The sequence below is a fragment of the Nyctereutes procyonoides genome, unplaced genomic scaffold (assembly GCF_905146905.1).
Source record: "Nyctereutes procyonoides isolate TBG_1078 unplaced genomic scaffold, NYPRO_anot_genome, whole genome shotgun sequence".
NCBI lineage: Eukaryota > Metazoa > Chordata > Mammalia > Carnivora > Canidae > Nyctereutes > Nyctereutes procyonoides.
In genome coordinates, this window is record NW_026575036.1 from 7,078,218 (window position 1) to 7,222,396 (window position 144,179).

At 37.6% G+C, this 144,179-nt stretch overlaps 3 protein-coding genes across 3 annotated transcripts in view; 1 reads left to right on the top strand and 2 right to left on the bottom strand.

Annotated features, from left to right (window-relative positions):
* Positions 1-9,829: 9,829 nt before the first annotated feature.
* Positions 9,830-29,071, top strand: CMAS (cytidine monophosphate N-acetylneuraminic acid synthetase). The gene is made up of 8 exons (XM_055318872.1): positions 9,830-10,179; positions 17,347-17,489; positions 17,625-17,780; positions 22,630-22,763; positions 24,452-24,546; positions 24,918-25,089; positions 25,865-26,018; positions 28,477-29,071. Exons 1-8 carry the CDS (start codon positions 9,920-9,922, stop codon positions 28,665-28,667), a joined length of 1,305 nt encoding a protein of 434 aa, XP_055174847.1. The 5' UTR covers positions 9,830-9,919; the 3' UTR covers positions 28,668-29,071.
* Positions 29,072-48,416: 19,345 nt separating this feature from the next.
* LOC129505490 (sulfotransferase 6B1-like) lies at positions 48,417-65,299 on the bottom strand. Its single transcript, XM_055318515.1, has 6 exons — positions 65,155-65,299; positions 62,691-62,875; positions 59,096-59,222; positions 53,079-53,173; positions 52,743-52,929; positions 48,417-48,677 (listed from the first exon to the last, which is right to left on the bottom strand). Exons 1-6 carry the CDS (start codon positions 65,297-65,299, stop codon positions 48,559-48,561), a joined length of 858 nt encoding a protein of 285 aa, XP_055174490.1. The 3' UTR covers positions 48,417-48,558.
* A 35,321-nt stretch (positions 65,300-100,620) lies between these two features.
* ST8SIA1 (ST8 alpha-N-acetyl-neuraminide alpha-2,8-sialyltransferase 1) overlaps positions 100,621-144,179 on the bottom strand; it is a 146,946-nt gene continuing 103,387 nt past the window's right edge. Inside the window, exon 5 of the mRNA XM_055318715.1 lies at positions 100,621-101,643. Coding sequence (XP_055174690.1) covers positions 101,157-101,643 — 487 coding nt within the window. The 3' untranslated portion in view covers positions 100,621-101,156. The remainder of the gene's footprint in view (positions 101,644-144,179) is intronic.

Consider the following 144,179-nt stretch of genomic DNA (forward strand, 5'->3'; position numbering starts at 1 on the left):
TTCAAAACTTAACCTCTGTGTTAGTTTCCTATTGCCACTATAATAAATTACTTCAAATTTAATGGCTTAAAATAGCTCAAATTTATTACCTGACATTTCTAGACATCAAAAGTTTAAAGTCAGTCTTATTGGGCTCAAATCAAGGCGTCTGCAGACCTTCATTCCTTCTGGAGGCTCTAGGAGAGAATTGTTTCCTTGACTTTCTCATGTTCTAGAAGCTACCTGCTTTCCTTGGCTCATGGCCCCTTCCTCTGTCTCCAAAGACAGCAGTGCAACATCTCCTCTCTGACTTCTGATCTAACATTTCTCTTTCTGACTGTAACAGCAGCCTCCTTCTCATTAAAACCCTTGTGACTATATTGGCTCCACCTGGATAATCCAGGATAATCCTCTCCTCTCAAAATCCTTAAATAAATTGCACCTGCAAAGCCCCTTTTCACCATGTATCATATTCACAGGTTCTAGGGATTAGGATTTGGCTTTGGCAAGCTTATATTCAGAAGGCATAGAGGTATTTACAGCACGGCAAAAATAGCACAGCAAGCATCTTAAATATGCTCTAACTCTAGCACATCCAGCCCATGCTATTAACCTTTGCTACCCAAAATTTCATCTTTTCTACTCAACAAGCCTCTTAAGGCATGTGCATTCTAAAGGGTGTGGGTGGGGAGGGACCCCGGGTGGTTCAGTCAGTTAAGCCTCTGCCTTTGGCTCATGTCAGGATCTGGGACCGCTCAGCAGGGAGTTTGCTTCTCCCTCCCTCTGCCCCCATCCTGCTTGTGCTCTCTCTCTTTCTCTCTCTCTCTCAAATATATAAATCTTTTTTAAAAAGGATCAGTAATATTCCTATAAAATGTGAAACATTGTGCCAGCTCATAAACTTTTTTCTCTTATTTTTTTTAAAGATTTTATTTATTTATTAATGAGAGATGCAGAGAGAGAAAGAGAGAGAGACAGTGACAGAGACAGAGACACAGGCAGAGAGAGAAGCAGGCTCCATGCAGAGACACTGATGTGGGACTTGATCTTGGGACTCCAGGATCACACCCTGAGTGGAAGGCAGACACTCAACTGCTGAGCCACCCAGGGGTCCCCATTTTTTTCTCTTAATACATAAATACTCAAATAACTCCACTTATTGGACCTTTACTATATGTTATCCACTGTGCTAAATGCTTTTTATACATTGTGACCTAGTCCTCAAAATAATCTTATGATGTGGTCATTATTATTATGAAACCTATGAGACAGATGAGAAAATTTAGATGCATAGAAGGTAAGTAATTTCTCAAGGTCAGTCTAATAAGTGATAAGGGAAGATCTGAAGACATAGAACTCTGAGCACAAAACATGACAAGGTATTCTCTGAAGAGTTTTTCAATCCCATGCAAATATCTTCTACACCCTTCCTACATATCACAATGTGGTAGTTAGAGAAATGGGCAATGTGTTAACTGGGGCATTTATTCTGGTATTTCTGGCTTCCCCCCAGGGTCATAGACACCTATATGCTTGAAAGGAATGTGTTGGTCAGTCCCATGCTCATACAGAACAGAAGCAGTGCACCTGACCAGGACACTGGGCATCTTTGTGACATCTCATATAGATTACTCAGCTTTGTCCGGAGCCTTGTTTTCCCCATCATGGGCTCCTGCAGGAATGGAACTGGATCTATAGGTTGGGCCCTGTTGATTTGGCCCTGTGTGATCTATGGCTAGCAACTATCTTCTGCTCAAGGCAATATCCAGAGACAATGATCTGATCGGATGACCCACCCTTTTCATCTTCTGATCAGGGTGACACTCCTACTTGTTGGGTGTTTCCTTTTGGAATACTTCCTTCTTGCCCTATCCCAGACTTAGTGCCTTTACTGCAAGTATGCAATGAACCTTTACTATGGTGGCCCCTTTCAGAAAGTAGTTTTTGAGGACACCAGATATTTTCAGCACTAGCTCACTCCTAAGTTCTCATGGTTTCCATAGCTTTCCACCATTTTGAAGCGGCTGTGCTACAGAAACATTTGTTGCTAGATCCTATCTATTTTGAGTCTGGGTGTCCGTGTTCATTCCTTTCCCCAGCAAGGCAGACTTTAACTACTAAAGCATTCCAAACATATATGTGTGTGTGTGTATATATATATGTCATTCCAGACTGGTTCTCATAGCATAGGGATTTGGAGCGTTTGAGATTCTGCATTCAAATTTCCCTTTGTCCACTTGCCAGCTGTGGGACTTTGTACAGGAGTTAGTTACTCTGAGAGCTCAGTTTTATTATCTTTAATCAGAGGTGGTGGTAAGTGGTAAGGCTCAGTGTTATTATCTTTAATCAGAGGCGATGTTAAGTGATCAAGGGTCATTGTAGGGATGAAATGAAATAATGCACGCGAAGACTCAGCAGTCAGCATGACACACAATTTCTCAATAAATGTTAACCACGATTATGAATACATTCCTGTAGAAAATGGCCATTTTCTTTCTTTCTTTCTCTTTTTCTTTCTTTTTCTTTCTTCTTTCTTTCTTTCTTTCTTTCTTTCTTTCTTCTCTCTTTCTTTCTCTCTTTTTCTTTTTCAAGATTTTATTTATTTATTCACGAGAGACACAGAGTAAGAAAGAGGCAGAGACACAGGCACAGGTTGAAGCAGGCTCCATGCAGGGAGCCCGATATGGGACTCGATCCTGGTACTCCAGGATCACACCCAAGGCAGATGCTCAACCGCTGAGCCTCCCAGGCGTCCCTCCATTTTCTATTAACATCAAAGTGGTGGGCATTTTTAATTCACCACATTGCAGAGTATTGTTCTAGAAGAAACTTCTCTTGTTTTGCTGGACTTAAATCTGGTCTTTGAGGGGCCAGTTCCACGCTAAATCCTGGTTGCTTCTTGACCCACCCTGACATGCTCTGTAGCAGAGGATGGCATGGTTTACTTCCATCCACCCCCCCCCCACACACACACACCTTTTATTCTATGCCAGTTACAGAACAATAGTTGTGTGTGCCTGTAAAGATCTGATCTTTTGCCCAGGGGTTCTCTAATTGTGAATAGGTCTTTATCAGATGTTTTCAATACACAAGCAGTTGTTGAAACCTCCCTCAGGCCACACTGCATCAACTCTTCCCACAGAGTTCTAGGACTGAAGTAGCTAAAGGCCCTCCTGGCTCTGAGCTCAGTATTCTGAGGCACCTCCCTTTCCTTCTCCTCGTATATCATTATCAGTAAGAACTTGGCAGGGAGAGGCAGATAAGCACCCAGTGAGTCCTTCAAGTCTTGCAAATAATCCAAGTTTGCACAGTGGCATTTCCCTGAAGATTAACCTTTCTCTCACTTGCTTCCACACAAGCTTTCAAATTTATTTTCTGCAGTTCCTATCCACCCTGCTTTTTGTAATTTCCCTAGCATTAACAAATCCACGTTTTTTTAATCATTTATTTTGACATAAATTAAAAAATGGGTGTGCTCATCCCAGTTATCAAATGTCACTTCAAATCTTAACAATTGTAAAGCCACAAACACCAAACCATTAACAATTTTGTTTGCTCTCGAAGCCCTCTCACTCAGGATTCTTTCATTCTGTTTATTATCTCTGTTTGAGGGGGCGTGCATCTTGAGTTATGTGCCAGGAATAAGGTCTGGCCATGGTTTAAATTTCATCCCTTCAGGCACTGTCATCACACTCTCTGGGAATACCTATAATTTGGGGACCATGTTTGTTCCATCATGGGATAAAGAAAATTCTACCAATTTATTGCCTATTTGGAAGTTATTAATCTAGTCTTTTGGGGATCCTTCTCAGGAATCTGAGCTCAGGATAGACTTCCTCCTTCTTTCTTCAACAAGTAAAAAAGAAAGGAGAGGTAGGGAGGGGGTAAGGAATGGGAGGGGGTAAGGAAGAAAGAAGAATGGGAAAACCCAACTCCTAGGTTACAGTGATTTTAAAATTATGGCCATATATTCTTTGATGTGCCACCCTCCTAAAAGTAGAGCCCAATTTCCCTCCCCTTGAGTGCAGGCTGGACTTAGTGACTCCCTTTTAACAAATAGAATGGAAAAAAAGTGACTGTGTGCAATTTGGACACTGTGGTTTCCATCTTGGTTACTCTGTTTCTTACACTCTCTTGAATCACTTGCTCTGGAGAAGCCAGCTGCCATACTCTGAGCTGCTCCATGGAGAGACCCATATGGCAAGGAACTGAGGGAGATCTTTGGTCAATGGTCAGCAAAGACCTGAGGCCCTTGGTCCAATAGTCACAAGGAACTGAGGCCTGCCAATAGCCATGTGAGTGAACCATCTTGGAATTGGATTCTCTAGCTCTTATCAAGCTCTGAGATGACTATGGCTCCATCTGAGATCTTGACTGAAACCTCATGAGAAACTTGGAACCAGAACCACCAGCATTTTGACCCTCAGAAACTGTGAGATATCTCATATAAGTATTTATAGTTTTAAGCTGCTATATTTTAGGGTAATTTATTATACAGAAAGAGATAACTTAAATACAACTAGTAATAGTTGCCAGCATACCCAGATAGCACAGAAATTTAATTTGAATGCAAAGGAAGATAATCAGTACATTTTGATCAAGTAATTTCATTTCTAGAAATCTGTTCCAGGAACTACCACCTCATAATTACAAATTTATATGCAAAGTTATTAAGGATTACTACCTTATATAAAAATGTTCAGCAATAAGAGTTGTGAAATAAATTACATTTTGTCAATTTAAAATAATTTTAGGGGTGCCTGGGTGACTTGGTTGGTTGGGCCATCGATACTCGATTTCAGTTCAGAACACGATCTGTGTCCTGGTATAGAGTCCCACATCAGGCTCCGCGCGGTGGGGAAACTACTTCAGGATTCTCTCTCCCGCTGCCCCTCCCCCAACTCGCTCACTAAAATAAATAAATCTAAAAAATAAATAAAAAGGATTTCAGTTATTTTAAACAATATTTAACAATAAGTTTAAAGAGTTTGTAAAAAAAAAAGAGTTTGTAATGCAATGTAAGATACTCTTAGGACTCAAAGAAATACAAAAGGAGAGAAGAATTCATGCAGGACTGTAATGTATAAATATTATATATAATATAATGTAATTTATGTATTTATGTAATGTATAAATATAAATATATATACTGTATACATAAATTATAATATAATTAGAGTCTTGAGATGAAAAGATTATAAAGGACTTTCCCAGTGGGCTCAAAGTTCAATCACAAGTGTTCTAATATGAGGGAGGCAGAGAGAAATTACAAACAGGGGAGGAAAGACAATATAACTATGGAGGCAGAGTTTGGAGTGATGTAGCCACAAGCCAAAGAATTCAAGCTGCCTTCAGAAACTAGAAAAAGCAAGGAATGGTTTCTCTGCCGGATCCTCCAGAGGGAGCCTTGTCCTGCTGACACCACGAAATTAGCCCAGAGACACTCACCTCAGATGTCTGGCTTCCAGAACTGTGGGAGAATAAGTTTCTGTTATTTTAAGCCACCAATTTAGTGGTAATTCATTTACAGTAGCCATAGAAAATGGATGCACTAATTTTGTTGAAAATTTTTGTTTCTATACTCATATGGGATATTGGTCTGTAGTTCTCTTATGATATCTTGTCTGGTTTGGGTACCACATTAAGCCACACACCTGCCCATAAAGTTCCTATCCAAAACCAGTCCTGCCACCTAGAATTAGATCACATATCCTGTGGTCTACTAAAGGAGAGGCAACAAGTCTTCCCTCTTTCTTCTATATCAATAGATTTTCCTTTTCTAACTTCCTTTATCACCATGCAAAGATGCTATTATTTTCCACCGCTTAATTTAATAAATCAAAGCCTCTTTTGACACTGTTTAACCTTTCCACTACTGTCCCTTGCCTCTTTTGTCTTTATGCCAAAACTCTTTAGTTGCCTGTACTCACAATCTTCACCTCCCCTCTTCTCATTCTGCTTCACCCACTCCAATCAAGGGTTTGCCACCACCAAGCCACTAGGCCAGGCTTCCTTAAGATTACTAATGACTCCACATCGCTAAATATAACAGTTTCTGTTTATATGGCCATCATAACACCTGATACAGCTGACCACTTTCTCCTCCTCTAACACTTTTATTCATTTAGACTTCAGCCTAGCACACTGGTTTCCCTTCTAAATTGTGGCCATTCTGTCTCCTTTTCATTTCCTGAATGGTCTGCCAAGGTCAGGGTTCAGATTACTTTTCCATCAACTTTTCATTTTACCTGAGCTCATCTAGTTCCTCTAGCTCCTCCTCTTTTCTACCTACCAACACCTGCTACATGTCATCTAGTATTACTGCTTTGTATATTACCTGTATGTCAATAACACCAAAGTTATATTTATCTTCTAGACCTTTCCTGTGTACTTCAGGCCATATATTCAATATCCCACTTTTATATCTCTTGAATGTCTGATATATGATTCATACTTGACCAGTACAAAACAGAATTCCTAGTTCTTTCCCCTAAATTGGTTCTTTTCTAGTCTTTTCCATCTCAGTGAATAGGCGCTCCCTTCTGCTAACGGTCAGGCCAAACAGTTGCTGTCTGCCAGCAAATCCTATTAGTTATACTTTTGAGATATATTCAGATATTGAGGACTTTTCATCATCTTCAGTGTATTTTTCCAGGGCCTAGAAAAGTACTTGATGCACAGTAGTCATGTAATAATGATTTGCTGAAAGAATGAATGAAGTCAATTATGTCCTATCCCTGCTCTCTGTAACTTCCTTGACAAAGCTTGGCCTACAATGCCTTTCTGTGCTGTAACCTGGTGCACCTATTCCTCTCTCTTCTCATGTTTTGCCACTAACCAACAGGTATCATGAGCTCCAATTATAGTGACCTACTTCAAGTTTTCCAATTTATCATGGTGTTTCATTCCTCTGTGCCCCTCGCAATGCTGTTCCCTCAGCCTAGAACATTCTGATACTTTAACAGTATTTCCAGATTTATCTCAGCCAACAAAAAATCTCATTTTCTTCTCTCCCGTGCTGGCCTACCTCGGCACATGCACCTCTGTCACTACACAAAGCACACTCCACTGAGTTTGCCTGTCTTCCCATCAGGATTCTATGTTCTGTGTCTTGGTCATCTCTCTTTGGTATACCTAAAGTGTAGCACAGCACCCAGCTTACGGAATGCAATGAACGGGAACAAGTGAATGAATGAAAAGACTCCTCTGTGCACTGGGTATGTTCATATACAGAATCACAAAACAAGAGTTAATATGAAAATATGTTCTTTCACTATAAATATGAATGAATTATTACTTGGCAGCAACACTTCACACTCGTCTCTAAAAAAAGGATGAATCTGAATATTTGCTTTGAGGGTGGTTTATTTTTATTCCTCCAAACTAATCCAAAAACAAGCTAACATTTCTTTTTCCTGGCATAGTCATTCTTTCTCTTTAAAAAAAGGTTATTGTGATAAGAACACTTCACATGAGATCGACTGTCTTAAAATTTTAAGTGCATGATACATTATTATTGACTATAGGTACAATGTTCTACAGCAGCTCCCTAGAGTTTATTCAACTTGCTTAACTGACTCTTTATGCTCATTGATTAGGTAGAAGAAAACTATATTAAATAAGTATACTCTAATTTTACTGAAAAAATATTTATTAAACTTCCATGTGCCATATGTGGAACTAGATGAACTATTTTCTACTTCTACTACCATCCCCCACCCCAGGCTCTCTTTTTCTCTTCTCTCAAGATTGAAATCAGCCAGTTCTCAAGCCTAACCAAAACTGTACTGTAACAATATAAAGATTACAAAATGCTTAATTATCATAAGATTGCAACTATAAACAAAAGTATGTGTGGGCAGAGACTGGAGAAGTAATATAAAATGCAGCTCACTGACATTTACTGAACACAAACTCGGACCCACACACTGTTCTAGATACGATTACAAAGAAGGAACAGTCCCTCTCCTGGAGCAGCCCACAATCTCATAGCATTTACGCAAATCCTATAATCTCTTTGATAAGTAACATCGGTGGCACTTGCTTTCTCCGCAGCTTGGAGGACACCAATGTACCACAGGAGCCAATCTACTGAAGTGTTGGCGGCCCAGTAGGGCTTACGGGCCTCTAGGGAATTACTGTGGAGAAAGGCGACTGTATTATTAGTGGTACCTAGGGTTGTTATTGAGGTAGAGAGTAAAAGAGAGTTTTGGTGTGTAAGAAGCAGTAGGTGTCCTCCTCACACCATTATCCAAAAAAATCAGTGTTGGTGTCTCTGAAGCATAATAACTGCAAGGTTCTATTCAAAGAGCCAGTGAGAGGGGAGGGTGGCAAATTGACTATTGGCTCTGGGATGGTTCTTGGAACGTAACTTCCTTCTCCAAGCTTGCACCAAGGTCTGTTTATAGCCATCCTTTCCCATATCTGCCAGCGCAGCACCCTCTCCCTGAACCAGTCCCAGGAAGGGTTGGTCCATCAGCTACTTCACAGGCAAAGAGATGTGAAGTTTCTAGTGCCTCTCCTAAGATCTAAAACACTAAAGGCTTTTTCTCTCCTTTTCAGAAAGGGCCAAGACCTGAGAAGTGCAAAGGCCTTTTTACCTTCCTTGAAAAGAAACAGCAGTACCACTTCCCGTTCCTTCTAGATGTGTTAGTCTCCTACTAGACAAGAAGACTATTTCTAGATACAGGCTTGCAGAAGTGGTGAAAGACAAAATATGTGTTAGGTCAGAGGAACTTTGCCAAAAAGAAAGAAGAGATTGTGTGCGTGTGTGTATACATGCCTTTGAATCTCTTACTGGATCAAGAGATTCAATGATACCACAGGGCTCTTTCTCTCTTCTCTTCTGCATGTCTTGGCACAGCTTTTTTTGGTGTGAGCATTGGTCTCCCCAGCCCATTTCAGAAGAGCAAACTCCCCAAACTCCCTCTCGCTCGTCTTGCCCTGAAGAGTCAGATTTATAGTGTTTTTAGTAGCCCAAAACTTAGCAAGAAAAAGATCCTTTCTTCCCCAGAGTCTCTGGGAAGGATTCCAATGGGCTCTGCTTGGTCATGTTCCTACCCCTAGACCACAGCTATGTTCAGAAAGATGAGACACTATATCCACCAGTTTGGGTCACACACTCGCCTCTGCAATGCAGAGGATGTGACTGAAAGCTCCACCAGATAATAGAGGCAACATTTTCTAAAAGGAAAAGATTTATAGTGAACAAAACAACAACAATAACAACAAGAATAGGTGATTACTACACTGTAGGGGAATAGTCAAGGTTGACTTCCAGGTTTTCAATGCTACCTGTTGGGTGACGTTGATAGAAAATGGACATGTAGAAGCAGTTTGAGCCCATATGGAGAGAGGAGCTTTTTAAATGTCGAATTGAAGGTGCCTGTAGGACATCTGAATGAGGTAATCTCTTGGAAATAAAGAGTCAGAAACCTAGCAAAAAAAATATATGCTTATAATTTTTAAAATATAAGACTGATTCGTGTTAGGGTGCATTCTGAGTGCGCAGTGGGAAACCCACTACATTTCTTAAGTGGGTAAGTTCTTTAGCAAAAAAAAAAAAAAAAAAAAAAAAAAATTATACTCTCTGTTGCCTATTTTAGAAATCTCTGTATAATATCAACCCCGTGCTCCCAGAAGCTGCACTTCTTTCTAGTTATCTCTGGACGGCCCCCCCGCCCCCTTCTCCCTCCGCTTAGGCGCGGGTTTGGGGACTCCCAGGCAGAGCCGGCTTGGCCTACCGGACCCAGGCGAGACGGCCGCGGACTACAATTCCCGGCATGCCCCGCAAAGGGCGGCCCGTGGCAGGGGCGGGGCCAGGGCCGGGACCAGCCACCCCCGCGAGCGGCCGGGCGGGGAGATCGGGCGGCGCCGAGCTGAGGTGGCGAGAGAAGAGCTCCCGGATGTGGAGAAGCTGGGGAGAAGGCGTGGGAGGAAGATGGACTCGGTGGAGAAGGGGGCCGCCACCTCCGTCTCCAACCCGCGGGGGCGGCCCTCCCGGGGCCGGCCGCCGAAGCTGCAGCGCAACTCCCGCGGAGGCCAGGGCCGAGGTGTGGAGAAGCCCCCGCACCTGGCGGCCCTCGTTCTGGCCCGGGGCGGCAGCAAGGGCATCCCCCTGAAGAACATTAAGCACCTGGCGGGGGTCCCGCTCATTGGCTGGGTGCTGCGTGCGGCCCTGGACTCGGGGGTCTTCCAGAGGTGCGCATGTGCGAGAGTGGGCGGCGCGGCCTGGGCGGGGGTCGGGGCGCGGCGCCGCGGAGCCGGGCCGCTGCGGGGGCCGGGGTCCCGGGTAGTTGCTCCTGGGCGGGGCGTGCAGGGTCCGGGGTGTGTGGGCGCCCCGGAGCGCGCAGCGACCAGGTGCTCCGGCTTCTTCCTTGTTCCGTATCAGCTGTCAGTCTTGACCCGGGACACTTCCTTGTCCCTGCCCTTGAGAACGCCACCCGTGAAAGGGGCGATTCCTCCCTCGCCGCCGCCGCCGCCGCCGCCGCCCCCGCCCCCGGGTTGACCTCCCAGGGTAAAGGAGGCCACCCCTGTGAAGCGTCTGTGGTTATAGGTGAACTCTTGTGCGCGGAGGCCATCGGGGTTCCCCTGCTGCTTAGCCGGTGATAACCACCTGGTGCCCATCGATTAGGGAGGGAGCCATCAGGCTCGTGAATGGAGTGAGGTGTCAAGGCTTTCCAGTTTCAAGCTCAGCTTGGAGATCTCTTTCTGACCTTTGAAAAATACTCCAAGCTCTCAGCCTGTGAGTCAGCACAATCTAGGAAACTACCTACATGTCTACCTAGGCGAGAGGTAGTGAGAAAACGTACGGCAGGGCAGGCTGTTTTAGGATGTGCTTATAAAATGGTTTTTATTGTGTCTTTGGAAGCCCGTGTGCCCTAAAGACAAGTTTTAATTGTGCATCCTTCAGAGACATTGCCATATGCCATTTTGGTCAGGAGTTAGGAGCTGATGTCGTTCATAAAAGAAAGAATTCTGTGTTAGGAATGAGTTGACACGTGGTGACTTCACCCTAATTATGATTGAATTTGTTACTGTGGAAAATAAACTTTTTTAATGTTTGGGGTTTTGGTTCCTAAAGAGGGGATTGTTTCTGGAGCCTCTTAATTGCCCCGTAATATATGGGCATATGATTTTCATGTAACTCGTCTTGTTTAACAAAAGAGACTCCAGAAGTATGAATTTACTAATTTTCTTGATGTTTTAATCCAAAGGAAGCCCTGGGTGGGGCGAGGTAAATAGGGACAGGCACCCAGAAGATAACACTAGTGTAGTAATGGAATAGGAAGTGTGCAAAGGAGAGATAGGGATAAGACTTGGGGATTTAGTTCAATTCAGTAAACATTTACTGAGCCCCAGTTTCTACCATACACATCCAAGGAAACACCAAGATGAAATGACACGATTCTTGTCATTTTGGAGCTTATAGACTTTGGGACATTTTTTTCATCTGTACAAAGAGTGCACACTGGGGGAAAAAAAGGTGCATCAAGGCAGCAGCAATATGCCATTTTTGTAAAATGAAGTAAAGATCAAAAGTCATTTTCTCGATAGATTAAGAACAAAACTCATTTACAACTCTTCAGTTGCATGTCAGGAAGCCCCTTTCAGCCTGGCTTAACAAAAAAGGGTAAGGCTTGTTTCAGGTACAATGAGATCCAAAGGCGAAAACTGATTCATTCATTTAGCAAATATTTATTGACCACCTACTATATGCCTGGCACTGTTCTGTGTTCATTACTAGAGGTTGTAGCAGTAGCAATAGTCAGTCCCTGGTCTCAGGAACTTGCATTATAATGATGAAAGACAGGCAGTATACAAACAGTATATACTGTATTTGGTGGTGATAAATATTTTCAAGAAAAATAAAGCAGGGTTAGGGAATGGTGCACCCTGTCACCAGACTCCTCCATTTCTTGGTTCTTTTGATATGCTCTACCTTTTACGGTGTCAGGCGGTTGGGCTGAGAAATGCAAAACTCTCAGCGCTTAACAACTTGTCCAAACTCGGAAGGCCATGTTTCTAGGCCTTCCCTGGTGGGGAACGTGTACCCCTTTAAAATGGCTGAGGAAGCTCAATGCTGCCAGGAGAATTTTTGTTTCAGGGACAACGTGGTGACAGGCAGCCTCTGAACCCCCCTCAGAAAAACTACTTTAGAAAGCTTATAATTATAAACCCCTTCTCCATCCTTTGGAATATAAATCTACCACCCCAGACTGTTTCCTCAAGGACCAGAGAGCTATCTCTTTGAAGTGCAAACACCTTTGAGAATTAAGGGCCTAGATTCAATGGGCACCTTACTTCTTTTTTTTTTTTTAAATTTTTTTTTTTAAATTTATTTATGAAAGTCACAGAGAGAGAAAGAGAGAGAAGCAGAGACATAGGCAGAGGGAGAAGCAGGCTCCATGCACCGGGAGCCCGATGTGGGATTCGATCCCGGGTCTCCAGGATCGCGCCCTGGGCCAAAGGCAGGCGCCAAACCGCTGCGCCACCCAGGGATCCCGGGCACCTTGCTTCTATTCGCTTCTTGCCTCCCATCATAAAGTCAGAAGTAAACAAACCCTGATGGCCTAGTCACATGAACTAACCCCCTCTAACACCCCTGCAATACTTTTTTCTTAACGCACTACAGCCTTTAAGAAATCTCCAGCCTTTATTTTGGGGAATTTGAGTTTAGTTTATGCCGGATTCTTTCCCCTATTGCCATAGTTAACAAATTAGACCTGTCTTTACCGCTTTAGTGTCTCGCTTTGTTTACCCCTTTATTTTACTCTTTATATCCTGCCCAGTTTAAGTCTAGCCAAAAAAGAGTCTCTCTGGGTCACCTGCTCATCCTCGAGCCAGTCACTGTGGCTACAGCAGTGCTTGTATTGGTACAGTTTAGCTGCCTCTTCCACTCTTGGAGCTGGTGATTGAGCGCCCCACCCAAGCACCATGGGACAGTTTCATCAAGAGAAAAATTGGAGTATGATTACCAAAGAATAGATGCTGGGTGTCAAAACCCAACAAATAGCCATTTTAGCAGACATAGGGGATCTTGCTACGAAATAATCGGAAAATATATATTACGCAGCAATTTTCCTGTTTCCATTTATTAAGATTCATTTGTACAAAATTCCATGCAAGAATAAATGATTCCTGAGAACTTTTTCTGTTCCAGTTTTGTTTAATACATCTAGAGTATAAGCATCTTGACCATAGGAATGATATTTTATACTTAAAGCCACCTATGATGGTATCTGTTACTATACTAATAACAGTAATTAGAAGAAATAAAACCAGTATTTTCTTTAACCAGCAAAATGAGCATAATCTGCCTGACTCTGCCTTCTCAAACTTAGAATATGGTGTAATAAAGTGATTTTCCTCTCTTTAGTTTGCATAGCTGTTTGCTATGTGGTGGCATCCTTTCTGAGATCTGGAAAGTTCAACTAAAAAGGTAATGAAAGGGACTAGCACTACTTCCACAATGCAGTTTTTGCTGATCCCCTCAATGGGAAGTAACTGTACCTTTGTTTTCTGTATACAGAGCAGCATTGTTCAGAGCTTTTAGTGCATGCACTGTGCAGGGAGGTAAGGCCAAGGACCCTGTGGTCAAACTGCGGATTTGAATTTCTAGCTTCACCACGTTAACTGCAACTTTGGGTAAATCACTTAACATCTGTGCCTCAATTTCCTTATCTGCAGAATGGACTTAAGTATCCACCTCAAAGGCTTGCTGAAGGGATTAGGTGAGGTAGTGTACATACAGCCCTTAGAATAGTGTCTGCCATATAGTGTGTGATATATCCTTGACATTTTCCCCTCGTATTGAAGGTTTTTACAATCTTCATGTCTTCTGCGGGTCACAGTTTCCTTACTTATAAAATGGGAAAGTTGTAATTATCTTCAAAATTCTTTCCATTGCTAACGTGCTTTGACCTTCAAGTATTCATGGACTTGTGTCTTTACTCTTTATTTCAGGGGTCCACCAGCTTTTCCTGTAAAGGGCCAAATTCTAAATATTTTAGACTTTGCAAGCCAAATGGTCTGTGTTGCTCAGCTCTCTTGTATGTTGTGAAAGTAGCCAAACAATACATATGTGAATGAGCATAGCTGTATTCCATGAAAAGTTTATTTATGAAAACAGGCAGGCTGTGAGCCAGATTTGGCCTGGGATGACCCTTGCTCTACTGGGTTGAAGAGCTTCTTGTGAGCAGGTACTCTTACTGATCTTGGTTTGCTTAATGTGTTGGGACCTCAATTAAAATGTGTTAATTTGGATTTAATTGATTTATTCTGAAGCTTCGGTCCAAATTTGGAGCAACCTTATCACTCCTCACCTTCTATTTTCTTTCTTTGAAATATTCACCCCAGGAAGGAATTGAAGAAAATTGCAGCTGCCCGATTGTGTTTCTCAAGGCTAGGAAATGCTTTGGAGATTATTTTGTTCAAAACCACGATTTGTTCATTGAGGAAAATTTTTCTGGCCTGCTCAGAGTCAAAGCTAACAATACTTTCAAGGTTGCTAACTTTGCATACTAATTTGGCAGTTGAGAAAAAATGCTAAGAGAATTTTTTTTTTTTCATTTAGTAAAAAGTTACTGTTAGAGGTGGGTTTGTAAGAGCTTCACTTCAACAGTGGTTCAATGTTGTGTTAGGAAACCTCAGAACAAACTGATTTTGTAAATGTTACCTAACATACTTGTGGAAAAAAAAAAAAAAGCCCACGAACTTTAGTTTCATTTGTAGGGTGTAGATTTATGATTAATGGTAGGCCTATGCTGTGTTATCCTTAAAATGGCAGTTTATGATTTGAAATCATTTTGATGGGCGTCAGGGTTGATAGTCCTGTTCATCCTGTTAGATGTAATACGACTTCATCCTGTTAGATGTTAAAGCCATTAGCATTAGGCTTTGACGTCTACTCTGTACTTACTCTTAAATTTTATTAGGCCTGTTTATTCACTTGCTCATTCTTTTTTGCCCTTCCTCTTCTGATTCCCCTAAACCAAAGGAAGTCTAGCTACTTACATAGTTATTAATGATGATCATTGTATTTTAAGTCTACATATGGGATGCTATTTTCATATGTATAAATTAGACTTTTGGACCTTTGAAATTCTGAAAGCAGAACTTCAGTTTTCCTTCCAACAGAGGCAGTGTGAGGATTAAATGAGACTGTGTCTGTGTTCCTTTATTGCCATTCCTATTTTATTATTTTGAATAGCTAAAACGTATGAAATGTTTATTGTGTGTTGTGGTTTGTATGTAATCCCCATAACAACGATATGAGGTAATTACTGTTATTATCACCTGCATTTTTTTTTTTAATCACCTGCACTTTACTGAAAATTGAGGCTTAGGGAGATTATGAATTTTCCCTAAGGTCATATAGCTAACATGTGGTGGAGCCATGATTTGAACCCATTCCTTCAGATCCCATGCTGTTAACCATTTATTGTTTCATTTATTAACACATATAGATTGAGCATGTTATGTAGCAGTCACTATAAAAAAAAAAACTTTGCAAAAATAAAGCATTGTAGAGAGTTAGTCATTGCTTTCTTACCTCTCTTTCCCAGATGGTTTAAAGGGAATTATAGAACTGTGTTGGCCTCTGTCTCTACTAATAGGCTGAGAATTGAAAGTTTCTCAGGAAAATGGACTATCTTGTCTCCATTGCCCAAAGGAGGACCTGAAACATAATAGGCACTCAGTAAATGTTTCATGAATAAAGAAATAATGAAGGAATGATAAAAGGGAAGAAAGAAGAAAAACCTCTTCCAAAACCTGTTATCTTTTATTCACCTTTTAAGCGTTTCAAAAATATCACTAAATCCTGTGGTGTTGAATTTTCATTACAGAAAATCAGAATAATAAACAACAGCAGTAACTTATTTCAATTAGTGACATAAATTAGATGTCAAAAGACCATTTCTTTTGCTTTTACTAATTCACTTTTTAATGTATTTACCATCTTCCCATCCTGCCTTCACCTTCTGTATTTTAAAACTAGGTTTTCACTGGTACTTTACTTTGTTATATACCTTTAACTATATTTCTCCAGTAAAAATCTGCCCCCAAATATTTCAGATTTCAAGATGGGGAAAAATGGGGGGTTCTGTGTTCTGCCTTGCAGAGTGACAGTAAATGGGAGACATCTGACCCCTGGCCAGTGGCTCATCTTGTTTACTAGACTTTTAAAAAAAAAGAAATTTTAGGGGGTTTATTGACTTTCTGGATTTAATCCTCCTTCCACATATATTAAAGGGAAGAACGGAAATTAATAAATGAAATCTAGAGGTGTTAGAAATTTTTCTATATTCAATAAACTTCTATCTCCTTAAAAAAAAAAGAAATGTTTCTTTAGTTTCTCACTTTCTTTTCACTCTTGACAATTGAGCATAGACATCTGAAACATGCAGTTCCTCTTATCCCCAGTAAATTGTGAATGAAGGCAATAAAAAAATGCATATGCCAGAGACTAAGTCATTAAACTTTTTTGTAATATCACTAATAAAACATTGTGGCTAGAGTAATATTCACATCTTTTGTTTCCAGGAAAAGGGAATTTGTAAGGGTCTAGGAAATAACCTCAGTAGAGACTGGCACGTTACTCCCAAAGTAGCATTTTACTCCTAGTCATCATCTTATAAATTTTAAATAGTGAGCCATGTAAGATGTGGTTAAAGGAGCAATTAAATTAAGTTTCCCAGAGCTCATCAAGTCATGTTCTCCATGTCTATAATTGTTGTCAATGGCTATTAGTCGATTCTGTGTTCATGTATTTATAGTATACCTACTATTAGTTGGCAGACCAAGAGAGTTGGATTCTCTGATTATTTTGAGCCTAGATTTGGGCATTTCATTGCTTCCAAGCTTGAAATTCTTTCAGCTTCATGGTTTGGCTAAGCCAATTCCAGTTTTTTTTCTTAGCAAGTATATTAAAATTCTCATACAATAATTTGGATTTGAATGAGCAGGATCTTCTCTATTTCCTTTAGATTTATTTGAACTTCTGGCCACTACTGTTTTTACATAATATACCAGTAGCCTTAAAAAATACAAGTGTCATTTTTTTCTAATCTTATAAAACTATAGGGCTCCATAAATAATATTTATATAAATAATATGACATAATACAAATACAATATTTTATGTAAATATAAATGGTACTACATTTTTATTCAGATATTACATAGTTTATATGCAAAGTATAATTCTTTATATATTTTATATGATGTTAGATCTGTGTTTATTTTTTTGATGGTATAAAAATTATTCTAACATATCAACTGTATTTTGGGGTTGCAGAAGTCCTTTTTATCTTTAGTGGCTTCTTTTAATGATTTGGCTTTTTATATTTTTTTAATACCTATACAGTGTGTGGGTTTCAACAGACCATGATGAAATTGAGAATGTGGCCAAACAATTTGGTGCCCAAGTTCATCGAAGAAGTTCTGAAGTTTCAAAAGACAGTTCTACCTCACTAGATGCCATCATAGAATTTCTTAATTATCACAATGGTATGAATTTGATAGTTTATTCAAAATTTTATATAATTTCCACCTTATTTCTCAAGACTCATTTTTACAGTTGAAGATCTTTGTATTCCTTGTAAAGAACTTTGATGTCCTTTTCATTTGTTTTGTCTTTTTAAGAGGTTGATATTGTAGGAAATATTCAAGCAACTTCTCCGTGTTTACATCCTACTGACCTTCAAAAAGTTGCAGAAATGATTCGAGAGGAAGGATATGATTCTGTTTTCTCTGTTGTGCGACGCCATCAGTTTCGATGGAGTGAAATTCAGAAAGGAGGTAATCTATCAGTATTTTAGCTTTTATGGAGAATCAGTTTTTCATATGTAAATATTCTTTAGGAATGAAGGGAGCAACATCGAATTAACTGTAGTAGGTAATGACATTTATAATCAGTTCTAAGTCTTGTGATTATTGAGACGACAGACCAAATTCCCTGCTTTACTTTTTACAAATGGACATTTTAACACTCTATTTGCCTTTTGAGGCAGGCATGTCATTTTTCTAGGCTTACTTGGTAAACTCCATATAAATTGTAATTGGGATCATGGGGATAGCAGTCTACCAAAAATGTTCTGGAGGACCTCAGGAATAAATTGTGGAATTGCCTCCCAAAATAGGTCACTCCTACGTAAGGAGACTTCCACAGTAGTTAGCAGGAGCCTGATTTCTAGTTAGATAAACTAGTAAAATATGGAATAAAGAATAGGATGGGTGTACCTGGGTGGCTCAGTGTTTGAGTAACTGCCTTCAGCTCAGGTCATGATCACAGGGTCCTGGGGATTGAGTCCCTCATCAGGCTTCTCACAAAGAGCCTGCTTTCCCCTGTACCTATGTCTCTGCCTCTCTCTCTCTGTGTCTCATTAATAAATAAATAAAATCTTTAAAAAAAAAGAATAGGATAACCAACAAATAGGTGAATATTGTAATATACATAAGGAAAGATGATATGATTTCTTTTAGGTGCCCTGATATTTGTTGAATATAGAAAACCTGGCCTAATTGTCTCCAACATATGTGTGACTTAAAGGAGACAGTAAGGAAAGTGCAATGAAACTGAAGACTGAGCAAAAAAGAACAAGTAAGAGGATAAAGAAGAACTGAAAATAAGATTCTTTAATCTCAAAATACGAATGCTACCCAAACCAATGAAATATATCAATAAATACATTTACTGATTGATGTCATTCAGTAAATGTTTACTGGTTGTCTTCTCTGTGCCAGGTTCTGCGTTAAGCTATATATTTTAACTTTGAACTTACTCAGCAAATTTCCGAAATAATTTCTAGGAAGGATCTATTAAAACTTAAAAAAAAAACAAATTTTTGAAGCAAATCAAGGAAGCCCAGTGTTCAATTGAATGTTGAGCTTTATGGGCTATATGATTAAAGTTCAAGAAGTTCAGGAAATATGTACATTAAATAGGTGACAAGGCCATAAAAAATAGATCCATGAATATCCTTAAGAAAATTAGAAATGTTTGAATAAATATCTTTTAATGTCAAGAAGTGAATGTTAGGAACAAGAGCTTTGTCTTGTCATATTTTCTTAGAACCACTGTGAAACAGACTCCTATTGATGAACAATGCTTCTCACCCAGAGTGGTATTTCTTGTGATTCTATTCTCATGTTCCTTGTTTATAAAATCACTTAAAGTTCTGCTGGATTAATAAATTCTTGAAAAATTATTCCGTTTATACTGTATAACTTTTTGTATTCTTTTTTTGTAATCACGGTAGAACCTTACCATCTAATATAGTAGCCTTTACCACTGTTAGCACTCAAAGTATAGTTAGTCCAAGTTGAGATATGCATTAAGCAAAAAATACATATTGGACTTCTAAGATTAGTATGAAGTATTTGCAATATATCTAATAATTCTTATATTTGTTACATGTTGAAACAATACTTTAGATACTAAAGTATTAGGGCTAAATAAAATCTATTGTTACAATTAATTTCACTTCTTTTTACTTATTCTAAACTGTAGGCATTAGAATATTTTAAATTCTATATATGGCTCACATTATATTTCTATTTGACAGGACTGCTCTGAGGATTACACTTTGCACTCTTACATTGTTATAATCTGCCTGAATTTGTATTTTTACAAATATCTAAGAAACTTATAATAGTAAATTTCTATTTAGCCCCTGCCTTTTATACTATTATTGTCACATAATCTATTTCTATGTATATTATGACCCCATGATATATTATTGTTATACTTATTTTAAACAGTTAATGATATTTTAAGTTATTTTAAAATAGTCATTTATCTTCACCTGGATATCTATCTTTTTTTTTTGTTGTTGTTATTCTTAATTTCTTCCCACTTACGTGTGCTTCTGTCTTACAGGGTATTTCTGTTAGTAACAGGTCCTCTCAGCTTTTGTCTGTCTAAAAATGTCTATAATTCACTCTTATCTTTGAAGGGCATTTTCACTGAATATAAAATTTTGGTTTGCCCTTTTTTTCTTTCAGCATTTTAAGATTCGATGTTACTGTTTTGGAGATGAATCTTTAATTTGTCATTTCATTATTTTCTGCCATCCACTGGTTTCTTAAAAGAAACCAGCTGTTATTCTGATCATTGTTTCTCTAAATATAATGTCTTTTTTCCCCTCAGGCTACTTTTAAGATCTTTCCCTTTATCTTAATTTTTCATAGTTGACTCCAATTTGTATTGCTGTGGGGTTTTTTGTGTTTATCCTATTTAGGATCTTCTGAATTTCTCATGCCTGCCGGTTGATATCTGTCATTAGTTTGCAAAAAATCTGTGTCATTATCTCTCCACATATTTCTTCTGCAACATTTTTTCTCTCCTTTCTTTCTTGGACTCAGAGTTAAGTGTATCTTAAATAATTTTATGGGGTCCACATGTCTCTCACAGTCTGTTCTGCATTATTTGTTGATTTTCTCTCTGTGCTTCATGTTGAGTAATTTCTGTTGACATATTTGAATTCACTGATCATTTCTTCTGACTTGTCCAGTGCACTGTAAGTCCTGTCTAGTGAATTATTTCAGATATATGTGTTTTCCATTCTCGCATGTACATTGCAGTTAATTTTTAGAAATTCTGTTCTCTGTTGAAATTCTCCATCGTTTTAAATCTTTTCCTCTACAGTCTTTGACATATTTATGATAGTTATTTGAAAATCCTCAGTTGTGGGTTCTGACATCTGGGTCATTTATACTTCTGTTTCTATAACTGTTTTTCTCTAGTTATGGGTAATGTATTTCTGCTTCTTCATAATGACTCATATTTTGTCCTATGCCTGACATAGAGACTGGAGTACAGTTGACCTTTGAACAACACTGATTTGAACTGCATGGGTCCACATACAATGTTTTTCAATAAATACAGTCTAGTACTATAAATGTACTTTCTCTCCTTTATGATTTTCTTAGTAGCATTTCTTTGCTGTAGCGTATTTTATTGCAACAACACAATACAAATAACATACAAAATATGTATTGATTATGTTATTGGTAAGGCTTTTGATCAACAGTAAGCTAGTAGTAAAGTCTGGGGGAGAACCAAAAGTTATATGTGGATTTTGACCGTCTGGGGAGGGCACACCCTTTCTTCTATCAGGCAGATAGGATATGGAGCTAGTCTCTTTGACCCAGTTAGGAGTTGTGCTCTTTACCTCTTTAGTGCAGATATCTTGCCAGAAGATTGATCTTGTCTGGACTGCTGATAACCTCGTACTAACAGGACTTTGGGATCTAAGCACCACACAACTATAATGTCTCCCTGCCTTCCAGCCCATCTCTAGTTTCTTGTGCCATAACACTCAGCAAGAGTCCTATAGCAGAATAATCGAGTGGGAAGAACTAGCTCTGTGTTTGCACTCCTATAGAAGCCAATCTATGCTTCAAGTCCACAGGGCCATTAAAAACTCTCCTGGTTTCTCTTTACCCCAGCAGAGTCCCTCTGCTTATGCCAAGTTTGATCTTTCTTTCACTTCCTCCTCAATTCAGCAGATGTCCCCAGAGAGAAAACAGCCATTGATCCTTGTTCACTTAGGAAAGACTTGCCCCTCTCATTCCCAGAGTACCACTTAACTATCGAGTTTGTTTGTTGCCTATCTCTACCACTAGATTCTACACTCCATGAAAGTAGAAAGAGTCATATTCATTGCTACAAATCCAGTGCCTATAAAACTATATCATGTGTAGCTATTCAATGTATAAATATAGTATAAATCTATTTATGGATTTATAGCGTAAATGAGTATTTTTCCTAGATTATATCAAACACTGGTAGATTAGGATTGAACAGAGGATGGTTCAGTTAGTCAAGTAAGTAGAAGTTATTTCTAGAAGCTGTTACACACATAAGTGACAGCCAAAAGTAAAGAAAGATTCTGAAGAGTCACCAGCTTTAAACACACACACACACAGAACCATGCGTGCATATCAATACACATCCATAAACACAACTTTGGGAAAAATACAGTAAAAAGGCAAGAGGATCCCTATTTATCAGTACTGAGGGCTTCATTCATTATATGATGTTATAATCACTAATAATGATAATTGCTTATCCTTCATTACCAAGGATAGTAATAAGGAAATGTTATTTATTATTGTGCTTAGTATATTTTTAAACTACTGGTAAGAATATGTAACAAATATTTTTATCAATATAAAAGTTTCAATAATTTAATGCGTAAGTCTTCAGTTTTCTGTAATAGTTCTGTGAATATAATTTCTCAACCACATATAAACACACATTGTATTGCTACAGAAGCAAATAAGAAATATATTAAGACATTCAAATAAGGATATTTTATGACAAGTTCTATCCTTTTGAAGCTGCCTTAAGGCTGCCTTGAGGTCCTCCCAGATTTTGTATTTTTAAAAATGTCTTAAAATCTCAATTATTCAGAATTCTTCTGTAAAATATTTTTCTATAATTAGATAATAATTATTAAGTATTTATTAGCAAACAGAGATAAATCATCAGGATCATTAGAGATTTTTGTCCTTTAAAAGTCCATTTATTTATCAAGATAGAAAAATATTTTACATTTTCAGTCTACTTTTATTTTTTAAAAATTACTAAATGAATACTCAGTTTTCAAAGCAACTTAGACTTACTATAGCTTTTTGCTTTTAGTTCGTGAAGTGACTGAGCCTCTGAATTTGAATCCAGCTAAACGACCTCGTCGACAAGACTGGGATGGAGAATTATATGAAAATGGCTCATTTTATTTTGCTAAAAGACATTTGATAGAGATGGGTTATTTACAGGTTTGTGCCTTCATTTTGCAAAAATCTTTTAAACCTTTTTATTTGTATACCTCAGTTCTAAGGAAGACATATGGCACAGTTCATACAGAAAGTGTCAGTTTCTAGAGGAAGGGCAATAACTGATAAGATTTATCCTATGGGGCATTTAACCTGTAAGGTTATAATAAACTAATCTTTAGAATCCAGTGAATATGCAAGGAATTCTGCTCTAAGAAATGAGTCATATACCAGATGTTGTACACATGTCCTGATATTCATTTCATTCCATTCAAAATTGTTTTTAATCCACGGTTTGTTACTCTCAGGTTGTGGTTGAACAGTTGAATAAAAGTCTATTGCTTTTAAAGACAGAAAAACATTGTAGATGGGAAGAGCACCAACCTGGGTGTCAGGAAAGCCAGATTATAGTTCTCTCTTTTATCTCTAACCATGTGGCTCTGAATAAACATTTTATCTGTTCTGAATCTCATCACTCTCATTTTAAAATAATGAAGTTGGATGTCTCTCACATCTTTAGAGCCTACATGGTTATATCATATACTATTTGTTCCTTTTAGTTAATAGCAGTTACTTATTCAACCCTTATTATATACCAGGGACTATACACAGCACTTTACTACATAGGTTATCTAATGTAATCTGCATATGAGTGGAATAAAGTAGACATTCCTGGCTGAGTTTTACAGAGGAGGAAATGGCCACTTTGAAAAAAGGAAGTAATTGGCTCAGGGCATAAACAAGTAGTATTACTATTGGGACTTGGATTCAGGTCCTTACATTACTCAAAATCAGCATTTAAAAACCCCTCTATTTGCTGTGGTAAAAATTCTAATGTGACTCTTTCTCTGAGGTAAAAAGGATTTTTAACAATCTTCTGGCAGTATATAGGCAAACTGTAGACTGTTTAGTTAAGTTTGAGTATTCGGAAAAATTTGGTTTGACACAGGGATAGCACTGTTTCCAAACTCTTTGTTAAGGGGCCTGTTATTTGACCCATTCCTAAAGTGTGAAGAACAATGCAGTATCTCATCATAAAATTTATGAGGAGACTGACAGTTCTAAAAAATCAAATTTTCCAGTAATTGATTTTGACATTCAAATTATCACAGTCATAGGAAGAGCCTCCCCCTCTACCCCTGACCCCAGGATCAAGTAATTGATCCTTCCTTTTGCCCACATGTGATCCAGATAATTATTGTCCACTCCCACATGTAGTTCAGGGATCTAAGACAATTCTGTACAATAATACTACAGGCATTTTTCTTCTCCTATCTTGATACTTAGTTGCAAATTGGAACATAAGTTCTGAAAATCCTTATACTGCTTTTGGATGCTAAGAGGAGAGACTATCAGAAGAGGTTACAGTTAGGGGTTTCTAGAAAATTCCTTCTCAGAATATTGGAAGATGGGTATTTCTGCTTTTTCCTGTCTTAAAATGGAAATCTACTTAAAAATAGGAAACTTGCACTGTGTAGATAGAATTTGAAAAATATTATGGTGTATGGTTTGAATATATAAGAAACAAGTTTTTCCCTCAAGAAAGTATTTGTTGTATGTCACTCATTTTACTGGGCTATTTATTTTTCTCAGTATTGTAGAAATGAATTCATTATTCTGTATTATAATAAACTTTTGGTATCACAAATAAATGTTAAAAACAATACTCATGGCATTTATACTATCTTTAGGGTGGAAAGATGGCATACTATGAAATGCGAGCTGAGCACAGTGTGGATATAGATGTGGATATTGATTGGCCTATTGCAGAACAAAGAGTATTAAGGTAAAAACAAGACTTGCACAGCTTTTGCACTTGACCCTGACATTCTTTTAGTAGATATGTGGTGTTTTCTAGACACTAATTTTTGATACTCCAACATTTTAGGATCTTTGTAATTTGTTCCTGTAAGGAAGATATACACGTAAAATATCCCTATGGATGGCTTATTCAATAACTTGAGAAACATGTAGTCTGGTTAGACCACTCTACTCAAAGTTCTTACACTGGAAGTTGAAGTATATGTATGATGTAAATGTGAAGGGTGATGTTTGAATAATTGAGTGGGAATGGTTATTAAGTTTACTGGTGTTAGCCAGTTGAGAGGAAGTGATTAGTATTTCACTTGTACTCAGGTCTATTTTGGTTTCTTTTAGATATGGCTATTTTGGCAAAGAGAAGCTTAAGGAGATAAAGCTTTTGGTTTGCAATATTGATGGATGTCTCACCAATGGCCACATTTATGTATCAGGAGACCAAAAAGAAATAATATCTTATGATGTAAAAGATGCTATTGGGATAAGTTTATTAAAGAAAAGTGGTATTGAGGTATGTGTCCCCTGAATATAGTGATGGTTTTTAAGATGATGATTCAGGGTCAAAGACCATGTGAGGGAAATAAGAGATTTAAAACTTTAGTATTATCTATTAAGATATCTGAAATTTTGCCTTCACATGCCTAGAAAATATCATACTCTTGTGAACAAAACTAGGCATTTTTCATTCAGCAAATAATATTTCTTGCTTATTCAATAAGTATAAACATTTTTAAATAGGAACTATGTCATAATTCCCATAGGATGTTTCAACAAGAAAAATTTCATAAAAAATAGGTATCAACATTTAGGAAAAAAGCAAATACCTTGTGAGTTTTTAAAAGATGTAGCTTATTCTTATGATTGAAAATTTTAATTCAAAATAACTTAATATATTTTCAAAAATGAAAGCTAAGATAATTTCTTATAATTCCCTAGAAATCTTAAGTATGTGTTCCTAAGCAGCTCAGGTGACAAGTTACAGACTTCCCTCTGGATAAATCGAATTATAAGAGAATCTTAGGTTAGGATCAGACCATGTATATTTTTTAACTTGCAGGTAGAATCCTTCCCACTGTAGAAACCAGTGTCTTTTACCTTTATTGGACTATTAGAAAATTCTGTAAAGATTCATTATTTTAAAATATCAGTTAATTTTATTTAATTGGTTCTTTAGAAGACCACTCATTTCTGGCTTATATTATTACCAGGTGTTGTTTCATTATGAAATACTTGTTTCTTTATTTTCTCATTTTGCCCTTCTTTCTTTCTTTTCTTTATTTTTTAAGGTGAGATTAATCTCAGAAAGGGCCTGTTCAAAGCAGACACTCTCTTCCTTAAAACTGGATTGCAAAATGGAAGTCAATGTACCAGACAAGCTAGCAGTTCTGGACGAGTGGAGAAAAGAAATGGGCCTGTGCTGGAAAGAAGTGGCATATCTTGGTTGGTATCTTATTATTCAGCCATAATAAAATGGGCGAGGATTTTTTTTTTTTTAAGAAATAGAGAAAAAAGAAAGAATAAGATTAGCATATTCGTAGTACTGAGGAAAGTACTAAATTGGGACAGCCTTTCTAGAGGTTTAATAGTACGTATCAAGTGTATCCTAGTAGAATGACCATGACACATAACTTTGGAGTCAGACCACACCAGTGACTAGTTAGCTGTGGTAATGTAAGCCGTAATTTCCTACCTTGTAAACTAGAGATAACAAGGGTACCTGTGTCATGGACCTGTTGTAGAAATTAATGAGATAATCTGGGTAAAGCACTTAGCCGATTCCTAACATATAAGGAATTACAGTCTGGGTGACTTGCTTTATTAAAAATTTAAATTGCAATTCCGGGAAGGAAATTGGGCAGATGTGCCAATAATGGAGGAAAGAAAAGAACCCACTTAAATGTGCAGGCTTGGGATTGATTGCTGGGAGTTGCTTATACCATTTTCAGTCTAATGTCTACATTTTAGATATTAAAGATGACAAGTTATTAAAATACATATAATATAACCCATGTATAAAATAAGTATTTGCAAGGGTAATATGGGCCTCAAAAGGAGAAGCACAGAAATGTTTTGGAAGCAGGTCATCTGAGGACTTCAGGACTGGCCTTTGAACCACATGTGAAGAGTCCCTGGAGAAGAATATTACTGAGCCCTTGATAGAAAATGATCCAGTTTTTGTAAGGAGAAAGCAATTTTAATGATAACAAATTCCAGATATACCAATTATCTGCGCGACCTTAAGTGAGTTTCTTCAAGCCTTGGTTTTCCTACTTATAGTATAAACACAAATCAAACTTTATAAAGCTATTGGAAGGAAAATTGAAGATAATATAGAATGCCTAATATAGTGCCTGCAGGTAGTAAAATAGTGTGTATCACTTGTATCAGTAATATTGTACAATTACATAGGCTAATATACAGTGATTATCCATAATAGTGGTAATTCAGATGATATTGATTTGGTGTTTTGCCTTGATTTTTAAAAAATGTTTCTACCAAGAATATGCATTGCTTTCGTAACATTTTTAAAAAACTATAAAAAGCAGAGGCTAGAAAACAAGAAAATAAAGAGTAAACTCCAAATTTTAATTTTAAAATCAGAGCACTATTTTGTATGGATCACATTATGTATGAAAATATATTCCTTAAAAATATCAACACTTACATAAGTAAATTTTATTAAATTAATTACTTAATTAAAATTACTTTAATTTCCATCATCTTTCAGTGAAAAAAATCAGATTCCAATACATTTAATAACTTAAAAAATTTCACTAGATAAATATGGAACTGATTTAAAACAAACTTTTTTAATGAGCGTTTTGGTCTACCGTATAGTAATAATTATACTCAGAATGGTAAATCTGAGGTACTGGGAGCTTCTGAAATTGATCCTATCAACATAAAACAGAAAGAGGGAGAGAAGAGCAGGGCAGGTGGAGAAAGGATGTAGTTTTGTCAGTGGGATGATAATTCTTCAACAAATAAGCAATATACAAATCAAAGAGAACTGTTACAGATTAAAAGTACTTAAAATATAGATCAGCAAAATGCAGTATGTGGAATTAGACTTCTGATGCAAACAAATCAACTATGAAAAAAGAAAATCTGAGATAACTGGAAATATTTGAGCACATACTAATTACTAGATGATATTAAGGAATTGTTGATTTTGTTTGATGATATTGTATCACTTTCTTTAAAATATACTTATTAGAGATAGATATACTTACAGGTTAGAGGTCAATGCTGAAGAGTTTGGGGGTAAAACATGATGTCTGGGAATTCCTTCCTAACCTTCCCTCTAAAAAAATAAGGGGTGGAGCAAAGAGAAAAACATTTGATAATTATTCCACAATAACTTGGGGTTCTTGCATGTGTTTGGGATTTTTTTTTTTTTAAGATTTTTATTTACTTACTATTCATGAGAGACACAGAAAGAGGCAGAGACATAGGCAGAGGGAGAAGCTGCCTCCCTGCAGAGAGCCTGATGCAAGACTCAATCCCAGGACCCCAGGATCACGACCTGAGCTGAAGGCAAATGGTCAACCACTGAGCCACTCAGGTGTCCCTGGGATTTTTTTGATAAAAAGTTTAAGTCATTCATAATTTATATAGAATTTCTAATAATTCTAATATGCATGGCAATCAGAAATTATAATCTATTCTCTTTTAACTGATGAGCATTTATTTTGAATTGCTTAGGGGAAACCCTAGACCTCAATTATACTTGTATATACTTTAACATCTTTGTTCCACCTTATTTATGGTATTCTTACATACAGTGCCTGAGTAGTGTTACTGAAGTTACCAGAATTACTTGCTGGTTGCTTTTTGTATTAGAATGAGTATTCTTTGTCTCCTTAAATACTCACCCTGGGTTTCTTTTACTTGATAGGAAATGAAGTGTCTGATGAGGAGTGCTTGAAGAAAGTGGGCCTAAGTGGCGTGCCTGCTGATGCCTGCTCCACTGCCCAGAAGGCTGTTGGATATATCTGCAAATGTAATGGTGGCCGTGGTGCCCTCCGAGAGTTCGCAGAGCACATTTTCCTACTAATGGAAAAGGTTATTAACTCATGCCAAAAATAGAAATTAGTATAATGTTAGGAAAGAAAGTATACAGCCTTCTTCAGCCACCTTTATTTTTGATTAAGTACAGTTCCATGTTGTAATGTTACAGAGAGTGTGATTTGACCTGTGATGTATCTTAATATATTTTAAAGCAGTCTTCTCAAGTTGTCACTCCCAAAACCTACAAAATAACTGTGCTCTACTTTTCTCTTTATGCAAGATAATTATTTAGAGATTAATACAGTCTTTCTCAGATTTTTAGTAAATGCAAGTAAGAACATCATCTAAATTGACTTTGTATTGTACCCTGTTAAACTGTGTGTTTGTGTGCTTTTAATGATGCTGAGATTTTATTTATTTGGGGACAATGTGTCTGGTAAGACATGCCCTTCTATTAATTAATAAAATTACATTTCACAAACTTGATGAAAACTGTCTTGTTGCTATAGCAGAGATTTACCAAAGATTCCTGATTTCCTTTAAACACTGACCATATAGTCAGCATGCAAAACAAGCCACTAAATACCTGGTGTAAAGCATCTGATTGTACTTTAAGGTATGTATACATACAGCACGCACTCCATATAAACCCAGATCTCCAAAGAAATTCATATATTGTGAAGAACTTCATATATTGTGTGATTTGGAGTAAATAATTTGTAGTTACCTCTGAGGTCATGGTAGTTTTATATCCAAAATTTAGCTGTCACTACAATTTTACAGCCACCACAAAGTACTCTCCTATCTGGATAAATTCCAAGAATGGAGCTTTATCTCATAAATGTGGACTTTTACCTAATAAACACTAACCACCTCCTGTGAAACACTGGCATCTATTTCCACTGTAAAAAAGAATTCTGGCAAAAAGCAAGTCATTCAGGCTGAGTCCTACAGGAAACTCTTTTTCTCTGTCAGGACTGGGTGCATTTGTCCAGTTCATTTGACTTTATAGGCCAGACATTGATGGAAGAAAAAAGGAACCTCTTATACCTTAATTTCCTTTATGTCTTATCCTGCTTTTTCTCCCACCTTTCTGGCTTTTTCATTGACTTTATTTTCTCTTTCCTACCCTTTAAGTGTACACATTCCCAAAGGTTCTACCCCATGTTCTTGTTCTCTGAACCACATCTCTATTCAAAGTTTAAGCTGTAGCTTCCATGCAGTGACTCCAGAATCTAGTCTCTGTTGTAAGTTCTGACTGCATCCCAAATTCTTCACATTATAAGCCAAATCTTGGACTTCACCTCCCACATGTCTGATCTGGACTTTGAGACATCACAACCTTAGGTTTCACCTTTTTCTCTCTCGTCAGATACCAAATCTTGAGCTTGATACTCCTAGCCCAGTGTCCTTTCAGCTTATCCAATACTTTTGCTAAATTCACATTTGCTGTTACCCTTTATGAAATCTTTTAGTGACTCCATGCTGGCCATAGAATTTGATAAAACTTCCCAATCCAAATGTACTCTGGACATATCCTAATATTTCCAGCCTCAGTTCCTACAGGTTCTTGTGGATTCCTCCACCCTAATCCTACTATTCTGTGTAATTCTCCAACAATGCCTTGATTAGCCGCCTCTTCTCAACTTCTTCCTTCAATTACCACACTAATTATGCATTCCTCAAAAAACTCCTGCCAAAATGTCTCCCAAAGTAAATGCTATGCAAGAGTATTACACATAGTATTTGGTTATGGTACTACGATTATACTAGACTCCTTCTTGTTTCATTTCGGTGACCCAAAGCCAAGGGTAAGGATAGTTCAGTCCTAACTAAACTACTTCCTGTGTTACCAGTAGTAGGGAATCTTGGTCAAGAAAATATATGTTCAGGGGATCCCTGGGTGGTGCAGAGGTTTAGCGCCTGCCTTTGGCCCAGGGCGCGATCCTGGAGACCCGGGATCGAATCCCACATCGGGCTCCCGGTGCATGGAGCCTGCTTCTCCCTCTGCCTGTGTCTATGCCTCTCTCTCTCTCTCTCTCTCTCTCTCTCTCTCTCTCTCTCTCTCTGACTATCATAAATAAATAAAATAAAAAAAAGAAAATATGTGTTCAGCTCTGACATGTAAAGAATAGAAATTACCAATCCCTTCCTTACAGAAAGAAAAATTGGAAAATTGAAAATCTGTGACTTCTCTTGGGTTTCTCAGTTCTCTGTGGTCAAACAGCAACCACTCCAAAATCTGAAGAGATGGACACAGCCAGGTATACAGCACCTGATACTTATTTACCTGGAGCAAAGCTGCTGGGTGCCTTAAACGAATAACACTCAACTGGTAATTTTGACGAATTCCTGGATGTTAAGTATAGACTCACGTGAGAAATTTCTTTGGGTCACAGTCATGGGCAGGGGTGAGGAAGGAGGTGGACATTTCCCTCCAGGAATGCCTGCAGGTTTTCACAGCATGGATCTGAAGATCTAAGATACCACTATGACCCTGGCAGGAATGAAAGAATAGTCTACTACTTCTACTACTAATATCTTTACTATTCTAACCATCCCAGATCCTTCTTCCTTACAAAGGTCTACTCTGTGGTAGAAAGCTTTGGTATAATACAGCAAGCTTACCCCAACTGGGAGAAGGTGATTCCACTTCACTCTAGCTCACTCCAGCCTTCCTGTGTCACCTGGGGGGCGAAATCTCCATAGTCAACAGGGGAGAGGACATTAAGCAAATAAATCATGAATGCTGCAGGCAGGGGAAACAGTAGGAGCACTGGGAGTAGAGCTATACCTATAGACAAAGCCCAGAAACACTTGTGAATGTCATACTCTCAGGGCACCTGGCTGGCTTAGTGAGTTAAGCATCTGCCTTTGGCTCAGGTCATGATCCCCGGGTCCTGGGATTAAGCTCTGTGTTGGGCTCCCTGCTCACAGTCTGCTTCTCCCTCTCCCTCTACCCCAACCCCCTGCTTATGCTGTCTCTCAAATATAAATAAATAAATAAATAAAAATATTTTTTAAAAAAAAGTCATATCCCAAGATGAGCCTGCTAAAAGACCAAGACTTAGAGGATTTTAGAAGGCTCCCCCTCTTTGACATCCTACACCACACAAATAAGTCACCAGTTTAATAGCAGTGGAATACAGCTGGAAAGGCTGCAAAACATCAACTGTCTCTGAGAAGCTATACCAAAAAAAGTTCCAAAGCCAAAACAAGGACACTGGAGGAATTTGAAGTCTCATACATACAGCTAGAAGAAGCATTAAATACAGCCCAACTTCCAGCAAGTTTAACATAAATCCTTACACTAAAGACCTGTTTGTCTTGGTACCTATTACTCAAAAACATATCTGGTTTGCAAGAACAAAAAAATTAAAAAGCATACCAAAGCCAAGAAAAAGGAGGCCCAAGGAGACAAAGCATCTGGACTCAGACATGACACAAATGATAGTATTATCAGACAGGCAATTTAAAAAGCTGTGGTTAACATGTAAAGGGATGTGATGGAAAAAGTCTACAACATGAAAGACCAGATAGGTGATGTCCATAGAGAGATGGAAACTGTAAGAAAAAATCAGAATGATGCTGGAAAAAAAGACAGTGACAGAAATGAAGAATGCTTTTGATGGATGAATCAGTAGACTTGAAACAGCAGAATCAAAAATGAGTGACCTTTAGTGTTGGCCGATTTCATTTTATTTTTCTCTATACAGCTGAATTACATGTTACTTTTTTATAGCTTTATTGAGATAGGAGTTGACATAAATCATTGTGTAAGTTTAAGATATGCAACATGATAATTTGAAATGCATATACACTAACTACATATAACTACAATACAGTTATGTCAACATAACCATGACCTCGTACAGCCACCATTCTCTTCTTTTTTCCTTTTCTTTGTTTTTTTGTTTTGTTGTTTTGAGAACATTTAAGATCTACTCTCTTAGCAACTTCTAAGTATATAATTACCCTGTATTGTTAACTATCCTCACCAAGCTGTATGCGGAATTGACTCATAACTGGGACTTTGTACCCTTTGGTTACCATCAGCTATTTTCCCCACCCCTCAACACTTGGCAACCACCAGTGTACTCTCTGGTATTTCAGATTCCACAAATAAGTGAGATCATACAGTATTTATCTTTCTCTGACAAATTTCAGTCAGGAAATAATTCCCTCAAGCTTCAGCCATGTTGTCCCAAAGGACAAGATTTCCTCTTTTTATAGCTGAATAATATTCCATTATCACATGAAATGTACAGCTACACCTGGAGAAATTCCCTTTTAAGTAAGTCCAGAAACTTATGCACTCCTGGACATCAGGCAAATGAGAACACACCTGAGGCCCCAGGAATGGCCATAAACCCCATCTCCAGTACAGAGCCCGCCATACAATCAGACTCTCCCAACTTCTCCATAAAGAGTAAAGGATTTGGAGCCCACCTTTAGTGCCTGAAATTTCAAGATGTCTCCCCAAAGGAAAGGCTTCCAAAATACCGAACTCTGAAAGCCAACAAGGCTGGTGTACATGAGACCTAAAAGACCATATACAGCAAATAAAGAAGCAGTTGTTCATAGGCATACAAATACTTGTCCCGGCTATCCCTCGAGGACTCAGTGCAGAGGGAGCTGGCCAAAAAACTCATCTCACAATTTCTCCCCAGAAGACATTTTACTATGTACTTTACAAGTTGCTACCTAAGAATCCAGTCTTACAAGGTTTATTTCTGGGAGGGTGTCCATTTCATCCAGGTTGTCCAATTTGTTACCATGGAGCTGTTCATAGTAGTCTTGGACAATCTTTTGTGTTTCTGTGCTGTCTTTTGTAATGTTTCTTCTTCCCCTTATAGTTTTGAGTCCTCTTTTTTTTCTCAGTCTAGTTAAAGGTTTGTCGATTGTGTTTGTTTTCAAAGAACTATTTTGTTTTGTTTTCAAAGAACTTTGTTTTCAAAGAACTTAGTCTTTTTAATCTCTATTTCATTTATTGCTGCTCTAATGTTTATTATTTCCTTCTTTCTGCTAACTTTGGGCTTTGTTCTTTTTCTAATTATTTGAAGCATAAAGCTAGGTTGTTTGAGATCTTTCTTTTTCTTAATGTAGACTTCAAGAAACACTTTATACACTGTATACTCTACACTTCCCTCTTAGAACTGCTTTTGTTGCATCTCATAAGTTTTGTTATATTTCCATTTTCATTCGTCTTGAGATATTTATTTCTTTTTTTACCCATTGGTTGCTCAGGAATGTGTTGCTTAATTTGCAAATATTTGTGAATTTTCCAGTTTTCCTCCTGTTACTGATTTCTACTTTTATCTCTCCTGGAGAATGTCCCATGTTTATTTGAGAAGATGTGAATACTGGTGCTACTGGATGGACTGTTCCATATATATTTGTTAAGTCCATTTGTTCTACAGCATTATTCAGGTCCACTGTTTCCTTATTGATTATCTGTTTGGATGATCTATCCCTGGCGATCATGGTCAAATTGAGGCAAGTTGCTGACTGTCAAACCCAGATCAAGGCATCAAGAGGTGTCCACTTCCTAATACAAGATATTCTATTTTAAGAAGAAAAAAAATTTTTTAAGATTTTATTTATTTGAGAGAGAGAGAGAGAGAGAGAGAGAGACAGCAAGTGCATGTGGGGGGAGGGGCAGAAGGAGAAAGAGAGGCAGACTCCATGGTGACTGGGGAGTCTGGTGCACAGCTTGATCCCAGGACCCTGGATCATGACCTGAGCTAAAGTCAGACACTTAACCAACGGAGCCACCCAGGCACCTTCTATTTTTCTTTCTTTCTTTCTTTCTTTCTTCTTTCTTTCTTTCTTTCTTTCTTTCTTTCTTTCTTTCTTCTTTCTTTCTTTCTTTCTTTCTTTCTTCTTTCTTTCTTCCTTCCTTCCTTTCTTTCTTTCTTTCTTTCTTTCTTCTTTCTCTTTCTTTCTTTTTTTTTTTTGATTTATTTATTTACTTCAGGGGGGAGGGAGGAACAGAGAGAGAAAGAATCCCAAGCAGACTCTGCCCTCAGCATGGAGCCCAACATGAGGCTCGATCTAAACCCAGAGATCGGGACCCAAGCCAAAACCAAGAGTCAGACATTTAACTCATTGCACCACCTAGGAGCTCCGAAGGAATTCTATTTTTAATCTACTATATGTGTTGATATGTCTGGAGTTGGGATTTTGGGAAGCCGGAAAAAGATCAGTTTGAGGATTGTTTTTGTAATCATTATGCATTTTGCACTTTGGCAAGTTAGCCAGCCTCTCCGTGACCTAGCTTCTTTATTGCTGAGAGTATTGTGAAGATTAAAACAGCTAAAGTAAGTAGCATATTTAGAGGAGTACCTGGCTAATATAAGACCTCTAGATGTTGTTGATGATGATGATGATGACAATTGATTTAGAAATTAAGCTTCAACTCTCTCACAAACTAGCCAAGTAACATTTAACACGCCAAGCTGGTTCATTTGACAATATGCTGAGGGTTTATAGTTAGACTGCCTCTATAATAGAGTGCCTTCTAATTCTAAGGTCGCTGATAGATTTACTAATGTTTAACTTAGAAGGAAAAATATTTTACATAGAAGAAATATATTCCACATATATGACAAATATAGGTATTTAGGACTCTTGGAACAATCGGCTACAAAATATTCTAAATTTCTTAGTACATCAATGAATTTGAAAAGCAAATACTCTTGATTAACTCTATAGTTCTTTGAAAGAGAACAGCTATCAATAAAGCAATTTTATCTGTGAAGATTATTTACACTTTTTTTCAATTCAACAATGAAGAGTCTATCATGTTAAAGACATTATGATAGTCCTTGAAGAAAAAAAGATAAACAAAACCCAAGTTCACCACCTAGGCCAGCAGACAAATATAGGGGAATAGGATGAGAGGGAAATAAACAGAAACCAGGTCATAGAGGGTCTTGTGAGTTACATTAAGGATTTTTTTGCTTTATTCTCAGAATAAAGGTAGATAGAGAGACCCTTAAAGGGTTTGAAACAGGAAAAGCTTTTCAAGAGGAGGTGAGACTTGAGGTGGGCCTTAAACACTTCAGAAAACTTCATTGATGTCAAAGGATAATAGCAGAGAAGTGGGGTTAACATACTGTGTTCAGAGAATGGGAGAGGTTCGTTGAATACAGGACCTACAGATCCAGAGGGAAATGGTGAGAAGTGAGACCAAAATTTAAGACCAAATTAGGGGTGACCTTTCAAGACAATGTTTGATCCCCGTGTCAGCTTGGAATATTTAATGTCTTTCGAATCCGGGCTATTATATTAACAGCTTGTCTACTTCGTGCTTGCTCTTCCCTTTGTAAAAAACTTACAGTGATGCCAAACTGCATGGGGAACGCTTCCCGGTCCAAGTGTTATCACTCTTGTGCCCTCCTTGCGCTTCTACTCTGCTAAGGAGTGAAGCACTAGCTCTCCTCTCTTTATTCCATCCCTGCTAAGTGTTCTCTTAAACCCAGTCTTCCTTCATAGCCCTGAGCATCTACCGGGGTGCAGCTCCCAGGCACCTGCCGGAGCACATCCTCCCCTGCCAGGAGCACACGGGGCCGTGTGGCTGCATCAGGCCTGCATGGAGGGCAGGTGCGGGCAGATGGACCAGCGCCCCGCAATCGGAGGCCCTGAGGATCCTGCACACGGAGGTGATGTGAGCCGGGGCAGCCCTGGGCCCCTGCGCTGGCCCCTGCAGACCTCCTGGGGGTGCGGGCCGCTGGGCAGGTGCGGGGCTCCCCGTCTGCAGAGAGCAGGATGCTGGTGTCCCAGAGAGCCGCGGCAAGGGGCTGGTCTTAAAGGAGACGTTTGATGTGTATCTTTAAGTCCCCCAAAGTCAGAAGGCCTACCTGTCTTGTTGGCGACATGTGGTTTCAGGCGGTGGGTGTTGTGATGGGCCCTGCGACCCCGCAGACGCTGGGAGGATGCTCAGCAGACGGCCTCACTGCCAGGCCTCCGCAGCAATGCTCCAGCTGCAAGACAGTTGCTTCCTCCGCGGGCACCCACTTCCCGGAGATAGGCCATACCCTAGTAGTAGCTAGACAGAGCAGAAAGGGCCCTATTGCCCCAGTAAGAGGTGCACTGAGGGGCCCGGCTAGCTCCCGAGCTCCCAGTGGGGTCAGCTGCAGCCCCCGCGGAGCCTGCGTGCAGCCGCTCCCCTCCTCTGCCCAGCTCTCGTCTCCCTTCCCCTCTGCAAGCCTTGTCCCCAGAGCCCCCACTCTGACACCGCCCGGCACTGGTCTCCCTCTTAGAGTCTGCTTCTCCGTGAAATAGTTCCCGAGGAGTAAATGAATGGATAAAGTAAATACACCCTGTGCCGACTTGGGCGGAGAGCGAGGTGAAGTAATTACTGTTACCTGAATTATTCATTATTTCCTAATTATTTCAAGTGCCAGGTGTGACTATCGCGAAGTCTTCTTAACAGTCCCTGTTGAATTCTCCCGTAGTCTTTGGTTTGTTTACTATGTACTGATACGAGTCCCTATCTCCAAATCTGAAAGTCTTTACTAAGAATGTCACCTTCGACAACCTGCTGTGTTTTGTCTGCCTGAATTCATCCGGGAAAGTCCTACTAATAAAAATACTAACTAAAGTTATTTTGGGGGGATCCCTGGGTGGCTCAGCAGTTTAGCGCCGCCCTCAGCCCAGGGCGTGATCCTGGGAACCCGGGATAGAGTCCCACGTCGGGCTCCCTGCATGGAGCCTGCTTCGCCCTCTGCCCGTGTCTCTGCCTCCCTATCTCTCTCTGTCTCTCATGAATAAATAAATAAAATATTTAAAAAAAAAATAAAGCTATTTTTGCTTTAGCCCATGCTTCATTGGTCATATTCCTAATGCAGGACTATTTCCTGCTTTTGAAATTTTAAAGATGAATTAGATGCAGTGTTAAGTATTTGTATGCGGAGAAAAACACTTTTGTGTATTTTTTAAAAGTTCAGTGGTTAACATTTTGGCCACTGGGTGTCATCACAAAGCTAACTTAAAAAAAAGATGGCACTTTCAGTGGGTTAAGTGTCGGCCTCAGGCTCAGGTCCTGATCCCAGGGTCCTAGCATTGAGTCCTGCCTCTGGCTCCCTGCTCAGCGGGGAGTCTGCTTCTCCCTTTGCCCCTCCTCCCACTCGTTTTCTTGTGTGTTCTCTCTCTCTTTCAAATAAATTAATTTTTTTTTATTGGAGCTTTAACCAGTTGTTTGGAAGCAATTAATGGAGTCTAATAAGATTTAATAACATATTTTCACTGTTCAACCTTCATACAGAGAACATTAATATCCACTGGAGGAAATTCTTTGTAAAGTACAATGCCGGTATTTTTTAGTCTTTCTTCACAACAAAACACATAAAAATAAAGTTTCTTCTAACAACATTTGGGATGTCTTGAGTGAGTGGGGTAATGAGGGAGAAGGCTAAGGCCTAACGAGGAACTGGAAATAGTCAGATTACTGCTGTGTTAGAGGACCAAAGCTAACTAAATAGAGACATAGTCCCAAAGCCACCCAATTGGGTCATTTGGTTACTTCAGGCCATAAAAATGACATACCTCTGTTTTAACTTGATTCCTCACAACCTCGATAGAGCAAAGACTTTTATTTCCTCCATTTTACAGACAGAGAAACTAAGGCACAGAGAGGTTATTAACTACCCAAGGCCAGACACAAGGTGACAGAGAACTAGAATTAGAGACAAAGATCATCCCCAAGAGTAGCAGATGATACCTTCGGTGAAGGACAAGTTAGTGTTATTAAAATGCAATGGTTCCTTGACCACTTGCATCAAAATTCTATATGATCGTCATTAAATATAATAGTTGTTAACATATATATTCCAGCTACATGCCAGAGCTACTAAATCAGGTCCTCTGGGATAAGGTCTGGGAATTTCAGTAAAATTCTGTCAAGGTGACTTTTGTGCACACTAAATTTTGAGAATACTTTAGCAAAGTGACATTGGGAAGGCCTCCTTCCCTGGAAGGGGGAGAGAGAGAATGAGCCTCAGAAAGCGCAGCAGGGATGGAATCTGAGTCCCGGCACCACCTCCCACCTCTTTGACAGACTCTTCACCCATACTGGAGGCCGCCTTCCTGATTACCAGCAGGCCTCAGTGATCCTCTGCCCTGCATCCCACCCTCCCCCAGAAGCACACTTGCTCATCTGTGGAGGGCTCTGCTAACTCAGGGGTTCTCAACCCTGACTGTGCACTCGAGTCACTGAGAGAAATTTTAAAATCAAACGGATAGGGACATCTGGGTGTCTCAGTGGTTGAGCACCTGCCTTCGGCTCAGGTTGTGATCCCAGGACTTCTGGGGTCCTGGGATGGAGTCCGCATCAGGCTTCCCTGCCTTAAGCAAGTGACTTAGCGGTGATTCTCCTGCAAATTCTGTAAAATACTCTTTGGGAAACTAGTTTAAATAATATGAAGGCAAGGCAGGGAAAAGAATCCCAAGGGGGAAAAATTTTTTAAGTTAGACTGAGACCCTTCTATGCAACATTAATATGATTGATTTTTCAACATCCCAAGGCCAGGCTTAAACCCCATGAGAAACTGGGCTGGAGGCATCTGTCAGGGGCCAGCCAGTTCAACCATAGTGTTTCTTCCTCATGCCTGACCACTCAGCCGGAGGATTGCATTTTGCAAAATATACAGCCTGACTGGCCATGTGGGCACTCCAGGTTCACTTCCACTGGAAGAGCTGCACGGTAGGTGTCTCCATCATGTATGAGGGGCCTCCCAATGGCAATCCCTGGAGTTCCTTTATGAGCCCATTCCTGATTCCATGCAGAGATTAAGGCCTCTAGAGCTCTGTCAATGTCCTTTTCTTGTGGAATTATCACCCTCCACTTCTGGACACGACTTCTGAAGAGGCAACACCTTCCGGCTAGTTTATCAGTATTTTCGGGGAATGAGACAGAAGTCTATTCTAAAGGATTCTCTATGTCCCTTCTATCAACATAAAAGTAGTGGGCTGGGGCGCTTGAGTAGGTCAGTCAGTTAAGCGTCCAACTCTTGATTTCAGCTCAGGTCATGATCTCAGAGTCTTGTGAGATTGAGTGCTGCTTCCAGCTCTGTGTTGAGTGTGGAGCCTACTTAAGATTCTCTCTCCCTCTCCCTCTGCCCCTCGCCTGCTTGTGTGTGTGCGCTCTCTCACTCTTGCTCTCATTCTCTCTCTCTCTCTCTCTCTTCCCCTCTCCTCCCTAGAAAAATAGTAGGTTAATTCTCCTGGAGGAAACCCTTTTGTATCTGCTTAGCAGAAAGCCTAAAGAGCAACAGAGAGCAATAGAGCAGGAATCCATGTGAAAGCAGGGGTCACTGTGATGGGGTGAAGGATGGCACATGTCTGAGTGCTGTTCCTCCATCCTCTACCCATTCCCTGCACCCCTCATCCTTCCCAGCTTTCAGGCACAATGCTCCTGAGAGAAGCAATTCAGAGCAAAGGAACAGTCTGACTTCCATGATGGGTCGCTGGGGATCCTTTTGTACACTCTCCTCATTTTAGACATAAACCCTACTGTCCAAGTTCTCTTTCTTTGAATTTCAGATTGTTTACATCATAGCACAGAGCTAGGCCTACGCCATACTTTAGAGAGCCAGCATCTCTGATAAAAGCTAGAAGCTTCTTTGAGCCAGCAGACTCCTGGTGTGGCTATCAAGTGAGGTGTGGCTATCAAAGGAGGCCTGATCAGCACACTTGCTACTTGTCCTTCCCACTTTGGCCCTGTGATGGATGGACTGACATCCTAGAAGGAACGTTATGATAAAGCCTGTCACTGCCGCCTTATCACCCTTGGCCTCAGTTTTGTTTGTACTCCATAGAGGGCCCAAGGCATTCCTACTTACGTTGCATGAATCTCAGGGGAGAAACATAACTTCACCCCACTAGCCACAGGAGCCTTATACCCTCCATTATAAATCAGAAGTGAAACACTCACAGAACAGGATACAGTCATAAGCAAAAGAACAAAATGAGATATTTATTGGATTGGCTAGATCTACCTTTGGAAGAAAATTAATATTGACATTATTAATTTGTATATTTACCCGATGGTTTAAAAAATATTTTTGCTGGAACAACAAAACTTGTCTGGATCCTGTATAGCTCAACTATATACTACCTACCAGGACTTCACTGGTTTCACTCATTTATTTTGATTAAAATTCTCTTTGGGCCAATTACCCAGAAATATGCCCTCTGTCCCTAAAACCTGGTTAGTCATTGCAAGGATGCTTCAGCCTGACTGTATTTCTCTTGAGTTGTCATTTATACATATCCTGGCAGAGTGGGATACTTTCACAAAATGAAGGGGCAATCTAAATAACTGACATCTAATGACCTGTATCTTCTCATCTCTAGTTGAGAAAATTTGATACTGTAAATTAATGTAAACATTTGAAATAAATAGCCAATTTGAATTGAACAAAATTATATTCTCCTAAATGTACATATATACATGTATATATAGATATACATTGGCTCTGAATTGTACCCCTATTATGAATTATAGTTTGAGATGTTCCTTATCATGCCAGGGATAGTGATAACCCAGCCAATCAACAATTAAGGACTAGTAAATGCTCAAAACTATTATACAAGTAGTCATGAAGATTTTAAGCTACTAATGATTATATTGCAAATGAACAACAACAAAAATGCCCAAATTTATTTACCCAAATCTACTTAGTTAGAGTTTAAGATTATGCTCCTTGCACTTTGGAACGATAATGATCCAAACTGCCCTTATCTAAATGGTGCTTAGATAAATCGTGTTGCTCTGTAATTAGTTTCCTAATTATCAACTGGGCGGCTGGGTGGATAAATGACTTCTTACGTATTCAGATTTCCTGTAGCTTTTCATCCAAAATAGCCATAAGGGTCATTTCTCACTTCTTCCCCTGCTAATCCCTTAGAAAATTCCACCTAGGTCTGTATATTTAGATATTTAGACAAAAGATCAATAATTTTTTATTAAACTAAATTAAAAATAAAACCAATGTGAACGTTATTTAAATGCTATGCCATTCCCCTCTGACTTGAATAGTTAATATTTAGTAAATGTGTGAATGGGCTGCTTAAAAACAAAAGTATCTCTATTTCATAATCTTACACATGACAAGGAAAAATGATAACAAAGTAAGGAAAGGTTAAAAGCACAATTACATTATGCAAACCCCCCCCAATCTATTTACCCTGTAGGTGGGTGACTGCTAGAGGCTATCCTTAGCATTTCCAATTCATCTTTGCTTACCTTTACATTTGAAGGAATATGGATAAGGTCTTTCATTACACTCCAAATGGATGAAGAGATATTAAAAAGCAAAAATCAATAGTATTTTGTTACTGGTTTGATTTGTAAAGTGGAGTGAAAACAAGGAATTAAATATGGCTGTAGGCATTCATACCTACAGGACCAAGAAGCTGAGCAGGTAGAGAGATGGAAATGTATTCCTTCATTCTTTAAATCATTAACTCATCCTTCCACCCAACACAACTTTGTTGAATGACTTCTGAGGGCAGTACACCACGTCGGTCACTGAAAAAGCCACTGACAGCCTCTCTGTAAGGATATGATACAATTGAGAGGGCAAGACTCACTTACTGTGAATAGTTAAGTAATAATAGAAGAGAATATATGATCGGGTTGAAAAAAGAACTGACTAGGGTCACTTGGGTGGCTCAGTAGTTGAGCATCTGCCTTTGGCCCAGGACGTGATCCTGGAGTCCTGGGATCGAGTCCCATATTGGGCTCCCTGCATGGAGCCTGCTTCTCCCTCTGCCTGTGTCTCTGCCTCTCTCTGTGTCTCTTATGAATAAATAAATAAAAACTTAAAAAAGAAAAAAGAAATAACTAACGCAGACATGAAGTAACAGCAGAATACAAAAATAAGTTCAAATTGAGGTACCATACTGGAACTGAGTTTTCTGGAAGGCATAGAATTAAACTGGTCTGTGAAGTCAATTCACATCTGTTGGGAGGGCTGTCCGGTGCTAAGTGTGGTGGAGTTTACCAAAACCAACAGAAGCCCCCAGCAAATATCATTCTCAATCCCCATTGAGATTGGGGATCTGGGGAGCCTTTCCCCTAAGATTTGGGGAGCCTTTCCCCTAAGATCAGGAACACGACAGGGATGTCCATGCTCACCACTGCTATTCAACACAGTACTAGAAGTCCTAGTCTCAGCAATCAGACAACAAAAAGAAATAAAAGGGATTCAAATTGGCAAAGAAGAAGTCAAACTCTCCCTCTTCGCTGATGACATGATACTCTACATAGAAAATCCAAAGGACTCCATCCCAAGATTGCTAGAACTCATACAGCAATTTGGCAGTGTGGCAGGATACAAAATCAATGCCCAGAAGTCAGTGGCATTTCTATACAGCAACAATGAGACTGAAGAAAGAGAAATTAAGGAGTCAATCCCATTTACAATAGCACCCAAAAGCATAAGATACCTAGGAATAAACCTAACCAAAGAGGTAAAGGATCTATACCCTAAGAAATACAGAACACTTCTGAAAGAAATTGAGGAAGACACAAAGAGATAGAAAAATATTCCATGCTCATGGATTGGAAGAATTAACATTGTGAAAATGTCTATGCTCCCCAGGACAATGTACACGTTCAGTGCAATCCCTATCAAAATACCATGGACTTTCTTCAGAGAGTTGGAATAAATAATCTTAAGATTTGTGTGGAATCAGAAAAGACTCTGAATAGCCAGGGGAATATTGAAAAAGAAAACCAGAGCCTGGGGCATCACAATGCTGGATTTCAAGTTGTTCTACAAAACTGTGATCATCAAGACAGTGTGGTACTGGCACAAAAACAGACACATAGATCAATGGAACAGAATAGAGAATCCAGAAATGGACCCTCAGCTCTATGGTCAACTAATATTTGACAAAGCAGGAAAGACGATCCACTAGAAAAAGGACAGTGTCTTCAATAAATGGTGCTGGGAAAATTGGACATCCACATGCAGAAGAATGACACTAGAGCATTCTCTTGCACCACACACAAAGATTGAAGAAACCTCCCCCCCTTGTAAGTAGGGCCAGCCCTAATCCAGAGGCAGCCCATCCAGTCTTCTTCCTGAAATTTTAGCAACTAAAAGCATTCTGTTTACAATAAGAAAACCGTTTCCCCCCCACACACACCCTGATTGGAATGTCCCTGAATAGGTTCATGTTGACCCTCCCCAAAATCAACCTGGATGCCATGCGACTCCCGCGGTTCTTTTGTCTTTAGGCAGTTTCTTTCCTTTTGCCTTTTAAAAGATCCCTGTAACTGCTAATCGGGGCTCTTTTCCTCCTCGGAGGCGGAGAGCCCGTTTGCGCAAACGCTCAATAAACCCTCTTGCTAATTGCATCTGCCTGTCTGGGGTCTGGGTCTCTGGGGTGTCCACCGGACCACGTTGGCACCCGTGAGCCAGGGTCCAACAAGATAAACTCAAAATTGATGAAAGATCTAAATGTGAGACAAGACTCCATCAAAATCCTAGAGGAGAACACAGGCAACACCCTTTTTGAACTTGGCCACAGCAACTTCTTGCAAGATACATCTATGAAGGCAAGGGAAACAAAGCAAAAATGAGCTATTGGGACTTCATCAAGATCAAAAGCTTCTGCACAACAAAAGAAGCAGTCAACAAAACTAAAAGACAACCTACAGGATGGGAGAGGATATTTGCAAATGACATATCAGGTAAAAGACTAGTATCCAAGGTCTATAAAGAACTTATTAAACTCAACACCCAAGAAACAAACAATCCAACCATGAAATGGGCAAAAGACATGAAGAGAAATCTCACAGAGGAAGACATAGACATGGCCAACATGCACATGAGAAAATGCTCCGCATCACTTGCCATCAGGGAAATACAAATCAAAACCACAATGAGATCCCACCTCACACCAGTGAGAATGGGGAAAATTAACAAGGCAGGAAACAACAAATGTTGGAGAGGATGCGGAGAAAAGGGAACCCTCTTACACTGTTGGTGGGAATGTGAACTGGTGCAGCCACTCTGGAAAACTGTGTGGAGGTTCCTCAAAGAGTTACAAATAGACCTGCCCTACGACCCAGCAATTGCACTGCTGGGGATTTACCCCAAAGATACAGATGCAGTGAAACGCCAGAACACCTGCACCCTGATGTTTCTAGCAGCCATGTCCACATTAGCCAAACTGTGGAAGGAGCCTTAGTGTCTACTGAAAGATGAATGGATAAAGAAGATGTGGTTTATGTATACAATGGAATATTCCTCAGCCACTAGAAACGGCAAATACCCACCCTTTGCTTTGACGTGGATGGAACTGGAGGGTATTATGCTGAGTGAAGTAAGTCAATCAGAGAAGGACAAACATTATATGGTCTCGTTCATTTGGGGAATATAAAAAATAGTGAAAGGGAATAAAGAGGAAAGGAGAGAAAATGAGTGAGAAAAATCAGAGAGGGTGACCCAACGTGAGAGACTCTTAACTCTGGGAATGGAATAAGGGGTAGTGGAAGGGGAGGTGGGTGGGGGGGTGGGGTGACTGGGTGACAGGCACTGAGGGAGGCACTTGACAGGATGAGCACTGGGTGTTATACTATATGTTGGCAAATTGAACTCCAATAAAAAGAAAGAACACAACACAAAATGGACTTCAACTGGCAAGGACCTTACAGACTAGGAGACAGACATTTACCTCATAATACAAGGTCCAAATGATTAAGAGTGGGAAGGGAAGCAAGGGTCCCTGGAGGGCCAGTGAGAGGAAATGGAAAAATAACAGGCACAAGGGACAGAGTAACCTAGCAGGCTGTCCTAAAGGGGGTTAAGCTAATTATGGGGTGGAATGTCTTTAGGGCAAAAATCCATGGAAGTCAAAGAGTGCCACCTAAGACACCTTAGAAGAATCCTTGGATTTAGCAGTTATTTATTAACTTGAGAGGAGGGGCAGAGAAAAGGAAGAAGAGTGAAAAATCAGTGCCAGGGGAATCCATGGGAACAGTGAGAGGCAATTTGGATGAGGAAATGCATGTAAGGTTTTTTGTCAGCTCCAAGGAAGTGAAAATGCAAAGTGAGAAAATCAGAGTTGCGGGGGAGAAATTCAGGATTTGCTTTTGAAAAGGGGAAAACCCAGGGGGCCTTGGTATCAGGGCAATTAGTAGGCAGCACGTCCCCAGCAACTGCTGTCATTGTGCAAACGCTTATTTCCACAGCACTCTGTAAACTCCCTGAACTGGCTCCACCTCCCATGCTCCCCAAATTCTTGAACTCTCCCACTGGACCCCAGGGAACAACGCAGCAGTCGTCAGAGATTCTTCTATCCAACCAATTACCTAGGGTCTAACAGACACTTCAAACAGCAGGGCCATAGCAGAAGTCTTGATCCAAAGGCCCTCCACTCCTCCTCCCCGCCCCGCACCCAAGCACCCAAGCCCCCTTCCAAAATCACTTGGCTGTCAAGCCTTGAATCTGAATAAATCCTACCCACAGATATTCTGTTGATTAGCCAAAAATCTAGGCTTCATCTTCTATTTCTTTCTGTCTCTCACTCCTGCATTAGTAGGTTAGCTGGCTCAATATTCATATTATATCCTGAAATTGGCCGTTTCTCATCGTTTCCCCTGCCACAACCACTGTCCACATGCTCCTCTTTTCTCACCTCTGCCACTGTAATAGCCATTTATCCCTGCCTCCTCCCTTGACCCCTGGGTCTACCCCCAAGTGTCAGGATGTCTCATCCTCTGTGGAAAATTCCCCAGCTAGCATGAAATATGAACTGCTTGCCATGCCTCCAAGCCCAGGGAGCCCACTCATCATTCGTGTTGGAACTCCTATGTCACCACCTCAGAGTCCCCAGCCCAACACCCCCGCTAAGGTAGCTCTGAAGTCACTGTCTCCCACACCACCTGATGTTATCTTCTCTCTATGGCATCTATTTGGTGCCTGCCATATCTCAAATGTTTCCTTTTTTTAAAAGGCAATATATATATATATATGGAAAGATATGTATAAGGAAACATATACTTCTAAAAATTATATATTTACCCCCAGTAAAATGTAAAGGTTGTGAAAGAAGGGACTCTTTCAAGTTCATCATATGTCCCTAACAGTCTGAGGGCTGGCACATAGAAGGTGCTCAGAAAATATTTTTGACTAATAATAATCTAGGAATTAAGGCTATTGGTCACACCCTTAGCTTATTGACCTTAAGCAATTTTCTATCAAAACTGGATGGCACACTGAGGTGGGCACTTGACGGGATGAGCACTGGGTGTTACTCTGTATGTTGACAAATTGAACACCAATAAAAAATAAATTTATTAAAAAAAAACCTGGATGGCAAAAAAAAAAAACTGGATGGCAATGATCCCAAAGTTACCGACAAATCTATAATTCTTATAATATCTTACAAAGTCTTTTGTCAGTTCTTTCCATCTCAATGATCATTTCAATCTCGAGAGAAGATATTATAGTCTCATGGGACTTGGAGCCTTTGCCATCAGCCATTGTGTTCTTTCCTTGCTCTCTCATCAGATCTCCTTGTCTCACTCTGATGACTTTGTCATTCTCTGTGCATCTACATCAGGGAAAGTTAAGTGTGATTTTAGCTCCAACATGAAGACGAACAGTTGACCAAGATCATACCTGATTGTCTTTCTGGAATACATTTTATTTGTAACAAATATGTATATATAGGAGATTTGTGAAGATCTAATACTTCCTGATATGATAAACCCAGTACAAAAGACTCCAACAGATTTGTTACCAGAAATAAGATCCACAATACACTGAAGTTTAAGAGCAAAGTGTTTGGTTGAGTTAACTCACTCAGCTCATCCCTTTGACAGCCTTGAGTTAGATATTATGGCACAGATGTAAGCAACATGACGTAGATGTTCATAAGTGGTGTGTTGTCATTTAAGTTATAATCCTGAACTAAGGTCACTGAAATTTCATTACAATGTTTTCTAGGCTAAAGCTACAGAATAATACTCATTACAAGAGAGAGAGAAAAATAGAGATTGAATTAATCCTGAAAATGCTACTTGGAGAAAGAATACATACTCAAAATAGTAGAAAAAAATCATAAACACTTCAAGTAAAATTATACTTTTCAAAAGTGGAAAATAAGAAATTATGTCATTTAATTCACTTTATAAAAGATAAAGAAAATACTGGAATGCCGAATCAGTGTTACCTTAATGTGAAAGAGTATCCTTTCATTCTTCATTTTCACTAAGGTACCAGGTTGTGATAATTTGATATTATCTACATATTAGGTGCTCCACCTTAGTAAGATTATGTTTGTCATTTTTTATGTCAGTGGAGACTATTTCTACACAGACACCAAGGAATGTTGAAATGAAAACATTTGTTTAGAGGTCATGATGTCCAAATAGGCAAAAAATAAATTCTTCTAAGACATTTGTTATTTTGGATGATCCCTCACTGCTTTGTTGTACATTAATGAAGTTTATAGAACACCCATGGTAATATGCTCTTTGAAAGATGTAACTTCTTTGCCTTATCAATATCTTGAAAGCAGATATATAATTCAGCCATTTCAAAATTGTATACTTCCTTTTGTTAATAATTCTTTGCTATCACCAAATATATTAATAACAATCTCTCATAAATGACACTTCTGACACATTCATGAAGTGTCCATTTCTCACTGAAAGAAATATCTGCTTTTCATATTGGTAAAAAATACTTATGTATACCCCAAGTACTGCATCACATCAAATGGAAAGTGATTTTTTAAAATAAATATTTTATTTATTTATTTGAGAGAAACAGTGCAAGAGAGCGAGAATGAGTGGGGGGCGGGTGGTGCAGGGGAAGGCAGAGGGAAAGGGAGAAGCAAGCTCCCCAGAGGGACTGCTGTGGTCGTGACCTGAGCCAAAGGCAGGTGTTTAACCCTACTGAGCCACCCAGGTGCCCCTGGAAGGTAGTTTCATTCCCCATTTATATTAAGAGTCATCTTCAAAGTGTCTTGCTAGTTCACTGTGTTTCATTTTCTCTGTGAATAGTTCATCAAATACTCTCCTCTGCTTTGAAGTAAAGTAGTTTATCCAATCACCCACTGCTCCTGGAAAAAGTGGAAACATATCAGATAAGAACCAATTTAAATATATAGCATTCACCAAAAAAAAAATCTGTCAGATTTGCAATAAAATATGAATGATATCATTTCTTGGTGATAAGTACCAGGGGATTATTCTTTTCTTCATTTGCTTACTTGTTGCTTCTAATTTCCTCAGTAATGGTTGCATAATAATATACACAGTTTAGAAAGTTATTTCTTAAAAAGAAAAGAAGATTAAAATATATAAATATCCTAGGTTTTATGCTAGCAGGCAAGAAATGTCTCACCTAACTTTAGTTAAACCATAGAAGGTTTTAAAAGGCCTGGGTGGTGCAGTCCGTTAAGCACCCAATTCCTGGTTTCAGGTAGGTTGAGATCTCAGGGTTCTGGGATCAAGCCCCATGTGGGGCTCCACGCTCATTGCTTGAGATTCTCTCTCCGTCTCCCTACCCCTCCTGCTTGTGCTCTCTCTCTCTCTCTAAAATAAATAACTCTTTTAAAAATAAAACATAAAAGCAGACAAAGGGAACATAATGATGTCACTTTTTTCCCCACCTATGCACCTGTGAAGCAATAACTGTGCTGATAACATATCACAGGGCTGGGTAATTGGTCTCTCTCTCTTCCTTTTTTTTGATTCAAGTATAATTAATTTACAGTGTTATAGTAATTTCAGGTGTACAGTGCAATGATTCAGCAATTTTATATATTACTCAGTGTTCATGATGATAAGTGTACTCTTAACCCCTTCACCTATTTCACCTTAATTGGTCTTACATTAGGGAGATTAATTTTGCAATATTGATAACAGAGAGTTGGAAATACCATTGCCAAGTTACTTGCATGATGTCCTCCCCTCCCCTCCCCTCCCCTCCAGTTACACACCATCTTTCCATATTAGCACTTCTATATCTACAGTGAAAGTTGTGGGGGGCAGAATAAGACTGCTTGGATTCAAATCTTGACTCTACCAGCAACTAGTTGCATGATGTTGGACAAGTTATTCAGCTGCTTGGCATCTTAGTAAAATGTAAATAATATGAATATCACCCTCAAGAGCCTATTGTCAAGTTTAAGATAAATCTAGTAACATGCCTGGCACATAGTAAGCTCAGTAGGTTCCAGCTATTCTCACTCAATAGTTTTCATGATTCCATAGTAAACCCCTGCATGAATGTGATTTAATACATTTAACAGTTTCTGGTTAGAGGCCAATTAAGTGCATTTGAGGTTTTCAATGTTATGAGCAATATTGCAGCATGCATCCTATCTCTACATCTTTCCACAGCCCTAAGAAATTAATAGGTTCCTCAGTAATTTCCCCCTTAAATTTTAGTATACAGGGACCCTTAGGCTTCTGAAACTTATGTGGACTACTCTGTATCCTTGCCTGTCACCTTATCTCCATGTCCACCATTGTCAGTTTCTAGAATATCAGCTCCCAACTGCAGGCATAAATTCTCCTCCATAAAGTGAGGATTATCTCTTGCACCAAGGAGTCTGCATCATTGACTTCTGTAGTTCATTTGAAATGATTATTTTCAGAGGATGGATCCCAACCCCACCCCCCCCAGCCAATAGAAGGAATACAGTGAATAATCCATTTAATTCTTGTGTTTAATTCTTCATATAGTCCAAATTTAACAATAGGCACTCATTGTGACTAGTATCAGTGAGGATGTTTTCACTGTTGACTTTCTGTGTTTTGTCAGATCCTATACAAAGAAACTACTTTAAGATAGAATTTAAATTCATTAGAATTAATGTTATTAGCTAAGATTAAATTATATTGATATGGTTTCATTTGGGAATATTTGCTAGTGTCATTTGTATGGCAGGCCAAAGACTACCTCTCTTCTCTTTAGAGTAAAATTTCTCAAGTTGGTAGGGTAAGATGGGTGGAAACTGAGGATTTTGCTAATCATATGTCAAAGGACAGTGATAAAAGATATCAAGAGTAATCAAGAGTATCACTGGATTCCATGAAGCATCAGAACTTTCTCATCTCTCATCATTCTCTTGACCATAATCCCTCCCAATCTGTCTCTCATCTCTTTGCTTGTTTCACCTCTCTTCATGCATCCTTTCCTAAATCCTTTCTGTCTTCCCTTTATTATCTCTCTCCCACTCATCCTAATCTTTTTCTTGACCCTCCCATGTCATCTGGTTCTTGTCCTCCATTTTCGAACTTCTTGGAAGAGGGGTCCTTATTTGCTGCTTCCCTTCTTTCTCTCTCTCATCTCTTCAATCCTGCATTCTGCCTCCCATCGCCACCACTATGGAAACCACCAACAGAATTCATGAATGATACATGGCCATGTTTGACCCCAGCTTTCTTTGTAATTCTGGTAGTTTCATTTTTTTGGCTCATCTCAGCTGTTTCACTCCCATTGATGTTAGCATCTCTAGGGTTTCCCCTTCTAATCCTTTCTCCACTAGCCCTTCCCACTCATCCTGAATAATTTTGCTTCATTCCATAAACTGCCAATAGCTCCTAAATTGACTTCTGAGCTGAGTTCCACTCAACAGTGGCTCCCTGATAAGGCCCAAGTTCTGACCCTCAATGTTTCATACCTGGACTATTACAATGACCTCTTACTGGACTTTCTGCCTCTGGTGTCACCCTCTTCTAAACAACTTTCCACCCTGCTCTATTATTTTCAGGTCCCTTCTTAGAGCAGCAAATAGACCAGGGGGAGAAAAAGACCCCCTCATAACATGCATCAGAACTTTTGTTCTCTGGCCCCAATTTTTATCTCCCTGATTCTGCTCCATGCATCATATACCCTCTAGCACAGGAGACTATCTGCTCTTTCTAAAAAAAAAAAAAGCACAGTCCAATTCCCTGGTGGTTTTGAGCTTTTCTTCTTGCTGTTAGCTGTTGCTGGAATGTATTTCTTCCCTCTCATTTTCCTGGTAAGATCTTGCTCATGCTTGCAATCCCAGATCCTATGTCATCTCCTCACCACCTACTTTGTTATGAAAAAATTCTCTTTCCCATATTCATGTTACTGTTCACATTTGCTTATACTACTAGCACAGTTATTATCACCTACTACTGTTTTACATTGTGATCTTCTGAGGGACGAGACTATTTTATTCAATTTTTGAATCTTAGTTCTTAGAAAAGAGTTTATTAGTAAATATTTGCTGAATTGAGTTCTTCCTCTCTCCCAGGCCTGGTTTTGCAACTATGAGAAAATAAAAAATGAACCACCAAAAAAGACAAAGTAATTTGCAAAGTTAAGGCACTATCTGATCCATATGAGTTAGTGAATAGTTGCTTTGGGAGGAATTATATTCAGATGAGCCAAAAAATGGAAACAAAGGTGTGTTTTCTAGTAAGATACCTGAGTATCTAATTGCAGAAAATCTTGTTATTATAAGTTCTGTAAGATCCAGGGAGGATCTGGACTAAAACTCACATGGATTTCAACACAATTCCATATCCGGATGTTCTCAAACTGGTTCTAAGTTAAATGTTAGGAAGTAGTGGATTTTTTTCCTTCTCTCTGGGTTTTCATGTAGAAGAAGGTCCTGAGATAACACTTCTAGCTACTCTGTCTACCCCTAACTTCTGCGGGGACAGTTATTTGATCAGTTTACGAAAGTGCACTGTCCACCCTCATCAGCTCCCTTCTGTCTTCTGAAGAAAACATGTGTCATGTACTGCTCTTCCATGCTCTATGGGGGCTGTCTCAATGCAGGGACAAGACTGCATTTGGTTGTGTCTAAGCAAGCACATTTGCAAAATTTAGGATAAGTTATTAGCAAACATTCTAGGCTGCAGACCTGAGGCCCATTCTTCAAGGAGCTTTATAATTTCCATCTATCTGTTTGACACGCATGTCTTTCCCTCAGTTGGTTCCTATCTGGGCATGGACATCTCAATGTCTGGAAATAATGCAATTTAAGAAATTTGTTTAGTTAAATATTCACTGAGGGATGACAATAAGCGATCCATTGTGCAAGAGAGGGTGCACGATGGTGAAATTTAAATGGTAAAATGGAACTACTTCCAAATACAAGTCCTAGGGATATAAAATACCACATCCCTTTCTGACTTACCTTTCCGAAATACCAGGTTCCTATTGGATGTGAGGGCACAGATGGTATGATTTGGATCACAGTTTTCTTTGGCCGCATTATTTTTCATTTCACTGAATGACGTCTTCTGAGCAATCTTATTAATTTCACTGTCATTCACATTTATACCGAGGAAAGTAGTTATTTTCTTTATGCTTTTAGAAGGATCCTGAGCAGCAAGAAAAGTTATTCTTTAAAAGTGTAATTCATCAAAACACCAAATTCATTTTCTCAACCCTGAAAATAGAATTTATTGATTTCCTGTTTTAACTTAATTTTACTTAAATTTTGATTGTTGAAATGTTAGAAAGGACTTACTTTCTTCATTTCTTCATAGAATATAATTAGAATGTTTTTATCATTTTTGTGTTCTTCCCAGCTTAAAACATGATCAAACCAGGATCCATATACAACTAGAAGGAAAAATGAATGGTGTTAATATTCAAGATCATGGCTTGGCATCCCAAGGTTCTTCCTACTTCAACAAAGTAGGCAAAGTAAGGCACACATGTATTAGACTCTAGAATGAAAAAGTTTTACATAAGAATTGTTGAATCACTGAAGTGTACACCTGAAACTAATATAACACTGTAAATTAATTATACTGGGTTTAAAATTAAAAAAAAAAGAAAAGAAAATGTTAATTATATATGTTAATACCTGTCTTCTACAGTAACAATGTGTCATTCATTATCTATGAAGGAACTTATAATTAGGTTTAATAAAATTCAATAATTAAAAATTAAATAAGATCTTAAAATATTTAAATAAAAGAGTTTTCCTTAGAAGAGCTCAGTTTTAAAACACTACTGTTTTGGGACACATAGGTAGTTAAGTGATTGAGCTTCTGCCTTCAGCCCAGGGCGTGATCCCAGGGTCTGAGGATTGAGTCCCGCATCAGGCTCCCCTCAGAGAGCCTGCTTCTCCCTCCGTTTATGTCTCTGCTTCTCTCTGTGTGCCTCTCATGAATAAATAAAGAAAATCTTTAAAAATGAAATAAAATAAAATAAAATGAAACACTACTGTTTCTAAATACAGTATTGTGAAATGAAATTGGATGGCTATATCTCTTAATAAGGCTGTGTTGTTTTTTTCTTTGGTAGTATCTTTTTATCATCATCAGAAGTGACAGTAGAAATACAGTAGAAATACAGAGATACCCATTTTCTCAGTAATTATGTTCTGCTAACTACTTTGGATCTAGGGGAGAAATAGAGAAACATTAAGAATTTATTATTTTCTTCCTGCAAAGTGACACGCTTTTTATAAGCTCTTAGCAGAAAAAGTTTATAAACTTCCTCAAAAAGGGGTGGGGTAAGAAAAGTGAAAAGAATTCTATTTATTTATCTTAGTTCAAGGCTGAAAAATACAGAGTTAGGGCTTTACCAGTAGTTGATATTATCTCTTTATTGTTTTGTTAATTTGACAGACCTCAAAAATCTCTGGGGCTTAAAAGTAAAATATGATCATGCAAAACAAATTATCAACAGTGATGATAAAAAACAAAAAGTGAGCAACTTCTTGTATGACAGAAAGTTGACTAGCTTGACAATCTAAAACATCAAACATAGTAACTTAAAATGCTACATATACATCTTTCCATGCACCCCTATTATCCACAGATCTAATACTAGCTAATGTCCAAATTATAAAAGAGCTCCTCTGCTCGCAATTTTCTGAAGATCCGCTATTGATTTATTTAATAAGCATTTATGAAGCCATTAGTGTTTGCCAGGCATTGTGCCATATAAATTTTGAACATTAAAGTTTTGACTAAATTGATGTATCATTAACTCCTAACTAACTGCAATTTCTCACAGTATCGGCTCCTAAGGAAGTAAAGGGCAAGAAAATAACCATAATGCATTTGTAAAACTAGGACATCAAGCACTGCCATGGTATCATCACAGAGCCTGGTTTTCTAACCTGTGGACCCAGAGGGCTGTATAATTAAGAACGGGTGTTTGAAAGGGCTGACACATCTTCGGTTACCAACATTCTCACTGCCAGTTCAGTGACTTACATAAATACTTTATCTTAGAATGACCCAAGTACCCTATCAGTGATAGGGAGTTTACCTTCTAAGAACAGGCCAGTCTTTTCCCAGGAACAAACACCTGGTGGGATTTTCTCTCCTAGGAATTTATCGAGTGAACGAGTCTCTGTTACTTCAGACTATGCTCCCAGTCTCCACCTGTGTCACCACCTCCCCTAGGCAGAGGCAGCTCAGCCCAGCCCTGGTGGGTGACATCACCACCAGGAGATGCTGATGCAATGGAAGCCCTCAGGACTGTCAGGGAGCCCAGGCTTCTGTGATTGCACGGCTGGGTGTGGAAAGAGGCCACATGTCACAGTGTTTCAGCTGGTAGTTAGCTGTAATGGACTTGGGCCACGATGGTTTTTCAGGAGGAAATGCATGCCTACATACCCCAAATGGATTTAAGAATAATCTTTTCGGTGATAGCCCGATCATCATTTGAGAGCCAGCTATTCTCTTATTAACTCATTAATTTACGTTCCATCTTGTTCCAAAAAGACAAAAGAATGTAAAGAAATTGGCTGCCTGTCTCTTCCTTACCAATATACAGAATAGCACTTTGGGTTAATTTTTTAATCAGAATCCTCATTGTCTAGACCTATGGTTTTAAAGGAAGTATAGCTTCCAAAACGGAGACTTCAAATATTTCTTTTATGGGAAACACTTTTCTCTGCATCCTTCACTTAATGACAGAATTTTCTATCACCTCCTGTCCTAAACAGATACCTGGATGGCCTTCCTTTGTTATCCAGAATTACTTGTTCCCCTAACATGCCCCCCCCCCCAACAGAAGTCACTCTTTCTCAACCAACCCATGCGTTTTAGGCATGGATTATGCAGCAGCAATCTCACCACTTCCTATCGATTTGCAGAACCCCTCCCTCTTAGATAATACAGGCTCCTTTAAGACTCGTGTTCTTTGAATATCACTCTTCCTAGCCTTATCTGGGTCAGAAATGGACTTTCTGATCTGCCTCCTGCAGTCACAGAAGACTGGTTTTACACCACAACGCCCTGGGGACAGGGCAAGTCTTGCCACCAACACTTTGAGGGACAGCTTCTGCAAATACCCCATGGACCATTTGTGTCCTTTTTAATCTTCATTTTCCTTCCCCTTGTTCATCTCCTCAACAGTTTTCTGGCCCAAACTTTCAACTTCCTTGCTCCCCCACTGCTTATTTCAACAACACCTGAAAAACACTCTGTATTGAATCAGAACACTTAACCTTCTGCTGAAGGAATTTAGACAAGTCTGTATTGACACCACTGCAAATCCATTTTTCTAGCCTCAAGTATCCCAGGGTTGCCTGGCAAACCTATTTGTCCTGCACTGACACACTCTTCTATTCTCCACATCAACTATTTCAAACCTCCCACACTTTCTGCAAACCCTCTGCCCTGTTCTGATCCAGTTACAAAGAACATTTTAATTTCTAGTTTCTAGAAAGCACTCTGATGATAGATGACTGTGCACAAATTCTCCAAGATGAAGTGCCTAGAAAATATGGAGTTCTTATATAAGACTGGAGAGGAGGCTAACAGAGAAAAAAGTATGACACTAAGATATTCATTTCATTGAGATATTAATCTGTCAAGATGTTGCCAGAACACAGCTTACTGTTTTATTTGAAAACTTAAAATGTATTTGGAAGCTGTCTGAAAGGTAAATTAAATGATAAGATAAATGTGTAGCTATCTATGTCTTTATGGTACTGTCTTCTCATATAATGTGTATATATTTATGGTTTGGAAAAAGACATATATATATATATATTTTACAGTTTGGAGGATATCATGATGCCTCAGTTGTAAAATAATGTTTCTAGATGAATGCCTGCTTGTAAAATTTCTGCCCTAAAATGAAACTATACATCCAATAGAGTGAGTAGATTTCTATAGTCAATTTTTAGTCGTGACTTCATTTGAACACCTAAGTAATCCTACAAAAATCCAAACCTCAGAATGATCAAGCAATTTGTCCACAGTCACACAGGGAATAAGTTTTAGTCAAGACTTGACTCCTGTTGTTCTAGCTCCATAGTCTGTTTTTCTACTATATCATGTTGTCATTGGCAAGAGAAAGTATCCTCTCCTCAAAAAGTCACTGAAGAACATCCCTGAAATACAGTCACATATATTTAACAGGAGAACAGACAACTTCATTTTATAAATACCATAAATGCCGTTCCCACTTAAGTAAATTTTAAAAAGTTTTAGCAATTCACTGACTACTCTTAGTGTGGACAGGGCTTGGCCAGGTTAGATTACCTGATTGTATAATACACAGCAGATCATTTTACAATTAAAAATCTATTAGCATACCTAAGAAAGTATAAAAGACTCATCTGGAGCATTTTTTCCAACTGACTGCCTTTCCCAGATGTTCTGCTATGACATCAGATAATGTGGTGGTAGCAAAGGTAAATGCCCTAGGACAAAGCTAGTTTGCTTCCCTGCATATGGACTGAGTTGCCCTGTCTGTGGATATATTCATAGAGAAATAATATCCAGAAGAAGAGCACTAACAGGCCTACTTTACTCTGCCCTAGTCAGACCATACCCAGAAGATGTTTTTTTGTCTTCTGGGCACTGCAAAACCATAGAGATGTAGCCAAATTAGAGCTCATGCAGCAGTGAGAGGGGTAGTGAACCCAGGTGTATAATAATTGGAGACAAACGTGGCTTTTCTTTTCCTGAGGAAAAGCAGACTCAAGATCTGGGTTGTTTTTTTTTTTTTTTAAATAAATTATGTATCTAAACTCTGTTCATTCCAAAAATGGAATTGAGGCAGAGTGAGGCATGCTAACTATCTCCAAATATTTAGAAGGCTATGGTGTAGAGGAGGAATTCATGATCAGAGGACCAGTTTTCTTGTTGGATGAGTTATGCCACAGTGGTAACAGCAAAGATTTTGGAGCTGACACCTGAATTTAAACTGTGGCTCCTTACGAGTGATTCATCTGGACAAGTTATTTGGCCTCCCAACATCTGCATTTTCCTCACCTGTAAAATAAGGAGAACATCTAGCTCGTGTGTTCTAGTAAGGATGATAGGAGATCGTGTTTGCCTAGCACTTAGCTAAGTGTCTATATTACATAATAAGATTTTTTTTTTAACATCTTAGCAGTACCAAGATGGAATATGTCATTTGGGGACAGGAGCTGGGGGTGTGAACCTGTTGTCAAAGTTAAGGAGTTCAAGTTTAGCCCGTACAACTCTTGGCAAAGGTGATTCAAACATCAGGTGGGTGTTTTAACCTGATGATCTTTAATAGACATGTCATTCCTGAAATTTTATGACTCTACTAAATGCTTGCAAAAAAGGAGAGGAAATATTGTGAGTATAGTATATTATCCCATAGGGAATAAGTCAAAAGAAAGTGTTAAACTTTGTTGCTAGCAAGTTCTCAACATCCTCATGTTAAGGTTATACTTGCTGTGGCCTCTCTGAAATTAACAAGTAAAAGCTTAATAATTTACAAGTGAAATAGCGCAACTAATAATTAAGCAGATTTACCTTTAAACCCAGTGAGAGATAAGATCCTGTGGGTACACAATGTTTCTAAATCATGCCTCTTCTAAATTCTGCATTGTCTTGGTTTATTATTTTTGTTTAATGAAAGCTTAGGAACTCAGGCTTTTTGGGTTTTGTTTTTAAGTGTTTAAGTTCTTCAGATACCAGTGAGTTAGAGAAAAAGTAATAAATTCAAAGGCCATGCACGGTTAAGCAGGATCAATATCCGTTGCACAGCTCAATCAAATGATATATCATTTTAGTATTTTCAGCAAAAATTGCTTTTTGTTCATCTTTATAAGCCAAGTGTCAAGATGGCTAATTCTTTCATTTGTTTTGTTTGGGGATTTTTTTTTTTCCTCTTTGGGATGTGGAGGGAGAATTTTGGTTTTTTTGTATGTGTATCATTTGTTGGTGTTTTCCATTTAGGTATATTTAAGATATGTTTTGGGCTGCCCGTGCAGGTTTCAACTGTATCTTGCTATACTCCAATCAATGCATAATTATTTCACTGACAAGACTAATGGCATGTATAAAAAAAAAGCGATGCCTGATTGGAATTAATTTTTGTTTTAAAAACATTGCAACCAGCTCAATAAGTAATTGCAAATCCATACTACCCACAGGTGATAAGAAAGTCTATGAAGAAACAAAGTGAGAAAAAATGGCTTAGAAGTAAAAGAATAATCTATGCAAATGTGTTTCTGAAAGTAGGCCCTTAGGATCCAGTTAAACTTTTGGAAAATGCTTTCAAATGATTAATAGAAATCATTGTTATATTTACCATCTCCTCTTAGGAAAAGCTCAAAAAATGCAGCCCAGGTTTCAATGCCAGGGAGATTCGGGTTATCTCTGTAGTAGTGGAATAAAGAAACGGCCGTATCTTTTGGATTCCTAATGATGTAGATAATCTGTTAAAAAAATCAGTTTATTTTTAGATGGAAACAGCCCCCACACAGAATGTTTCCTTAAAAAAGCAACTGGACTTACCTCTGCAAGCAGTGATTTGTTGGCAGCTTATGCTGATTATTGAGCCAGACTCAGGCCAGTGATTCTCTAATGCTATTGTGCAAATGAGTTGTCCAAGAATCTTGCTAAAATGCAGATTCTGATTCAGGGGTCCAGGATGAGGCCTGGCATAATCTGCATTTTTAATCAGCTCCTGGCTGGTGTTAGTGCTACTAGTCCACTGACCACACTTTTTCAATTTATGTGTTAACTGTGGTCCTATCTTTTCAGCGGTAGACACAAGAAACCCTCTATTCTTTTGTTGAATGTGAGCACTTTTTTAATATAAAAAAATTTAACATGATACAATTTAAATAATTTCAATGTTATAAAACATGATTTAAATACACTATGGGGCATCTGGGTGGCTCAGCGGTTGAGCATCTGCCTTTGGCTCAGGTCGTGATCCCGGAGTCCTGGGATCAAGTCCTGCATCAGGCTCCCCATGGGGAACCTGTTTCTCCCTCTGCCTGTGTCTCTGCCCCTCTCTCTGTGTCTCATGAATCAATACATAAAATCTTTTTAAAAAATAAAATAAATGAATAAATACACTAAGATTTCTTTTAAATTGTCTATTCTTATTTATAGGAAGAATGATGTTTTGGCATTTCATTTTCTCCAGTTTAATCCCCACAGAGTAGGGAATCTGAGCCACCCTCCTAATTAACACAAACACTGCCATTGCAATCTGATTCAATTCAATAAATTTTTGTTTAGTACCTACCAGAAACCCAGCAGAACAGAATGTCCTAGGTCTAAGACATATGTGCAAGACAGAAATGTTACCCGCTCTCTCAAAATGGTCAGGTAAGGGAATGCAGTGTCATGAAGGTTGTAACTGGGGAGGTACAGAGTACATGCAGTCCGAACATATAAAAAACCTCCAGAAAACAGTGAGAGACGCTGAGTGTAGTAGGACTATCTTCGATCATGGTCAATGTTGCATGAGTACTAGATGTTCCACTTGCTCTTAAATCGATATTCAGGTGGACGCATACTACGTAGGTAAGAAAGCGTTTATTGAGTCATGTTTAATACGTAACTATCTTTCTGTACTGTGTTCATAGTCCACCTGGTCCTCCTCACTTGAGAGGTGTAAAGGCCACTGTGCAGAGAACTGAAGAGCCAGCTCTCTCCCCGGCTCTGCCCCCATTAGCCTTTCTTCATCTCCAGAGAGAATTGTGGAGTAACTCAACATTTCACGCTCTCTCTAACTGCTCTCTGCATTCTGAGCAGATTCACAGAACCCCAAGGCTCTGAAAATCCTTTAAAAATCGACTCACTGTCTTAATAAAAAGAGATAAAGTGGCAGATTTTTAGGCCTTAGCCATGAAGTTGGAGTTTTTTGTCTGTTCGTTTCGGGAGAGAGGAGTGTCCTAGGGCCTTTGGAGAATACCCAAAGTTACATGTCAGTATTATCCAGTGGGAAAGACAATGCAAACTAGTAACACAGATACAAACTATTAGTACAATATATACTAATTAAGACAATACAAACTATTAACACAATATATACTAATATTGAGCCATTAAGTGGTACATCTGAAATGAATACAATGTTTTATGTCAATTATACACAATAAACACACACATACAATACTCTAAGAAATCTGAGGGGTGGTTGAAAGATATGCAGAGAAAGCAGAATAGTACTCTGAGAAAAAACCTAAATATTAACTAAGTATCATGAAATGAGCTAAAAACATAAATTTCATGTAAGAGAGTTTGGAAACCATAAAAAGGAGGTGGGGGAGACAAAGATTAGGAAATAGACATAGGAGGCTAAGTAGGGTCGAGGGCTGGTAGGGAAAGATCACAAGAGGAACTGACTATCTGCCAGGCCTGCTAGAGCAGGGAAGGTTCCAGTAGCCCCTAAGCTTTGAGAGCTAGGCAGGAAGCAACAGAAGACAGGTCACCATCTGGGGAAACCAGGTACAACCAGAGAGCTTCACTCCCCATCAGGGTTGTACCTTAAGGCTCCATCTTTACTGTGGCGGTTTTAAGAAGCACCCTAACCTTTCAGAGCTTGAGTTTCTTTGCTTATGAAAGGAAAACCATCTACTTTTGTCTTTGTTGTCATGTGTTTATAAAACACAGTGTAACTTCTGACAGCCCTTTGTTATCATTGCTGTTGCGTGGCCCTGAGTAAGGGTTATTGAGCTTACCAGACTCCTTTTATCCCCAAATCTCTTTCCTCTCTCTCTCTCTCTGAGTTTGTTTGAAATAAAAAGACTCAGTTAAGTGAAATCCAGTTAGTTTATGCTAATCAAGTTAGTATGACTTCATCTCTTCTGTCTGGTAGATTTGCTGGGGGTAAAGGTAACACTGTAGGACATTTGTCTCTGGTTGATTGTGTTTACTTTCGTTTGGGAAGAGGACTAGATGGTGTGCATGGAGACCTTGTGGTTCTAGAGTTACAATCATAGGAAGATCTGCTTTGATTTATGCACACTTGACTGGTAGGTTACTTTTGTTTTTACTTTTAGACTATGGCTAACACTATTTAAACAGGATTCATTACTGGAAACTTGCTACAGTGGACACATGTATCTTGCTTTTGCTTTTCAAATATACACATTTTCTCATCAAAACAGAATTTTGGAATGCTCCTTACACAGGTATCTGTAAAGAAAATAAAATCCAACCCTCATGCCATACCATAGCAAACCACTCGTTATGTTGATACATTTACATTTAGTCTTTTTTTTTAATGCATGTGTATGTGTATTTTAAATAATTGAGATTATCAAGTATATATGGATTGAAAACATGCTTTCTCCATAACCTTAGTCCATAAACATTTTTCCATGAGAACATAAATTTGAGTAAGAAACATATGAAAATATTCTTTTACATTATCATTAACTTTTAAAATAATAATAATGTGTGCACTTAAAAAGAGCCTGAGTTATATATTCTTTCATGTCTTATACACAATTTATTTTTTATTCTTTTCCTATATAATCCCTTGCAAAAATGATAGATAAAATAATATTAAGGCAACTTTTCTTTCCCTTGACATCAATATTTAAAGAAAAAGGCAAAAACCAGATTCACAGACTAGAATAAGACATTGTCTAGTGTAATTATGGGTGACATGCCAATGTTGCATTCATATTTCTTTCATTACTAAAAGATTATTAAATCGTTTTTGTGTGCTAGATACTGAGGCACCTATATATTCATTATCTTATTTAATCTTTGCCATATAATATGCAATGGATACTGTTGTTTCTGTGTCAAATGAGGAAACCAAGGCTCAGAGAACATTAGCAATTTTCCAAGGTCACACAGCTTGAGAGTGGCAGAGCAAGAACCCAAGCCCAGTTTTCTGATCCTCCCAAATCTTTGTTCTTAACCACTGAACTCACCTTGCATTGTTTTTGTTTAATATTCACTGGTAGCATGTTGTAGCTCAAATGCGTGGGAATAACTCTTCTCTTAGAGTTCATTTTTAGCTCGTCAAAGTTAGAAATGTCTCCCAACTCAATGGGAGATGTAAGACTCATTCGAGCATTGGGAATGTTCCCAATGACTTCTGCAATCCAGTGAGTGCCTTGACACAAAAATGAGACAAAAAGCATTTTTTAAATTAAATGAAACTCTTAAAAAAATAAGTAAATGAAAGTCTTAATGACATAAATATAGAAAATTAGCATGAGGTTATAATAGCAAGGAATGCATTAATTTTGTTATAAATAGTTATTATTACCTCTTGACACCCATTGAAACCAGAGACACCAGTTGAAATGCTTGAGACGTTAATTCTTTTTACAGGAAGAATCACACTTGAAAGATCTTGAAGAGACTGAGCACTGTCTATGCTATTTCCTCAGCTTGAAATAGTCTGTGCTACACTCACCTCTAGCACCTTCTCTAACACACAGATCTTTCCATACGCAGTTCCCACTGGTCCTGCAAACTTGTGCATCTTGCTCTTTTATACACTATAATTCCCACTCCCCTGGCATAATTGTTTACCCTTTCTGTCCCTCCCAAGTAGCACACACCAGAGCATAGTTGCCACTGCTTATATTTGTATTTATCTCTCCATTTCCCCCTGGAAGATAGACACTGGATCTTAATTTTGTTTGTGTGCCAATACAGAGTTGTTGTACAAGAAAAGCATTTGAACAGTGAACAAATGCTATATTCAGACATCATAAGGATATAATCCTCTGCTACCATGAAGTCTGGAAGGAGTATCACTTTATGTTTACATAAAGCAAACTCTAAAGTTGTAGACAATAGAGAACTAGAACAGGAAAGTAGAAGTTTAGATGGGGAGGATGCTTTGCTGATTTGAAAGCAATGTTCCTAAAAAGTTTAAATCAGGCCTTCTTTCCATTTATCTCACTGTAATTCCAATTCTAAATTTGTTACAATATTAACTAATTTATAGTTAAAGAAATATTTAAACAGTCCTCCCATTTGCATGATATGTTTTAAATTTAAGACTATTTTAGATTATAATGTTAATAAGTCAAATATTTATAACATTCATATAAACATGACTAATATAGCAATGACATTCTTATTATTCTCACAAATCTATTGCTTTATTCTGGTGAAGAGAGAATACAGTTTTGGGCTGTATTCAGGGGACTTCTGGAGCTGGTGAGTGATATCAAAGGCATCAGAATGTAGAGTGGAAGCTTTATATAGGGTTGTTGACATATATGGTTATAAACTAGCCACCTGCTCAAAGAACCTTAAAAATATAAACCACTTTCTAAACTAACATATCAACCTAGGGTAAGGTACAGTCAGTCATTCAAAAAGTGACCTATTACATAGAACACTGAGGTATTCTGGAAGCTATCATTTAATTTCCATTTGCAACGCTATTTTCCAACAAAAGAACTACGTATATGATTTATACTTTAAAAAAAAAAGCTGGAAGTTCTGGCCTTATGTGAACTCTGTGTCTTCTGCTGGGGAAGGCCTCTTGGGCCTGACTGATAATCAGATAAGAGAAGTAAAATGCAACCATGATTTGAAGGGGCTAAGCTCTTAGTTGCTAAACCGTGCTAGCAGGTATATGCCCATTCACACAGGTCCCCTCTTCTGGAAATCGCAGCAGGTCATTAGATATTATATAATCTGTCCATTTCTCAAAATTAAAAATAATACATAATTAATTTAGATTATCCCTAGGATGACAGTATTCATAATGGTCCTTTCATGGGTATGTAACTATATGTGGAAATAAACTTTGGCTAAGAAGGCATAAAATTGAACACTGTGGGGAGCCTGGGTGGCTCAGTCGCTTAAGCCTCTGCCTACAGCTCAGGTCATGATCTCAAGATTTTGGGATCAAGCCCCACTCAGAGCTTTGTAACAAGCTCTGCATCAGTGGGGTGTTTGCCTCTCCATCTCCTCCTACCTTTCCCTCTCCTACTGCCTCTCCCCCTCTGCCTCTCTCTCTTTCTCAAATAAACAAATAAATAAATAAATAAATAAATAAAATATTTTTAAAAAATTGGACATGCTATTATATATACATATATATGTATACTTTAATGAATAAATGAGAAACAAGACTATAATAAAAGCTCTAAATCCTCCAGTTGAATTTTCTCAAAACACAGTTTTCAGCTCTCTAATGTCAAACTTTTTCATTAAAATAAGCATTTAGGATACTTAAATTTCCTATTGATAATGATTCTAAAAAATAAATGTTTTGTAAATACTGTTATATTTCTATATAGTAGTATGTTATATTATTATACTATCATATTCATAATTAGTAGTATATTATACTTCTTATTTCTTATATTTCATACATTTTAAAATGTACTTATACACTTAAAAATATATTAAAATAAACATTACCAGATTTTGGGTAGGACACCAGAAATACATCATCTTCTCTTGCACTGAAAAAATCCAGGGAGTTTAGAAGTTCTTCTGAAGACATAGTAGAAAAGAGAATCCCCTTGAATTTATGAAGAACACTTGACTGGTTCTGGAATGACATCTTTCATCAAATGAATCAAAAAGTATTTACTAAACACTAACTTTACACAAGGAACAGAACAAGTAACGTCCTTGATGATAATTCTAGCTCACTCAGTGGCAGAATGATCTTAGAATTACTGAGCTAGTTAGAGGTATATTTATATGTATACATATATATATACACACATACATACATATATACGTTTTGCAATTCTTCACAAGAGTAATTTTTAAACCAGAACTAAGCCAAAGTCTACTGTAAAAATGATGTCACCTGGATTTTCTTGATAACATGTTGCAAAATATTTCCTTCAACTTGATATTCAAAGAGTTTACATACAAGGCTATCAAGCCATCAGAATGTAATTATTATATGAAAGGACTAGAGTAATCAAATCCTTTGGCCTTAATAAGAAAATAATTAGTGGCTCTAAGGAATTATGTAACTGTGGAAAGGACTACAGAAGTTGAACTTCTTGTTAATATTAACACATAGTAGAGGAACTAGCTAATCGGTATTGCGTTGCAGGAAGGGAGAGAATGTAGTGAGAAAATACAAATTTTTCATAGAATTGTCAGATAAATCTGTGACTAAAGATAAACTTCATGGGAAATACTTTAAGAATGATAACATGGCTGCCAGGGTGGCTCAGTCTGCTTTTGGCTCAGGTCATGATCTCAGGGTTCTGGAATCAAACCCCACGTCAGGGTCCTTGCTCTCTGCTCACAGGGATCTTGCTTCTCCCTCTCCTCCCTGCTCATGCACCCTCTCACTATCTCTCTCTCTCTCTCAAAAATAAATAAATAAATAAATAAATAAAGTCTTAAAAAGAAAGAAAGATAACATAGGAACCAGAAACACAAGCAAGAAAAGAGATATCTTGAGCTTTGATGTATATGGGAAGTTCGTGATTGAATTAAACAAATTTTGTCTGAGTCATTCTTTGCTTTACTAATATCGTCGTATTCTGGATTCAATAGGATATGACAACAAAGTGCCCAATAACTTCAATGAACCACAGTTTAGTATTTTTGTTTGCTCGTCTGACCATCAAAAAAAAATGTACATCAACAAGGAAATGATGAACGTGTTAATTGAGCATAAAAAAGTATACGTCTACTGTGAAAGAAATAATTGAAGAAAGATATTCATGATGGTGGCAGAAATAAAATTCAGAATAATTGTACACATAGGAAATCCTAAGAATCTACCATTAGGATAAACATGTAAATTGGGCATGGTTGCTGCATTATGAAGACAAATTGTATTTCTACATTCTAGCAAAATCAACTGAAAAATAAAAATTTAAAAACACTACTATTTATAATAATAAGAAAAACAATGAAATATCTAGAAATAAATCTAATAAAAGGTGTGCAAGGCATTAAAAGCCACAAAGTATTACTGAGACTAGTTAAAGAAGACGTAAGTAAATGGAGAAATATACCATGTCCATGGACCAGAAGATGGACTATGATTCAAATGTCAAAACTCTCCGTATTGATCTACAAAGTCAACTCAGTTCGATCAAAATCCCAACAGGCCTGCGTGTGTGTGTCTGTTTGTGTGTGTGTGCGTGTGTAAATGGACAAGCATTTACATGAAAATGTGAAAGCAGCAGAATAGCCAAGGAAATCTTAAAAACAAACTTGTAAGACTTAGATGATCAGATTTTTAAGCTTTATCATAGAGCAACACTAATTAAGACAGAGTGGCCTGAGCTCAAGGATACCTATATAGATCCATACAGAATAAAGAGTACAGAAAAAGACCCATGCATAAATCATCACTTGATTTATGACAAAGGTATAATTCAGTAAGAAAAAGATGGTCTTTTAAACGAATGTTGCTTTGTTCAATTGGATCCATATGGGAGAAAAAAAAATCTTACCTTACATCATATGCAAAGAATTATTCAAGATGGATTATAGAATTAAATTTTAAAAAAGGTTTCTAGAAGAAAACATATAAGAAAATTTTCATGACCTTTTGGCAGGTAAATAATTCTTAAATATGATACACAAAAGCACTAACTATTAAAGAGAGATATTATAGTTGAGCTTGATTAAATTAAGAGCCTCTGTCAATTAAAAGGCACCATTCAGAAAGTACAAGGCAAGCCACAGACTGGAAGAAAATAGTGTAATTGAATATATATACATATATATATTCAACATTATACTCGTTTCCAGACTCTTTAAAGAACTCCTGGTAATCAATAATATAAAAATCAAACAACTCAACAACAACAAAGAGCATACCTCTGAGTAAACTATTGGAAAAGGGTTCGACATCATTAGTTATTGAGGAAATTGAAATTAAAATTAGCATTATGGGAAGATCCACTCCCACAGTGTTGGCATGAGAAGCTCTGTGGACCCACTCCTTGAGGAAACAACCATAAGAAATGACAACTATTTTTTAAATAAAATAAACATTTAGGGACTCCGGGGTGGCTCAGTGGTAGTGTCTGACTCTTGGTTTCGGCTCGGGTCATGATTTCAGGGTCATGGGATTAAGTCCTGCCACTGGCTCTGGGCTCACTATGGAGTCTGCTTCAGATACTCTCTTGCTCTCTCTCTCCTTTTGCCCCTCCCTCCCATGTATGCATGTGCCCATTCTGGCTCTAAAACACATGGATAAATAAAATCTTTAAGAAAAACTTAAACATTTAAAATCTCTAGGAAAAGGGTCGCCTGGGTGGCTCAGTGGTTGAGCATCTGCCTTTGACTCAGGGCGTGATCCCGGAGTCCCAGGATCGAGTTCCACATCGGGATCCCCGCAGGGAGCCTGCTTCTCCCTATGCCTGTGTCTCTGTGTCTCTCTCTGTGTCTCTCATGAATCAATAAATAAAATCTTTAAAAAAAATAAAAAAATAAAATAAAATCTCTAGGAATGGTTCAAACTCAGGAAGCAAATGAAGATACATTTATTCAAGAAAATATTTGCAAATGATATCTCTGGAAAAAGATTTGAGCCCAGAATGTGTAGAGAACACCTACAACTCAATAACGAAAAATCCCCTATTACAAAATGGGCAAAGTCTATACTGTTGAGTATAACACAGGCCCCGGGAAAGGCTGAAAAGGCAAGGTAAAGAAATAGGCTGCATCCTGGAAGGCCTTTGCACTACACCAGGGAGTCTGAACATTGTCCAGAGAGCTATGGGAACTAGCAAAGATCTTAGGCATGAGTGAAGAGATAAGATGACATCCTAGAAGGACCCATCTGCTTGGATATGGAGGTGGGTCGCAGCTGATTCAGACTGAAGACAGAAACTAAAGCAGAAGCAAATGATGATGAGCAAAGAAGAGCAGATCTTACTGTGCCTCCAAGGCAGAGTCTTGAGGAATTGGTGGCCAATTAGATGCAGTGGATGGAGGAGCCAATAAGGCCACAAAAGTGGCAATCCCACAGACCAGATGCAGTCTGCATATTTTCTGTGTACCTTGACACTCAAAAAATTACATTTGAAGGGCATTGGCCCATCCAACCCTGTTTGCTCTAGTCCCCACCATTCCCTATTCTCTGTGGCCCGGCTGGACTCTACCTGCCTGGTTCCTGAAGGAATGACCCTATTAGACAGTCTTCCCACCCCCTCTAATGTTTGGTTATGCTGGGGTTGTGAAGAGACACATGGCTGAGGAAGGACTAAGCAATAGTGAGGCAAGGTGACTTCATTTCTCCCCTCTGACCCTGGTTCTCCCACCATCCCTGACCTCCAATCACCACCCTACCCCTACCCCCAGACCTTTGACCAATCTCCATTGGATTTTCTGTGGAAAACATCAAGAAAAGAGGAGGAATCTGGACCTTTTCTCTCATAGATGCCTTGAAAAGCTTGCAAAGCTCTATTAGGCATCTACTAAATTCCATGTCAGGTTGCTAATCTTTATTGCAGTATGGCAGGAATCTAGGATGACTTTTATTTTACAGGTGAGTAAACAGGTGCAGTTTAAGTAAGCCAAGTTGCCGATATGCTTTAGAATACTGCGTGGAAGTTTCTTAAAAACAGAGGATCAGAGTATCCCTGGGTGGGTCAGAGTTTTGGCGCCTGCCTGTGGCCCAGGTTGCGATCCGGGAGTCCTGGGGTGGAGTCCTGCATCGGGCTCCCGGCATGAAGCCTGCTTCCCCCTCTGCCTGTGTCTCTGCCTCTCTCTCTCTCTCTCTCTTTCTCATGAATAAATAAATCAATAAATTAAAAAAAAAACCAGAGATCATAAAGCATGGGGTCATCCTTTTCCTAAGCCATTGATTTTTTTATAGCCCTCATTTACATTTATGATAGATTCAGAGGTCCATTCACCAGAATCTCTGACCAGCAAAATTAGTAAGAATTATAGCTGATTTATATCTCTGCCAACATAGGATACTGTATAAATTGGCCGCAATCATATTGGAAAGGTGTTTGACAGTAGTCCCTTTGTCTGTTGCAGGTTACAAAGCACCATAAAATGTAATGACTTACAAGCAACTAATTTGTTATCTTTCACAATCCTGTGGAAGATACCTGGAAGTAGTTCCAGCTTCAAACGTCTCAGGCAGAGGGCACTTGGGTGGCTCAGTCGGTTAAGCATCTCCTTTCAGCCCAGGTCATGATCCTGAGATCATGAGGTCCTGAGATGGAGTCCCGTGTGGGCTCCCTGTTCAGTGGGGAGTCTGCTCGTCCCTCTCCCTCTGCTCCTCCTCTCCCATTCCCCCTTCCCCCACTCCTGCTCTCTCTGTCTCAAATAAATAAATCAAATCTTAATTTAAAAAAGAAGAAACACTACCCAGGCAGTTGCTATCAAACGGTAGTAAATATTGGATTTTTTGAAGACTTGACTGGCTTGGCATAGAAGAGAGCGTGATCACATGGTTGGCAGTCCATTCTGGGTCTTTACTGTGAGTTAGGTGGCGTTCTCTATCAGAGCACTTACCTGTGGCTTTTCCATGTGGCTTGGGCTTTTTGCAGCATGGTGGCTAGATTCTGAAAGCAAGCATCCCCAGGGGGAGTGCTCCAAGGGACCAAAGCGGAACCTGCAAGGTTTCTTAAGATCTGGTCTTGGGAGTCCCATGACATCACTTCAGCAACATGGAACATGCCAGTTATATGGGGTCAGCCCAGGCTCAGTGTGGGAGAGGACTACACAGGGATGAGTACCAGGAAGTGTAGCTCACTGGGGCCATTGTTGGACACCAGCTCTCCCAGTGTTCTCTGACTTCCAATGTTTCATTTCCCTCCTAGCAGGAAAACGCTCTCACAACCTTCATGAGGCCTCCAAGGTCCCTTCTATTAGTTGTCAGGGTCAGGCTTGAAATCTGTGATCTCATTATCTACATCAAACCCAGACATCAGTGGGCCTTCTTGGGGCCATTCCCTCAGCTGAAGCAACTTGAGCCCCGCTTCTAGAGTGTGATTCTCTCAAGCTTTAGATTTGGGAATTGGGGAATTGAAGAAATCAGTTGTCATACACACCCAACGTATAACAGGGTCAGACAGGAACTAGTGTGCAAGATACCTTCATTTAACAAGGCATAGGACAGGGCCACCTGGGTGGCTCAGTTGGTTAAGCATCTGCCTTAAGCTTGGTTCTGATCCCAGGATCCTGGGATCAAGCCCCCAGGTTCGGTTGGGTTGTCTGCTCAGTGGGGAGCCTTCTTCTCTTGCTCTCCTTGCCACTCCCCCTGCTTGTGCTCTCTCTCTCAAATAAATAAATTACTACTATTATTATCATTATTATTTTTAAAAAGGTACAGGACAGGAAGCACACAACTCTCTGGGGACTATGGAAATTTTGTTGAGTCCCGTCCTCCTCCCTACAAGTGATTCTTTTTGGCTCTAGGCTCTGTGATCTAGGCTCTTGGTTCTGAAGGGTCTTCTCTTTGCAGAAGAAATAACACTTCAACAGCTAAGCTGATTTCTCAGACTCACTCATGCCTGTGAAGTTGGGAGCCTATAGGTCTTTTCCTGTTGCACTGCCTCTGTCGCTTTAAGTCCAAGTAGGTGGTTATGTTTGTTCACTGGCTTAAAAATCAATAGGTAGGTTTTCAGTGATTATTGCTGGTGCTCCCTCCATGAGACAAAATCACATCCATAAAAGTCTCTCGATAGGCTGCATTCTCCTTTGGGATGAGCACTGAGGGGCTTGGAGTTGATGTTTTAAAGGTTCTGAGAAAACTTCTTGTCTAGCAGGTAAGGTTTGATACATTCACCCTTAAAAATTTTTTTTTTTGCTCTTAAGATTCTTTTTTTTAATTCTATTTTACTTAAATTCAATTAAGTCGTAAAGATTCTTAAAAGCCTATTGACTACCTAGGACACCAATGAGGTACACACACGTTTGATCTGAGTTGTCATAAAAGGATCTTATGACTGGGCTGTCAGGGTGGCCTAGTCAGTTAAACATCTGCCTTCAGCTCAAGACATGATCCTAGGTTCCTGGGATCAAGCCCTACATCAGGCTCCCTGCTTAGTGGGGAGTCTACTTCTGCTTGTCCCTCCCTGCTCTTTGTGCTAGCTCTTTGTCTCAAATAAATAAATAAATCTTTTTTTTTAAAGCATCTTATGACTGCATCCTTACCTTAATATAACTAGAAAGACTGTCATCGACCCCTCTATTTCCACTAGATTTTAATTAAAAACTGGACAGTTTCTTCTTTAGTTCAATGCTCTTTCTATTTTTTTAAAAAATATTTTATTTATTTATTCATGAGAGACAGAGAGAGAGAGAGAGAGAGAGAGAGAGAGGCAGAGACATAGGAAGAGGGAGAAGCAGGCTCCCAGCAGGTAACCAGATGCAGGACTTGATCTCAAGACCCTGGGATCACCAGCTGAGCCTAAAGCACATGCTCAACCACTGAACTACCCTGGTGTCCCTCCTCCTATTTTTATTATAGGCAATAGAAGATACTAGTCATTACTTTCACCATTCTGCCTAATAATCTCCTTAACAAAGCCACATGTTTGTTAAGCACTCTTCCTATTGTCTATACTTACTCAGGAGATAGTGTTGCTAATTGTCCTTCCATATATGATTCACATCCTCTTTAATTCAGCTTCCAATAATCACCTACTCATTATCTTACTCATTGTCTTACCAAGAATTTGATCACTGTTTCCTGATGGCCTGTCAAGCTTCTCTCACTGTCAAGACCCAAAGTCAAAATTACATGTTTTAGGTTTTTGTTACAAAAACACGTCATATATAAGTACCAATTTCTGTTTTTTTTTTTTACCTATTTGCTGAATAATAAGCCACTTCTAAAATGTAGTGTCTTAAGACAACAATGTATTTTGTGTCATAGTTTTATTATTTCATGGGGCGATTCTCATTTAGAATCTCTCAGGATAGTTCAGGCTGGAAGAACCTGAAGACTGAGCTGGTCCTCCAAGATGACTTCCTTACAATGAAGAAGAGCTGATGCAGACTGTTGGCTGGGACCATCTACCAGTTAACCTTCCTACCTTTTTTGCTCTTTCCTTCCTTCTCCCATCAATCTTTGTCTTTCTTCCTTTCTTCCTTCTTTCCTTCCTTTCTTCCTTCTCTTCCCCCTTTCTCTCTGATGCTTTGAGACTTTCAGTCTTGCAGTGAGGAGGAGAGAGGCTTTTAGCCTGGTTTCTGGATCAGATTTGTGGGGAGTGCATTTCTGGTCCATAGGAGCAGAGCATGCTGTATCTCCCACTCCTGATAGGTTTGCTGCGACATGGGATACCTAAGAGAATTGAGCTCTAAAGCTGTAAAACCATGAGCAAGAGGCTGATAACTACAATCCATCAGCCAGCAGCCAGAAAGAAAAGTAATGAACAGAATACTCAGATTTGGAAGGTTTTAGTGAATTAGAATTGCTGGAAGAGAATAAGAACACTTAAGGAGATTCTATTAAAACCTTTAAAAAAGACCTTTTGAAATGAAAGATTTAGAATTCAAAATTCAGAAACTGAATCAAAGTAGAAACTGGTTACTGATGAACACCCAACAGGTAGCCTATAAAAACTGCTGAAGAAAAATGACAAAACATGGAGCAAAAACTAAAGAAGTAAAGTAAAAATAATATAAATGGAAGACAGATTCAAGAGGTTTAACATTTGAACATAAGTCATAAAAAAGACATATTTTACTGGATAGAAAATAAGTATTTAATGAGAAAAATATCTTAAATCAAAAAAATAAATGAAGATTGTGAAAATATTTTCAAACATTTATGACAGTGTTATCACCTATAAGAAAATATTAAAAAAAATTTTAAATGATAAAAGTTTTAAGATAAACTACAGATCCAGATATAAAATAAACACATAAGATTTTCCTCAACTTATGATGGTATTATGTCCCAATAAACTCATCATAAGTTTAAAAATATCAGAAGTTGAAAATGCACTTAATACACCTAACCTACCAAACATCATAGCTTAGCCTAGTCTCCCTTAAACATGCTCAGAACACCTGCATTAGCCTACACTTGGGCAAAATCATATAACACAAAGCCTGTTTTTTTTATAAAGTATCGAACATGTCATGTAATCTATTGAATGCTATGCTAGAGGGAAAACAGGATGGTTGTATGCATACAGAATGGTTGTCAGTCCTGGTTATTTACCCACTGACATGGCTGACCAGGAGCTGTCGCTCACTGCCACTGCCCAGCATCACAAAAGAGTCTCATACTGCATATCACTAGCCAAGGAAAAGACCAAGTGTTGAAATTCGAAGTATGGTATCTATTGGATGCATATTGCTTTCATACCGTCATAAAGCTGAAAAATCCTAAGTTGAACCATCATAAGTTGGAGACAATCTGTAATAGATGTCTTACTTCTATCAAGAAGGAAATAGTCGTATAGATTTGGATATAGCCATACTGTGAAATACTATGTTACCATTAAAAAGATGCATTGAAGGTATAAGCAGCATACAAAGAAAATGTACATGATGTGATCCTGTTTTTATAAAGCAAACAGTAGCCCCAAAGCCTCAATTTTTCTTCATGTATGGCGCACTATGTATTTGTGTGCATATGATAATAGAGCAAGAGAAAGATATCAATATTTATGACATATGAATGTTATAGATGTGTACAAGGAATGAAAGGAAGAGACAATAAAAACGAAGAACATGAAGGTTATTCCTGACAAAATAGCAAGCATGATATGGTATAAAGTAGGCAAAAGTATACATCTGTATGTCTATATGCATAAAGAGATATATAAAAGGAGAAGCATTACATTTTAATGGGGGTTATCTCAGGATGAAGGGATTTCAAGTATCAGTTTCTTGCATATACACATGTTAATAATTGCTTGAATTTTTCTACTGGGAATATATAATATTTATATCCTCAAATCTGAAATTATTTTCATTGTAAAAAATGGAGAGAGGAGATGAGGGCGAAACTTTTGGAGTGAACACATCTTGAGATAGAAGAGGCCTGAAAGGATGCCTGGTTGGCCATCAAGAAGGAAAGAAATGTGCTTATAGGCAACACTGGGCAGTCCTGTGAAAGAGACTTAGTAGCTCAAGAAATGAATGGAGGCCAAAATAGCTCTAATTGTAGGGAAGGAAACCCCTGCTGCACCTCTTTCTAGGAGTGCTCTTCTCCTCTCTGAGAGAGAGGTGGGGACCCTCATGGGTGTAGCAACCAAGCCAATAGCAGTGCTGGAACTGGAGGAAGGGTTTCTGTGTAACAGTGACTAAGAAATGACAACTGCTGTCAGCAAGTGATGCAAATCCAGAACTCCTGCCTCATTTCCTGGCCTTCTTCCCATAATCCTCTGGGTCCAGAAAGGGGCAGACTCTCCCTGTCCATCTTACTTTCTGGATCCCCATAAGAATAACTAACCTTGAAGGGGCGCCTGGGTGGCTCAGTCAGTTAAGCATCTGCCTTTGGCTTAGATCATGATCCCAGGGTCCTGGGATGTAGCCCCATGTCAGGCTCCCTGCTCAACAGGGAGTCTTCTTCTCCCTCTGCCTCTGCCACTCCCCCTGCTTGTGCTCACTCTCTCTTGCTTGCTTTCTCTAATAAATAAACAACATCTTAAAAAAAAAAAAAGAACTAAACTTAAAGGCTTAGTTAGGAGGTTACAGATGCTAGCCTTGATGTGCTAAAAATATTAAAAGGGGAGGGGAGCGAATGTTCAAGGAAGTATTTAAATCGTCTGTCAAAATGATAACTTGGTTTACAAGAACATGTCTCGATGCATAATTCTACTTTCAATATGGACAGTATCATCTTTTATTTGCTTTTCTTTTGTATAATTGCTAATTCTCTTTCCCCATCTCTAGGAGTTCTGAGGTGTAAAATTCATGTGCTTGGAAACTCAAAAGAGGAAAGTATATTAATTATGTTAAAAATATTACTACCTTCACAACAGGTGCCATTTATAGTGTCCTTAATACGTGCTAGGTATTGTGATAAGTGTTCTATGTGCATATTTTTACTCCCCACAACACTATTAAAGAAATACTATTAAACTTGTCTTTTTTTTTTAGTGATAAAAACAGACTCAGTGGGGGGCACCTGGGTGGCTCAGTGGTGAATGTCTGCCTTTGGCTCAGGTCATGATCCCGGGGTCCTAGGATCGAGCCCCACAGAAAGCCTGCTTCTCCCTCTGCCTGTGTCTTTGCCTCTCATGAATAAATAAATAAAATATTAAAGAAAAAAAAACACAGACTCAGTGGGATTAAGTAATTTATTTAAGAATATACTTAGCTAGAATACCACAATGTTAAATATTAACTTGAAAGCCCACGTTCTTAATCACTATGAGATATTCTCCTAGTTCTGCAAGAGTGTATGTGTATGTGTGTGTGCACCCATGTGAGTAAAATGTCCTGAGTAATGAGTCTTTGATCTTTAAATATCATAATTTTATATCTGCTATTTATTATCCTAATCAATGCATTCTCTTCACTCTCCTACATTTCTAAAAATATTATTGGCATCTCTGAGATCTTCCAGAAACCTAGGCATAACCCTCGGTGGGAAACAAAAACCTACAACAGAATCCAGTGCCCAGAGTGAGGTGAAAACATAGTGCTATGGAGGCGGAGCAGAGAAAGAGCACATCTGATGAACAGATTAGTCATGGCTCTTAGGAGACGGGGCCTTTTGACAAAGGATTTGGAGATAGGATGATTTTTCACAAAGTGTAGGTGGATGCTGCAGGTAGGAGGGGATTTTACATCTCAAGGGTGGTGTCTGAAAAGTTCAGCTACAACTTTGGTTGAAGGTAGAATTGGAGCAGCAGAAGGCGAGGTTAAAAGATCAGACTGGGGGTCTCAGTGGTGGAGAGTCCTGGCTGCCAGAGTGGGGGGGGGTCTATTCTCATTAGGGGACACCCACAGGGGCCAGGGAGGTAATGTAAGTGAGTGAAGAAAGCCAAATGTAAGACACAGACATACGCTTTCTTGTTTCTATTAAACATTCAGAAATGATCTTGACTTCCCTAAGCAAATATGTTGCCTTTCTTTCATCATTTAAATAAGTGGCTTCTCAAGCTTTCATTTTCTTATGTTTGAGAGAGAGATGAGGTTAGAGAAAAATTTCTCCATGGTAAGAAAAACAACAGCTCGGGATGCCTGGGTGGCTCAGTGGTTGAGTGTCTGCCTTTGGCACAGGGCATAAACCTGAGGTCCAAGGATTGAGTCCCGCATTAGGCTCCCCATAGGTGGGTTGGGGGGGAACCCAACCCCCCAAGAAGGGGCGCGTCCTTCTCCCTCTGCCTGTCTCTGCCTCTCTGTCTGTGTCTCTCATGAATAAATAAAATCTTAAAAAAAAAAAGAAAAGAAAAAGAAAAGCAACAGCTCATGGCAATTTTGATTTGGAGAGCCAAAAAGTGAAGGCAACAACAACAAATGTCCATCAGCAGGTAAATGGATAAACAATTTATGGCACATTCAGGTGACATAGCCCTATTCAAAAATATGTAGTGAACACTCCACCACATGCATGCATCTCAAAATAGTTTTGCTAGATAAGAAAGCAGAAAACAAAGAGTTATACTGTGTAATTTATATAAAATTCTGAACAGTGTAAATATGTCTATGATGACACAGTATCATCTGTGGTTGCCTGAGGTTCAGGAGAAGGTAGGGAGGGGCGGGAAGGAGAACTCTGAAGGGGCACAAGGAAGCTTTTGGGCGTGATTGATGTGCTCATTATGTTGACTATGGTGATGACTTTACAGGTGTGTCCATACACCAACTGTATACTTTAAATATGTACCGTTGCTTGTATACCATACATATCTCAATGAAGCTGTTAAAATTATTGAGGAAATTATTTCAGTATCCAGAACCTGACAATCAGAGATTCCTGCATACGCTTTGCTACTTACTGTGTGTGTATGTTCAATATAGGGTGGGTTTGAACACTGCTACTGAAATTATCTGATAAATCACTTATCTGTATAAATTGTTAGTAGTCTTTTTAATCAGCAAGTCAATTTATAATATTACTTTCTTTTTTAAGAGTTTATTTATTTATTTGAGAGAGAGAGTAAGAGAGAGAGAGAGAAAGAGAGAGCACTAGCAGAGGGAGAGAGAGAAGCAAGCTCCCCGCTGAGCAGGGAGCCTGAGGGGCCGGAGCAGGGGCGAATGGACAGTTTGATCCCAGGACCCCAGGATCATGATCTGAGCCTGAGCTGAAGACAGAATCTTAACCAATGGAGCCACCCAGGTGCCCTTGTGGTTTTTCATTTAATAATGTAAAAACTATTGGAAATATCTGGGCACCTGTATGGCTCTGTCAGTTAAGCATCCAACTCTTGGTTTCAGCTCAGGTTATGACCTCAGGGTTGTGAGACTGAGCCCCTCCCTAGGCTCCATACTCTGCAGGGAAGCTGCTTAAAATTCTCTCTCTCTCTCTCTCTCTCTCTCTCTCTCTCTCTCTCCAATTGTCCCTACCCCCAATCTCTCTCTCTAAGAAAGAAAGAAGAAGAAAGAAAGAAAGAAAGAAAGAAAGAAGAAAGAAAGAAAGAAAGAAAGAAAGAAAGAAAGAAAGAAAGAAAAAGAAGGAAGGAAAGAAAGAAAGAAAGAAATCTTCAAAACAATTTTAGGGTCACCTGGGTGGCTCAATAGGTTAGGCGTCTGCCTTTGGCTCAGGTCATGACATGAGATCCTAGAATCACCCCCCTACCCCTGGTAGCTCCCTGCTCAGCAGGGAGCCTGCTTCTCCCTCTCCCTTTGCTTCTCCCCTCACCCCACTCATGTGTTCTCTCTCTCTCTCTCTCTCTCTCTCTCTTATCAATAAAAAAACCTTAAAAAATTTTTAACAAAATAAATAAATCTTTTAAAAACCGTATTGGAAATATCGTGTAATCATGTTTGAGTCTTTCTTGCTAAGGTCATTTGTTTAGCACATTTTTTTGTTTTGGTGGCAAAACATGCCATCATTTTCTCCACCCTCACTGCCTGCCACTGTCACATCCACCCCACATCCTCTCAGTATGTCATTTCCTATCAATTCCCAAATCTGTCTTATCAAAAGGCAAACTGAACCAAAGTATTGCTGACTTTAAAACTCAGGGCTTTATTTTCTCACATAGCTATTGATTTAGAGACATACTTTATGCAGATGAAGTTGTTTTGGAAACTATTTTATACCCACACTGTGGGTGTTTCTCTGAAGTCCTGAAGATTAATTGCTCTTCTCCTTTTGAACGCCACACATGTATTGATTATCATTACCAAGAAGCTTAGCTATGAATATGAAGTACTGTAGAGGTTGATTTGGGAGGGGTTATTAAATGTGTGAATCAAATAGATCTTGCTTTATTGTATCAGTGCACTTTGTGCACCATGCTCACACATGTACTCTCAAAATTTGCTAAAAGCAGCACTGACACCAAGTAAAGTCAGCAAAAAATAAAGCTTCAGAGATGTAATTTTTCTTTTCATGAGTCTTGGAAGAGATATCTATAGCATAGGAAAAGTTAAGAATTAACCATTGATTCCACTATAGTTTTCCAAGGAGAAAGAAATTTTCTCTAAAATGGAGAGTAACTCCTTTGGAAGATATAGAATCGTTGTCACTGAGGTTTATAAAAAGTTATTTAATAATAAAGTTAGAACTTATAAAAATGATCTCTTGGGATTTCCACAGATACTATATTTCTATCATTCTTTCTGGGCTCAGTATGTTGGCATAGTAAGAAAAAATTTAGAATAGAGAGTGTATTTTATTTAAATTAGAGGAACTTAGCTTTGCTTATAATCTAAATTTATAATCTATTTGTATGCACAGACCATTTGGCCTATACATACAAATGGGTCTATATTAAAAATAATAAATCTCATTTCCTTTGTCTAATCTATCATAAAAATACCACAAGTATCCTCTTCCCTCCAGACAGAAATGTGTACACATTATGTGATTCCACTTATATGAAATTCTAAAGTACAAAAACCTAATATAGTGTGTCAGGAAGCAGATCAGCAGTTGCCTGGAGCCAGGATTTGAGGAGATTTACTGAAAAAGGGGACAAGAAACTCTTTAGAGCCACAGGCATAGTCTAGATCTTACATAGTTTATCAAAATTCATCACACTGTGCATCTAAAAAGGATTCATGTTGTTCCTTGTGAATTCTACTTTAATAAACTTTAATACTTTAATGAACCTCATTTTTTAAAACTAAATTAAGATACCATTTACACTTATCACATTGATAAAAAATTTAAAAGCTTGATAACACACTCTGTTGGGCAGGCAGTGGGGGAAATGCCCACCTATATTGCTTGAGGATTAAAAGTAATTCAATCCCTAAGGAGGGGAAATTTATGTCTTTTGATATAATATCTCAGAATATGTAGCATTCCTGTCAAAAATCCATTAATCGAATCTAAATTTTTAAAAAAGATTTTATTTATTTATTCATGAGAGACACAGAGAGAGAGAGAGGCAGAGACACAGGCAGAGGGAGAAGCAGGCTCCATGCAGGGAGCCTGATGTGGGACTCGATCCCAGGACTCCAGGATCACGCCCTCTGCAGAAGGCAGACACTTAACCACTGAGCCACCCAGACATCCCCCGTTAATAAAATCTACTCATGTGAATATATTAGAAAAAAATCCAAATTCAGAGATATTCAATTGATCTGAACACTTAAAAAATTTCAATGTTAAAGAAAGAAAGGCAGAGGAATAGTTCCAGGCTGAAGGAGGCTAAAGAGACAGAACAATTAAATACAATATGTGATCCTGGATGGGATCTCAGAACAGGAAAAAATATAGGTATACAGGACATTTCTGGGACAACTGGTAAAATTTGAATATGAACTTAGATTGAATTGTACTACTATATCAACATCAAATTTCTGAAATTATTTTTGTATTACGGGTATGTAGGAAAATGTCATTGCTGTTAGGAGATGAATCTTGAAGTATTTAAGAGGAAAGGATTGGGGCACCTGGAGGGCTCAGTCAGTTAAACCTTGGACCCTTGGTTTCGGCTCAGGTTATGATCTGGGGTTGTGGGACCGAGCCCTGCATCCAGCTCTGTGTGTAGTGCGAGTCTGCTTCAGATTCTCTCTCCCTCTCCCTCTCTTTCAAATAAATTTTTTATAAAAATTTTTTAAAGCGTAAAAGATTATGGTGGGTCTGCAACTTACTCTCAAATGTCTCAGCAATAATGATGGTGATGATGATGATGATTAGAAACATAAAGCAAATATGGCAAAATATTAATGATTGTTGGCACTGAGTAAAGGTTATATGGGATTACAATTTTTACAACTTTTTAAGTTTGATGGGTTTTTAAAAATTCTTTCTTAATTTTATTTTTTTATTTGAAAGAGAGAGGGTGCACAGAGAGAGAAGAGTATGAAAAGCACACTTCCCACTGAACCAGGAGCCCGACAGGGGGCTGGACCCCAGGATCCTGAGATCTTGACCTGAGTCGAAGCTGGACTGTTAACCAACTGAGGCATCATGGGCCCCTGACGGTGCTTTTAAGTTAAAAATTTTGAATAAATAAGATAAATCTCCAAAGACTTGTTTTTCCATTAAGAGACTAAGCCAAAATGAGAAAGCAAATAATTTTTTTTGCCCCAGGCTCTAGAACAGAATAGACCTCTCAGAGTGTTAAAAAAATTTCAAAATGTCCCCAAGACTGTAACTTTGGGTGGTCTAGGAATTCAGAAAGTGAGACAAGAAAACAAGCCTGGCTAGGAAGTGGGCAAAAATGTGTATGTGTGATGGTAAAGGTTGGAGGTCAGTATTTCTGCAGCCCCGTTTCTACTCCTGCTCCACTAATTCGCCCCCCTAATTCAGAGGGCTATGAACATCCTATTGCAATTTTGGCAACATTAGAAAAATGCAGTAATATTAATAAAGGGTCTTGATGGCTGCAATGTTTTCCAGGGACAAAAGATATCCTAGAATTTGCCTTGCCTGCAAGATTAAGGCTATATATTAGAGTCGCTGCCAGGTCATTATAGTCTGAAATCTTCCAAGAAAGAAGATGAAGAAAGAAGGGATGTCTATGAAGAAAAGGTAAAGGAGGGGGAAGAAGACATAGAAGAACCAGTGCCCGTGGTGTGAACAAGCGCGCCCCCTCCAGGGCACTTGCCAGGGTCGGCTGCCTCTGCTCTTGCCCCCAACCCCCACCCCCCCAAATACCAGTCAGGAGGGTCCCTGGAGATACAGGGTCTGGCCACTTCATTAGAGAGATGTTTAAATGTTTTACCAAATCAAAGGAATTTAAACTGACCTAAGGAAGGATTCACTACTCTTTTGCCAGCTTGTAATTCCTTGTTTTTGTTTTCCGACACTGTCTCATGCCTCCCTTTAACTTTTATACATGCTTTATTTCCTTTACCAAATTGTAAATCTCCTATCGGCTGAATACAGAACATACTCATTTTTATTTTCCTCACTTTTAGCCTAACAATTCATGCTCAGTAAATAAATGCTAAAAGTTTCTTTCTAAAAACAGGCTACCAGTATTTTCATTTGACCTGTTGTGTGCTAGAGCCCCCTAGTGTGCAAAGAGCTGTCTGATGGAGCCCAGAGGAATAGGAATTCACTGAACAAACTCAAGGGAATGGTCTCTCACTCACTCCTTTAATTCACGGTCCTTTTCTTATTTCCCTAACTTATTTTTCTGAGGGGAAAGACCAGTTGTAGCATATGACAACTCATTAATTCTCCACTCTGCAGCACTGACTTGTGCATTCACCTCCTTCCAAATTGCCTTGTCTTTCATCCCAGGAACAGAGAATAAATTGGTTGATTTCAAGATACACCTTTTCACATTTTAACATTTCTGAAATCGAACTGTGTCTTACACTTGATGCCTCTCCCTATCACCCTTTGCTATGTGGTCCTCATGACATCGTCATTGCTCACACAGGTGCAAACTCAGTCATAGCACTTCTCAATTCCACATCAGCTGAGTCACAGGCTTTGCTTGTCCCCATTTTTGTTAAATTTAACTGCCATTTCAATACTTCAAAAAGATATATATGAAGATACACTAACAATTACATATATACACATATATAGAGAGCGCGCCATAATTTGGCATAAAAACAGACAGCTACTCATGAATGCAAAAAGGCAGGGAAATTATGCATTGATTAAGTGTAACTTGAATTTTTTGGGGAAGAATTGTATTTCCAGATTGTGCTGTAAAACAACAACTAAGTTTTCTATGAGACCTGAGAAGGTCAATGGAGCTAACTTCTATTCTATTACTGAGATTCATTCAAGAAGATTGCTTATCATGTACCAAGAAATGCAACCAGAGATGGGGAAATTTGCAGGTGCATCCCTGAATAGATAACAAAAACTTTAACGTAATGAGAGAATAGTGTGTTCTATTCATGCATTGTACAAGACTATCTATAAGGTTTAAGTTGTCAGTACCCTCAGGATAATTTGGAACAGAAGCTGTTTACTTGCAATGCTAGAGGATTCATTTGAGGAGAAAGTAGAAATGGTAATAATGGTAAATTTAAATCCTTATGAAACCATTAAGGTAGAAACATTTCCCAAATTTATATTGACAATATTAATGGTGTTAAAGAGATGAAGATAGTGAGCACTAGTGATAAAAATTAGCTTATCACTATGATAATATACATAATCCTGATGACTGAAAATTACCCCTATATATTTAATTTTAAGCTACAACGTGAAATCTAAGAATGAGACCGTCTTTAAAAATGTCACTAGGGATCCCTGGGTGGTGCAGCGGTTTGGCGCCTGCCTTTGGCCCAGGGCGCGATCCTGGAGACCCGGGATCGAATCCCACGTCGGGCTCCCGGTGCATGGAGCCTGCTTCTCCCTCTGCCTGTGTCTCTGCCTCTCTCTCTGTGTGTGTGTGATTATTAAATAAATAAAGAAAAATTAAAAAAAATAAAAAAATAAAAATGTCACTGTATGTAAACAGGAAAATATTTGGATGGTCATGGATGAGCTAATGATAGATTCGCAAAAAGTCACTTGGAATTGGTGTCCTACAGCTTCACATAACCCACATTGTAATTTGATTTTCAATGTACCTTAACACTACCTTAGCAATGTACCTTAAGAGTAAAGGAGAAGCTCACTGCAACTTTAGTAACTTGGGGTGTCTTGGCTATTCTTGACTTTTTCCTTTTCCACGTAAGTTACAAGTTAAGTTATACAACAAACTTTATAGGCCCAGATCAATGTTAAGAGCAATAACAACTTTAAGAATTTGTGTTCACGAATATAGTGCATTCCTCCATTAACGTGCGTCTTTTTTTACTGTCTTTCAATACATTTTATAATTACTCCATAAAAGATCTGTGCATCTTTTGTTGTGTTTATTATGGATTGACATTTCATTATTTTTGTTGCTATGGTAAATAATTTCATTTTTTCAAATCGTATTTTATAACTCTTTATTACTGGTGATAGTGAAATTGACTTTCATATGTTTATCTTATGTCTGGTAACCTTGATAAACTTGTGCATTAATTTTACAAATTTGTCAAATTTTGATAGGTGAATTAGATGGTAATTTTGAGTTTCCTATCATTTTCATAAAAAGAGTTTTGCATTTCTCTTTCAATTTTTTATGTTTATTTCTTTTTACTTTCTTATTGTGCCATCTAGATCCTCAAGGACAATGTTGAATAATATGTCATCCTTCTCTTACTCTTTATTTTAAAAGAAGGTTTCTAATGTTTCACCACTAAGAATGCCTTTTGCTATGCTTTTTTAAGGTAGATACCATTATAAAGGTAAGAAAATTATCTTCTATTATTTTGGGGGGGGGAGGGATAAAGGAGGGGAAGGTGCAGAAGAAGAGAGAAGAATCTTAAGCAGGCTCCACACCCAGCATGTAGCCCGATGTGGAGCTCCATCTCACAACCCTGAGATCATGACCTAAGCCAAAATCAAGAGTCAGATGCTTAATCGACTGAGCCAACCAGGTGTCCCATATCTTCTATTCTTAATCTTAAAAAAACATTTTTAAAAATCAGGAATGATTATTTTTTCTCATGATTTTTCTCAATGTACTGATACAATCATGACATTTCATGATTAAAATCAAGTTAATGTGATTCATTATATTATTATCTAATATTAAAGTCTCCTTGTATTCTGGAATAAACTCAACAGATTCAATCACCAGAAAGATATAACAGTTCTAAAACTGTACCTAATAACATAGCTTTAAGATATATGAAACAAAATTAGACAAATTAAGCAATACTCCAATTTGACAAATCCAACACAAAAGTGAGACATTTGTCTTTTAGCTGGAGACTTTAGTACATTTAAATTAATTGTTATATAGGTGGTATATATGGTCTTTTTGGTATATTTAACAAAATGAACTATCCATTGTTTCCTCTATATTTTGCACTTGCCTGGATTCCTTGTGTTATTCCATCTTCCTGGAATGTCTTTCTCCATCGGCTCTTATTTTTTTTTTTTGTATTTACACATAATCACAATGCACTATTCCTCTTCAAGATCCAGCCTGAAATCTACTCTCTCTTCAATGATTCCCAGAGTCAAGAGTGAGAACTAATTGTTGTTTACTATAGCACATTATCTTTATTCCTCCAGGAACAAATCAAACTGAAGAAGGGTAGAAAGATATAACATAGCTTGAAGCAAAAAACCCAATGAAATGAAATTTTAGAAAAAGAATTTATGAAGCCAAAATTTCTTTTTTTGCAAAGAGAAAAATAATTGCTAAAATTTAGCTACACTAACCATGGAGAAAAAAGAAAGACACAAACTATACATGTATAAGTAAAAGTGGAGATATCACTCTAGACCTTAGAGAAATTAAAAGGATAATAATAGAATATCATATAGAAGTTTATGGCAAGGAATTAGACAAATTACCCAAGTTAACAAAACAGACTTGTAGAAATTCAGAATACCTATTTTAAGGGAAAAAATTTGAATGACTAATTTAAATTCCTCCCATAAAAAACAAACAAACAAACAAACAAGTAAACAAAACACTAAGGCCCAGATGGTTTTACTAGTCAATTCTGTCAAAAATTTGGTAAAGAAATAATATGAATCTCAGACTCTTAAAATGTAGAGAAGAAAACACATTCTAATCTATTTTATGAAGTCACTATTACCCTATTACCAAAGCCAAAGAAAGATATCACAAGGAAAGCAAACAGACCAAAATCCTTCATGAGCACAGACACAAAATCTTTACTAAAATATTAGCATACCAAATCCTGAAACACATAAAGACTTTAAACATGGGAAAGCAAAGTTTATTACAACAATGCAAGGTTGATTTAATATCTTAAAATTGATTATTTTAATACATGACACTAACAGATTAAAGAACTAAAAATGATCATCTCAATAAATTTAACCCTCAAGAAACCAGGAAAAGAAATTAAATTTTCTATTTGGGGAAAGGGCATATACAAAAATAACTACAACTAGCATTATACAGATCCAGAAAGATAACATATTTTTACTTGAGATTAGGAACAAGGCAAAGATGTCCATTCTCAGCATTTCTATTTAACATTGTGTTTGCAGTTTTAGCTGGTGTAGTAAGGTAAGAATAAGAAGTGAAAGGGGGGGAAAAAAGAAGTGAAAGGGATACTTATTTAAAAGAAAGAAATACCTGTGACTTTATTTTCAGGTAACATCAAAAGCACTATCTTCTTGGAAAAACATAAAATTAACTTCATCAAAATGAAAAACTCCTGATTTTCAAGAGAAGCCATTAAGAAAATTAAGAAACAATTCATAGACAAGGAAAAATATTTGCTAATATTATACTTGAGATATGTGTATAAAATGTATTTTTTAAATCTAAGAACTCAATTAAGAACCCTCCCAAATGTGTAATGCAAAATATTTTAATAGATATTTCACCAAAAGAGATATATAAATGGCTAATAAGCACCACAAACATATTCAGCATCATTAGTCATTAAGGAAGTGAACGTTAAGTCTACAAAGAGACATCATTACATACTCTCTGAAATGGTATTTTTTTTTAAAAAAAACCAACAATACCAAGTGTTGTTGTTGAGGATGTGAAGAAACAAACGTACATTTACATTGGATGGTGTAAAATGGTATAGGTTCTTTTGCAGAACAATTTAGTAGTTTCTTAAAAGGAAAATCTTACCATGTGAATCAGCAATCTGCACACAAATGTTTAAAGCATTATTCAAAATAGGAATCCCTTAAATAAATCCATTAGCTGTTGAATTAATAAGCTAAGTGTGTTAAGTGCATACAATGGAATACTATTCACCAATTAAAAGGAACAAACTACTGACACATGTAATGACATAGATGAACCTCAAAAACATTTGCTAAATGAAAGAAGTTAGAGGCAAATGACTATATATTATATTATTCCAAATACATAAAGTTTCCAGAAAAAAAACCAAAACTATAGAGACCAAAAGCAGATCCAGGATTGTTGGGCTGAGAGCAGGGATTTGACCATAAAGTGGAACTAGGGAATTTAGGGGGGGGGGTGGAATGATACAACAGTTATAAAACTGGACTCCAATAATGGATTCACAACCATAAATTTTACTCAAAAAAATCAAACTGTACATTTACAATGGGTAAATTGTATGGTACATAAACTATTCCTAAATAAAGTTGTTAAAAATGTATTAACTTCCCAACCCCATTTTAACTAAAGTGTAATGTTCATGTCCCACCCAAATATTGGGTAACTTGTTTATTAAATAACAATAATAATAATCAGCCAGTCAAGCTATTGTCAATGGGAGCAGAAAGGATTGGAAAAATCCTCATGTGCAATAGTAATTTATGTGGGCTGACATTCCCCTTCCTACTAAACCACCACCAAAAACGATTTTGATATGAAAAGGTTAGTAAGTCTGGACTTGAAAAACACAAGAACTCACATAGTTTTACACATTATGATGCTACCTAGAACTAGTGACTCTGCTACTGCTAAATCCAAAGGTGAAACCTCTGTCAAAGTGCTGAAAGCCAAGATAAAGAAAAAAAAAATCCTAAAGGAAATTAGAGAGTGAAAAACAAATATAACATATAATACAATGATAATTTTAGCAAAATTCTCATCAAACACAAAGCAAACCAGAAAAGAATGAAATGACATATTTAAAATGCTAACAGTAAAAACTGTTAAGCTAGAAGTCTATATCCAGTAAAATATACTTCAAAAATAAAGACGAATTATATAAATTTTCAGACAAGCAAAACCCGAGAGAATTTACTATCAGCACTACAAGGAAACTGGAGGAATTTCATCGGGCTGTCAAGAAATGATACCAGTTCTACAGGATTGTAAAGCATGAAATTACTATGAGGGGTAAATATGAAAAAGTATATTTTAATATCATAATTTTTGTAAGCTACCTGCCTACTTAAAACAAAAACAACATTATATCATGACGTTTATAAAATACATGTCAGTTTGGGCAGCTACAGCAGAATTCCATAAACCAAGCGGCTTATAAACAACAGAAATTTATTTCCCACCTTTCTGTAGGTTGTAAGTCGGAGATCAGGGTACCAGCATGGTCAAGTCTGGTGAAAACTTTCTTCCAGGTTTCAAACTTCCAACTTCTTGTATCCTCCCACGGAAGAGAGAAGAAAGAGGAAGCAAGCTCTCTTGTCACTCATAAGGGTACTCAACGCATTCATGAGGCTTCCATCTTCATGGCCCTCATCTACTCCTAATTCTCTCACCTTCCCATCACCCCCACTTTACCATCACATTGGGGATTAGGGCCTCAACATATGAACATGGGGGCAAGGGCCACAAATATTCAGTCCATATATGTGACAGTAGGAGAAAAAAAACAGGAGGGCCAGAGCAAAGTGGCTTATCCTGTTGTAAACTTATTTTATGTGAGGTGGTAAATATTACTTCAAGTTATACTGAGATTAAAAATGCATATTATAATCCCAAGAGCAAGAACTGCAATAAAAGCATAGGGTAAGAGCTAATAGAGGAGATAAAATAAGATACTAATGAAACAGATGATTAATGTAAAAGAAAGACAGCAGCATGAATGGAAAAAGGAACCCAGTGAATAAAAAGAAAACAAACAGCAAAATGATATACTTAAACCCAACCATATTAGCAACTGTGTTAAATATAAAGGGGTTAGACTGTTCTCAGTTAAAGGGGAGAGACAAAGTAGATACCAAGCTAACCAAGACCCAACTATATGTGTTTACAAGAGATGCATTTTAAAAATACACTAGGAGGGATCCCTGGGTGGCGCAGCGGTTTGGCGCCTGCCTTTGACCCAGGGCGCGATCCTGGACACCCGGGATCGAAACCCACGTGGGGCTCCCGGTGCATGGAGTCTGCTTCTCCCTCTGCCTATGTCTCTGCCTCTCTCTCTCTCTCTCTGTGTGACTATCATAAATAAATAAAAATTAAAAAAATTAAAAAAAAATAAAAATACACTAGGATGGGAGCACCTGGTGGTTCAGTTGGTTAAACGTCTGCCTTCAGCTCAGGTCATGGTCCCAGGGTTCTGGGATAAAGTCCTGCATCAGGCTCCCTGCTCAGTGGAGAACCTGCTTCTCCTTCTCCCTCTGCTGTTCCCCCTTGCTCATGCTTTCTTGCTCTTTCTCTGTCAAATAAATAAATAAATAGAGAAAAAGAAATAAACTAGATTGAAAGTAAAAGGATAGGAAGAGATGTGTTGTAAAAACATTAAGCATAAGAAATCTTATAAGGCTTTCTTAATATTAAAGTAGACTTCAAAACAAGGAGTATTACCTGAAGCAATGAAAAAGTTTATATATTTATCTTGATATTTATTTATCATATATATATCATAAATTTATATCATCAATAAAGGGTCAATTTGTGAAGAGAATTTAAGAGTCATAAATGCATCTTTCAAGTAATCATGTATTGAGGTGGTCAATTAGGACAATGAGCCAAATTAAAAGTAATAATCAAGTCTTTATTCACTTAGTGTGACATTGCAAATGGGAGGCAAAAACAGGCACTAGTTCCTAAGGTTTTCATTTTTCCTTGTGAAATAGCACTAGGCGAGGAGTCAGGAGATGGATTGCAGGTGGGGGAATTGTCTCACTGCAAAGGAACCCTAAATGAAATGATTCTCCCTATGAACCTGAGGGCCAGAAAGGAGAGAGGAAAGAACTAGGAGTGGAAAAGTATGGAGTCAAAGCGGAGAAAAATTCCTTAGCGTAGACCCCTGCTGAGGCCTTCAAATCGAAGTGGTAGGCTAGGAATGCAGACTTGCATATGGCAGTAGCTGTCCCAGGGGCCCGGAGTCCTCGACTGCAATTCATCCAGAAGACCAATGCATTGGCTGTATACACATATGGTGTGGGCAACACAGCTTCTCCCCGGGAGGCCTGCTGGGCAAAGCCTAATAATTGCATACGAAGGATCAGCATGGTTGTTTGGCCTGGAGTCACATTCCTCACTTTATGTAGTTTATAGCAGAATAGCAAAGCACAAAAAGCTAAAATTTATAGAACTAAAGGAGAAGTGGGCATATCATGTTTGGAGAATTTAATGCTTCTTTTTCTGTAATCGATAGAGCAAATAGATAAAATGTCAGTGAAGATGCACTTAACCTAATAAACCTTTTTAGTATACTCCTGACAGCAACTGCAGAACGTATCTACTTTTGAAGTAGTCATGGAAGCTGAGCCATAAAACAAGTCTTGATAAACTTCAAAAGGTTAAAATCGCATACAGTGTATTCTTTGATCATGACAAAATTAAGGTTAAAAAAGATAACAAAAGATACTACTAACCCCTCCCTCTCCATATATTTGGAAATTAGAATATATACTTCTAAAAGCACATGGGTGAAAGAAGAATCACAAAATAATTGGGAAGTATTTTGAATTAAGCCATTACAGATGCACAACATATTACAATTTGTGGGTGTCACTCCTGCTTCCATCCCTTAGTGCCCAGATCCAAATATTCTAAATATTGTCCAAGTATCTAAATATGAGAAAAACTAGTCACTATCCAAAACACACACCATGTCTTATAAGATGGTACCACAACCCCTTAAGATATTGTCTCTCAAATGGTTCTTAAAATGAGTCTCTATTAGGCCCTGCCAGCGTTCTGTAAGGCAACTGCTTCTAGATCAGCATTTATTTCTCTAACCTTTTTCTTTACCTCGTCTTGCCCTCAAGAGAACTTTTAAGATTTTTCTCCCCCCAAATCATTGTAAGATCTAAGGTTTTTTTGCTCCTTAGAACCAACTTTTGCCTCTTGTGGAGACAATATTACTCCCACTGACAATGAATGTTCTACTTAATATGGTAAAGAATAATACTTGTTAATTCCATAGGCATAAGCTCCTTTCTGTTTGCTATAAAAAAATGTGGTTTTTGGCCAAAAGGATGTTGCATGTTGTATATATACTTTATATGGTACATAATCCATTACGTAGATTGGTAGATGGTGGTACTGGCACAAGTATTGAGGACAGGAAAGGCAAATCCAAAATAAATGTCTATTTCAGTGAGAACAAATTGCTTCATGCTCCATGATGGAAAGTGCTGGTAATCACTCTTGGCCTTTCCAGGCAATAGCCTGGATTAATGAATCAACCACCCTGTCTTTATAAGAGGTCCAGACAAAACAGGATGTTAAATGGATACCAGTTCATCTCTTTCCTCAAGTACCCCACTACTTTGTCAATGGCCTTCTACCCAAAGCAGCTTTGGTACCAGGTACAGAGATTATGCATGGAATCAGTAACCTGGCTTCTACCACTGTTGAGTGCCCCGCTGGTAATAGCAAAGCCAATGTTGAACACTCAATAGAAAATCATTTCCCAGGAGATCATTAATCCATCTGGTGGGATGTTGATGAAAGTGACCCACCAAATAACCACTCCTATTCTTACTTTTCACTCTTCCTCCACAAGCAGAAGTTGGAATCTTCCAGATCTTGACACCATTGAACTCTTGATTGCCTCATAATCTAACTTCTGATTACATTATCATAAGAAAGTTCCCAAATACTGATTTTTTTTTAAATTCATGCCTGGAAACCATGACTCTTGTGCGGTTAAGAAATAACTTTAATTCTCTCTATAAAAGAAAACACAAGGACTTTTGTTTTCCCATATTTTTCAAAATCCTAGAAACTAGATGACATCTTAGAATTATACATGTTAAGCATAATCAGATATGGCCTCGACTTCATCCCATGTTCTCCAGATCATTCGCAATGAACCCCACAAAATTCAATTCAATAATCCTATGTCTTTAGTTCTTCATATCATCAAGAATCTGTATACTCAAAATAATAAGTTTTCAAGCAAAACTCTAGTCTGTGACTTGTAATTACCCTCTTTTTAAGTTTAGAGATTCTTGAGTAATTAATGCTTTTGGATTCTTAATATCTGTTTTTGAATGTTCTTGAACTCAGTAATATCTAGATTTCTTTTTTACTTAATGATAGTTGGTAAAAACAAGTTAAATCTGTTTTCCTCATATGGTCTGAGAATAGGTTAGGGTAACCCACATTTATACTAGAAGTCTGTCTTTTTTACCCTTGAATGATTCAGCTAAACACCATGAAGTTTTACCATTAGGTAATGAAATGACCTTCTTAAAATAGCTGTAACCCAAAAGGCTGTTTTGTGAGAGTGAACTCAGAGAATTAATAAGGAGATCTGTACAAAGCACCTTGGTCAATTTCGGAGGTGAAATGTATGATAAAGGATAGATCAAGGTCACTTTTCCTGATGTCGCTCCTGTTGAGACAGTGCCTGGCATAACTGGGCCACTAGATTGCAAGGGAAATGGGAGTTTGAAGCAATTATCTAAATAATGTAGACAAGAAGGCACACTCGGGCTTGTCAAAGTCATCCATATGAGCAGAAGGGGAATCTAAATATTTTGAATCTTGTTAGGAATTTATTAAAGTATCTCTAGGACACACATACTGATGCCACTGACTCATTACATAAAGGGAAAATTTTATCGCTGGAAAAAAATAGGTTCATGTACATATTTCACATTAAGTAAGTGCTCAATTTTCATTCTACGTCACCCAATAGATAATGCCTTTTACCTGCATAAGGGTAACAACACTGTTCATATAATCTATTCATAGCATTTAGAGTTCTGTATTTCTAAAATAATTTTCTCACCAAGCAGCATGAGGTTTCATCCAGAAGGAAAAAAATCAGTGTAGCTGATATGGATACAAAACAGAGGAATAGAAAAGGAAATAGAATTACCCATACGCTTCTGGGAAATAAAAAGACTTCACAAGCTATAAAAAAATCATTTTATTCACAGGGTACATTTCCAAATTTTCTCCAAGTAAGGGAGGTAGAGAAATTGAGACTTACTGAACCTTCTCACTACCAGCCATAATTACAATGAACACACCAAAGAAAAAGACATGTTTTTACAGCAAACCTCCTCCTATGACATCGCATTTAGATTTTGTAGAAACCACTCAGCAGAACCAACCAAGATAGATACTGTTTTTTCAAGTCACACTATAAAAAGTGCCAATTAAAGTTTTTTTCTTACCTGCTACCTTTATATGAAACTTTTAAAAAGAAGAAGAAATGAAGAGCACTGGTTTCCCGCATACCTCCTGCCAACGGTCTTATTAGGAAAAAGTAATTTCATCTATACTTCAAAAGTGAGTTTAATTTTATAGTCTAATCTAAAAAATCTTTTCCAGAATTATTGCATCCATAGCCTGGTAGTCAAACCACATTGTACGAGAAAGAATAATTTTTCTATCTTTCTCTTACCTCCAGTCTGCAAATTTGCTGAAAAAGAGCTTGCACACATGCGGAATGATATATAGGGTGCAATAATCCAATTAAAGAGACCAGTGAGAAAGGTTTCTCTTTCAAAGCTTTTCAGGCCAACGGTACTGTAGTCACTAGAGTTCTAATAATGTTCTAGACTTCTTAAAAATTACATAAGCTTTTCAATGGAGCTTTCCTTGTCTGTTCTCTCCCCTTCCCTCTAGTGTCTCTGACTCTGATGTACCCCTGTGACCATCAATCACCACAAATGGTGAATGCTGTATATTATGGGAGGGATGTCTATAGTAACTTATGGATAAGAAAGCCCAAAGAATTGGTGCTTAAGAGCAAATGAGAAACAGAAACAAACTGTTTCTTTGCTTCCATGAATGCTAGTGTTTGCTGGAGAAACAAACATTTTTAATCTAATCATTTTAGTTTTCCTGTAGCTATCACCTAAGGAGCTCTCTATGAGAAGGTTCTACTACTTCAACAAAGGATATTTACATACCATTATCAGACGTCTCCAAGGCCTATATACTATTGTGCATTTATATAAAATAGTCACATTTCACTACATTTATAAGAATTCTTGCTGATGGTAAAGGTACAACTTGGAATACACATGGCTACACCTTTAAAGTGACAGGGGGACAGGAAGGAAATACAGAAGGAAGAGGGAGCCAAGCCAGACAAAGTTAAGGCACCCTCTGCCACCCCCACCCTCATCAGCCATTTTTCTCTTTTCAGTGGGAATAAATAATGCAAGGGTGTGTGTGTGTGTGTGTGTGTGTGTGTCTATGTCTGTGTATCTGTGTGTGTTTACACTAGAACAGAGGGGAGAAAACACATCTAAATCTTTACAACTGTCACCATGCATAGCATATGGTGGCCATGTTTCAAAGGGTGATGTTCAAAGTGACACTTTCTACTATCGCTGCCTCATCATGACAGGAGAGCTGAATAATAATCTTGTGTATGTGTCAAAGTGGAGATAAAAAGGGGCTATGAGAATGGCAGTGTTTACATATCCTAGCTTCGACACCAAGGAAAGCACGACTCAGAGATGGGCAGGAGGGCCCAAGTAGGTAAACTGGTGCCACTCCTCCATTTTCTTCCCTGTGTCTCACAATCTGGCTCTCACGCTGCTTCCTCTAGCGTCTTTCCATCATGAGCCATAACAACTACATAACAATATATTTCCTTTAAAATGTTAAAGTTTCCTTAACATTTCCTTAAAATGTTTTGAAAGGTTCTATTCTTGGGACTGCACTCCCAAAGACTAACAGCCTCTGCACTCTGAGCTTAGATTCATACTAAGATCCCTCCCAGGGGTCCTTCACAATGAAAACCCTGATTTTATCTTTCTCTTTTTCTTTTTGGTTAAACCCTTTTTTAATCACAATTTTCCATTTCACTTATGATGCAGAGAAAAACAGACATATCTGACTCCAAATTTTCTCTGCCCTGGATAAACTCTTATCTCTTAGATGTTTATTGGTATCACGCAACACATATGCTTTTAAAATGACAAATAAAAAAAATAAAATGACAAATAACTCGAGAAAATCTAATTATACAGAAGCAGAAAGAGACATGATCCATAGATTTGAATATTATTCTATAAAAGTCCCAGGCAGCTTTGCATCATTGATTATATCTGACAGCTTTAATAGGAACGCAAAATTAGAAAGGACTTTATCACAATGCAGAGATCAATAAGAACACAGAGGAGGGAGGCAAATAAATGACCATGAACAAAAGATAATTCCTCTCTTGTGCTTTAAAAAAGTTATAGTTGTGGGCTTTGGTTATCACATAAATGTTCACAGGTATTATACGTCAATTTATAATGTTATTTATTCCTTGTTAGGGGGAAGAAATCAGAAATGTTGGCATCAGAAAGAAGAAAATCAGAAGGAAACAGAAACATACTTTTTCTTTATTGTGATGATGAGCAGAGGTTGTCTTATGTTTGGTTTGAATGAGCTTTCCTTTCAAGCACTTGGTTCAGTCTCTCACCTCTAGTAGGTATGTAAATAATTCAAGAGACATGCCTAGGCTGTGGATAAAGCCAACAGAAACCATTTTCTTATGATAGGAAGAAAAAAGTCTACAGCAATTGTAGCTTCATCTAAATCTCTTTCCACTTACAAAATAGGAATCTTACAGTGTTCAACCTAAATATTCTGTCCTCATCTTTCGGAGTCACAAACAAACATTCTAGGCTCCAGGATTCTTTTGGACCAGTCTCCTCAGCTTTCAAAGAGACTATGTAAGAACTATAGAACATAGTTGACTCCTGAACAATGCGGGGATCTAAGACTCAACCCCGCCATACAGTCAAAAATCTGCATATAACTTTTGACTCCCCCAAAACATAACTACTCCATAACTATTATGCCTATTATTGCCTGGAAGCCTTATCAATAACATAAACAGTTGATTAACACATATTTTGTACAATATACTATATTCTTACAATGAAGTAAGCTAGAGAAAATAAAATGTTATTTATAAAATCATAAGGAAAATACATTTACAGTACTGCACTATATTTACCAAAAAATAAAATAAAGTCTGTGTATAACAGACCTGTGTAGTTCTCACCTGTGTCATTCAAGGGTCAACTATATTTGCTATCTCCCTAGCTTCAAGAATTCAGAAAATTCAACTGAGTGGGAAAAAAAGCTCCATTTTTAATCATCACTGACAGGGCCATAATTAGGTCAGGGTGACCAGAATTCAGTCACAGGACATCCAAATTTAGAGAGCACAAATTTAAGGGAAAAAAAACTGTTTAAGGCAGTATAAAATTTTAAGCTTCTCAGCAAATTTCCACACCAACTCTCCAGTCACAAGGCTACTAACTTGACCCAACAGTCAGGCCATTTTCCCCGGTAGTGGATAGAAATAGATGGTGTTGGGAAGTCAAAGTCAAGGGCAGAGACTTATCCTTAGGTGGTACTCTGAGAGTTTGGGAGTACAGTTTTCTTTCTCCTCCTTTCCACTTGCCTCCTCCTCTTCCCGGCACCCAGACCCAAATCGCTGGTCATAGTTACCTATAGTTACTACAGACTTTGCTAGAGGTTTGGCCGAAGTTTCAGGTGCCTTGTACTTGTTTACCACTTCCTGACGTGTGCTCATCAAAAACTCATAATCTGAGAGTAGACCTCTAGCCTGAGAAGGGGGAAGTAAAAAGCACAACATTACTCTCAGTCCTTATTCCTCCACATATTTGTCCTCAGGTTCTCACAAAAGTCTTTCCAGCCCTTGATCCTTGGCACTCTAGAAACAGAGCAGATATTATTACCTCGTTCTGGTGGGAACGGTTTTGTACAACACATTAAGAATTCCCTAAAGGCGTTGGTGGACTGTGGCGTGTTTTTCCTTGTAAGTCCCTCCTGGTAAAGATTTGTCAGTTAAAAATTTAACAAGGCCAATATTTTGAAACATGAAACTCAAAATGATAGACGGCTGATTTTTTTCAAAGAAATAGAAAGCTTCATATAATAAACTAGAAAACTGGAATAGTTGCTGACCAGAAGAAATGTGCTTGTATGTTTTCTGTTTGGGAATCATATATACCACTTCTGTAAAGCTTCTGACTAATCTAAGAATATTTTTGTTCAATTTGGAACCCTGGGATTTCTTGCATTAATTTCCATGTAGATTGTGAGGCTGTGCTGTCCATTGCTCCAGGTACAACTTACATATAATCTAAAAAGGTTTGTAGGACATGAGACATTGCAAAACCAAACAGGTATTGTCTGAATATCCACCATTTGGGGTCATTTCTATTATTTTGGAATATTTACTTTGTTAAAACAAAAGTGAACTATATAGGAACAAAATTCCATGGCACTACTTAACTTCATGTATTGATTGTAGTTTAAATGCACAGTGCTGTATAAACTGTTGGTCAGAGGCACCTGGGTAGTTTAGTCCATTAGGTGTCTGCTTTTTGCTCAGGTCATGATCCCAGAGTCCCAGGATCAAACCCAACAGCAGGCTCCCTGCTCAGTGGGGAGGCTGCTTCTCCCTTTCTCTCTCCCTCTGCTCCTTCTCTGTCTCTCTCACTCATACTCTCGCGCTCTCAAATAAATTTTAAAAATCTAAAAAGTAAAAGTAAAGAAAATAAACTGTTGGTCAGGTTCTACATAAAGCATAGGTATCCATTTTCTTCTTCCATATAAAAATCTTTCATATAAAAAAATCACTTTTCTAGCTTAGAGAATGATTTCATCCTTCACTCATCTTAATTTTACTGAAGTGTAATTAAAATTAAACAGAGGTCACCTTATTCATGATCCTTAGCATCAATGCAATTCTTAAATTGGGACTGATAAAAGGTAAAAATCCTATCAGGTACTCATTTTCAGTTTCCTCATATCTTCTACTGCCCCCATGGAGCAGCCTAATTTTTGTCAATAAAAAGCAAATTTAAAAATTAGACCAATGGGACGCCTGGATGGCTCAGAGTATCTGACTTTGGCTCAGGTCATGATCCTGGGGTCCTGGGATCGAGTCTTGCTTCAGGGTCCCTGCGGACTATGTCTCTGCCTCTTTCTCTGTGTCTCTCATGAATAAATAAATAAAACCTTTTTAAAAAATTAGAGGGTGACATCCTCTCTAGGCAGATGCATTGAAAGTAATGAAATATTTTCTTACTGACTGTGTCTCCCATAACCTATCTTCTGAGCTAATGTTAAGGGTCAGTAGTATTAAAACATAATTGACCAAATTCGTCAAAGTATGAGGCCCAATTCCAGATAAACAAAATAAAATAACAGGTGCTTAGATTTCAACTTCTTAATAGTAATAGAGTATTCCAGACTACTCTGCCAGATAATTCTGGAAAGATCTTCACTTAGGAACACATATATTTCAATAAGGATAGATACGCATAACTTTATGCCACAATACATATGTGTACACACACACAAGCACAGTCACACTCCTAGTCTAGATACATCTAACCATGAAAAAGGCAGTATGTATGGCATATCCATGAGTTGTCAGTATAAAATAATACCAACTGCAATCTACTCTAAGAACACATTCTCATTTAACTGTAGTCATATTTCAAATGATGTCAGTGTGTATATATATCCTTAAGTGAAGACAATTCGGAGAAGTCAAAGTATTCTTTTGGTCTAATTCAGGGTTTCTCAACCTTGACACTGTTAATATTTTAGACCGGGTAATTCTTTGCTGGGGGTGGGGGAGCTGACCTCTGCACTGTAGGATGTTTAGCAGGATTCCTGGCTTCTGTCCACTAGATGCCAGTAGCACCCTCCAAATCATGACAATCAAAAATGTCTTTACACACTGCTGAAAGTCACCAGATGGGGGAGGGGAAACACCCCAGTTGAGAAGAACTGGTCTAATTGAACATTATCATCTTGGGCCATTTCTGTTCTGCCTTTCAGAAGCCACAAATTCACAGTCTAAAAATTGCATAACTTTTTGTATAAATCTATCCCAGAAATCGTAACAAGATGTACAATTTCCAAATAGCAGCTTCAGTGGAACTGTGACGCATGGGCTTTATGGAGCTCTTTACTCACATTTGAACAATTTTATCAGTTAAAGTACTAATTTGTGTGGCATGTGTTTTTCATTAGCCCTTTTATATCTTTGATGACATGTATAGGTAAAAATGCATTCCTTATTAAGGTAATTATTAAATAATAACAATGGCTCTAAAAAGGAAATAGGTTTAAGGTTTCATATCCAGTGAGTATTTAACACAGCTTACTCACAGTAATTCTCATTACATTTTTGCTGGCATATAGGATTAAAATAACAAATCAGTTCTGTACAGAATCAATATTCTCAAATTCTTAACTTTCTAAGCATCAATATAATCTGTTATGTCAAGCAGTCATTTTTTAACTGATTTCTATGATAACCTCAAAATTTAATCTTACTTAGAAACCATCTATTCTGGTGGTGAAATAGAATTTTCCCAAGGGCTTTGTTTTCTCAATGTCTTTTAAATTAACCCACCAAAACCTGCCACCTGTTTTAATTTATATGGTAAACTAAGTTTCTACCATTAAAAATGAAGTAGAATGTTTAGCATAACTTATCTATATTTTGGTACATTGAAAAGAATAAAAATAGTGATTTCTAGTGTCTCCTTTTAGATTAAGGCATTCCAAAGCACAAAGACAGTAAGAGGCTCCCTTTACCTTCCTCACACATGTAAACATATTTAACTGCCTATAATCTGTAAGTAGAGTTTGTTTGCAGTTTGTCAAAGCTTATGTAAAAAGTTTTCTAAGTAGCCTTACCTGCTACTACCAAGGGAATCAACATCTATGAATTCACATCCCTTTGCTTGTATGAACCATGCATGTGTGACCATGCTCAATACATGGTTCATTCATGATGTGTGAGATGTTAGGGAGAGTCAGAATGAGTAAAACAATTCTGCTCATTTTGGGTAAGCATTTGGGGGTCATGCTAGTGTGAGCATTATGAGCAGCAACCAGTCAGCTGGCTTGTCTTATATTGAGGTGTAGTGATGTGTAGTACACAATTTACATTTGTATGTAGCTCTTCAACAATGGTTACAGATTTTTGCCATCCTAAGTCACGTGGGTTCAACTTTCTTAGCTGCATGGGGATGAGCTTTGTTTAACTGTGTGTATGTGTGAGTGTGCGTACATAAATACACATGTTTTACTTGTGTGCGTGTATCTTGGAGTGAATATACCATAGTAGATAGAAAAGGGATGTGCTTTCCAGTCCTGTTTCCAGACTAAACTTTACATCATTGTGCTTTACTTTATCTCTGATAATTAAATTAAGAAGACAATTATGCCAATTTGCAAATAAATAATGCACTCACATTTGCAGTCTTTCTGCACTAAAATAACATAATAATACAAACAGGCTTAAATAATGCAGACCTAAAATTGAGTTTATGCCCTCAATTCTGAGAAGGAGGGAAAGTGGCTCATGTTAATCAGACTATGAATCAACACAGTCTAAATTCAACAATGCTTCGCATCCTCTAAGTAGACTTGACAAAAGGGGAGGAAGCAATTCTTATTCAACATTTTTTAAATGGAGGGAAACTAGAGTTAACATAGACTTGGTTCAACAAATCACAAGAACTAGCTGTAGTGTTTTGTATCTTTATTACTCAGTAAGGAATTTTCTTTTTATCTACCTCATTACCCACTCACTGCCCCTAAATAGGGCAAAAATAAATAATAATTTTTTAAAAACCTATGGTTCTAAGATATAGGTTTTTCTCTAAAGCCAGATTGTGTTGATAATCCGTAACACTTTGTCCGGCATTTCCTTTATTCTACCTTGATTAATTCTTCAGCTTCAACAACTGGAGTTCTGTCTTGCGAACTGCATCTTCTAGCTTTGAACCATGTAAACGTGCTTTACCAACAGCATTTCACCAGCATGTTACTAGTTGCAAATCCACAATGTGCTACAAAATATTTCACAGGATGTTTCATTTCTTATTTGTCCTCCAAGCCAACATCCAAAGTGGAGTTTCTCTTGGTTTTTTGTAGTTGTTTTATTTTGTTTTTCCATGTGGCCCATGTGAATCCATGAAATGACTTGACCATTCCTTTTGGAGTCATGTAGAAAACCTAACAAAAATACCCTGGGCTCAGTTCTTTCTTTTTCCATGGTCCCTAGGAAGTGGGCTGAAGTGAAGTGTCTTCACATGGGTCTAGCTGCATCCTCAGTGCACCGATTTTATGAAGATACCAGAGCTGGAGAAATTCCTCTGGCATGGCATGGAAGCCAGAAAAGGGCAAGACATTATCATAGTAGTGGTGGCTGATGGGCTGCTCATGCATATTCACAGAGAAGGGCCAGAACCCATAAATAGCTACCTCTTCACAGAGGCCCAGAGCTGCACTCACCAGAAAGAGTCCTGTGGACAAGCGCTTAGCATGGATTCCTCTACTTTTCCAGAACTTTCCAATGCTACGCAGAAAATTGGGGTTGGCGAAAAGCACTGTTTGATTGGCACCAACATCTGAGAGTGTATAATAAACCCGGAGAGATGGCTCTGTTCCTGTCTTCATAGAAAAGGCAGGCATGTAGATATAACTGTGGTTATAGATTTTCATGTTGTCCACAAATGTCTTTCTGGACCACAGTAGATTCTGAAACCTATTAAAGAAAAGAAGAGGCTCAATTAAACCTTGAGAAAAGGAACTCCTCCAACCACTTTATTGTTCTTCTGATGGTCCTGATACTTCACATTATCTCGGGGTGGGGGGAGCATGAAAAATGCTTCACTTATATTTAAAATCTTCTTTGAACTTACCAATTATTTCTCGTCAAGGAGCTTGGCTTTCCCTAACCCCAACAATCTTAAATTCAGGTTAAGATTCCTTAATGGAACTCCTTCTAAACTAAAATGCGCTGTACATTTTGTTCTCCCAGAATAATTTGCCTGGAATGTAAAAATGGTTTAATACTTATGAATTCACAAAGGTTGTTGAATAAGAATTTTTTTAATTTAAGAATTTTTTAATTTATTCATTTGAGGGAGAGAGAGAAAGCGAGAGCCCAAGAATGGGGAGGGACTATGGGAAAGGGAGAAGCAGACTCCCTGCTGAGCAGGGAGCCCCGATGTGGGGCTCAATCCCAGGACCCTGGGATCATGACCTGAGTTGGAGGCAGACACTTAACTGACCAAATGACCCAGGCACCCCATTGGATAGGATTTTGATAAAAACTATTTGTGCAGGGATGCCTGGGTGGCTCAGCGGGTTGAGCATCTGCCTTTGGCTCAGGACATGATCCCAGATTCCTGGGATTCCACAGGCTTCTTGCATGGAGCCTGCTTCTCCCTCTGCCTGTGTCTCTGCCCCTCTCTCAATGTGTCTCCCATGAATAAACAAATAAAATCTTTAAAAAAAAACTGTGCAGTCTAATATAAGCACAGGACTGGTTTCTTCATCTGCAAATCAAAGGAACCACCTGAAAGATACTTCTTCCCATTGAAATTCTATGATCCTAGAAGTATTCAGATTAACTGATACTATAACTACAATATTACTTGGAAAAAGAAATACTTGTTACTATTATAAAATGATGCCGACAGAGTTGTCCACATTGCTTGCTCCAAAGAACTCTTTCCTATGTTCTTTCAGTTTGGATTCCATAAAAAAGAGGATCTCTGGTTCAAGTGTATTCAACTAAAATTGGTGGCATACATCCAATGTGTCAGACACTGGGTAATTTAACATTTAATGACCCTATTTTGTTCTTAAGAAATTCAGGTCCAATTGTGAAAACAAAAAGATAAATGAGTACAACGTAATGCTCTAAATGTAGCAGTTGATATTTGTATAAAGTACTGTGCAATCCAGAGGAAAAAATAATTAATCCTGCCTTAGAGTAGTAGAGTCTGAGAGCTTCAGAGAAGGGATGACATTTAAGTACATCTCCTGTGGGGAGGCAACAGGAAGCAGAGCAACTAAACTAGAAGAAAACACTTTAGTCACAGGCAACGGTGCATAGCGTACAGACACAAGCATGATAGTTGTTTCCCTGGGACATGGGAGGCAGGAATGGTGGGAGGCAGTGGTTGAAGATAAGACACATTGCAAAAAAACCTCATGCATCTCTAATTTGTTTGTGGACTTCAGTCTGTGGTGATGGGGAAACTTTACAGCCATGAGTACTCACAGCACTTACCATTTGTATCACAAATATTTCATCGTTTGTTTAGTTGTCAGTCTGTGTCAAAAAAGGTTCACTGATGATCTGGGGAAGGAAGAGGCTGGTAGCCTGGAGACCAGTTAGGAGGTTGCTGATACAGATCGTGTATAAAAAGAGAAAAAAGACAATGACCTACACTACGTTCTTATAACTTTTGTTTTCTTTCACACAGGGGCAGTCACCTGTCTTGGGTTATGTGCAGGTAGAGCAGAAGCATCTAATGGAATGGAGCCACAACCAGCAGAGGGAAGTCTGGCCTGACATGTTGGCAGAGTTCATCATAAATATGTGAAACTAAAATTCTGAATAAACAAATCCACAGGATTTTATGTAGCAATCAGTGTCATTAACTCTGCCTGCCAAGAAAGGTGTGTTCTTTAAGCCCCAAAGAAGGAAAGTTGCTCAAGTTCTCTTCATGTCCTTGATTCAGCAGCCTGCTTTAGCAATTTTCTCTGGGCCCTGACAAATTAAAAAAGTGGTAACAGAGTTTGTAAGTGGAAACACTTTATCCTAAAAGAAGCCATGGAAGCGCATTTAACCATACTCTGGGGCTGAACCAGCCTCACCAACACAAATTCCTACCTCTCAACTCCACTAGCCCGTGCTTAATAGGTTCAATTCTCTCTGTTGCCCACCCACATCTTTCATTGTCTTTCTAAAACATGAATGCTTTCCCAATCATGTAACCATATCCTGCAGATAACCTTTTACTTCTTTTGAACCATGGTTCTCAAACTTTAGTTAGAATATCCTGATATTACAGCTTCCTGGGTTCCAATGAGAGTTATCCAGGGTGCTGAATTTGTGTGCAGCACTCCCTGGTGATTCTGGTGCAGATGTCCTGTGGATAGACTTATTTAGAAGGTCAAAGCCATCCATGAAAGTTGTGTGGCTCTCTGCCATCTATTCCTCAACATCTCTTTCTTTCCCTTTCTTTACATCTTCTAATTTTATTTAAGGCATTCTAACAGGAAGAAGTGCTCCCTCTTCCCCTCTGTGTTTTGGAACAAACCATTTCATGTTTTCTTAAAAACTCATGTTCTAAAGTGGATCTCCCTTCTTTAAAGCATTTAACCTCCCCATCTCTCCTGAATTATTCCCTTTTGTCTTCTAAGCACAGTTAGGACTTAGTATGAGGTAATTCTTCATATGCCCATATCGTTTCCCAGGCTACATTCTAATTTTTTCATTGCGTTATCAATGTTCTAGAGCAATTAGTCTACTTCTATCTGTTATCTTTCTTGCTTCCATTTCCTCCTTATTGCTGTGCAGAATGGCTCCTTTTCCATAGAGCTCTGCTGGTTAATGGAACTAATCCTTATTTTTGTAGTGGACCACATACTAATGAGAATTACAGAGAAAGCTTCAGCAAAATCAGGGAAATTGATTTTATGTTCCTTGTCTTAAAGCTGGCTAATTATTCTTGAAGAGGGTAATCTTTCTTCTGTGAGTTTTATCTTTGAAAAGGAACACCACATCTTGAATTTACTATAGCCTTAGGTTTTTGATACTGTTAAAGAACCAGCCTATATATAACATTTTATTATTTTTACCTACCCCATTTTTCAACAAACAAAATATTTAGAACTCAATTCAACTCAATACTTATTTATGGAACACATAATATATTTAATGTGACCCTGATCAAGAACTTAATAGAGGTGTTTTGAATTTTACTAAACCATTACAAAATTCAACTAGAATTATAAAACAGTAGTAGTGCTCCAACTCAACTCTCCAAGCCTCATTCTCAATACTCTCTATACTCTCACCCTATGCTACAGCCATCCTTATTTGTGCATCTATCCTCATCTTTGTGCATTGGTAGTTTCCTTTTGGTTTATCCAGTCATTGCCCTGGTGAAGTTCTGCCTAAACATCAAGACTTAAGCTTCTCCTTCTAAAGCATATTCCTTCTTTTCAACTTAAGCTTTCAAAGGAGTTTTCTTGGAACTTCTCAGTATGAACTGACTCTACTCTACAAGACTGTGTACTCCTTGAAGACAAGAGACAAGTTTTATTTATCTTTTAATTTTTACAAACTTAGCTCAGAATAGTTGTATACTATATAAAGGGAAAAGTATTAAATTGAAAAAAGAAGAAAATGAAGTGAGATCAGCCAACGAATTACTAAAAATAGAAATGATTAATATATAATGAATATGGGCATGAAACAAATAAATATATGAACAAAAATAGCAGAAAGCACAGAAATATAGCATACTTTACAAATCAATTTCATACATGACAATAAAGAGAAAATCGCTGATATTTGATACAGTTACTATCAAGCCAACTATTTAACAATTTGAAAATTTGAGGGGGAATAGATTCGTATTTGACAAGAAAATCTCAAAATAATTTCAAGATAAGTAAGAATATTTAAAGCCTACATTACAAGAAAAACTAAAGAAAACAATTGTAAATGTACCAGCTACTTGCAAATAATCTATAAAGGAAAATGTTGGCAAAATTGATTACACCAAGATGCCAAATTACCGTGAAAATAAGATAACTAAATAAAAAGGGAATGACTCTGAAAAGCATTTTCCACAAATATAAAAATAAAAAAGCTCACTATTGATCACATTATAGAGTCTAAATATATTGATATGAAAATAGACAAAAACACAGACAAATAATCTAAAAGGAATTATAATAAAAACTGTTAAATGTTCAGAATGTCCTTCAGAATGCCAATTAAGATGCACACTGAAAAAAATAAAGGTAAGGGTCCAGTTCTCCCCTGATTTCCAGAAGTGAAAGAAAAAATATTTTTAAAGATCTATATCCATCCTGAAAAAGGGAAACTCTCAATGAATCCCCAAAGCTAAGTTACCTCTGAAAAACAGAATGCTTACAGAAAGCCAGAACATAAGCTAATTTGCTGAGCATTGCTATAAATGTAGCAGTGCCCCATGCCTAGAGGAAGAGGATACTAAGAAATTGAGTGTCTTCCAACAATCAATAAGGTAATTGTTTACAGTATGGGACAGGAGAGACATTTAAGTGGATTGAACCCTAAAATCATGCACCAGTCAATTATCACTGTGGGTCCCAGGGAGAGAATATCAGCCTCTATGGAGAAACAGTGACTGTGTGCCCAGAGCTGGCCCAGGCAAGGGGAAACTGAGGATTCTTTTCAACTTGTACAATTGGCAGCCAAGCTTATAGTTCCCAAGTAGAATACTGACACTGGCCCAAGATAAGACACTCTGTAGATAACAACATTTGAGAGTCACCCAAAAGAAAGCCACCTTACTACCTTCTCAATCAAGAGTAAAGCCTACTTGTGACAGATCTAGTATGTACAGAGCTTCCAGTTGCTGAACAAGAACAGACACCCAAGATCAGAAAATACTGAAGGAAAGTCGCCACCATGAGAGTCAGAGAACAAAATGGAAGAACTCAGAAGAAATCAATATTATTCAAGGGGCAGAAGAAAACCTTGAAATTCATAATTAGTTTGTTTAGAAATGTTAATAGCTTACTGTATGCATTAAGGAAGACTAGGAGGCTATAAAAAGCAAAAGAACACTTAGGTAATAAAAAACAGCTATTGGCAATTTAAAAAGATAATTGATGGGTTCTGGAAAGGAAATCTCTAGGAAAATAGCTACAAGATAGGCCTAGAAACCTATCAATTGGATTCTAGTTAAAGGAAAAAGACACTTCCTGGAGAGATGCCTCAACAACAATAAAAACTGCCTCTGATAGACTCATCTGATAGATGTTAACAGTAATGAAAGAAGATTTGCAGCTCAGATGAGAGTCTGGAGATGATTTAGTGACATCGCATGGAAAGCCTTTATTTATTTGCTCTGGGGGGAAATTAAGAGGAAAAAAATTAAAAGTTGAACAGGATATCAAATACTACATAAAACTGACTTTTTCTCAGATGTGAACAGTAATTATGTAGACACTAAGGTAAGTAATGACTTAATTTAATTGTGATATATCTTAATTGAGAAGTTAGGAAAGTATGTGTATAGAGGAGTGCTGTGAGTCGCACTTTAACAGATAAAAACCTTTATTTTTCTGCAAGAAATCAAGAGATAAACTGAAAAGTTTAATATTGTAATTAAGCATGCTGCTTTAAAATGCAACAAGAGAAAAATCAACTAGAGAATTTCAACATCTTGGAACATTACTTGGGGGAATGTGAGACAAGAATTTGCTTCTTGCCATACTCTCTGATTTTTAAAATTATGTACATGTATAATTTTGGTAAAAAATGGAAATTGAATTTTTTAATCATAAAAAAGATAAAGCAATTTATATTGATAACATGAATAATACTGCTGAAGGAATATAGTAGTCAAGAAACTTTATCCACCTAACAAGAGTTTCAAAGTGTATATAACAAAAACTGATTACAATTTAGATATTCACAAATCCATTATCATAGAAGCTTCAATTAAAAATGTTTATTATTTTTAACCACAAATTAACAATTTCTAACAAGGAGTACATATCACAAAAGAAAATATATGATTGATATATATATATATACATATATATATATGTTAAAACAATTATCATCTTGTATGTTGTAACATCTGATCTAAAATGAAGAGCCAGCAACAGAAAGATTCACATACTGTACTGAAGAAAAACTTTAAAAACATATTTCAAGTATGTCTTTAAGGGAGAATCTGTCAATATTTGCATATGCTATAATTAGCTATCTAGAATATATATAAGAGAACCAACTGGAAAATGATTTACTAGAACTAATAAAGACTTAGAAAAGCATGGTTTTTAAAAATCCATAGCTAAGCCAGGTATAGAAGAGAACTTCCTCAACTTGATAAAGAATAGCTACAAAAAATTTACACCTAGCATCATAATTTATGGTGAGAAATGTGACTTTCCCATTATTATTGGTAATATGTTACGGAGGTTAACTCCCACAACTGTTCGACATTATACTAGAAGTCATTGCTAATACAACTAGACAAGAAAATGAAATAAAGATATACAGATTGGAAAGGAATATATAACACTCTTTACAGACACAGTCATCTTCACACAATCATCATGTAGAAAATTTGAAAGAATTTTAAACTGGAACTAGTAAGTTACAGCAAGGTTGGAGGATACAAAATTAATATACCAAGTCGATTGCTTTCCTAGATATGAGCAATAAACAAGTAAAATTTGAAATAAAAATAGAAAATACAGTGTAATTTATATTAGCACTACCCAAATATGAAATACTTTTGTATAAATCTAACAAAACATGGGATCCCTGTGTGGCGCAGCGGTTTAGAGCCTGCCTTTGGCCCAGGGCGCGATCCTGGAGACCTGGGATTGAATCCCACGTCGGGCTCCCGGTGCATGGAGCCTGCTTCTCCCTCTGCCTGTGTCTCTGCCTCTCTCTCTCTCTCTCTCTCTCTCTCTCTCTCTCTCTCTATCATAAATAAATAAAAATTAAAAAAAAATAAATCTAACAAAACATGTACAAGACCTATGTGAGGAATACTAGGGAATTCTGATGAACAAAATTAAGGAACTAAATAAATGAGATATTACATGAGAAATACTACAGGTTCATGGATAGAAAGGCTCAATATTGTCAAGATGTTAGTTCTTCCCAATATGATCTGTAGATACAATGCAACCCCAATCAAAATAGCAGCAGGTTATTTTGTGTATGTCAACAAAGTAATTCTAAAATTTACATGGAGAAGCAAAAGATGTAGAATAGCCAATGCAATATCGAAGGAGAAGAACAAACTTGGAGGACTGGCACTACGCAATGTCAAGATTTACTATAAAGCTACAGTAATCAAGATAATGTGGTATTGGCAAAAGAACAGACAGTTCAGTGGAACAGAACAGGAAATTCAGAAATAGACCCATATAAATACAGTCAACTGATCTTTGACAAAGGAGCAAAAGCAATACAATGAAACAAAGATGGCTTTCAACAAATGGGTACTAAAACAAATGGATTTCCACATGGAAAAAGTTGAATCTAGACAAAGACTTGATAGTCTTCACAAAAATGAACTCAAAATGGATCATAAATATAAAATGCAAAATTATAAAACTGTAAGATAAATAATGAGAAAACCTAGGTGACCTTGGCTATAGCAGTAACAGTTTAGGTACCAAATCAAAGGCATGGTCCATGAAAGCTATAATCAATAAACTGGAATTCATTAAAACTAAAAATATCTCAAGGTACCTGGGTGGCTCAGTGGTTGAGCAGCTGCCTCTCATGTCATGATCCTGGGGTCCTGGAATTGAGTCCTGCCTGCATCAGGCCCCCTGCAGGGAATTTGCTTCTCCCTCTTGCTTATGCTTCTGCCTCTCTCTCTCTCTCTCTCTGTGTGTGTGTGTGTCTCTCATGAATAAATAAATAAAACCTTAAAAAAATTAAAAACATCTCTGTGAAAGACAGTGTCAAGAGAATGAGAAGACAAACTGCATCATGGGAGAAATATGTGCCCAAAGACACAGCTGTTAAAGAACTATTATCCAAACTATACAAAGAACTCTTTAAATTCAACAATAAGAAAACAACTCAAGTAAAAAATGGGCCAAAGACTTCAACAGACACCTCACCAGATGGCAAATAAGCATATGAAAAGATGCTTCACGTTGTATATCATCAGGGAAATGCAAATTAAAATAGCAATGAGGTACCATTACTAGACATCTATGAGAATGGCCAGAATCCAGAACCCTACCAACACTGAATGCCTATAAGTATGAGGAGCAATTGAAATTCTCATTCATTGCTGGTGGGAATGCAAAATGGGCACAGCCACTATGGAAGACAGTTTAGTGGTGTATTACAAAATCAAACACTCTTATGTGATCCAGCAATCATGCTCCTTTGTATTTTCTCAAAGGCATTGAAAACTTAGGTCCACACAGAAACCTGCATAAGCATGTTTATAGCAGCTTTATTCATAACTGCAAAAACGTGGAAGCAATCAAGATGAATTGCTAAGGTGAACGGATAAAGAAACTGTATTATATCCATATAATAGAATATTATTCAGCACTAAAAAGAAATGACTTATGAATTAAGTACATATCACTGAGTGGAAGAAGCAAGGATGGTTCAACATCTGCAAGTCAATCAATGTGCTATACCACATTAACAAAATGAAGAATAAAAACCATATGATCCTCAATAGATGCAGAAAAGGCAGTTGACAAAATTCAGCATTCATTTATAATAAAATCTCTCAACAAAACAGGTATAGAGGAAACATACTTCAACATAATAAAGGCCATATACAGGAAGTCCACAACTGGTATCATTCTCAATCATCTGATAATCCTGAAATCTAAGATCAGGAACAAGACAGAATGCCCAATCTTACATCTTATTCAACTTAGTATTGGAAGTCCTGGGCAAAGTGATTAGGTAAGAAAAAGAAATTAAAGGTATCAAAATTGGAAAGAAAGAAAAAATCTATCACTATTTGCAGGTGACATTATATTACATAAGCCCTAAAGACTCCATCAAATAACTGTTATTTGACTCCATCAAATAAATAAATTCAGTAAAGTTACAGGATATAAAATCCATATACAAAAATCTGTTACATTGCTTTATACTAAAAATAAACTATCAGAAAAATATTAAAAACAATCCTATTTACAACTGCATCAAAAGAAAAAAAATATCTAGGAATAAATGTAATCAAAAAGGTGAAAGACCTTTTGAAAGGTCTACATCTATTGAAAATTACAGGACATTTATGAAAGAAACTGAAGAAGGTACAAATAACTGGAAAAATATTCTATGCTCATGGATTGAAAGAATTAATGTTAAAATGTTCATACTACCTAAAACAATATACAGATTCAATGCAACCCTGTCAAAATCTAATGGTATTTTTCACAGGAATAGAACATGTAATCTTAAAATTTGTACAGAAGCATCAAAGATCCCAAATAGTCAAGGCAATCTTAAGAAAGAAGAACAAGGCTGGATGCATCATGCTCTAATTTCAAAGAAAGGCTACAGTAATTAAAACAGTATAGTACTGGCATAAAAACATAAACAAAGACAATGAAACAGAATAAAGAGTCCAAAAATAAGCCCATGCCTATCCATTCACCTTATAGGTCCACAAGAAGGTCAATTAATTTACAACAAAGGAATTAAGAATATATAATGGGGGGGGGGGAAGAACAGTCTCCTCAATAAATGGTGCTGCAAAATTGGACAGCTACATGCAAAAGAATAAAACTGGACCACTATCTTCCACCAGACATAAAATTAACAGGTAATGAATTTAAAGACTTGAACTTAAAACTTGAAACCATGAAACCCTTAGGAAAAAAAAAAACAGGAAATAAGCTCCTTGACATAGGTCTTGGTGGTGATTTTTTTAATCTGTCACCTAAAGCAAAAGCAACAAAAGCAAAAATAAACTAGCAGGACTACATCAAACTAAGAAGCTTCTGCACAACAAAGGAAGTCATCAACAAAAAGAAAAGCAGCCTACAGAATGGGAGAGTATATCTCCAAATCATTTACCTGAGATGAGGCTGATATCCAAAATATATAAAGAACTTATAAACTCAATAGAAAAACACAAAATTTGATTTAAAAATGTGTAGAAGATCTGAACATACATTTTCCAAAGTAGACTTACAGATGGCTAACAGGTACATACATGAAAAGATGCTCAACATCATTAATCATCAGAGAAATGAAATCAAAACAAGAATGAGATGTCACTTCACATTTGTTGGAATGGCCATTATCAAAAAAGACAAGAAATAAGATGTGTTGATGAGAATGTGGAGTAAATAAAATTCTTGTGCACTGTTCATGGCAGTATAAATTGGTGAAAATACTATGGAAGACTATTTGGAGTTTTCCTTAAAAAAAAAATAACCAAACTACCAAACTATCAAAAAGATATACGCATCCCCATGTCCATCGCAAGATTATTTACAGTAGCCAAACTATGAAAACAACCTAAGTGTCCATCAATGGATAAAGGGATAAAGTAATTGTGTAACCATATTATATATAATAATATATACATAATTCAGCCATAAAAAGATAAAATCTTGCTATTTGAAACAACATGGAGAGACCCAAGGGCATTACACTAAGTGAAATAAGTCAGACAGAGAAGGACAACTATCATATGATCTTTTATGTGGAATCTAAGAAAAACAAAAAACCCAAGCTCATACAGAGAATAGATTGGTGGCTGCAAGAGGTGAGGGTTCAGGGATGGAAGAAATGGTTTGTTTGTTTTTAGTTTAAATAAATTGAATAATAAATTTTCAAGATTGACAACATAAATAAAAATCATAAATCAAAACATTATACAAAAAGACCAGGTAGATTTGATAAAGAGTCAAGTGGAAATTCTGACACTGAAAAAGATAGCATTTGAAAATAAATGTTTCATCAAAAGTTTAAATAGATTTGATAGAATCAAAAAGAATTAATGTATTGAAAGATAAATCTGAAAACACTACCCAGAATGACATCTGGAGAGAAAATATAAGAGAGATTAAGAGATAGAGAATACAGAATGAAAAGATCCAACATGTGTATAGTAAGAGTCCCCAAAGAAAAGACTAGAATGGGGATGCCTGGGTGGCTCAGTGGTTGAGCATTTGCCTTTGGCTCAGGTCCTGATCCCGGAGTCCAGGAATCGAGTCCCACATCAGGCTCCTGGTGGAGAGCCTGCTTCTCCCTCTGGTATGTCTCTGCCTCTCTCTGTGTCTCTCATGAATAAATAAATAAAATATTTTTTAAAGAAAGAAAAGAATAGAGTGAATGGGAGGAAAGTAACATTTAAAGAACATATGCCTATGTCTTACAACCAACGTAAAGTAGGTACCGATAAAGAAAGTAGGAAGGGGAGGCAAGTGGGTGATGGGTAAAATAGTGATGAAAATTAAGGAGGGCACTTGTGATGAGCACCAGGTGTTGTTCATAAGTGATAAATCACTAAATGCTACACCAGAAACTGATGTTATGCTGTATGTTGACTAATTGTAATTTAAATTAAAAATTTGGACAAAAGTAGGAGAAAGAAAGAAAGAAAGAAAGAAAGAAAGAAAGAAAGAAAGAAAGAAAGAAAGAAAGAAAGAAAGAAAGAAGAAAAAAAGAAAGAAAGAAAGAAGAAAAAAAGAAAGAAAGAAGAAAAGAAAGAAAGAAAGAAAGAAAGAAAAGAAAGAAAGAAAGAAAGGAAAGAAAGAAAGAAAGAAAGAAAGAAGGGAGGGAGGGAGGGAGGGAGGGAGGGAGGGAGGAAGGAAGGAAGGAAGGAAGGAAGGAAGGAAGATTTTGAGAAAAAGATAAAGTCAATTTTGTCTAAAATACAAACACACACACAAAAGAAAGTGAGGTGGTTATTAATTACCAGTCCCTTGACTCTATTTTCTAGCATGATTAAAGCAAAAAATTAATAATATTCAAATAAGAAAAGAGAAAAATAGACAATGACATAGAGCTGTCAAGTCTGAGATAAATTCAAAGTACATATTAAAATGCATACAATCTGACCAGCCTTAAAGTTATAAATTTCTACCAATTTTTAAATTATACCAATTAGAGCTACAGAAAATTACAGTTTTCCACATATCCTGTTGGTAAAAATTAAGGAACATGATAATAAATAGTAGAGTATGAGAAATAGATACTTTCATGCTTCAAATGGGAGCAGGAATTATTCAAACAGTTCAGATGTTCTGGCATTTTCAATATGAACTCCGATTGACTCAGCACTTCCATTTCTCAGCTGGTGCCTTGGATATTTGCAAAATAATCTCTCACTTCTCTTAGATCATGGCTGATAATTGCACCTCAGAGAAGCCTTTCTTGATGGTTTCATCTCTCACCTTTGTTGCATTTCTTCATCCTACCTATCATTACAGGACATTTATCATCAATGGATGTCTTTTTTTTTTATCATTTATATCTTCTTGAATGCCCACAAGGAAGACCTTGTTTTGTTTCTTGATAAGTCCACAACATCAAGAATGGTGCCTGGCATATGACACTAAGTAAATATTCATGAATGTTTGCTGAAGTATGCAGAAAATTAAAAACAACTTAAATGTCCATCACAAATAATGTTATATCTATATTATAATAATAATGGCAATTCTTTTAATGACACAGCTCCATTTGTATTGCTATGGAAATATTTCCAAAGCAAAATGTTATATAAAAAAACAAAAAAGTTTCAGAATTACTACTATAATAATACAGTGTATTATCACACAAGGTAAAGATATATATTTTCTATACTTAAACATATGTGTGTAAATGCATGGGAGGATGTTGGAAGGATACACACTAAGCTGAAAACAATGGTTATCTCTAGGGAGAGCAGTGGGTATGGGGGTTGCAGGTAGAGGGTCAAAGAAAAACGTAGCCTTATCTGGAATGTTCTCATTCTTTAGAAGGTGATATATTTATGTTGTTCCTTGTGTTATTAAATATTTCTGTTTAAAAGTTAGTCTCCTTAGTGATCACATAAATACAAAGTAAAACAATTGTAAATTTCTGGTTCATTCTTTTCAATGCAACAAAGAGTGTGGTAATTTTATTCATTAAGCTTTTAATATTATTATAATGTTCTCTTTGCAGTATAAAACATCTTTATAAGAAAGTCACAAATATTCAAGTTAATTTCTCTTAAGTTTAATTCATTAAAAGTTCACTTCTTTTACATAGAATATTTGTTCCAATGTTTTTCTCTATATGTTTTATTTGAACACTTTCCTTATTATTTACTTCCTGTCCAAATGCTTCAGCAATTTTCCAGTAGGTTAGCTCATTTCCGCATATTATTTACTTGCTTTTCTAATATTTTGGACCGCTGGCCATGTTCACGGTCACTCACTGTCATTTTTCTCTCTTCGTGCAGCTGTTTGTTTACCCAGCCGTTGCTTCCTTTTCCTTTGTCAATGAAAATTAAATTCGTGTTGCTCCACAATACTTCTTTTCTCTGTACCTTCTTATCCTATGGTGGTGACTCTTCCACAGGAAAATATTTTACCAGATTGCACGCAACATATCATACTAAGATCTCCCATCCATACCTAGCACATATTACAATATGTCTTAAGAATGAAAACTTTTAAAATATTTGCAGAGTGGCAATTCCAAACCTAGACTGGGACATTGCTAAGAGGAGAGAAATTTAGGACAGACCTTTCAGAGATCGATATATCTGAGCTGAATTTTGAAGAATGAGTATAAGTTAACTATGTAAACAGCTGTCAGGGGAAAGTATGCTTGTCTGACAGGGTCAGGTGGGCAAAGGCACAGAGGTGGGAAAAGTAGTATTCAGGGAAATGCAAACAATTTAACATAGTGAAGCTATAGGGCCTTGAGAATAGCTAGAGATGAGGTACAGGACAGAATAAAGAATGACCTTCTGCCAATCAAGGTTGAGATCTTACCCATAGGGAAAAAGGGACACTAATTAACATTCATTAGTTCATGGGGGGGGAAAGTAAGGGAGGGTCTCACCACTCAGGCTATTGGGGAGAAAGGAAAAGCTGACTCTGGTGACTGGAACAAGCAAGGCTTATCTTCAGCTGAAAAGCAATGGTGAGGAATACTGGGCAGTGTCCATTCTGGTTTGGTGTGAATTCTGTACCAGGGTTAAATATGTATCCCATCTAGTGTGAGAGTGATGTGAGTTTGGGGGCTTGGGTGGCTTGGACTTCTGGTGGCTCATTTCAGGATGATGTGTAACACAATAGAAGGTATTTCGAAGGAAAATATTATTACACAATTTTGGACATGTTAAACCACAGACGTGAGATCGCTCAGAAGACTCATGTGCCAACATGCAAAACACTGACAAATTATAGGATTTAAATGGTGGGCAAAGGAGGGAGAGTTGTAGCAAAGGTTGGCAGGTGAGGTGAGAGGAAACCAGAAGAATCTTCAATAACAGAAGGAGTAAAGAGTTACAAAAGTTTATCAACAGTGGTAAATGCTGAGGAGAGAGCAAGTAAAGTAGAGATAGAAGATGCTACCTGGAACATTTAGGAACATGTTCGTTTTCAGTGGCGTGTGCTACCTCGGTAGAAATCAATCCAGATCAAATCTCAGTTGTGTACAGGGGCCAAACAGATTGGGAAAATATGTAAAGGTGCCAGGCATAAAACAAAAGAGTGTGGATTTGAAAAGGGAATGTACACGTCTCATCTAAAGGACTTAGAGGAAAAAAAAAAAAGGAATAGCCAAGCAAAACAATTATGACAGCCAGGTTTGGCCTGTTGGCAACAAGTTTGATGTCAACTCTCAAAACTTATTCAAAACTCCAAATGAAGATTAGGCCATAGAATCACAAATCCCTTTGGAGCAGATAAAAACATATATTGTGGATTTGTTTATTTATGACTTTAGTGATAGTATGGGATAAGGACCAGAAGACCGATAGTCAAATTACAGAAATAGTCAATAAATTCTAAGGTTCTTGCTTAACACAGGTTAAGCCTCACTACTTAAGCCTGTAGTAGCTCTGTGAAGAGGACATTATCCCTTTTCTGCTGTTGAGGAAACTGAGGATAAGAGTGGTTATGTACTCTAGCGAAGTTTCACAGCGACAGTGTAGAATTGTAGATTCCAGCTCAGCTCAATCTGACTTCGACGATTCAATGCTCTTTCAGTTATACTGTTTAGTCTGAGGGGAAGACAGATCTCCCTTGTCTTGCATAAATTGATTTACCTGTGATCTGGGTGCCAACCTTTCATACCTTCTCAGAAATCTGGTCACATTCTTCTTCTTTTATTGCCTTTACCTTCATCACTCCTTTTCACTGGCTCTTTCCCCAACACGGGCTCTTGCCCAAGTCTCTTTAACCAGAAACAAAAAACTAACAACAAACAAAAATTTCCTCAAAAGTACATCTGTCTATAGATACTTCTTGATCTTTTTCTTTCCATCCATAGATGAATTCTTCTTAAGAGTCCTATAATTTCCGGGATATTTGTTCATTTTCATTACCTAACTAGGACCCACACGATAATGACTACATACAACTACATACAACTTAAACTGACTACATACAACTTAAGAAACTTGATCAAATTCACACTAGTAAATATTAAAGATGAGATTCAAATCAAGGTGTTAAGGCTTCAGTTTTAACCACGGTGCTTTTCTGCCATGCAATTTTGGAATGTTAAACAGCTAGACTGGATGTAATGATGAGGAAGCTATCAGAATGAATTTAGATGTGAATAGAGGTTAGCCTCTCCTTTGTTAGTTTTTTTAAACTGACTTGGAACTCTTTTTTTTATATAAAGATTTTATTTATTTATTTATGAGAGACACACACACAGAGAGAGAGAGAGAGAGGCAGAGACATAGCAGAGGGAGAAGCAGGCTCCCCACAGGGAGCCCAATGTGGGACTCGATCCTGGACTCCAGGATCACGCCTTGAGCCAAAGGCAGATGCTCAACCACTGAGCCACCCAGGCGTCCCTGGAACTTTTATACTGTATCTGCCATAGAGTTCGATATTCTTTACAATCTTTTGGGAATTTCCATTAGCTTAAATTTACATGATCATTGTTTATTTCTATTACCTAGTTCCTCAAATTGCCTTCAAATTACTTGTCTCATCTCATCTCCTGTGATTGTTCCCCTTTCTCTGCACCACATCAAGGCAGACATGGATTAAAAGTCCCTTTCCTTGATTTTTCTAGAATACCAATTTCTAAAGGCATTATGTGTATGTAGCAAAATTTGCAGAAGGTTTGAGGTGGAGGGGACTGACTAAAAAACTATCAAGCAAAGAACATAAAAATGCACATCAAGCATCTCTGTTCTTAAAAGTGATTTCACCAACCCATCACTGAGAATGTCCCACTTGTGATCTGTCTAGTTTCTAACCTCCCAGGATGTCCTTACTCCTCATTTTTTTCTCTCCTTCTCCCTTCATCCGCCCTTTCATTCTCCCTGTCCTCAAATTCCTGTTAACTACTTATGTGGAAGGTTCTCTCTTCTCACCCAAATAAAAGTTTTAAGAGAGCACAGACTTTGTCTGTATTGTTCACTGCTATATCCCACAGTGTGTAGAACAATGCCTGACACATAACAGGTACTCAGTAAATAGTTGTTGACTGTGTAAATGAATCAAAATGGAAATGGCCACCAGTCTGTTGGTTGTAATAAGTGTTAATATTTATTGAGTGCTTGCAATAGGAGAGATACTATTCTAAATGCTTTTTTAAAACAAAGATTTAGGGATCCCTGGGTGGCGCAGCGGTTTGGCGCCTGCCTTTGGCTCAGGGCGCGATCCTGGACACCCGGGATCGAATCCCATATCGGGCTCCCGGTGCATGGAGCCTGCTTCTCCCTCTGCCTATGTCTCTGCCTCTCTCTCTCTCTCTCTCTCTGTGACTATCATAAATAAATAAATTTAAAAAAAATTTTAAAAAAATAAAACAAAGATTTATTTTTTTATTTGAAAGAAAGAAAGAGAGAGAGAGAGCATTGGTAGAGAGGGACACAGGGAGAGGGAGAGGGAATCCGAAGCAGACTCTGCCCTGAGAGTGGAGCCTTCCTTGGGACTTGATCTCACAACCCTGAGATCACGACCTGAGCCAAAACCAAGAGTTACAGGTTTAACCAACTGCACCACCCAGGTGGCCCTTGAATACTTTTCAAGTATTCATGTAATAAAACATTGCCATGAACTAGATACAACTAATATCTCTATTTTACAGATAAGGAAACTGACTACATACAACTTAAGTTTTATTTGGGTGAGAAGAGAGAACCAATAAACAAAAAACAAAAAAGGACAATATGTGGGGAATGCCATGAAGAAATAGAGTAAAAGGAAACAAGAAGGTGGGGATATTGCCTCTTAGAGTTACATTTTAGCAGATGTCTTATGAAAACAAGGGAGCAAGTTCTGTGAAGCACTGTGGGAAGCATCTCAAACTCAGTATCTTCCCTCCAGTATCTTTTGTAACAACCATATTCCTTATCTGAACAAATAGGACAATCACCCACCAATGACTCAACCGAGCTATGAGTATTTCCTCTCTTGTTTCTATACCCAGTTTGTTACTAAGCTCCCCTTTTATAAAACATCTTGAGTCTACTTTCCCATTTCTCCTATTACTTATAGATTAAGCTATATGAAGTGACCATTCTAAGGTCAGAAACAGTTAAATATTGGCATGCGCTTACCAAACCCAGTTTATTTTCTTCCAAGGCATGCAGAAGGACTACTTCCAGACTCCCTTGTGGTTAGGTAGAGCCATTTGACTAAGTTCTGGACAAAACTGCTATAGAACACTTCTAGTCTGGACCCTACAATCTCTCACCAAAATCCAATATTTACTCTAGTCATTCCTCTGACAGCAATGCAGAATAAAGAAGGTACAGTCAAGGATCCTATGGTCCTAGAAGAATGGTGGAAACACAGGATGGAAGAAGTTTGGGTTCATAAATGACAGCATGGAGCAAAACTCTTCCAGTTCCCCATACACCCTCACTGTACTTGAGTGAGAATACTTCATGGTTGGTGGTAGTTTGTTAGAGCAGTTAGCCCATCCTAATGCATATCTTCAGTGCCATAGTTTTATTTCACATCATCAACCTTCCTCTATATCATAGCAACAGCATCCAAACTGATCTCTCAATCTCCAAAACATTCTTCTCAAGGCACCCACATAACTGTTTCAATCCCCAATTTGATCATGTCACTCACTACCCATCAAAAACCAGCTCTTCAATGGCCTGTCCTCAAGTACTCTAAGCAGTTTGGATATTCAAAACCTTTTGTGACACAATCCTGGCCTACAACCATAGTCTCTCTTCTTTCTATTGCTGACCAGGACTCTCTACCCTTGCCCCACCTAATTACATGATGTTCCTCAAACGGGTCATGCTTCTAAGCCATTGCACACTGCTTCTTATGTCTGATGTGAATACTCCCTTGACCCTGCTAATTCAGGACTCAACTCATGGCATCTACTATAGAAAGTTTTCCAAGGGACCAAGCTTGGATCAGGTCCCTAACTTGTATTCTTTTAGCACTTCATTTTTATCAAGGTACTTATCACCTTGTCATGTAGTTATCTCTTTAATTTTCATGGTTTTCCAGAATTCTTTCAGAAAAGGCTAATGTCCTTTATTTTTCTGTTCCCTAATATTATGCCTGATTGAGGGTAGACATTCATTGTTTAATGAATAAATACATACAGGAACAAATGAATTTCTAAGGATTTTGCCATCTTTGTCACAAAATGCATTTAATTCACTTCAAAATGTGCTATAGAAAAAAAACACAAAATGCTTTTTCTTTCAGGAATACTAAGACTTAAAAAAAGAATACTAAGATAAAAGATACTTTTGATTGCATTCATATTCGTCAACATTTTCTTTCACTGGTTTTTATGCAAACTATTCCCTTGCCTTAAATCAGAAAATGGATAATTAGGAACTGAATAGCGTTCTTAACTACACATCTCTCACTAGACACTAGTTCATTTTCTTGTAAAGAGAATATGGTAATTTCTGACAAACATCAACCCTCCAAAAATCATATGATCATTTTTAATCCCAGGAATCATTTAGGAAAAAAATCTCATTTTTTCCAGAAAAATAAAATTATGCTTGTTTTTCTGACCATAACTGTTCTTTTATGATTTCTCCCTTTTGTAGTTTTTATAATAGCAATTGTATTTATTTCTCTAAATTTCAATATAAAGTTAAAGTCACACTGAACTTTAAAAACAGATATTGATTCATTTTGAAATATATAAAATTAACTGAGTTATATTCTAATTTGTGGAATATCACCATTTAAGTAAAATAAAATTGTGGCAATGTTGGCACAAAGTAATAATCTTGTATTTTAAAAAACAGATTGGATTTTAGAAGCCCACTGATTTTGCTATAATTGTATCTTACAAAAATTTCTGATACAGATGATAATCTCAAATGTGACTTCCAATTATAAAGAAGGTGCTTTGAGAAGACTGTATGTTCAGCCTCTTCCAGGTAAACTGTGCAATCTTAAGCAAGTTACTTCATCTGTTTATGCCTCAATTTTCTCATCTAAAAAAAATGGACATAAGAGCACTTGGTTACAAGGTCACTGTAAGGACTATGTGAGTTCATATGTGTGATGCACTTAGAATAATATCTGACACATAAAAATTCTTATTATATTTAGCTTTCATCATCATCATCATCATCATCATCACCCCATCACCACTGTCACCATCGTTATCACCACCAATACCATCATCATCTTTGTCATCATTAGCAACATCATTATCACTATCATCATCACAATCACTACCACCATCATCATGACCAACACCACTATCACCATCATTATCATCATCACCATCAACACCAACATCATATAACCACCGTTCTTCCTCTTCTCTTTGCAAGAACAAGTAATGAGAAACCAGTTCCTAAAAAACTCTAGAAAAATGAACACCACCTCCAAGGAAGCAGTTAGCCACTTGCTAGGCAGGTTATGCCTAAATGTATTTACATAACATTTTTGAAATATTGAGGTACACGTAACTGTGTGTTCATTTGTCATTATTTTGTCAAAAAATCTAAATACGTTACTGATATTTCAAACTGTCAGTGAACACACAGAAATAAGGAAAGAGTAAGTGGGGGGTCAGTGAAATGGTCAATTTCATATAGTTTATCAGAGATTTATTTAGAGTGAAAGAATATAAAAGAATCTCTTTTCTATATTCATAAAGAGAAAAGTTAAATATAAGAGAATGAGATCTCTTGAAAATATAAAATGCACCATCTCTATTTTATCATAAAGAATTTATGTCTTCCATAATGTAATTTTTAAAGCAATTAATGGATTTATTTGCATTTGCATGGACATTTTTTTAAGATTTTATTTATTTATTCATGAGAGACACACACAGAGAGAGAGAGAGAGGCAGAGACACAGGCAGAGGGAGAAGCAGGCTCCATGCAGGGAGCCAATGTGGAACTCGATCCCGGTACTCCAAGATCACACCCTGGGCTGAAGGCAGGCACTAAACTGCTGAGCCACCCAGGGATCCCCTGCATGAACATTTTTAATATACTGCACATTTGTTCTAGCTATCACATTTAATTAATGATAGATTCCATTATTCAATTATTTTTAATTAAAAATGTTGCCAATAAAACCTTTGTCATAAATCTAAATTATGTAGTATTTTAATTTTATTGTATTTCTAGAGTTAGCATCTATTTCTTTATTTCTCAATTCAAACGTTAGAAAATAAGTTGAATTTCTCTTTTATGACATAAACTCAACTCAATCAAAAATGCAAGAAGGATGTGAAGGTGGAGATCCTTCTCCCCTCAGTATCTAGGGGGTGGTCAGCTACCCTTAACAGCCAACCAGGACAGTTGAGGGCAAGGGCATTTGATATCGCTGTGTAGCCATGACTAAATCTGAAGAAACAAAAGAAAAAAAAAAAGGAACAAAAGAAGACTTAATGTTTCACCCACCCAGCCTTTAGTTGGGTGACTTGGCAGATTGAATGCTTGGCTACTGCAAGCCAAAAAGTGCAACTAATCTGGGGAGTCTTCTTAATGAGAATTTTTTAAAATGAAATCATGAGTAACTAATAATTAACAAATCCCAAGAACCACTAGAGAGTATATTTGATAGCTCCGGGAAAGCAAATGGAAATATCTCACTATTATGTGCCATTTGTACCTTGTAAATGTTACTTTTATAGGCTGCCAGAGCCTTGTCAAGATGTCCAAGAGCCATCTGCAAAGAACACCCATTGTTTTTGGTGTGGTAAATATCCATCCTATATAGAGAGCTTATTATCTCAAAAATAGGATCAACTACCAGACTTGGCTTTCACATGAATGCTTCTAATCCATTTTGGGTATAATCATTTGAGTACTAGGGTATCATGATACTCAGAAACGTGTTCTACCTCTCAAGATCAAAACAGAATGCTGATTTGTACATAATCACAACATGGTAGGTCTAAAATTGTGATTGAAAGGTTTGCATGGGAATTAAGCTCTGTATAAGCTCTACAAAAGGAGTCTTGAAAAGCTTGGAATTTATAACTAACCAGACCTCAAAGCACATATTCAGAAATACAGGAGTCATTCCAAGACCTGGTTTACAACTCACATGGTGGTACATGTATCATTCAAATAGTACAATGGGTGAGTCGGATAGACTTACTTTGCAATAGTATTAAATTATTTTTTCCTCTTTGCAAAAGCAAAACATGGTAATTGTATAATTGTAGATAAATTAGGAAATACAGATGAACGCAAAGATGAGCAGTATGTTTGACATAAAGTAAATGTTCAATAAATATATGTTGAATGACAGAGATAGAGAAGGAAAAAAATGATAATCACACAACCATTTCACCATTCAGAGTTGACCTCTATTAATATAATCATTTCTGTCTTTCACATATACTTCTAAAACAGGATGGAAATTTGCACACAATTCAGAAAGTCTAGCTTCCCTCCCTCCCCCTTGGCTTTATCTTCTGAGTTCTGAGGCTCCAATTCTTACTAATGACAAGAGAAAACCTTAGATTTATCATTTCAAAGTAATTAAGTGTATTTGGAAGTAAAACAGTCTTTGGGGGAAATATTCCATCTATTTAAAATGCAAAATTTCTTCAAAAGCTGGAGAAATTTCATCAGCTTTGAAAGTAAATCATTTTTCCTACTGACACCTATATTAGATGCAGAACAAATAGCAATTTCTTCTTTCCTCCCAGAAAGCCTCTCCCTTCTGGATCCTCACAGAAGTGGTGGATCCTTTGGCTGTCTCTAAGTTGGTGTGGTTGATCTTTGCCTGGTCCTTGGGGTCCAGCACTGGTGTCTGTGAGGTGTGCCTGGTACTTCTGGTTCTTTTGTACACCCAGCTGGTCACCACTACTCAAGTCTGTGGTGTCCCAGTAATCCATACTAGCCTCTTCCCAACCTTGGGTCCCTTCTTCTCTTAGTAACTTTAGTATTTTTGTATCTTCCTACTGGAAATATGGACATGGCATGATTCCCAAAATACCACATGCAGGCACAACTAGGGTCAGCCATTTTAAATTTATCTCCCAGCATTAGCTGGACTCCACTCAGGGTGCCAGGTTTCCTGGAGAAGCACACAGCTCTTTCAGACACACGCCCTGCTCATCCATGCTATTATGACCCTCTAAAATGTATTCAGGAAAAGAGAAGAGGAGGAGAGAGGGATGGGGAACAAAGGGAAAAAAGACAGTGAACAGAAGAATGAGAAACAAAAAGACAAGAAGAGGAGGGGAATAAAAAATATTGCCAAAAACAAATGGAAAGATAAGATCACACAACCAAGAGTTAGTGTGACACAGAGTTTGATATACAAAAAGAGAAAAGGAACAAAAATCACTTCCCTCCCTAGTATTGATCCCATTATTTCTCTGCCATGTTGAACAAAGATGAAGAGAGAAATAGCAATGTGAAGAAAATAACAAAGAAGAGGAGGTGAGAAGGTGTGTCTCACATGCTCTCTTCAACTGCAAGAACTAATTATACACTCATTTCATCTCACCTCCAATTCTTTCCAATCATGAACTGCAAACAGCCCCAAACAAAACCTCAGTAAACTGCAAAAACAGTTGATTCTATGGTTAGGTAAAAACAGAGCCTAAGAGTTAATTTTATTATAAGTTGTTGAAAAGAGAACATCTATTTTCATTTCATGTTGTGATTCACGTGTTAGTGAATTACATCAGCTTTTAAAGTAAACCATTTTTCCTACTTACACCTATATTAGATGCAGGACAAATAGCAATTTCTTCCTTTTCTGTCTTTAGTCACTGCCTATGTTAAAGTATTTTGAGTAACAAATTTTAGCAGTTGTTCTCCTATGTCTCTAAAATATAGCTAATACCACCATTCTTCACCCACTGTTCAAAAACAAGAAGGAAAGTAAAAAAAAAAAAAAAAAACAAAAACAAAAAAAAAAAACAGAGTAATGCATAAGTTGGAATCATTAACAGCAGTCCCTATAATCACAATCTGTTAGGATAAGAGACCAAATATATTTATATTAAGGCGAATTTAGAAGAAAAAGTTAGTTTAATTTATACTTATTATTGGGTTAATTTTATTTTCATGTTAGTCTATACCTTTTAGCATCACCCTGAAAGAGGTCTCCTGTAACAAGAGGAGGCAGTTAAGTCAGAAACTGAGGAAAGTCTTGTGCTAGGTCATATGCTGAGCTGGAAGGCAGGGTCCAGAAAGATATTTCGGAAGAGAAGCTTCCTCACAAGGGAGAATTGTACAAAAAAAACTCCTTTGTTCTACTTGGGTAGTTTTATTTCAGGAGCTGATTTACATTAGAAAAGCTTTAATTCACCAAAAACAAAACCTCTAATATTTAAGGAAGAGGAAAAAAGGATACTGAAGAACTTAAATGATTTTTTGTTACAATTGATAAACAGCAAAAATTTATTCATTCAAAATACCAATGGAATTTTAATTAAAAGTAGCCTTATGTGAAAGAAAAGTAATACTATTGCTAGTTATCTAGGAAAAGATCATATGTACTGCTTGAGTCTTCTTTTTTGTAAGCAATTATTATACTTAGTGATTTACTTATTATTGATAAATAAAATTAGTTTATATTTTAATAGGAAAAAAATTATATATAGCTGTGATGGTTTAAACCATCAATTGACTGGGTCACAGGGTGCCCAGATATTTGTTTAAATATTATTTCTGGGTGTGACTGTGAGGGTGTTTCCAGATGAGACTGACATCTGAAATGGTAGACTAAGTAAAGCAGGTTGCCAACCCCAATGTGAGTGGGTGTCATCCACCCGCTGAGGGCCTGAATAGAACCAAAAGGCAGAGGAAGGGAGAGTATAGCTCTGCCTACTTGTGCAAAGACATCAGTCTTCTGATTTCAGACTGGGATTTACACCATCAGTTCTCAGGTCTTTGGATTTGGATTTGTTCTTATACCATCAGTTTTCCTGGTTCTTAGTCCTTCAGACTCTGGAACTACACCACCAGTTTCCTGGGTCTCCAGCTTGCAGACAGCAAATGCTGGGGCTTCCCACCTCCCATAATTATAAGAGCTAATTTTTATAATAAATCTCTTCATATTGGGGTGCCTGGGTGGCTCAGGAGGTTAAGCATCTGTTTTTGGCTCAGGTCATGATCCCAGGGTCTTGGGATTGAACCTCAAACTAGCTCCCTGCTTAGGGGAGAGTCTGCTTCTCCCTCTGCCCCTCCCTCACCCTCTCCCTGCTCATGCTCTCTCCCTCTCTCAAATAAACAAAAACCTTTCAAAATAAATAAATGAATAAACAAATCTCTTCATATAAAAATTTATAAATATATAGAGACATATATATCTCCCCAATTGGTTGTTTCTTTAAAGAACCCAAATACAAAAGTTATGTACTTGAACATAAGTACTTAAATACTGTATATAAAATATATTATCTATTTACTCATTTATTACATAACACAAATATATCCACACCTAAATTTATATCTAAATGGCTAAAGTGCTATTTGTACTTTTCTACCAGCACCACAACTCATGACTGCTGTAAAAAAAACCCACGTTTAAAGGGAAAGTAACAATCCTTTTAAAGGATTTCTTTAGGGATCCCCCCACGTCAGGCTCCCGGTGCATGGAGCCTGCTTCTCCCTCTGCCTATGTCTCTGCCTCTCTCTCTCTCTCTCTCTCTCTCTCTCTCTGACTATCATAAATAAATAAATTTTAAAATAAATAAATAAATAAAGGATTTCTTTAAACCTCAAAACCATATAATAAATAAAAATGGATATTTACTTTCTGTCCATTTATGTCACTAACTCCTGTATTTAGTTAACAAACATTTGTTTGTTTAATGAAGGATGAGGATTGTAAAATTACTTTATGATCACTGTAGAAAAAGTAAAAGATATACTTAAAGTAAGAGAAACTCTCCCATAGTCTCATGCTGGCATATTTTCCTAAAGTGCTTTGTCCTCAAATATTTTTTATATAATTGAGATCATACATGATATATGCTACTATTTCGTGCTTTTTTTAATTTAAAAAATATGTAGAAGTATTTCCTAAGTCATTTAAAGCCACTGAATGTATTTCCAATATTTTGGGTGTTTAGAGTGTGGCAAATATATGGATTGGATCATATAATATCCATTCCAGCTTCCTTCTGTACCCTCCTCTACTCAGAAGCTGGAAGGCTATAACTGCATTTCCCAGACTTCTCTATAGCTAGCTGTGATGTAGGTTCCACCTCAAGACACACAATAGATACCTGTGTGTCTTGAATTCTGAACTGACTTCAATGACAGGAGAGAGATAGGGTCCATTTTTAAAGTCAGATTCCGGCTAAAGTAGCAGGAGTCTGGAGCCAGCTGCTGAAGCTGGGGCTTCGCAGTGTGGCAGGAGGCTTCCTGATTCTGCACTCTCTTGAATGTGGTAGGTTCTACAACCCTACATTGGGGCTTTGGAGTTGGTCTCCATTCTCCACTGCTTTGAGTTTCATGACACTCCCCACAACTCAAAAACCTATTGAAATAAATCCCTTTATGCTTAAACTAGCATGGATTACATTCTCTGTAATAAATCCTCAACAATAGAGCACTTCTAATTGCTCAAGATAACACTTAATTCTTTAATACTTTTTTTTATTTCTACTTCTTTATGCTTTATACATTTGAAGATGATTATTTTAGGATTGACTTTTAGAAGTCTTATTACGAATTCAAAAGGTAGGAACATTATTAAGATTCTTGATACCTGTCAATTCTTTTGTTTTCTACAAGAAAGGTTGCACTAATTCATTCTCCCATTTTTCTCCCATGAGAATATACACCATCACTGTTATCTTTTCTCTTTATTTTTTGCTGCTTCAATAGTTAAAAATAGATAGCATGCTGCTATTTTAATGTGAATGTATTTAATTATTAATATGGTTGAACACATTAATTTCATGAGCCATCTATCTGTATTTACTCCTTTGTGACTTTTCCACCTTTATAACCATTATCTCCTAAGACTGCTTTTTATATCTATTTATACACTATCTTCATGTATGAAAGAGATTTACCCTTTTTAGTTTTACATCTTGATGAGGGTTTTTTTCCCAAATTATTGTCAGATTTTCAGTTTTGTTCATGCTTTTGACAAGAAGAAATTTTAAAATTTGAATTCAAATATATAAAACATCCTCCTATGAATTCTTCTAGCAGTAAAATGTATTGCATGCATCCTCAGAAAAAAAAATTTTATTCACATTAATGTTAGTTTTTGTTTGGTTTGTTTCTTACATTTTATGTTAATCTTTATACTGGGTTGAATAGTGTTGCTCCCACCCCCAGATCCATGTCCACCCACAACCTCAGAAAGTGACCTTAGTTGGAAATAGGTTATTTGCAATGTAATTAGTTAAACTGAAATTAGATCATAGCAGATTAGGATGTGGCCTAATCCAATAACTGGTATCCTTATAAGAAGAGAAAACAAACACATATAGACACACACAGGGAAAATGCTAACATAACAATGGAAGCAGAGACTAGAGTGATAAGTCTACAAACCAAGAAATGCCAAGGACTGCTGGCCACCACTAGATGCTAGAAGAGGCAAGGAAGGACCCTTCCCTCGAGACACAGAAAGAGCATGGCTTAGCCTTGATTCCCACCTACTAGCCTCCAGAGCTGTAAGAGAGTAGATTTCTCTTGGTTTAAGCCACCCAGTTTCTGGTAATTTGTTGTGGTAGCCCTAAGAAGCTAATACGATGAGAATATAATTGATTTTGGTATATGGAAATTTAAGTTTTTTTCTCCAAATTGTGAACAAACTAGTCCAACTGAAGCCAGCTCCTAAAAGCATGTGAGAGTCAATTGTGCACATTTCTTTCCATCTGCCCACTGACATCACATTGGTGGCTTGAAATCAGCCATGATGGAAGTACTTATACCACAGAAATCGTCAAACTACAAATCAGGTGTTTCCTCAATACCCCTAGGGCTAGTTTTAAAACATTTACCAGTACATCACTATTTGAGTTTCTCCATTTTCAATTGCTTTTTGAATTATTAGTACCTTATGCTGAAAATTTCTTATTCTCGTGTAGTTGCCTCTTAGCTGTAGTACGGATACACATATAACGTTAATATGGAAGTAATTCAAGATGGGTGTTTACAGGGGTGCCTGAGTGGCTCAGCTGGGTAAGCATCTGTCTTCAGCTTAGATCATGATCCCAGGGCCCAGGGATCAAATCAAACCACTCTCCCACCCCCCCACCCCATCCCCACCCCCCAGCATCGAGCTCCCTGCTCAGCCAGGAGTCTGCTGCTTCTTCTCCCTTTGCCCCTCCCCCCTGCTCATATTCTCTCCCTCTCTCTCAAATAAATAAATAAAACCTTTTAAAAATATATAAACAAATAAATTGGGTCTGATGATGGCTTAATTTTATTCTTTCTTGATTTTCCTTCAGAAAACCTATAACCTGTATGTTGGGTCTTCTTTCTTTTCCTCCATTTTATGTCTTGTTATAGTCATCATTGGGTTTTTTTTTCTCTACATTCTTGAAGTTAAAATATTACAAACTTTACTTTCTGCACTTTAACCCTGCTCTTTCCTATGTCCAGTGTGAAATTTATTGCTTTCTTTGCAGTTCTGCCTGGTTCCAGCCATCTCCCTTTTCATCTCTACTTTCAGCTCATTCTCTGTTCTCCTAAATGCTCCTTGTCCTGAGTAGGTCAATCATATTGAATATATCAAGCTAAAGCTTTGGAAGTTTTTTCTTTTATTTCCTCTAGAAAATAATTCTTATTTGTGTTTTCCCTCTGGGTCTTTAAATTGCTTTCCCTTGTGTTTGCAGAATGTTGGGGGGGGGGGTCAATACCAAATTTTTAAAATTATTTTTCTTAAATAATTTATGAATTTATAAATATTTATAAATAATTTTCTTAAATAGTAAACACACAAAGAGAAAGAGATAAATTCATAAAACCTGATCCAGAATTTAGACTACAGAATGGATATACATGGTATCCTGTATCCTGCAGTTACTGACCATTTAGATGTTTCTACATTTTCTCTCTTGGATCTAGACCTACAGAGAACAGTAAAGTGTTAAGCTCTGAGCCAGTTTCCAGTGTCTTTCAAGCCTTTATTTCATGTTTCTGCTGGATCAAGAGAGGATCTTTTACTCCAACTGGTCTGACTGCTAGGGAGTCATATATAGGCTTCAGTTCTTCTCCAGTGATAGAGGTAAAAATTGCACTTCCAGCTAGACTATTCTTAGACCTTTTCCTCACATCTTTCCTCCTTGAATATCTTCCTGAAGTTCTTATACATCACAGTGTGCAAAGTACCATTGCCTCTCCCTGTCACTCTCTACCCATGACAGTTGTATATATTGTGAAGTATGATTCCCAAGTGGAGGAAGAAAGAGAAGAACTGCTGGGGAGAAGAAAGGGCATGACACTATCAAGCTAAGAAGAGTTCACATGGCTTTGGGATTTTCTGTGTTTCTCTGCCAGTGGATAGACTGAAGTTGACTCATAGTCTTTTCCCATCTTCTTCCCAGATTTCTGTGCTATTCTGGTTCAGCTGTCTTAGTTTAGGATTATGACTCTCGACTCAACTACCTCCTCGCTGCAGTTAGTGGAAATTCCCTGCAGATTCTAGCATCTGATTTTCTCTTATCCTTATTTTTCAGTTCTCTTATGATTTTTGGTCTTTTAAAAAAAATTTATGATGATTTAATTTAAAAGTTGGAATAGAGCATTTCACCAGAGTGGTACATAATAACCCAGTTACTTGCTGAAGACTAACTCTGTGTCAAACAAAAAGATTAAAAAAAAAAAAAAAGGCAGAGACCAGCCTTTTGAGAGCTAAGCTTTATAAAGGACCATGAAGAGGACAATTTAGGCAGAAGGCATCATATGTGTGCAGATGTACTGGTGAGCATGGTATTTGGGGAGTGATGGGTGATGGTGGAGTTTGAGGCAAATGGGAGGGAGGGTGATGAGCTGAGACTTATTTAGAAAGTAATGGGGAGCCAGGCAAAATTTTGATTTTGGATTCTAGAAGACAAACCTGTACGGCAGGGGAAAAAATGGACTGAAGGAAGATATTAGGACATCATTTGAGCTCTGGCAAGGAACTGTTATATTAGGGCCTGCACTAGGGGAATGACAGTGGAAATAATGGGGCAGGACAGAGTTCATGAATAACATGAAAGTAATAGTGGCAGCTGAGTAGATATGGATGATGGAGTGAGGGGACTTAAAGGTCAGTCGCCTCTGACTGGATGGTTGGTGCTAATCTCTGCTACAGGGACAGGGAAGATTCAATGGGAAAGGTAATTAACTTGTTTGGGGACATATCGAATGTGAGGAGCTTCTAAATGAAGACAGCCCAGCCTGTAGACAAACAGCTGTCTGAAGCACAGAAGACTCAGGCCTGGGATAGATATGCACTAGCAAGTGCTTATGGCTGAGGGTGAAGCATAAGAGTTTGGGATGGCCCCGAAGAAACTAATTCTTCTTTGTTATGCTAATATAACAGGCTGCACTGTTCAGATTGGGTTGTTGTGGTATTACAAATGCCAAAAAACCATGCTTATTTTCCCCCAAGGGAAGGCCAATAGGAGAGAGAAAAAAGAGAGGTGAGGGGAACAGTGGGGAACACCAACATTAAAGGGATAGATGAACGGAAAACCAGCAAAGGGAGCTAACAAAAAAGAGGAAAAAGCCGTATGTTGGGACACAAGAGAGAAAAGAATTTCAAGGAGGCTGAAACAAGAGTGTTAAGTCCAGCAGAGGTCAAATAATATAAATACTAATAACCATGAGTTTCAATCATCTAGGGCTAAGTCTCTATCTGCAAACACTTATTTAAGAAGAATTATGTTCAAGCAACTAATAACCAAAAGCTCTTGTAGGGTAACACAATGCTTCTAATCAGAAAACTTTTTCATCTAATGAGAAATTGTATTTTGAAACCTCTGCCTTCTGGGCTTTTTACTGCTATCAAGCACAGGTATTATCTAGCAAGTATTTGAAAAATGCAGGTTTTTTGTTTCACAGAATTTGCTGCAATGATGAGCTGAGACAGAACCCCAGAAGGAGACAACATTCTAAGAGCCTCTGGTCTTAGAGGACAGAAGTAGATGGGGCTTTGTAATTCAGAAAAATAGAGTCTGTTTCCCATTAGTTTTCCAAAAGCTGTCATTAATCTTGTAGCAGTGAGGGATAACTAGCGATACAAATGGTATGACAGAAACAACACTAAAGATTCCTTTCTAATCCTTTGCCTAAAATGCCTCCCCAACAACCAGCACCCCCAAGATAATCAAGGTGTCTGCATTTCCTTAGGTAGAGAATTATTCTAAATTACTAAAGCACTTAGTTTCCTCCAGGTAGTACCAGTAAAACCACTGTGAGGAGTGGGGCACATTAACACACTATCAACCATTAATACTTTAAGAACTGATCATCAAATGACTTGCTATCATCTTAAGAAGAAAAGATAAAGATTGGGCACTGAGAAGATTTGAATCACAGGGGTCCTTGGGGACAGGATTCTTGGCACCAAGGTACACCACATCACCCAAAACTGTAGGAATGGTACCAAAATGGGGGAAAGGGCCAGGGTAAAGCAGAATTTCTCAGACTTTTTTTTTTTTAAACTCAAATTCCTCTTTAATAAGCACCAAAATCTCTGGGTCACTGCCTTTCCAGATTCTGATGTTCTTCCTTAGGCGAGTGTGACCTCTACTAAGAATCACAGATCTTCTACAAATCCCAAAGAACCCCAAAATAAATAAATAAATAAACAAACAAACAAACAAATAAATAAATATTTGCTGAGCTTGGCTTCCTATAATTTAAATTGTGAAAGCAACAGGGAACTTTCTTAAAATTTCCAAATATAAATATTTAAATATATAATTAGATGATAATACTGCATATGCTTTTCCAAAGACTCCATACCCTGCTGGGGATCCTGACCTGACATTCCAACTGCTCCACCATCACCACCCCTGGCACTAACACCTTCACACCTGGACAGGAAAGAAGTAAACAACTGATCAAATTAATTAATATGAGCCATTTTTTCCCCTGAGCTGAAGAGCATCACCAAAAAATAGTTGTTATAGACTGAAACAAAAATTCAAGGCAGAAAAACAAGCCTAGGTAAGAAGAAAATGCTTGAAAATAAAGGAAAGAAGCATAAGAATTTGGGATGGCCACATACAAACTAATTCTTCTACTTTATGCTAATGTAACAGGCTACATTGTTCAGACTGGGTTGTTCTGGTATTACAAATGCCAAATGATTAAGAGTCAAGAATAAGAATCTTTCATCTGTGTTGACTGGTTTGAAAGTGCTGGAAAAAAAAAACTGCCAGTTGGAATCAGCTACTGCTATGGAAAGGAGTTCTGCTAGGGTGATACTTACCAGAACCACAAGAAGACAGAAAACCCACAGGATGCCTCTCTTACTTCTCTACTCCCTATCTAGTCCTCCCTATTGGAAAGCCTCACAGGGAATCAGCTGGCAAAGGAAAAATGTGATGTGCAGAGTCTTGGGTCTAGCCTCACAAAACAGGGTATGGGAAAGTGGGTTGTAGCTGAGAAATAGCTTATAATAATAAGTAGTAAGGGTGGAAGCATAAAAATTTGTCAGGAGACTGTTGCAATAATTCAGGAGAGAAATCATGGAGGCCAGGGTTGTGGCAGTGGAGAAAGTGAGAAATAGTTACAACACTTGAGAGTAGGTTCCTCATAATTTGGCCTTGGATTTAATCAAATGTGAGGTGTGAGAGAAAGACATAAGCCAAGGAGAACTCCAAGGTTTTTGAACTGAGCAACTGGAAAAGTCAAGTTTCCATTTTTTGAGATGGGGAAAATGGTAGAACACATGGGCTTTAGATTAGATTGGGGAAATCAGTAGAGGTTCTGTACTCAAAGATATTCATATTAGATATTCATATAGGTTTGTCAAGCTGGGAGCTGGGTATATGAATCCAGAGATCAAGAACCAGATCCTAGACACAGTACAAATTTAGGAGTCATCAGAGTCCATTTAAAACCACGAGACTGGAAGAAATCCTTAAGGGAATGAATAAACAGAGAAAAAGAGAAGTTGGAGGATCAATTCCTTTACTCCAATGTTTATAGGGCCAATGTTTATAGGGTTAAGAGATGAGAAGAAGCAGCAAATCTATCAAGACACAGTGGTTTTTGAAATAGCAGGAGAATCAAAAGTATTGACTTGCTAAGTGAGAAATGTGAATTCAGAAAGGGAGAAAGATCAAATATATCATGTGATGCTAACAGGCAAAGTAAGGTGAGAACTGACAATTGACCACAGCCGTTGACAATGTGAAGTTCAGGGAACAGCTTAAGTACTTTTTCCAAAGTGAGAAGACATGAACTTGCAGATTGAAAAGATCCACTGAATACCAGAACAATGAATAAATCAGGCCAATAATGATGTACATTGTTAGGAAATTTCAAAATACTGATGTAAGGGGCTGAGGGGATATGGGAGTGGGTGTGAAGGGACCAGTTTGGAATGCAGGGACAAGTAGAAATCCAAGTCACACACAAAAGATCAGAAATCAGAATGACATCCATTTTCCCAAAACAACACTGGGATCTAGAAAACACCGACTCAAAAATGCTAAAAGGATTTCCTAGGACGTCTGGGTGGCTCAATGGTTGAACATTTGCCTTCAGCTCATGGTGTGATCCCAGGTCCCAGATCAAGGCCCACATTGGGATCCCCACAGGGAGCCTGCTTCTCCCTCTGCCTATGCCTCTGCCTCTTTCTCTGTGTCTCTATGGATAAATAAATAAAATCTTTTTTAAAAAATCTTAAAAAAAAAAAAAAGATTTCCAAACTGAAATAAAATCCTAGCAAAAATACCAATCAAGTATGAGAGTAGAATAAAGATAATTTCAGACATGCAAGGTGCCAAAACTTTCAGTTCCCTTGTACCTTTCCCTGGGAAGCTATGGGAGAATGGGCACCACCAAAATGAAAAAATAATCCAAGAAACACGATAGAGGTTATGTGAATTAGGAGATCCAATATAGGTAAAAGGTGAAGGGAATTCTTAAAATGATGGTAAAAAAAGATTCTAGGTTAACAATCTTGCATCAGGTAAATATTAGAACATATAAGATTCCAGGACTGAAATTTATTGTTGATACGACTGAATGCCATTTAAACAATGGGCTAAGATTTGGAAAGTTTTACTACAAAGAAGCACATTTAAAAGGGAAAAAAGAAACAAGACAAGTACTTGTATTCACAGGGGGAACTGGGATTCTGGGATGAAAGCAGGCCACCTTTGTTATCTTTGTTATCACTTCTGTTTTCTGAGGGAAGTAGAAAGCAAGGTTATTACCTGGAGGAGATGGATGAGGAGGAGGTGTTGAAGGTTTGACAAAGGGGAAGACACGATACAGTCATCTGGAAGTGGGCAACTGGATGGACCTGAGAAATGCTGTGGGGCTGCTCATCCATTGGTGGGCAATTCTTGGTGGTATAAGGACGAACTAGCCAACTGCCCTCTCTTTGCATTGTAAACACGTCTAACAAGAGGAGATGGCAGTAGTAGAGAGCAGAAACTATTCCAATATGAAGAAAAAAGGACACCAAGCAGAGAGTGTGGCTCACAAGCCTCATGTGGTCACCAAGAATCTTAGCGTGGGGGTTCACACCAGTGAAGAAATGGCATGAGCCATTCTAGAAAATTCTAGAAAAGCGAAGGAGCCCCATGGCTTTGGAGAGGTGGCTTGAAAGAGAGGATGATGACTTGGCCTCATCTGAAGGAAAGTAATTTGAAGAACCTAAAAATGTCCCAAGATAATTTAGCTGTGAGACTTACTATAAATGCGTAGAGGATAACAGAAGCAGAGAACCCGGTAAGGGGTAATCACAATTTATCCGGGAAACAAGGAGTTGCCTTTTATCCGGATGGGAAATGGTTGGAGGTTAGTTAGAGCTGCTACTACAAGCAATTATTTTGTGATGGGCTGCCTCTGTTTTCCACAGCTCCAAAAAACAACTGGAAATAGGAGGTACTCTGAATTACATCTTCATAAAAAGGCTTCCTATATTAACTTGTAGTGGCCTGTGGTCTTTTTTCCTGCTGGTTCATCATGTTTAAGTAGTAATCTTGCGGCTTCCTGCGGTGTTTTTTTTTTTTTTTTTTAACATTTATTGAACATGTATTCTGTTACTCTTTTATACCTCCTGTTGCCGGCAGAAGCTTTGTGATACAGTGTTAGGAAGTCAGAAATTACTTTTTTCTTTTTTTCCTCACCAGGAGTTTCACCCAATTATTTCTAAATCAATAAATCCTCCCTTTCCCTTTTAATAAATGGTAAAGTCATTTATGGGCCTCTTAAGAGTCTTTCTCTTCTCTCCTATTCAGAACTCTCTAAGCTGTGATTCCAACTATAAACCCCTATAGGTGGTATCTCCAACTACTTCCCAAGAAAAGAGTCCAAAGACCTAGGTTCAGGGCAAGTCTGTCACTTCATCTCTGAGTGAAGCACATCTTTTAAGTTGTCTGTCACAAATGTTCTCGCTGAAAGATCAGGACAACGTGAATACCTCCCCACTGCCTCTCCTTGGGCCGGTTTATGTGCCCCATGGTTTTGCACGGCTTCATATTTTCCTTTTTATGTGGCTCACTCTCTCCAAAGGGCGATTCTTTTCTCTCCTCTCTACTCATTTGAATTTCCAAGTAACTGGAAGGTATCATTTATTTAAAGGACATTATATTTTATCACATATAAGATGCTATCATATTATTTTCCAATAATACAGAAAAGAAGAGCACTGCCAAAGAAACTAGGACTGCATGTTTTTACTACAGTGCTATGGATCATCCTGCAGTATCTTCTATTCGTTTGGACCTGTTTCCTCCATTCGGGGGAACTGAGAGATTTTTTTTCTGCTTTCCCTTGCACCCTTTGGCATGTGATATACAGAATCATTTTGCATCTGGCTTAGTAACTACTTTCTAACACAGTTGCACCTACTTGTGGGAATTTTTTTCCCTCTTATTTTGCTGCTTTGCAAGAAAATACAGAATTATTTCCATCACTTCTCTGAAATAATAATTTGCTTACAAATCAAGGAGTTTCCATTTTTTTAAAATAAACAATAGATATTCCATCTTTTCAGAGATATTTTAAATGCCAATCAAAGGGACACCTGGGTGGCTCAGCGGCTGAGTGTCTGCCTTTGGCTCAGAGAGTGTGGTCCTGGAGTCCTGGGATCAATTCCCACATTGGGCTCCCCGCGAGGAATCTGCTTCTCCCTCTGCCTATGTCTCTGCCTCTCTCTCTATGTCTCTCATGAATAAATAAATAAAATCTTTAAAAAAATAAAAAAAAATAAATGCCAATCAAAATCAGTATGTGCAGTACCAATGATGCACAAACATCAATGAAGATGACAGGACAGGAGGAGCTTTGACCAAGGTCCTCTCTGCTCAGGCGGTTTCAACTATGCTTCAGCCTCTACTGGTAACAGAGGCTACAAAAGGCAGCTACATCTCATAGATACTAAAATATAAAAAATTGTACATCTCGTAATCAATAAATTACATTATTTTGTTTTATGGGCAATCCTACCTTCTACATCCCCTTCATTAGTACTTGCAATAGTAATTTATCAAATATGCCATCTGTCCTATCAATTTATATTCTGCCCTGGTCCATAATTTATACCAACTCTGATTTTTAAGATGCTTTCCTCCTTGGTTATTGCTATGTGTGCAGGTGTGTGTCACTGTGTCACACAGAGCTCCAGATATGAGAGCTAATAATGGAAACTAAAGTCAAAATGCATATCATGATTTATAGATCAGCCAAACACCAAAGCTTTGATTAAAAACATAATCCTTCTATTATATTAAAGCGATTTAGGGGATCCCTGGGTGGCTCAGTGGTTTAGTGCCTGCCTTTGGCCCAGGGCATGATCCTGGAGGCCCGGGATCAAGTCCCACACTGGGCTCCCTGCATGGAGCTTGCTTCTCCTTCTGCCTGTGTCTCTGCCTCCCCCGCCCCTCTGTGTCTCTCATGAATAAATAAATAAAATCTTTAATAAATAAATAAATTAATTAATTAAACTGATTTAGTCATAGAAACTTCTAGAGACACATAATTTAAGTTGAAAAGCAAATTTTTTCAATAAGAACATATAACATGATTTTAACCAAGATATAATCAAAGACAGTTATAATTAATAATTTCTAAAACTATATTCTTTTTAATCCACATGGTTCATATGCTCCAGCAAAATTAATTACAAATAAAAGTTTAATGATAAAATAATTTTCAGAGACTACAGAAATGTTCATATACATACTAATGATTACTACTATCTTACCCTTTTTGGTGAAGATATCAGTGAAGTTCATTAATAGCTGAACAATCTGAAATCACTGCATACAGAATGAACTCTATGAAATGCAATCATTCACAGATGGACCCCCATCATCTTGCCCAAAGAAGCTCTTAGCACATACAGATTGGTAAGATAATTAGCCAGTTTCAGACTTTACATTTAAGGTTGCCTCCCACAGTTAAGCTGGGGTACAAATGCCTTAGCTCTAATGAAATATCTTTGTGAGTCGAGAGGGTGTCTCCACATTCCAAAAGGGCCATGCAATCAGCCCAAGTGCAGCACACCCAGGATTTCAATCTGAATAGTCCTGGTAGAATTACATTTCAAGGCCCTCCTGCTCCTAAGTGCCATTATCCTGCTCCTAAGAGCCCAGACCATACGGATCCCAGATTAAACAATCCCTCCACCACACACACACACACACAGAGATATCATATATAAAAATGCCTGGATATATTAGAACTGTGAAGAATAAGAGAAGGTGAGAGGGAGGTCACAGGGAAATAATATCAGAACACACAGGTTCCAGAAAAACCGTTTACAACTGATTTTAGATATTTCAGTTCTTTTCTAGCCAACCTGGCTAAGGTTCCCAAAGATTTCTCTCCTGCTCCTTCACCACCTTTCCCTTCTCTAGCTCTTCTTTATTGCTTATCTCCTCTCTTTTGGCTCATCCCAATGCTTCTATACTTTTCTACTACTCACATTCAACTCTGGAATCAACACCATGCCCTTGAGTGTCTCCCTAGCTGAAATTAGCAAGAAAGAGTCCCATACACAGACAGCACACTTGCTAAACAAAATTCTGGTGCCAACTGTTAACATTTTTCCTGCCATGCTATATGCAGAATGGTTGAGAAATTTATCTTAGATCACACAACCAATGCCACCCTATTGGTTTCCAGAAATCTGCCTTCACTTTTTCCTTTCCTTCCACTCTAACTGGAACTCACTGACATTCTGCTGATTATGAAAAATATGCAACTAAAGTACATATTAAAAAGAAGGTTGAGGAGGAGCAGGTACAAATTTTTGTTACGGTGCTGTTGCTATAAATCCCGGGTAAAGACTCTTAAACTGGAATTCTTGCTGAGTCCACCCCCTAATGTTTTATCACTGGGATGCAACCCATTCTCAATGGATCTGCATGAAATTACCAGGAGAATTTAGGCTACCCCAATATCTATTTACTAATCATGAACTAATGCTTTTAGAGCAATATTTGCTCTGACCTGCCATTTAATGCTAAGGATTAGGAGATGATGGAGGGGAAAAAAGGGGAAAGGAAATAAATGGACACTGATATAATAACCATTTTGTGTCAGGGTTGCTGGTGCCACACTCACCTCCATTGCTCCCAGAACAATATCACTAGAAAGATCAGAGAATATGGTGACCTTCTAAATTCAGAACACAAAATGTGAGGTCTAAGCTAATCTCACTTAGATCTGGAGGGACAGGAAAACACACACACACACACAGTTGGGGTTTTATACATGTAGTCTGCCTCTCTAATTCACAGGGCTGCTGTATTGTCAAAAAGAGCTCTTATTAGGAGAAAATATCAAATAACAAAGCTTGTTTTTTTGATGATTTTCTCCTATTATAAAATTTTGCAGCAAATTTGGAAAATGTTGATTCATTTCCTTAGAGGTTTTCTATGTAAATAATTTTATATTTATGATTGAAGCATACACATTTATGTACTTATTTTTTCACTTAATACTATAACATGAGCATTTTGCCATTTATTAAAATTATTCATGAACTTTACTTCAAAGTATCTTTACATACTATTCCATCAGTACAGACATACTATAAGTTACAAAACGACAGATATATTTTTATATGTTTTAAGAGTGTCATTGTTTTCAAATTCTCCATTACACGATACATATATTTGTATACACTAGGAGTATTTACTTTGTTTTTAGAGCAGGTTTGTAGGAAAATAATGAAAAGCCTATTTTAAAATAATTTTTATTTACTACCTTTTCAAAGAATCCACTTAAACATTTAAAAAAATGAAAGCTGGCTTTTTAAATCCCCTCTGTTGTATTTTTGGTTTTAGGTTATGTTTTTCTGGTTTTTTGCTGTTGTTGCTATTTCTTTCAACTTTATGGAGATCCGGGGACTTTAAGTCGATGCTGTCATGGGATAAGTCCTGGAGGATCTTCAGGGAGCAGCTGAGTTTATTTTGAAAGTTCAAGGGAGATGAATTGTTTGGCCTAAGGGCAGACTGTGGCAGATTACATTTTCTAAAGATGACCATGACCATATCTCCTGTCATACATACTACTCTTCTAACAATGTGACTTTGATACTCTTCCTAACAAGACGTGGATCTATGCTAGAACTCTTTCTCCTTGAACCTGTGTAGTGGGCCTGTGTGATTGCTTGAAACAACAAAATATGATGGAACTGACACACCGAGTATGAAGGAAATATGAAGTCACTTCCAACGTGAGGTTATAAAAATGCCACGCACTTCCACTTTGTTCTCTCTTCGGATACTAGCTTTGGGGGAAGCCAGATACCATGTAAAGAGTCCATCTGTGAAAGTGCCCAAACCAGCCCACAGGGAGAGACCACATAGAGGGCCCTAAGAGCACATGGGGAAGGAGATAGACCCTCACTGCTCCAATACTTTGCCATTTCAACTCCAGCCACAGGGTGAGAGGTCATGAGCCAGATCTGCTCAGCCTAGTTCTTCCTGAACTTCTGACCCACAAAAACTGTAAAACAGAAATAATTGTTGTTGGGTGTGTTATTGTGCAATGAATAACTGAAATAAGAGTTTTAAAACACTGATCTCCCCCTCTCAATTTAGGTGATGTAATTTTTCAGGACTTTAGTTGTGCTTTTTGTTTAGACACTACAAATCAAAATCATGCATAAAGGTAATGCATTATTATTTTATGCACATGAGGTATGTTTAGATTTGTTTAGACACCTACCAAGTTCTTTGCATCCCAGCTTTCCCTTCTGAAGTAACATTCTTTTTTCCTAAGATACATTCTTTAGAATTTCTTTCAGTGAAAGTCTATTGGTGATGAATACTCTCCATGTCTGTTTTTCAGAAAATGTTTTTTATTTTGAAAAATAACTTGCTGAGTATACATCTCTATGTCAATCATTTCTTCTCTCAGGACTTAGAAGGTACTTTTCCACTGCTTTCTGATTTCCATTTTTACTGTTGGAAGAAGTCTGCTTTTTAATTAATTATCATTCTTTTGCAGGTCATTTGTCTTTTCTCAGACAGATCTGTCTTTTCCCTGGCCGCTTCTTATAGCTTCTTATCTTTAGTTTCACTAAAATGGTTTAGGTTTGCATTTTTTTAAATTTAATTGACTTTGATGCTTCATGTTTCCTATATTTATGGATTATGTTATTATTTAAGTTTAAGAGATCTCAACCTTTACCTCTATTTTATAATTTCACAATTCTACTCTAATGTAATTCTTCTCATTCTATCCTCCATGTTTTGTTATCCTCCTTCCATATTTTCTATATCCTCTACTCTAGCTCACCAATTCTCCTTCGGCTAGGTCTAATCTGATGTGTGTTCATTTCAACAATCATTTTCCATTTGTAAAAGCTCTACTCAGTTCTTGCTCAAGGTTACCTAGTTAATTTTGATATTCTCTTATTGACTTATTTTTTTCTATAAAAATTTCATACTTGGTTATATACTGCATCTGACAATTCCAGAATATCTTCAGGCATTTGTGGATGCCAGGATGACATCCACAAAAATCTGTAATTTTTCATTTGCTTTTTGTCTCTAAGGACTCTCAATGTTAGTGGTTTGTTTGCATTTCAGTTTTTGCTTATGAGCTTTTATTTGTTTGAAAGTGATATAGAGGAATTCTGAGAATTTTCCTCCAGAAGAAGTTTGTGCTTCTGTTGGAAACCAGGGGATGCTAATGACATAGGACATTAGGTCCCATATCAGGGCTTAATATGGACACACATTTTTAGTAAGATAAGTCCCGGGCTTGGTCTTCAGCTCTTAGCATTGAGATCAGAGTTTTATATCTCCTAATTGATTCTAGTTCCCTGATTTTGTGTTTTGTAGGAGTTTTTGTTTGGGGAGAAATGTGCAGATACTCTTGGAGATTCCTTAAATTTGATGAGCCCAATAATACATTTGAAAATATGTTTTATCCAAGAAAATGCATTTCAACAAGAGAGTCCTCTTGCGTAGCTCTGCTAGATATTAGTCAGAACAGTTTCTACTGGACATAGTTATATTATCTCATTTATATCTCTCAGCAATCCTCAAGACAATTTTTTTTTCTCACTTGACAGATGGGAGGTTAAGAAACTAACATTACATAGCCAGTAAGCAGAAGCACCCATTAGTACTGGCACCAGAATTTGAACACAAATCTGTTTAAAGCCAAACTTGTGTTCTTCACTACTGTGTAATATCGCCTCTCAGTCACAAATTTCATGAAGATCTGTATCTTTTTAGAGGCATCTCTTCTTTATCTTCTACTTGCTCTCTCTAGTTCCAGTTTTAGTATCTGCTTTTTAATTCTATCATGACAGACGTTCGACTGAATGGTTATCAGTGACTGCCAAGCCTTGATGCAAACACTGATAAGCTGCTCTGAGTTTGGAGAGAAAAGAAAAAAGAAGTCATCCAACAGAACAGATATGGAAGTTTTAGGAACACAGTCTGAGACATGAGTCATATAAAATTTTAAAGAGAAACTGCTATAATCTTCTTTAGATCAAAGTTATTTTCCTCAATGCTCAAATTATTCTTTTAAAGTACATAAATAAAATAAATAATTGTCCTCTCTGCTAATATCACTGCACTCCAAATTGCCTTTAGCAGAATCAGAGGAAATAACCATTGGATGAAGTCTCTTCCATTTGCAGAGGCAGAGATTACTCAGGCCCTATTTGATATTAAGAATCTCAACATAAATCCTGGAGTTTCGTATCAAGTCCTCCTAATTAATTAAATGTTATGCGTTACAAATTTTAAAATGTTAACTCCATCATTGATTTATACTCCATTTGTTCTGAAAATGTTTTTGTTTCCTAATTCATGTCAACTTAAAAAAAAAAAAAAAGAGGGATACCTGGGTACCTGGGTAGCTCAGCAGTTGAGCATCTGCCTTCAGCTTAGGGCCTGATCCCACAGTCCCAGGATTGAGTCCTACATTCATACTCATGAATAAGTAAATGAAATCTTAGAAAAAAATGAAAATAAAAATAAATAAAAAATTAAAAAGAGTAAATAAGTCTTCCCAGCTAAGTATTCAACTAATACTATTTAAAAATATGTTACTAAAAAATTCATCTTCTCATCTTAAGATCATAAATATTTTTAACTGACACCAAAAAAAAACTCCTTTTATAAGACAATTCAAATGACATTCAAAATTTGGTTTGTAAAATTTGATTTAAAGAAGATTTTAAAATATATATATATATCCACTTATTCATTCATTCCATAAACATTTAGTCTGCATGTCTTATATGCCAAACAACATGCTGCAGTCTCAAGAGCACATATGAAACATTCTTGACCTCCAGCTGCTCACACCT

Excerpts from the sequence above, each read along its gene's own strand:
- CMAS (XM_055318872.1), top strand. The coding sequence starts at position 9,920 with ATGGACTCGGTGGAGAAGGGGGCCGCCACCTCCGTCTCCAACCCGCGG. Across the intron at positions 17,490-17,624 it reads ATTTCTTAATTATCACAATG|AGGTTGATATTGTAGGAAAT; the intron begins GTATGAATTTGA and ends TGTCTTTTTAAG. Across the intron at positions 24,547-24,917 it reads GCAGAACAAAGAGTATTAAG|ATATGGCTATTTTGGCAAAG; the intron begins GTAAAAACAAGA and ends GGTTTCTTTTAG.
- LOC129505490 (XM_055318515.1), bottom strand. The coding sequence starts at position 65,299 with ATGTCATTCCAGAACCAGTCAAGTGTTCTTCATAAATTCAAGGGGATT. Across the intron at positions 62,876-65,154 it reads GGTGTCCTACCCAAAATCTG|GCACTCACTGGATTGCAGAA; the intron begins GTAATGTTTATT and ends TTTTGTGTCAAG. Across the intron at positions 48,678-52,742 it reads GAACCTGGTATTTCGGAAAG|GAGCAGTGGGTGATTGGATA; the intron begins GTAAGTCAGAAA and ends CACTTTTTCCAG.